Source organism: Athene noctua, chromosome 2 (assembly GCF_965140245.1).
Source record: "Athene noctua chromosome 2, bAthNoc1.hap1.1, whole genome shotgun sequence".
Classification (NCBI taxonomy): domain Eukaryota; kingdom Metazoa; phylum Chordata; class Aves; order Strigiformes; family Strigidae; genus Athene; species Athene noctua.
Window position 1 is genome coordinate 53,106,818 of NC_134038.1, and position 144,179 is coordinate 53,250,996.

The 144,179-nt window shown below is 41.0% G+C and overlaps 2 protein-coding genes and 1 long non-coding RNA gene across 5 annotated transcripts; 1 reads left to right on the forward strand and 2 right to left on the reverse strand.

Moving 5' to 3' along the window:
• Positions 1–6,393: 6,393 nt before the first annotated feature.
• YES1 (YES proto-oncogene 1, Src family tyrosine kinase) lies at positions 6,394–59,328 on the reverse strand. The gene is made up of 12 exons (XM_074899122.1): positions 59,130–59,328; positions 25,021–25,293; positions 19,817–19,916; positions 18,591–18,689; positions 15,453–15,556; positions 15,106–15,255; positions 14,746–14,901; positions 14,294–14,473; positions 11,892–11,968; positions 11,400–11,553; positions 10,697–10,828; positions 6,394–9,938 (listed from the first exon to the last, which is right to left on the reverse strand). Exons 2-12 carry the CDS (start codon positions 25,283–25,285, stop codon positions 9,730–9,732), a joined length of 1,626 nt encoding a protein of 541 aa, XP_074755223.1. The 5' UTR covers positions 25,286–25,293; positions 59,130–59,328; the 3' UTR covers positions 6,394–9,729.
• Positions 59,329–96,794: 37,466 nt separating this feature from the next.
• Positions 96,795–106,419, reverse strand: LOC141957514 (uncharacterized). Its single transcript, XR_012633122.1, has 3 exons — positions 106,341–106,419; positions 100,799–100,966; positions 96,795–98,096 (listed from the first exon to the last, which is right to left on the reverse strand). It is a non-coding gene; the product is annotated as an uncharacterized LOC141957514 (long non-coding RNA).
• Positions 102,438–109,044, forward strand: ADCYAP1 (adenylate cyclase activating polypeptide 1). Of its 3 annotated transcripts, none has more exons than XM_074899125.1 (5): positions 102,438–102,647; positions 103,946–104,053; positions 105,985–106,119; positions 106,622–106,717; positions 107,555–109,044. In XM_074899125.1, exons 2-5 carry the CDS (start codon positions 103,953–103,955, stop codon positions 107,739–107,741), a joined length of 519 nt encoding a protein of 172 aa, XP_074755226.1. In that variant the 5' UTR covers positions 102,438–102,647; positions 103,946–103,952; the 3' UTR covers positions 107,742–109,044. The 3 variants fall into 3 exon arrangements, with proteins under 3 accessions (XP_074755226.1, XP_074755224.1, XP_074755225.1); XM_074899123.1 differs by lacking the exon at positions 102,438–102,647 and adding an exon at positions 102,835–102,988; XM_074899124.1 differs by lacking the exon at positions 102,438–102,647 and adding an exon at positions 102,879–103,646.
• Positions 109,045–144,179: the final 35,135 nt, after the last annotated feature.

The window sequence follows — 144,179 nt, forward strand, 5'->3', positions numbered from 1 at the left end:
CTGCACTTCAAAGAGGCCAGCTGCACTTTTCAAGGATGTTTCTTTATGGTTCACAGGGCTAGTACCCAGGCTTGCAGTTCCAGGCTGGCAGCTCTTTCTCTGTCAGTTTTTTTGAGCAGACAATACCTTTTGTTCAGCATTTTCCCTTTTAACCAGGCTGCCTTTATGGCTGCTCACATCACTGCCTAAATAGGTTATTTTTAATATCCAGTAACATGCTAAGTATAGAAGATTTGACTACCATATCAACAGCATATACAGTAGGGAAGTGGCTAAAATATTAAAATCTCAGATTAAAATCTCCAAGAAAGGTGAAATCAAGAGAAGGGCATACAGAGAAACATCTGAAAAGCAGGCTAAGCAAAAATCTTTTCTTTCAGAAATGCCAGAGCTCCAACAAAATGACTGAAATGTTCGGACCAATTCCACCACTGATCTCTGTGCAGTTGCTAGTTTTCCATCCTGCAAAAATCAAGCACGTGCAGTCTCCAAGAACTCAGCAATGCATGTACTTTATTTGATATTTTAAACCTAAATATATGTATAAATTACTGCAAAATCATGACCAGATGTGCAAATGAGAACAAAAAGGAGCAGGGAATCTCTCTGAATTACTGAGCATTCTTATATTGAGATCCATGAGCATTACCTTTTCCTGTCACTTGGCCCACAGAGCATTCAGACAGCAGCTATGGCCAAGTTCACAGCACCCTTCTCTGGTCCAATTGGCTGAGCAATCAAATGTACATCTGCCAGTGTCATCCACAGTGGTTTGATACCGATGTCTCAGTATCTGTTAAATGATATTTTGTTCACCAGAGATTAAAAGACCACACTGTTCATAACACAGAAAAGGAAAACATCACTGATACTGGAAAAAATTAGGAATCTGTATTGGTTAAAAAATACAAAATAAGTAAATGCTGAAATGTGTGACTTGCATCAAACACTGTCCTGGAACTGTCTGAGTGGTCACTTTCACACTGGCTTGCCTTAGCAACAGAAATATTCCCAGTTTCGAAGAATAAAAATGGAAATATTTTGTGAAAATGATTGTACTATCATCTTCACAACAGCACCCCCAATCTTACCCAGCAGAGTTGCCTGTCACTGGTGAGATCTTTGTAGAGGCCTCCAAAGTTGCTGACAATTTCTCCCATGTTTCTGTTGACCATGTAAATAAAGCAAGCCTTCACAGCATATATGACCTCAAACCATAGCAGAATTTACTGCCTTATTACAGCCAAATGACTATAACAGAATGTGGGCCCTTTCCTCAACTGATACTTTGAAAAGTAAACTTTTTGAACGGTCTATGAATTTGAAGTATCACCATGGAACCATTCACTTTGCACCCAGGTCTGGGTGGCCACTTCCAATTTAGTTGCATGGCCATGTTGCATGTTATACTTGCCTGTTTCCAGATGCTGATCCTTTCCTCAAAAACATTAATAATTACAGCAGACTTTCAAGATGTCGAGTTGCTCCTGTATCACCTCCTGCTCCACAGAGGAAGAAAACAGCCACCTTAGACCAACAGCCCAGAACACTGTTAAAGAGGCAGAGACCATCAGATCACATCTCTGTGGAAAACAGTGTTTCTGTAAGTGAGGGAACCTTTACATACCATCCTTTTCAAGCAACTGCTGCACCTCCCAGAGTTGTTTGGTGTTAGCAGTTACATTGAACTCATTTCCTCATAAGGCATTCTGGTCCTGGTAGTGAGATAATGGCAGTTGTAGTCCAGCTGTTTGAAGTCCCCAGAACTCAGGGCTAAGGCTTAAATCTGGTTTTTCCAGTCTCACATACCACTACTCAACATCAACATATTCCCAGCAAGGGTTTTTGTTGGGGTTAAACCACATGCAAATCATGTCTAGCAAACTGCAGAGTGTCAGAAAAAGGACAGACACAGCATGAAGCCTTGTGCCAACCATCATTTTCTTTAGCAGCATGCAATAGAGAGTCTTAAGAAATATGACACCATGAGTCCAATTCTGTGAGGCCTCTTTCCTGTTCAGGGTGTTTGCTTGACATCTGAGAAACTGGTGTCTGAACCTCAGTTTTGTAAGAACCTTTTTGTGTGATTCAGGCTGAGACATTTGACTTGCCTGCGTCTCTGTTCCTCTGCTGTTCCTACATGCACCGTGGGAAGAACATCCCATCCCACTTTCCTTGGATGTGATGAATCACGTACTACAGTGGCTGAAGCCGTTTACGTATCTAGGTAGGCTGTACCAAGCACATTTCACTCATTATAACAGATCAGGTGATACACAGACTTCTGTCTTAGGCTGACTAAAGATAATGGTTTATCCTTAAAGAAGCTTAAAATAACTGAGTACATACTTGCCAGACTGCTAAGTGATTTTTGTTTTTTTTTTTAAAGTAGTTGTTTCTGTAAGAAACAATTGCAAAGGAGTATTGAAGGAGGGAAAGGCATGATATCATCAAGTCACAGGTTTTATGGATGTTCAGCTGATTGCTTAGCAAGTATTAACATATTCAGAAATGTCAGTGAAACACCAGACTTGAGTGGCAAAGGAATTGCTCATTCTATGGTCTAGGGCACCAGCTGGCTGAAAGGGCACTAGAAAGCCCTTTTAAAGCTCTGCTGCAAACCAATTTTGTGTGGAAGTTACATCTGGTATGAGAAGAGAGCAACAGGAACCACAGAGGGACTCGCATGTATGCTCCCTGGGCACTGCTCATAGAACACCATCGTAGCTGCGTCCTGTCGTAACAAACTGCTTTGTCTAACAAAAGCCTCCTGACCGCCTGGCCGTGCGTACCATGGTGTCTGAGATGTGGCAGCCCAAAAAGATGGGAAGGCAGATGCTGCTGACTGTTGCTGCCACCCTCAGAGGCCAAGGTCAAGCACTTAACCACATGTGGGCTGTCTGTGTGGTGGCTAGCTGCACCCCTGGGCCACCTGGGCTAGCCCCAGGCTGAGCATGCCAGGGGCTGGCAGGGTTACCCAGCTGAAGCTCCACACTGTCTACACATAATGATTTTGACTTTGTCTGACTTTGTGGTGCTGTGTGAGTGCCACAGGCTGTACCCAGCTTTCTCTACTTTTTTTTGGAGTAGCTCAGGTGTCCATTGTGGGGCATAATGGGAAATTACTGGAGGCTTTTCTTAGGAAATCACTTCTTCAAGCTCAAGACCAGGAATCGATGATGGTAGGTGACGCTAAAAGCCGTCCATCTGAAATTCTCAGTAGACCAAATGCTAGATTCTGGCTGTTGCTTGGTCACAGTCTTCAGTCTGATCCTGAAGATCCTCTTCTCCCCTTGCCTTAATCTGCCATGCAAATCATGAAACTGGTCTCATTTGTGAAGTGTTTGAGAGTGAGAAATTATATATATTAGGGAATAAGGGTTGTTGGGTAAGATGACAGATGTCTTGGAAACCCTGAATAGAGGTGCTGCATATCAGTAGATTTCTGCCTACTGCCCGGTATAACAGTGTCTGTCTTGGCACAAAACCCAAGTGAGGGTTCTATTTTGTTGATAAGTCAAGAGCATTTGCACAAGATAGGCTGGCCTCTCAAAGTGAACATGTATCCCACATCTTCCTGAATGCCATTTGCCATCCCCAAACTGTAGAGAGCATCCTGCCTTCTTAACTTAATGATCAGTTGAACTGAGGGGGCATATCTATTCCTAAGTATACACTTGCCATTCAGAACACTTACTAGCAGTCTGAAAAGGTTGGGGCTATTCTGATGACAGTGGCGCCAGAGATTAAATTTAGCCTATTAGTAATTTACTTACTATAACCTTAAACTAACTGAAGCTATTGATCGAACTTCAGTTTCATATGGAAAAAAATTTCCCCTTCCAAGTGGTAGTCCTTTGATAAATGTGGCAAGAAGATTAAACACACAGATTTTGGTGCAGTCACCTTAACAAATACCAAAAAAATAAAATGTAAATATGGAAACTGTTGCTATTGTACTTGCAGTCATTTAGCACAAAGGAAAGAATATATATTTACGATAGTCATGAGACAATTTGAAAGACAGAGCCATTCCATAAGAGAAGAGGGTAATATAGAACAAAATCAAGCTCCAGTGGAAGTGATACAGATCTGACCTTGCTCTAATAAGGCGGCTCAATTTGCCAGGCACCTTCCATTTAAAAAGAAAAAAAAAAAGGATGGTACATAAGTCTGCTAAAGTCTTCTAATCTTTAATTCTGTGAATTCTCATGTGTTCATGCTATTACTGCACAGCCACATGATGGAGAAATAAAAGCTGGTTAGTTGTGGTGAAGGGTGAGCATGTAGACTAGAACTGAGAGGAGAGGAAGGTGGGTAGAGGGATAGAAGGACTGTAAGTCATCTAGTTGCTAGCTTCCTCTTAGAATTGTGAGCCACCACTCTTGCCTTTTCCTGAGAAATCTTCAGAAAGACAGAACCACAGACTTGGCCTCCTTACCAGGACTGAACAGGAGCTGCAATACAGCATGGTCATTCACTGTCCAACAACTGAGCACCTCCATGAGTGGCGTATTCCACAGTTGCTGGAGGAGCAGGAAGCCATCCTCACTGTTTTCATGATGAAACATCAAATATGTCTTCAATCAAACAGTCCTTATCTGTGGCATTTGTATCATAAGAGCCATGCTGAACTGAGATTTATCCTTTTTTGCTTTTGAAGGAGCAGAAATGCTTCCTTACCCAGCAGATACAACCCTGGCACTTCCAAACACTGAAGCTGAGAGAAGGATCATCAGCCATGGAGCCTCTGGAAAGCTGCCCCAGATATGAATAAATGTGGGGGTATTGAATGAATGGTGAATGCAGCAGCTGGCAACTGCTGAGGTACAGGAAAGAAGTGAGTCATTAGCATGCATGGGATGGATTTTCAGGGCTGAATGTAAGATGCACAGATCTATCCATTACCCAGTATGTACTTATCACTTAGCCTCAGCTAGAGACTCAATAACCTAGCAGCAGGGCACAAAGGAGAGGGGAAAAGTGGTCCTACTGGGAGTAGCTTTTTTATAAAAAAAGGAATGCTTTCACAGCAGTCAACTTCAGTGTTGGGACATGACTGATTCATCAAGAGTGCTTCTATTCAGGTTTCCCTTTTAAATTTCCAGTCTGTTCCTCAGACACTGCTGAGTTTAGCTAGGTAACTGTCTTCACTCCTTTAAGAACAAAACAAAAGCAACACAATAGCCTACACGTGTTTCTATTCACTTAAATCAAATGAAATACTAAGAGGTGATGGGCAATGTTCTGTAAAAGTACACAGTGCTATGAATACTTAGATCCCCCAGAATCAAGGTTCACTCTTACAAATGACAGCAGAATGATGAACGCCCCAACTAATATGAAGGGGCTCTGCTAGGAACTGGTCAGAGTGAGCTGACCAGAACCACCAGAGAACAGAAGCATTTCCACTGTGCACAACAGAACTGCTGCTCCTCAGTTACCCTGCATTTCTACCTCCTTTTCAAAATGTGATGGAGGAGAACAGATGATACTTGCTATACCATACCTCTCAACCTGCTTCCCTCTGCCCAGTGAAGAAGTGTAGTGCCTCAGCTGCTCACCTCTATCCTTCCATCTCACTCTCTCCCCTCCCCTATGCTAAGGGAGAAGCAGCAAAGCTGTTGATGTTTCTCCAGGTAACACGCTCCCTCTAAATATCAGTCGGAAAAAGTGCAGTGTTAAAAAAAAAACAACAAACAAAAACCTGGTCCTTGAGCAAATCCTTAAGCCTGTGGCTGCAGGTGAAGTCTTGCAGTGGGTTCAGCTCCCTGCTTCTCAACAACCTCCTAACAGTCTCTTACAGCTGACCTGTAGAAGATCCACCAGCTATCCAGGATTCTTGATCAGAGCCCAGGTTTCACACTCAAAGCCATTTTATCGAAATAGGTACAACCATCCCCTTCCCACCTATGGTCTCTTCCCACTCTGTCCTCAACAGGCATCTGACAGAGTTGTGCCTCATGGGGGTTCCCAGCCCTGTGCTGACTGCCAGCCTCCTTCGGTGCCTGAAGGCCAATGGCAGTTTTATTCCTGTTTTAGGATCAGACTGAAGTAGGAGCAAGATGTGCAGCTCTGAAGGTACCTGCTCTTCTAGACATTTGCACAAATAGAGTCCAAGTACCTACTGCACAAGACAATAGCTATTGGATGAATCACAATTCTGGCCTTTAGCAGTTATCCACCCAGACCTGCTTATGGTGCCCAAATCAGTTATTCAAATTGAGTCATAAATTCCATAGCAAGGTGTGAGAATTTGAGTCTCCTGTTTGCAATGTACTGATTATCTTAAATGAGTGGTCCTGTGGTTTAAACCCCACGTGACCGTGTAGCTCTAAGGCAAGTCTTGTGTTGTGGGGAAAAGTTGTCACAAATACAAACAGCTACAGCATCTTCACAGAAAACTTAAAAACTGAGAAGTTTATTGAACAGTTCAAAATAAATAACAATAGTAGGGGCTCATTATGTTTAGTTACTTATAATTTCTACTCATTCCAGCTGTGTCTTAGAATAAACAGTATTGTAGATAACTATGGGTAAGATAGCATTCCAGCTTGTTCCTACCCATCAACAAACTCTAGGAGACTTATTATTTTTAAAAAAAGGACCTTTCCAATGCTACTTTTTAGGGGTGCTACTCACAAGCCTAGTGAAATGATAATTCAGTGGCTGCAAGTATAAGAACAGATAAGGTTCTTTCCATAATGCTTTATGCTAAAATAGGTATGTATTTTACCTAAATAGTAGGATCATCCAAACATAAAAATGTGTAGGTTTACTAAAAAAATAGTACGAAAAAGTAAAATATGACAGCTTAAAACAATGCATGACAAAAAATCTGCAGGCCTAGCATGCAGAATGGGTATCAGAAGGTTCTGATGAACAATGGGGACAGTACAGATTACCAGAAGTTACACAATTGTTGTAATTAAAAATAATATAACATTAATTACATTACAGGAAATACTAAAAATACAGTAAACTTTGCAGTTTGTAGGTTCTGTAAGAATGGTTTTAGTGCTGTACTAGTTATTACTGAAATTCAAAACAGTACTAGCTCCGTAATCTACAGTGGCACTGTATATACAGGTCAGGATTTACAGTTTGAGTTGTACTGGTCATTGAGGCAGGTAACATTCAATGAAGTTGAGATAAAACATCAGCTATCACAAGAACAAATGTATAAAATTCCCTGAAAAATTGCACAGAAATCAACAGTGGCTGCTAATACCAGATAAAGCAAGAGAGAGAAAATGTGTTTGTCCTACAGAGTGGCAGTGACCACAAGCCTAGAGTCTATGTTGGACTTGGTCTTACAAGAATCCCGTGTGTCTCTGCCTGTCTGTCCATCACAGGGGGTAGTTTTAAGTCCAGACAGCATTGTTCTAGCCCCTTCCTGCCAAAGATTTCTGAACTGCTCTAGAAAATGTCTCCTTCACAGCAATAATGCACCATGAACTCAGCATCTTGTAAGAAAATACATTAAAACAGTTTACAGAGGACAAAAATACACACAAAACTCACGTAGGTTTTATTCCCCTCCTTTTCCCCTCAATATGAAGGCTACTCTGCTTTTGTGGCCCTCCCGCCTTTCCCCCCACCTCAAATAAGCAGATGCAATCAAGGAGAAATTTATTTTGAACCAATTCTGCAAAACAGTTCAACAATGCCATACTTTATAAAAATACTTAGTTACATAATTAAACTTATTACTATTTATATAAAAAGTGTGAATGTGAATTTTAAACTCTGTTAGGCTAAGAACCACATCAAGGTCTTCAGGTGAAACAAATACATTTTCATAAACATACAAACTCTTTTGGAGAAGTCTTATAATACACAACCATTTACAATGAACACGTTCATTAAGTTAGTGTTTTATTCCTTTACTATACAAGTGTTATTACAATGAACTGTTCCATTTAGTAATTAAAAATCCAAACAATGCCAGTGTAATTTTTGGCATTTTATGTTATAATTGTATTAATACATAAACTGATATGATTGTGTTATTCATTTTAAAATATTTAGAAAAGTTAAAATTCCATTTTATTTTTTGGGTTTTTGAGTATTTTTCGTGTGTGGTGTTTTTTTTTTGTTTTATTTTTATTTTTCTTACATAAAGCCCTTTTAAAATTTGATAACCGCAGATGTACATGTGATGATCAATGATGAGGGAAAATGAAAAATGATGGCACTGTTCTTACAAAGATCTGTTTGGTAGTTGGATTCAATGTAGTGTAAACTCATGAAGAATTTTATGTTTAGTACCAGAACTATAAAACCAGTTTTCAAAAACTCATTTGTTGGATAGCTTAACAGTGATAATATGAATTCCAACCTAAGTAAGAGTTTAGTGTTTCAAAATTAAAGTCCATAAGCCTGATCAGAAATTCAAGAACCTCATGCAAATTGTTGAGTAAAACACATGATGTTATTGCTTGATATGTCAGTAGCCAAAGAAAATAAATCTAGATGTAGTGTCAGCTGGGCTGAATGCCAGCACATTTCAATGCCACTATATTCGGACAATATTAAATATATTTTATCCCTTTAGTTTTTAAACTTTCACATTTTCTTTTGTTTATTTTTAGTTAAATAATTCTGTAGGAAGGGCAGAAGTGGGAAGAGCAACTGTGTGTAAGTGTGTCTTAATAGTCAAGAAAAGCAAAAGTGCAATCAAATCCCTGAACCAGTGACAGCTAGCAATTGTGGCACCCACCCTTGTTAACACATATAAGCCACATACAACAACAGTACCAAACCTGTCTCTGAAAAAGGACTAAAAAGTGGCCATTTACCAGCTTCAGTCTTGCTTTCCTGGTGAGCTTTATTCAGGTAGTCTTCCCATAATAAAAGCTCGCCGTTGGACTGGAGCTTAAAAGACTAAAGGGTTTCCCCCCCTGATTGTATTACATAGCTTCAAGTTCAAATATCATCATACTTTATTAACACAATTTTATAAAATATTACCTCATTTTCTAGTTACCTTCATTATTCTTAATCAGCTATGCAGAAAGAAAAAAAGAAAAATCTCTTATGCTACTTTCCAGTTATATTAATACAAGTATTAACACAGTGCATTATGCTCTCTAATTTCACTACTGAGGTCTACCATTTAGATCGTTTGCCATTCACTGTTCCAATTTCTCTTTTAACCTGCCTACCCTAATTAAGTCCATGCAAGAGGAAGCTTAAAGATCAAGACTATATATCAAATACAGTTGTACCATCTTTTTTTTTTGGGGGTGGGGTGCACACACACGTAATTTCAACACAGGGAGTTTTACAGAACTGGAATAGAATTGCTTGGTCCCACAAAATTCTTCAGCTTTAAAAATGTCTTACCCCAAGATCACTAATTCCAGACAATTCACTCTTTAGTAGAATCATTATCACATGTTGGAAAAATAAAGGATTTGAAACATTGGTTTTTCTGCTATTGTTCACACCAACACTCGTTTTTCTACCCCATATTTTCAGTAAGCTTCCTTTGGACCCTGAAAATAAGTTGGGAAAAAGGAAAAAAAATAAAACCATGTCATTGGTAAATTAGATTATAACACTTTAAAAGTGGTTTTGTGCAACTGCATTATGAAATTCCAGTTTGCCATTAAGAGCATGCAAAGTAGCGAAGATTTTCTTTCCTTTGATTCCTTATAGACGTCAGGAATTCTTTGCAAGTCTTTTACATTTGGCAGATTTGTGCATGTTATATAGACTGTTGGCTTATAAATTGTCTCCAGGCTGGTACTGTGGTTCTGTAGCAGTAAAGTAGTCCTCCAAGAAAGACTGTATATATTCAAATGTTGGTCTCTCATCAGGGTCCTTCTTCCAACACAGTTTCATTAACTCGTGGAGAGACTCTGGGCAGCCTTGTGGGCAAGGCATCCTATATCCACGTTCCACTTGTTCCAGAACTTCCCGATTCACCATCCCTAAAAGGAAAGCATTTTAGCTTTGAATGACATCATGCAAAGAACAGCCTCCAAAAGTTTTTCAAGTGTCTCTCCAGCCGCAATGCACGTGTCTACCATAACCGAACCTTTAATGAATGCACTTTATAATATTTTTTACATTTTGCATTAAACAGATTTTCTGAAAATCATTTCATTACACTGGTAATTCATCAATTCCAGGTCCTTTTCCATTTGTATGCTTTCTCATTCCCACTGCCTTGGGCCTGTCCTTTCAAAAAGGAGGCTCAAGCACAAATACCTCTGCCTGCTTTAGGTTCCATTCAGGGACCACTTATTTTGAAATCAGGCCAAGAAAAAGACATTTTATGCCTAACAGAACTGTCTTACAAATCCCAGTCAGAGGAAAATATCTGACAATATATGTTACCTATATTTAAGTTTCAAAATCTGGTCTAGCAGGTTCACTCTACTGACACTTACTGTAGACTGGGAAAATGTCAAAAGTAGAAATTTCAGGGACAGGAAAACACTAATCTGAAATTAAATATCAGTCACATTTACAAATGCTACTATCTTTAAACACTTTAAAAAATACATAATAGTTAATCTGTAAATAAAACAAAGCAGCTTTGTGAACAAAGGAACCAGTGAAGTGTGACTAAGTTTTCTCTCTGCTTGTCAAATGTGGGCTCTGAATGAAGGCAAAAAGTACAAAAGGTAGCTTCAGAAGCACTGAATACAACAAATAAAAAAAACCTACTAATTTTTCCTCTTACCTGGATATGGCACTCTGCCCTTTGTTACCAGCTCTGTCAGTAAAATTCCAAATGACCACACATCTGACTTGATTGTAAACCGACCATACAATGCTGCTTCTGGAGCGGTCCATTTAATTGGAAATTTAGCTCCTACAAACATTGGAAGGACAGATACTCAATTTTGTCTTGCTTATGCATCATTTGCTTACACTTCCAAAATATTTTAGAAAGAATACTGTACTCAAAAAATTTACACATTTTGCTCTGTTGACAAAATTTAAGGTGTTTTAGGATTTTAATACTTCAAACTGGAAACCAGTTTCAAAGTAGGGCAGCAACTACTGGCTACAATTTTTGGAAGTGGCTAAGAATCTAGGATTTTTAATTAAATAGGTTTCAAAAAGTGCGATGATCTTCACAATCTGATGAGCAACCTCTCTGGAATCTCAGCTTTCTTCAAACTGTAGCAAGTTTTACCCCCAAAAATAACTACAAACATTTTTTGAAAACATAAGCAAACTGCCAGATAATTTTGAGCATTAAAAAGTTTACCAAAATTGCACTTAGGCAAGGGGGACACCTAAACATAGCTAAAGCACATTTATATGTATAATCTTTATTCAGGTGGACAGAATACACAGACACATTCTGCTAAATGTAATACTTCTAAGTAATTTGAAAGTAACTGGTCTTATTTATTCAGTAAATAAATCGGTCTTACCTTGTCTTGCAGTGTACTCATTGTCCTCTATTAACCTTGCTAAACCAAAGTCTGCTATTTTACACACAAGATTGTCTCCTACAAGAATGTTAGCTGCCCGGAGATCCCTGTGGATGTAGTTCATTCTTTCAATGTAAGCCATGCCATCAGCAATCTTAAAAATAAAGTTTAATTAAAGATTATTGTTCATTACTATATACATTTCTCCCAAGCATTAAGCTGTACCCCTTTATCTTAGCTCCATTCTCATTGTATAAGTATAGGAAGTATAGTGTAGCAAGAGCTGATTAGAGTGTGTCTGGCTATACAGTATCTGCTAATTGGGAACCAGACTCTTTATTCATAACAAATTACAGACTTGCACAGAAGATGTAAGACAGAACAGCATACAATATCCAGAGCACTCAATATTTACATTTAGTTGGTATCTCATACAGTTTTAAATTTCTTCTCTAAGCACAAAATACAGGTTTTTTTGTTTATACAAAATACCTGAGCAGCCATGTCGACCAGCTGTGGGAGTTTTAAGTATTTCCCTTCTCCTTCTTTAAGGAAGTCTAGCAAGCTGCCTGTAAAGGATGACACATGTGGGGGAAAAAAACCAAACAAAAAATTAATTTTACCTGAAAACATGAATGAGTTGGGTTTTTTCCCTGACATTATGATTTGCACATTCATTTCCCCAAATCTGTGTTTGAAAACCTGTCATTTAACAGAATATAAAACTCAATGACTATGCGTGATGCCAGTTGACTCTGCCCTGATAACTAGTTAGTACAAGTTTTACTCAAGTATTTTGGAATTAATTTCAATAATTTTGATAAATGAACACTAACAAAACAGACTGCTACTTGATGATTATATAGCAATACATAAGGACTTTTCTAATATTCCTGCTAACAATGCCCCTTCCTAGTTGGACTTTTTTCCACAGTGAGATTTATAATTGAACAAAAAAGCTTCCTATACATTAAACTTTTCTGTCAGCTCCAATTACATACTAGAGAAATGACTGTGAAATTGTTGCTTTTATTTTGTTGCATTTTATTCCTTACATTTTTTACATTATATTATCTTCTCCAATTTATACAATGCAATCGTGTCCAGAACATTATGACATGAGTAGTATTTGAAATTAGATCCAAGGATCTGCACTCCTTTTATGACAGTAACAACCACACACGTTGTCTCTGACATAATGGTTTTCCCTACACGTGTTATTATGCCATAAGGGTATAGAAACATGATCTCTTTAAGAAACTGGTGGAGACTGATAACCAATCAGTTTCATCACACTCAAAATTTTGACGACAAAATTACCAGTATGGCAATGGTGGGGGGGGGGGGGGGGGGAAAATCACTGAATTGCAGATCTTGCAGTGGATTCATGGCTGTAGCCATGATTAAGATACTTCTGATATGGTTGTAGTCACTTGCTGTATTTTTACAATGAAAGTAAAAGTGTGGCAGTGCAGACCCACAGTTTTGCTCATGTTTGTTGCATGTGTTTCACAAACTTTTTCCCATCTTGGTTCATGAGCTCAAAGAACCAAAGAGGAGAAAAGATTTCACATTGACCTCTAGTAACCTGTCCACATTGGAAAAAAATTTGGGTATTGTGCAGTTCTACCCAACTCTTTTCCTTGTAAAAAGAGAAAGAAAAGGAAAAGGAAAAAAAATTTGTTCTACTAACTTTTAAGTATGAACCACCAAAGAGGTTTTATTTTTTGGTAAAATGTGAGAAGTTTTCCAAATGGAAACAGAGGTTTCCAATGGCATTTTAAATCCATAATTTAGATAAACATGTAACTAACCTTTCCAATTCTTTACTTCTGCTTTTGCAAGATAACATCCCAGTCCTGGTTTTAATCTTTACTTTTTCTTAGGCAGAATGCTATAAAGCCTTTTTTTTGTTTTTTCCTGATTGCCTTGCCAAAACCTAATTTCTGAACAACGAAAACTGATTTTACATGGCAGCTTTAAGATCTGACCGAGACTGTCTAATGTTACTTAGGAACAACAACAACACGGCCACAGAAGGAACTTTTTGTATTTTCTATTCCTTTCTACCTTTTCAAACTTATACAATGCTTAAAAATCCCATCCAAAGCAAAAAAAAAAACCAAACAAAAAACCCCCCCCACATATTTGTGGCAAAGTACTGAACACAACCAGCCACTCTCTAACATTGTTTCTATTTCTTACCAGGGTAGCAAAACTTCTCTGTCAAGTGAACAGAAGTCTGCATTTTATGAAACTGGAATAATTGACTTGAAAATCTGATGCTTCTTAACACTAATATGCTTATGGATGTTTATTTCTACATTCAGCCTAAAACTCTAAATCTCTGTTTCCACAGCAGGGGGAGGGGGAAATGATATAGAGCAAGGGAAGAAGGATGAAAGACTAAAACCAAGGAGATAAAGGAAGGAGTCTGGAAAAAAAAACACTCAACCTTTTTAAAATTTACTATTACCAGGCTGGAAAAGAAAAACTAGAAAAACCAAAACCCAGCTGATTCTGTCACTGTAAGCACTATCTGTCTACAGGCAGGTGTATTCTCATAACAATATACCCAGTTATACCATCTAATTTAAATGTAACAGGCAGTACACACTAAAAAATGAGGAGAGAAAAACCCAATCTTGTACTTGGAAGATTAGCAAGGGTGACACAGATGTGCAAAAAAAAAAAAAAAAAAAAAATCATGCCTCCACCCACAATCTAAATCAGAACTGCTTCAAGTAGGTCAAGTGTTGCTCATTTTAATTTAATCAAAATTACCACTTATACTCTAGTCAGCTTAAACCTAACATTAATTAAACATTTCATTTGTTGCTGTGCTCTTAAATAATCTTTTAAACATAGTATCTTCAAACTACTCTGTCACACACCTTTTGTCATGAATTCAGTGACAATGTATATTGGTTCCTCAGAAACAACAGCATATAGTGGAACAAGTTTGTCGTGTCGTAACTTCTTCATGATCTGAGCCTCCTGCAGGAAAGCTTCTGGCATCATTGTACCAGGTTTTAGTGTCTTGATTGCTACTTTTGTGGTTCCATTCCATGTTCCTGGAGAAACAAAGTAGATTTTATTCTCTCCTACAATACCAAAGAGATTTTCTGCTGAAACTTGGTTTTGTTTGGTTTTGCTTCCGTTTTGTTAGATAACAGTCATAATTCAGAACTTTACCGAGTACTATATTTACCTTTATGTGACTGATCGTAATTAGTACTTTTCAATTGTTTATCAGATTATCTTTTCAGATCCCAATACTGATTTACTTAAAATACTATTGAAACATTCACATGAACAACTGAGAGGTGTCACATTAAGCTCTTACCCATCCATACTTCACCAAAACATCCTTGGCCCAATTTAACTTCCAGCCTCAAAGACTCTCTAGGAATTTCCCAGGCATCTTTTGCCAGTCCCTGTGTTTGTGGTTTCACAGTGGGACACACAGTTGTTAGCTTATGACACAGCCCATCAGCATGTTCTGGAAAATGGAAAAAATAAGCTTTGTTGTTAAGCAGGGGTAAGACTGTAACAATAGTAACACCCTATAATGTTAATAAAAAGATTTACTGTCTGTTGAAATAAAAAAAAAAATATTGTGAAATTTAAAAATTGGCTACATACACAGTTTTTCTTCCTCATGATAGGCACAAGGTAGCATTAGGACACTAGAACTTGGGCTTACCTCTGTAGTGTTTCACCAACTTCTGCAGCGATTCAAATTGTGCTCTGGTTGTGATATAGTATCCACCATTGTCAAGTTTTCTGATTTTGTAGTGTTTCACATTATCACCTCTGACCTCATCCCAGTCACGTATGGAAAGGGAATAAGCACCTAGGAAACAAGTCATACTTGTTTTTTCACCAAAAATTTAAAAACATATTTAACGTATCTCCCCCACTGCCATTATACACATATATGTGGGCACACAGGTAAAATGTGATAGACTCATTATGTCCACCCTGGCAGGGCAGGGGGGGAGTGGGGGGCAAGAAGGGAATGAGAGAAGAGATATGCATAAATATACATACCTTTAGTGGTTTCACTCTCTCTTACTAAGAAAATACCACGCTGGTTCCCAGGATTTAAGAGTAGCCTTTCTGCATCCTTCCTGCCCATCTTACCAAAGTACCACCTAGAAAATGTTAAAGGAAATATGTGTAAGTAAAAGCTTCCCGTGCTTTGGTAATCCTATAAATACAAGATTTAGAAATCTCAAGCACTGACTGGTCTACTAATATCCCAAAGCAGTTATAGATCAACAAAAGCAATGACATCCATATAATCAAAAGATTAAGATGACCTATTTCTATAGGACTCTTGTTTCTATTGTTTGCAAAATACATGTAAAGAGGCCTCTATCCACAAATACTATGTTTTTCTGATGATTTAACAACAGACATCAACAGGACTTAATATTTCAAGTAACACCCTCCTTCTGGTTAAGAAGATCACAGTTCAAGCTGAATCAGATGACACACTGGTGGCACACTCAAAACACTGCAGCAGCTGAAACTACCTTCTCTGAGAAGTTTTGGCTGTATGTTAGAAAACAGTATTTAATGAAGAGTGGTATGCATAAATATAATTGGATTACAGGTTCATACAGGTTGAAAGGGGCCCTTGGGAGGTCTCTGGTCCTGCCTCCTGCTGCAAGCAGGGTCAGCTATGAGATCAGACCTAGTTGCTCAGGGCATTGTCCACTCCAGTCTTGAAAACCTTGAAGAATGGACCCTGTACAGCCAACCTGGGCAAGCTGTGCCCCTGTCTGGCTGTCTTCAGGATAAAAAGGTTTCTTATAGTCCAGCTGGAACCAATCCTGTTTCAACTTCTATTGCCTCCCGTCCTTCTCTACCTCAGTAGAGAAAGCACTTTTTTCTACTGATCATTTAGAAACAACCCTACGGTAGGTATTTACTTCCGAGTAACACTCCATCTTTGTTGCATCATTCTGATACTGAAAAGTCTGCACATGTTTTAAAACACTTGCGTTTTCTCTTGCCTTAAGTTCTTTCACAAAAGGAATTTCTTCTTTTATGCTCCCACATGTCCCTGATGAACTGCCTGTAACACAGCTGTGTCTTGAGACAGTGATAATTTTAAGGTCTATCTCCCAGTGAATCCTCATACTTCACAATAACACTTATTTCTAACTACGTTTTATTTTGATTGTGTGCCTCAGAAGTCAAAGTGATGCAAAGTGTAAATTTAAAACATTTTAATTTGGCACTGTCACAGCATCAAGCAAATCTGTCTTCATGAGTGTCGGGAGAAGAAAAGTAGTATTGGAAACTGCTGCAAAACAATGGTTTTGTGGATGAAACATTTTGCGGGGGAAAAAAGTAGGTAAGGAAGGATCATTCTGTTGGCCTGTGAACAGAATGGCTTGTGCAATCACTTAGGAATTTGAAACTTATTCTTTTTATTGTATTTGCAGTTTGACTGTTTTAAGCAGAAGTGCAGAGTTAGAATTGGATATGAGTGTACATACACCTGAGACAATCTGGATGTAACCCATAATCTTACTGACACAAACATGAACCCTAGCTAATTACTTCACATGAAAATGCCTCTTCCCCAGACTACAACAATTTACAAACTATATTCTAAAGTGCTATTTTATTTCATTACTTATAGGGTTTACTTGTTCTTTTTGTGAGCATTAAACATTTATATTACGGTATCATTCAAAAGGCACATGGACAATATGGATCTCATCACAAGTAGTCTGTGATATAAATACATTCAGGCTTAGTAAAGACCACCTAAAAAAAATCCTAGCACCCTGGGGCTGTGTATTGCTTTTGCACTTGTAACTCCAATGGCAATCACAACACAGAACCCATAAATGTTATCAAAGCCCAGGACTAACAAATGAACTTTAAAGCAAATGAACTCTACTCCAAATGTTGTGGCAATATTTAATAAAATTAGCACTAGTTCTTTAAAAGTCAGTTTAGAAAAGCTTCCTCACTTGTCACCCCTCACTCTCACCTCCAGTCATCACATAAACCTATGACAAATCCTTGTTTTGCCAGTCTTTCAGAGCAATACTTTCTTTGCAGAAACACTGCATTCTTTGTTTGCCAAGATCTATTGTTTCCATTTTACCACCACTGCAGCTGTAAAGACAATATGCTTTTATTGCATAGGTTAAAAAAATAAACCAAACACCTCAACTTCTTTCACAAGATCCGAAATCAATAATTTTAAAAGCTGCTGAAATTCAAGGGCATTAAATAACAGTGCTATTAAAAAGTGATTGCATCAAAGACGCAAAGAGCCAGGTGAGAGCAGCAGCAACATGCTAAAGTCTCAGCTTGAGATTCAGGAAACATCTTGGAATTTGGGCACTTTTCCCAGAAGTGCAGTAGCAAACACAGAAGTGCGCAGATCGCAGATCATGTATTGGGGAATTGCATATTGGCAGTACCACGCCTGTATATTGAAGCAAGAGCTGTGGAGCTTTACGTTTCTAGTACAAGAAATACAATTAATCCCTTGGAACAAGTATAACCTGAAACTGTACTGCAACTCACAGTTCCCACATTAACTTTATGTGATTCTGTAAGCACTCTGGGATCTTTGTTTGTAAATAAATGTAGGAAGTACTGGTACCCAAAGCAATACAGTTTTCCCAGTTCATAGTAGTCCTTAGTGTGCCTAACAATTTTGTCACCAAAAAGTGGTTATAGATTAATAGATTAGCAATAACTGTCCACATAAATTGTTTTTTTTAAATGTAAGATTAGGTGCTACCAAGGATATAGCTGATCTTGAATTACAGTTTGGCAAGCAAAAATAAGGATAAAAACCTAGAATTGATGGTGTGTGAACTCTTTAATTAAAAACCATAATTTTTTGCTTTATATGAAACAATACATGTCACTCAATTCTTATCTTCATTGTCACATTCTCCCATCCTTTTTCCTTTAGCCCTACATAGAGCAAGCAGGCATAAATCATTTTCATGAGTGTCCATCCACCTCACACTTACTAGTAATTATACCTTTGACATCATACAAGTATCATTGCTATCCTTTAATTAGCAGCATTATCCTACTTTACCCTTAAATGTTACATATACTGAATTAAAGGCATAGTATCCCCACAGGGCACAAAATGTAGAATAGATAATAAGAACAGATTGACAGGATAGGATGACTTACTCTTCTGCTTGAATGGAGTCTGCAGGAGCTACGTAATTGCTTGGGATGTAGCCTGTTTTTCCCGTAGCAATGGATCTTGCTTCCCACCAGTCTCCTTCCCTGCAATGAAACATCAGTTACCTCTTCTACATATAAACAATACATCATTCCGTAGCACCTATAACATCCTCACATATGAAAAGCTGATTAAATTTAGGTAATGTGTTATTTTAACTACGAAGGCATCTGAAATAAGTTTGTGCTGCACCTAAATATATTTTTCATTTCATTGTAAGCAACACAAGTGCCTCTTAGGGGAACTGCATTTTAAAGATTTGGGTTTTGGTCTTTTTTCAAATGTAAAAGGAATTGATTATCAGTATATGCAAAATGCAAAGCTACAACAAAATGTTTTATGGCAGAGATGTGTAAATAAACTTCCCAGTTCTCTGGTCTTCACCTGCCTCTCCCAGATCATACTGCTTGTATGATGACAGTTGAGCAATAAAAGAAGCAGGAAGTCAGCTAATAAAATCAGAGAACTGGACAAACGAAAACTGTTAATGTATGAATTAGAACTATTACTGCAGCCAAAAGCTGCATGTAAAGAGATCTCCAAGATGAACAAATGATTTCCTTATAAACTACACTTCTAGAAATCAGGCTCTAATACCATAATGCTGTTGCAACTGAACTAGAGTATCAAACTACTCAAACTATCCGAGCATGGATTTACTGTGGGGGCCAGCTAGATGCATTTCCACAGCGACATGTCCCCGCTACAGGCAGTGCACTTGCCTCCTGCATTTGCAGTGCAGAGCTGCTGGCTGCACCCACCTTCCCCTGAGATATGGAAACCTGTCAAGAGAGAACCTGCAAGGTGCAGAGCCTGGAATGGGACAGTATGTATCTTCACCCCTGCTGCCCCGAAGCAGGTAGCTGTGCCTTGCTGGAGCAGGGAGTGGAAGGATGCCACCCAACAACTGCAGAGGAAAGGCTTGGGGCTGCCCCAGTCACTACAGTTCTACATTTGCACCCAAACCCTGACCTCAGTGTGAAGGCTGTCATTTTACCAGTATCAATATTTTAATGACATGTTTATTGAATGTTGCATGCATTTAAAAAAAAAAAAAAAAAAAAAATCAATCTACTCTTCACTGAAATAGGACACACACATTTCAAGAAGAGCTGAGGATCTATTTATTCCCAACAACAACCAAGTGAAGTCTGTGAATGAGAACACTTACGTGTTATTTATTATCTGGAACCGTTCACCTTTCTTAAATGAAAGGTCATCTGTAGTTCTAGCTTCATAATCATATAAGGCCACAAATACTGTTACACCACCTTAGGAAAAAGTAAAAAAAACACAGGATATAGCAGTAATGTTGCAACACTTGATTTAAGGACTTGTCTGTGAAACAAGTCATCAATTTTGATTTGGAAGCAACTAAACACTCTGGGTTGCATCCCATTTTGGAAGCTGGATCAATAATCAGCTCATTTTTTAAAACAGAGGGAAGTCTATAAACAGACACCCTAAAAATATGCTTCCACACCACAAAAGGCAGCTAGAAACATCACTGGAAGTACATTAATAATTAGAGCACTTATATACAGAATCCTGCATGACCCATCAGCAGTAAGGAAAGCTAGCTTCTTTATTAAGCTAGCTTATTGTTAAGAAATGCAATTCTAGAAGATCCTACAACATCACAACAGTGAACCATCAGCCACTAATTTTTTACAAAAAACTAATTTTTTAAAAATCAGTTTACTGTTGAACTTAGCTGTAAATAACTGATGTGTTCCCAGCTTTCTGAGGTTACACATCAAGATCTGCTCAAGGAATTGAACCAGAAATAGAAGTATTCTGTTGGGCCATTTCTCTGTTTTAGGACTAATGATTTTTTTAATTCCATCAAGACTCCCCATCAGTGAAGCAGATCCTTGCTGAGGATGATCCATCAGTGCATTACTCCTAAGAACAAGGACTGAGATACATCACAGGACGAGCAGTTGCACTCCACCAACCCTAAGGAATTTGCTTCCACATCCCACTTCTGGCACAGGGCATGTTGTTGAACATGTCCCACCAACAGGATACATGTGAGGGAGGCTCCTATACTTATGGCAGGAAAACTTTACCTACGCTTTCTCACAATTAGCATGACAGCGATCTTAAAGGAAGAATACATAAACAGGTATTTTTTACACCTAATATTCTTTGCAGTGTACACTTTCTGACATAAGAGCTCCTAATCACTTAAATATTTTCATTTGATTTAGAGTCATCCTGTGATTACAGTCTCTCAGCAGGCCTCAGCTGGAAATGAATTTACAGTTCCTCTAGGAAAAACAGAACAAAAAATCCCCACAGGAGGTCAGAGTAATTGAAGGTTTTTTTTTTTTTAAAGTGTGATGTGTCAACTGAAAATTAATTAGAATATTCCCTAGAAGTTAACAGTTCCTAATCTAAGTTAAAAATCAACACAGTTCTACCAATTTTTGCCTGCGTTACTATGTTACTGCATTATTTTGATAAACTGCTACATGGAACAAGAAGATGGTGGGAATACATATCACATTCACACAAAAAGAAACCAAATGTTATGGAAATAAACCATCTCCAGAGAATTCTTTAGCAGATGAAGAAAATCAATACTCTCAAGTCACAGTATCACAAAAGTTTTTAAATGCAGATGAAGAAATTGGGAGACTCCAAGAACTTCGAAACAAACCGTACAACATCTAGAAAGATACTAACATGGGAACAAGAGAGCTTAATTCCTCTAGACAGTGTAGCACTAGTCAAAGTAATGGATTCAAATGTAAACCATGCAATAAGAGAATTATCAGTAATTATTAATATTGTGTACTCTTAATTATTTTTGAAGAATTGGAAAAGCTAACATATAATTCTTGGAAAGTTTTGATTTCAATGCTTCAGCCACAATAAACCCCCCTTTGTATTCTCACTTACAAGTGTTATTTATTTCATAGTAAAGAATAATAAAATCCTTAAGGAGAACAGCATCAGCACAGAATGTTTTAAACAAACAGATACTGCTCAAATGATTTTTGAAGTCTCTTGCGGTTGTTTTCTTTGTGAATCACTGCAAGGTGATCTAATTTAGCTATTCAAGCTATTTGTGGTCATAACATTTCCCTTATAGGTTATCCTTCCATTAGGTCAGTATTCCCATCCTCTAATCTAGGACTGGTTTTGGAGAGAAGACTTTACTTTCTTGTTCAGCACAAGGCTTAGAGAGCACTAGTGCTTACACAGCTTCACGGCAGCGAAGAACAGCTGTCCATTTTTCTGTTTTGATTTTCAGTAATGTTTCATAAAATCAAAGTATCTGATGATGGAGAATCTGCAATACAGGAGCAGTGAGACCAACTGAGACTTCTCTTTTTCTGATCTAGAGGAATAAAAGTTGGCTCAACTCTTTTCAGCCTCACTACAGGCCACGATGACAACCATATCATCCTCTTGTCAGACATCACTGATGGACTGGATAAGTACTACTGACACCTATGTCCTGTTTGACAAGCCCATCTATTCTTCTCTCTTGTGAAACAAAGGGCCACAGAATGCGATACAGTGTTTTATTCATCACAAATACAAAAAGCTTACAGCCAGATGAAGTTTATCATCTTACCCATTCACAAAACCAACAAATTTTGATTGATCTGAAAATTGGTACTGAATGTACCGAAGAATTATTGGTGCAATTTTTTTCATTTATTTATTTTTAAAGTGTGCTTGTTTGTAGATGGGCTGGTTTTACAAAATGAGGAAGAACAATTACATATTTGGTACTATTTCACCTGATCACAAAACGATGGGAGTGTTCACCCAAATCAGCCTTCCTGCTGATAACTGAATTCACACTGGTGCAATATTAGACTATCTTTTAATGAGAAATCTCTTCTGTTGACTCTGGTCCAGGATTCTGCTTAACTACCAGCAGGAACAGGGACAGGCAAGAGAACATTCTGGTCTCTGCAGTAAACGATTTGTGGTACCTGGCAGGGGGCTACATCTTTGATGTCTGGTAATACCCAGGAGTGCTTGCATGCACTGCTGGAGATTCCCATGTGAACAAAGAACCAGATCTAGTAAGAAGAAATACACAAAGGTTCTTGGAGAGATAAAGCACTATAAACTTTCCTCAGTGAAGCTCATGAAGAATAAAAAGAAATGCTGCCCTTATTTAATTTCTGCATATGTTCATCCAAAACAGGGATTCAGTGCTGGCTCAAAAATTTTCAGACAGGATAGATGCTCATTTTAATTATTCATTGTTTAATAAATTCCCCAAAAGGGAATATGAGGTGATCATAACCTGACAATTCATATTTGGTTTTCTGAATTGCTTAATGTCGAGGCCACAGTGGGTTTCCATGGATCTCAGATTTCTTGTCTTTAAAAGTTTTTAAATGCTACTGTAAGGAAGAAAACATTTAAGCGCTATAATTGTGTTAACATTAGAGGTTTGTGGAAAAACTAAAAATAGACTAATAAGGAATTATTTACCATTGTCATGGTTTGAGCTCAGAGGAAAAATGAGCACCATATAGCCGCTCACTCCCTCCTTTCCCCACAGTGCTGAGAAGGAGAAAATAAGGCAAAAGGCTCAGTGGTTTGAGCTCAGGGGGAAAGTTAGCACCATGCAGCCACTCACTCCCCCTTTCCCCCCCCAGCTCTGGAAAGAAGAAAGTAAAGCAAATGGCTCATGAGATAAGGACAGGGAGGGATGATTCATTCATTATGGTCATGGGAAAAGACAGACTTGTTGGGGGAATCAGAAAAAGAACGTAAATTTAATACAGACAGTAACAATAACACCACTTAACAGAGTAGGACCATAAGAAGCATTACCACATCTTGGAAACACGTTCCTCCATCCCTCCCTTCTTCCTGGGCTCAGCTTTGCTCTCGATATCTCTACCTCCTTCCCACCAATGACACAGAGAGGCAGGGAATGGAGAGTATGGTCAGTCCTGCTGCTTCTTCCACCTCAGCAAGGAGGCCACAACTTCTGGCATTCCTCCCCTGTTCCACAACAGTACCCGTCTCACAGGACACAGTCCTCCAAAAACTGTCCCGGACATGAATCACCCCCACAGGTGTGTGGGTCACCCGTGCGTGTTGCAATCCTCCCAGTGCTGAACTGAATAACAGCGGGGGCTTCTTCCCATGGGGTCCCAGCCTTCTTCAGGTGCAGTCACCTGGGTTGGCATGGGGCCTATCACAGACCTCAGGCTGGCACTGACATCTCATCATGGGATACAGGGGGTCTCTACTCCGGTGCACCTCCTCCCCCTTTCTCCTCCTTTCTTCCACTGACCTTGGTGTTCACAGAGATGTTCTCCTTGCAACTTCTCCTCACAACTCCAACTCCTCCCCCCAGGCTTCCCTTCTGAAATATGTTTCTGCAGAGGTGCAGCGAATTGACTTGGCCTTGGTGCAAAGGCGGGTCTGACTTAGAGCTGGGGGAGCTTCAAGAAGCTTCTCACAAGGGGCCACTGCTGTAGCCGCCACCCCTGCTACCAAAACCCCCCGCCACTAACTCAGACCAGGACACTGTATTTTGTGAAGTGTCTGTGCAAAGCTTCTAGAATAAATTACTCTTTCCTTTCTCTCAAAAAATAATAAAATTACAGCTTTCCCTCTCAAAAATATCCAGCAAAACTAAGTGAACTACTGAGATGTTTATAACATCAAATGTGCATATTGCTTTAAAAATGTTGTATCTTCAGAGACTTTGTATCTCAGTCAAGAAGGTCTCCACACCTTGTAAATTCTATTTTTACATTTTTGACTTTAGTTTTAATATGACCACCACCAACAAGAATTCTGCTCTTTCATTTCACACACACAATGTTCATATAGTAAAGTACACAGACTATACTGGATATCCTTTTTAGCTTTATAAATGAACAGATTCAACCCTGCATTAATATAAGTAACTTACAGCTAATCAACTAAGTCTGAAAAATCAGTTTACAATACCAGTTTCCTGAATTTGAAGTGTTTTGCATTTTGCACCTCTCTCCAAAAGTTTAAAGCCATTATCCCATGTGCATCCATCCCTTCAGCAGCTTAGAACTTCTAACACAACTCTATCGACTATTCCCAATTCTGCCTTCAGTAAGCCTAAAATTTCTCTGTGCTGTGATCCTAACACCCCTCTCTCAAAACAAAAGCTAAAACACCCAACTCCCAAGCCCCAGACACTAGTGAATATGGACTGAATTATTATCTGAGCAGTAAAGATACTGAAAGTCAGAAATCCCTAAAAAGCAATTTATTTCAAATTTGCAATTCATTTCTGTGTGGCAAGGGGTCACAGTATTTTTTGGAATATGACTGTCAAGCTTTAATAATAATAATATTAATAACAACAATAATAATAGCAGCATCATTTTATGTAACACTCACCCGTTAAAGTACTAGGATATGGACTTGGCACAGCTGAAAATGAAGATGATGCTCCTCCAAAAGGGGTCATTCCTGAGGGCCCTCCAAAAGGAGTCATGGAATGACTATTAAAATTAACTGCTGATCCCTTTACTGACGGTGACTGTGTTGCTTGGCTGGAGTCTGATCCATAATGGCTGACGTGGGAAATAACAGGTTCTGGAGTATTATCAGTTCTGTATTTCATGGCTGGACCTTTATCTTCTTTGCTTTTAATGCACCCCATTGTTGATTCTGTGAGAATGAGAGGAAAAAATATATTTATCTCTATGTTGCATCTTTTCATAGTTAACACAGAAGATTCCCAACAAGTTACTGAAAATGCTTATTTATTAATGGTTAAAAAAACCAAAAACAACCCCAAGCAATTGCTCCCATGTGCAGTTTATAAACTCTGTTCTGGAATAAAATCTAAATCATTCCCAGGCTAGAGAGGACAAAATTGTTTTCCTTTACAACACCACATACTAACAGCACATTTGGATTATTCTTCATCCCAGTTCCCTGGTGGACTGTAAATGGTAAAAAAGAAAAAAAAAAGGGGGGGGGAGTCAGGCAACAGACAAGGAAGACTTCCATAGTTGGGTGAAAGGGGAAACAGAGATGACAAATCCTGAGTCAATCATATGAAGCAAATCCAAAGCAATTATATTAAGAAAAAGAGTGAGGCATTCCTGCTTTCTTTTTTAAGCACCTGTGCAACAAGGTCCTGACCTGTTGGTGGTATTACGACTAGTATCTTTAAAGATATAGAGAAGTTTTCATCCACTGCTAGCCCCCAAAATACAACTCACAAATTTTGGATGTTCATGGCCACAGGATAGGGTTAAGCTCTAGACTCTACCTAGAATTAGAAAAAAATTTAGAAGAGTAATTGCAGCATCCATAGTGGTTTAGAAACTGAACTGTGCCTGGACAGGTGACAATTTATAGCCCTGATGGCCCAAGATTGCCACCAGCTCCCACCATGGGCAGACTGTACCAGAGCTGTTTACTAGGGGAATACCTATTACCTGCTGATGGAAGCAGAGAGAAAATGTGTCACCAACAATTAAAATGACTGTTTCTTAAGAAGTCACCATCTGCCATTTATCAAGTAGTGACAACTGGTAACAGTCGTTTTCTGGCTTACCTCTGCTGGAAATCAGGAAGAAAACAGGAGTCTCTATTAGACACAGCACTAGTCTAGCATGAAAATTCTTATATTCCTTGGTGGGGTGGAAAAGTTTAAAATCTACTTTAACTTCAAAAGTAGAATCCTCCACAAAAATAGGAAATCAATTGCTCCACATTCTCTAATGAATCAGTTAAAAAAACCCCAAACTAGCAGCAGTGGGAAAGCATTAAAAATACTTCTTTTGATAACTACAACAGTTTCATGGACTCTTAACAAACAGAGTCTACTTTTTTTCTTTTCAATTCTCTCTTGCCTTTCTAACTACTAAACACAGAAATATGGAATAAAGTAAATCTTACTAAACAAATACTGCCTTAATACAGTCACTTAGAGAAATTAACTTCTTCTGTATAACTAACCATTGCAATATTAAAGATGCCATAATTTCCTCAAGAGCAGTGAATCAGAGTTCCTGGAAAGGTCTATAACCAGTGAAACACCATATGAAATTTACTGCTCATAAAGATTAAAAATATTCACCCTGTCAATTCAGCTCCTAATGCTGTAATGTACTACAATTACTGGTGCAGAAACAAGCAGCAATGAAGTCAAATAACTGCATTTCTACAACTCTCATCTGAGAGTTTTTACACACAATAATGAATCTTCACAAAAGCACACCCCATCCTTTTTTTACTTCTGATCTTATTATTGCCAATTTACTAATTGTGCACAAATGCTAATAGAGCAAGGCTCAAATACATGCATGAAGAATGTAATGTGCCTAAATACCTTACAAAAGATGTTTGACAATCTACAGTAGAAAAGCCAGTTATTAATTATAGAAGTCAAACACATCTTTTTAATTTCTCTACCACTGCAGATAGACACTGCCATTTGAACTACTTTTTTTGGCCACGTGGCTGCCTACTGGGAATTCTTGCCTTATTCTGAGGAGTATTTCTCCTATTCTCTTTAAAAAACTGCAGTTGAAGTTTTCTACTAGCACTGAAAAAAAGTCCAATCATCCTTGCAAAAATGTCTTTGCTAATAGCACTGATTCCTTGCCTTTGGCTGAAAGTTAAGCATCACACAATTCAGAAGTCCAGCACACTACTTGTCTTAAAAAACTACATTAAAGGGGAAATGTATGGACATTTGTGTGATTAAGTGTCCATCAGAAATATTTTTCCTCCCTTCTGGCATTTGATTGACTGGTAATAGGCTCATAAGACTTAAAGATTTAAAAAAAAAAAAAAAAAAAAAGAGATAGAAAATAATTTCCCAAGTCTGGTAAAACTGCTGGATTCTGCCCACAGTATTGCTGATTTGACCAAATGGCCAGTCACAAGGCTACCCCATACTGCAGCTGTAACTGCTGGCACCCATGTGTGCTCACTCACTTGAACTGTGGCTAGCAGCAAGAAGTTACCATTGGCACACTTGTGTGTTGCAAAGAAAATCCCTTACTGAAGACCTGAATTCATTCTAGAGAAATGGAGTCAGTTTATCCTTTGCCTCTCCCCTCCTCAGCCACTTCACTGTTAAAGTAATCTTCTTTCAGGGGTTAAAGAGATTAACAACAGAGATTAAATCAGCACTTCAAAGAGAAAGACATTCAAAAACAAGCAGACAAAAATTTTAAAACTCTGCTTTTATAACTGCATACCCACAAAACAAAATTAAGGAAGCAAACTCCTTAGCTTTTAAAAGTCAAAAACATAGGTGGAAATTACTATAAAATCCTGTGTATGCATTTATGATGAGGAATTAGAGGAATGGAGAGAAGATAACATAAACAAAGAGTGAGCAGTACAGAGGGAAAAATGATTGCCCACCCTATGGGGGGAAACCCCAACGACTTATTCCTGTTTAGTCTTGTAATAAATTACTGGATAAAGAAAAAAAAAAATCCCTAAGCAGCTGGTATGCAATGCTGGATTTGATTATTCTGGTACTGCATTTGTTATCAAAAATGTGTGTAACTGAAATAACTTTACAACTATTTTTATCACCCTTTGTCTGACCAGCAAAATATATTAAGGAACACATTTCTGTCATAAGATTCATGGCGCTCTTTCTGAAGCACTGAACTCTTTTTAGAAACAGATACACATGAGAAGTTTCTGTTTGCTATGTAGCTCTATTCAAAGAAATGCTGACCAAGGCATGTCATTCACAAGTCACTGATTTCTCATTAGTTAAATCATTATTTTAGACCAGACCGATGTCTGAAGCAAACTACTTGAGTAACTTCAGCAGCCTGTTTCTTCTTGGAAACAAATACTCTCCCCTGTTGGTTCTGATCAGTGTGCCCACATGTTTGGTGGGGGGAGTTAGGAGTCAGCTTACTTGAGGTCTATCAAGAAACCATGTTCAGAAAGGCATGGACTAAAAGCAAAGATGTTTTGATCTGCTTTCTAGATGAAAACAATCCTATGTTAGAATGTTTTCAAGAAGAAACAGAAGCTAAAATGATTACTGGAAGGACAGCTGAAGGTTAGCAGGATGCCCACAAAAGAATCAATAGAAGTAAGAGTACTCCAGGAAGTAGTCATCAAATGAGATTTTAGTGACATCTAATTTGACTTGGGCTTTTTGGAGAAGTCATACAAAGGGCAAAAGTTCATTGTTGTTCAATACTCTACAAATACCTCAGAGAATGACAGAGGACCCTTAATAACCCTTCCACCAAACAGAGCTCCAAGTAAGTCAATGCTGCCCTCTTACCTTCCCAACTTCATTTTATAGCAGAGTGCCAGATCATGAGGAAAGCTTTGTTCAACAACTGAAAAACGTGGTCAGTGAAGTCTTTGTGGGTTGGTTTTTTTTCCTTTCTTTTCAGAAGGATGACCTACCAGCCCAAGAAAAACGAGTTTTTCCTCAAGAGCCATCATGTCCAAGGATACTGACAAACACTTCCCTCCAGTGTCTGCAGCACTGTCCATCCAACCTGGAGAGGTGGGTGTCACAAGGGAACTACTCGTTCATCCAACACATCTTCAGTCTTTATAGTTGATAGTTACAGAAGTTATCTATTTATTGGTTCCTTGGGACATAAGGTTCCTGGGAGTGCTTCAAGAAAGGTCTCCTACTGGCATGAAGGAAGATTTTTGTTGAAAGAGGTGGTTTTAACTCAGGTGGATAAGCTGACAATCTTGCAATTAGCTGCCTCAGAGCAAAGCAGACTGCAAATACCTCTAAATAATGTATTCATTTCCCCCCATACTCTACCCATTGGCATCAAGATTTTGAAGGTTAGATGTTTGCCTCTGAAACCCCAAAGACCAAAGTCTGGCAAAGCCTCACATTTGTTTCATTTGCTGTAACGGATTTGATAACAAAACCCATTTGCTAGGAAGAAAAATTAGGAGTTTCCTCTTGGGGCCAGCTGGAGGTATTCTTCTGATCTTACAGCACGTCCCCACATGCCTTCTGGAAACTTCATCATGACGTAAGGTGAGGAACGACAGTCACATGTAGCCGTTCCAACCTGCCACAAAGGGAAAGATGGTCTAGCGAGCTGTTCTCTTTTCAACCTCTAGACTAAATTGGATACTGTAACTGTGCAAAAACTAAATGCAAGAGGCAAGGCAAAAGAAAATCACTAAGGGGAAGGGTGGATTGCAATGCTTCTTTTTTCCATTCTTTTTTATTACTGAAATTGTTCATACAGCCAAAAAGAACACAGAAGTAATCTTTCACTATGAAGAGTCAAGTTAGAAGAAAAGCAAATCAAATCTCTTTCCAGAAGGATAAAGCAAGATTGCAAATATCTTCCTGCCTAAAAACAAATTAAAAAAACCCCTTAAAACACAATTCCCCCCATGCTATATAACAAAGAATTTTATTAGCAATTTGTGACCCTCAAATGAAGAGACTAAAAAAACCCCTGAAGATTTCCACTGTTATTCTACCTTCACTTCTCAGTGGTAGCAAAAAAAAAAAAGCCAAACCCTCAATAAAAGAAGCGCCTTCCCTTCTCAAATGTGAAAAAAAGTCTTACAAAAAGGTTCTCAACTTTCAACTAAACTCATGATTTAAAGCTATTAAAATTTCATGCAATGACGAAGACAGGATATTCTGCGGAAAGTTCACTAATGGATCCATTAGCTGACAGCTGACTATTTGCTCAAACAAGTGCAGAGCTGACTCCGTATGTCGCCACAGACATGCAACCTACACTGGCTTTTCATACACTAGGCAAACAACGCAAAGCATCCACCAAACAGCTGGTGGTATCAAAAACTCATTTATTAGAAGTGACACAGACTGAAAGAACCAAAGATAACCAGAAAAGAGGCTAACAACCCCTTTGGCCAATACTATAACATCAAACTAATTCAGTCCATCTGCTGATGGACAAACCATCAGTCACTGCTTTGGTATGAAAATATGGGTGGGCTTTCTTGTCTACAAAACAACCTACTATGTTTGTAAAAGAAAATAAACTAAAAAACTGCCCTTTGTTCTTTACAGAATATATGCCATTTAAAAAAAAAATATGCAGTTTTTATCACAGGATATAATTTATCTTTTATGAGCTGTCATTAATTGCAAAGTTTGCTTATTTTACCATGAACTATCCATGACATTTTGAAGAATGATGTTCTACTGGATTCAGTTTTATAATTAGCAATAATATTAGCGTAAGAAGACTTTAGAGAGTCTGTATCATTATCCACTTAAAGTGCAATTGACATGACCTTGTAATTAATGAACCAATTAAGAGGCAAAAAGTGAAGATAAAGGAAGAAGCACAAAAAAAAAAGACACTGAAGCAAGGATGTAGGTTACTAGAATTTCAGTGTTTACCACACATCTTTGCAGTGTTACCCAGAAAAATAACTATAAAACAGCACTATTAGACCTTAGGTTGCCCATACACTAGAAATATAAAACTAAAGAAACATCCTCTTTATCACTGACTAATGCAATCTGAAATTTTTGATCCTAATGTTTCTACAGATCAAATAATGCTTTTATCATGACTACATAAAGGTATTCAAGGAAAAATTGGGGCTGCTGTGGTAATGCTTTTGATCTCATAGAAGCAGAACAAACCCCAGATTGTTTGCTAATAAAGCTACAGCTAGCAAACCCAGTGTAGCAAACAGAGGGCTCTGTACAAAGAAAGAAAAAACACTAAGTATAAAATTGCTTTTTTAGTTGGACATTTTGTATTTCAGAGTTAAAAGGTGTTAGAAATACTACATATTTCTGTTCTTGTTCATGTTTTTTACATGAATCAGAATTTCAAATTTGCGTTAAATTAATGATTGAGACTGATCCTTCTACTGGAAGAGCTGTCTGACAAGATCACTACAACAACTGTGCTCTGAAAGAACACCAGATCTCAAAACAGAACCTGGAAAATTGGGATAAACAGGAACGGCATAAAAAAAGAGTAAGGTCCTTTAGTCCTTCATGTCCTTCTACGATTTCTTGACTTTTTTTTTTTTTTTTTTTTTAATGGAAGACACGGAGTTTGATGGATGTCTGCATCCGTTGTGGTTTGAATGGCTTAGACATGGGAAATTTGCTCAGATGCATCAGACTTTGGACATCATACCTATTAAGGAGACTGAGAGACTGATTTCCCAGACAATGGCTCCTCTCTTGAAGATACACCTGCTGCCTTTGTTGGAACTAACAGGAAGAAGATGGAGCTGCCCCAGCAGGCAGTACAGTCCTCACACCAATCCACACCAGACCCTACCATGTGACTGCAAGGTCCCACTGGATGTCAGTCTACAAGTTGAAGAAAAAATAAACTACTGCCATAACAAGTTCTGACAAAAAATGGGAATTAAGGATTAACGGTGAGGTAAAGCCAGGAGAGATGTGAGCACTCTCAGTTTTCCCTCTCAGTCACATCCTCCTTTTATCTGGACTAAACATATAGGACCTCCTCCCACTCACTCTCTATTTGGACAGCTGAATCTGTAGAGGTGGCCTTTCATTTTAAAGACTGGCAATGGAGGCATGAGCATATTGGAGACAATGATCCTGTCATGGATGATGTGTGGCTGGCTCTGCAAAATACACACTCATAAAATTGTGGTTATTTATAATCAGAGTTTTATCTATACTATCTGAGATAATGTAGGTTTACTTTGACCAGATGTATGCAAGCACAGGAAGATGGTTTTTCCAATCAGACTAGTAAGTGAAAGGAACTTCAGGGCAAACTGTCAGGAAAGACCGACTAGAGGTGGAAGAAAGCAAGTCTACTCTAGTTTTAAAGATTATTCTAATCAAAGATGATCTAGTTCAGTATCCTGTGGCCTTTACCTCTAACCGGGAGCTCTTCCTTCACCATGGGCCTGGGAATGGACTCTGACAACAAATAAGGTTGTCTCTTTGTAGAATGAGTAACCAGCAGGCGAGGCCTTGGAAAATGAGAAGAGCAGGTTGAGCACTGACTGTAGCTCAGAAAATCCAAAGTCAGAGACTAAGGACTCAGCTACAGAAGAAAAGTCCTACAGGTATGATCAAGCTTATGAATTTAAACTAATGTTTTGCATTTTAGTGTAAGTATGTCTCTACTTGAATGGTTTTATGCTGCCTGGTTTAAGTCAGAATAATCATACCCAAGAAAACAAAAAGTAACAACGTAGATTTAAACATAGTAACTTTCTGTTCTAGACAAGGCTTCTGAAACCCCACAGGAGATGTGACAGCCAAGACCTGGACTGAATCTTCCAAGTGCGACTGTAGTGGCATGACTTTTAGTCTGATATACCTGAGCAAGGCTTCCTCACTAAAGCTGTTCAAGCTCCTGAAAAAACACCATCATCAGCTTCTTTTTCTTCCAGTTGCCCACACCAGCAATCTCCACTTCAACAGGAAGCTGCCTACCCTGTCCACAAGGCAACGGAAAGCACAACAGAAAGAAAATGCTGGATGGAAAACAAAACAAAACAAAACAAATACCAAACACCCCAAATCCACCTGCAGTAGGCACAGACCCTAGCTGGGGGTACCTGACAGCCAGAGGGAGATGCTTCTAACTTCCAGAGCAAAGCAGAGAAAATATGTCAAATATAAATGTTTAAACTTCATTTTTTAAAAAACTACCAGTTGCTAAATAGAATTTGTATTTTTAAAAAGTTTGTTTTCAGGTTCTATCCTGAATTTTCATTGAAGTCAGCATACTGTTCACATCCAGAAAGAATAAAAAATAATTTGTGTTTTTTACATCCAACAAAAAACCTGCCAACAAACTTCTAAGGCAGATGATGCAAAATGCACAACACTAATGAATTAATTTTCTTTATTCCGGCAGTCGAGATGACAAGGGTGAGTTTAACTAAAATTTCAGAATTTCAAAAGCAATTTTATGTGCCAAAATACATAATACATATACGAGACCATTTTTAAAATTTAGTTACAATGTCTAGCCATACAATTTCAAGCCTTCACCACACAAAGTCATTTTCTCTGACAACAGATGATACCACAGACAAAACAACCAATATACTGTCTAGACAGCATTATGCTCCTCCATTGTCTTGAATGTTTAAGTATACAGTCAAGAAACAAATACATTCAGGTTTTTTTCAGTGTAATAGTTATTTTTATTAATTTGTAAGTAATCATCTTAAAAACTAAAAGTCTGATATATTCAAGAAGTCTGGCCAAAAGATTGTTTCAGATTACAATAAACGCATGTCATATCTTGTCAAAGCTAGCTAGGCCATTTCAGACAGGATTTAGGAACCACTTTATAAATAGAAAGATTTTGTTTTCATTGAATCCTACTCCGAAAACAACAAAAAGTATTCCTGGTATAAATGAACATTTTCATACATTCAGTTTTCAACCATTCCATTTAAGCATATTATTTCAAAAAAAGATGCCTCCAAAAGTTGTTTAAAAAGCAATTTAAAAATATCGTTTACTAAAGGAAATCAACATTTTCTGGGTCTCACAGCAGGAAGCATGTAAACCATCTTCCCAAGGGACATCTGCATTACAGAAAAAGTGAAGTAAAACTTACATGGTAGAAGAACAATTTGCAGCATTTTTGTTCTGAAAAAGTCTATGAAAATTTAAGAAGTAATTTATTTCAAAGTTCAACTATGAACTACATATGAAAAATGGACTACAACGTTTGCAAGCTCCCAAAAATTCAGAGATACTGAAATTCGTATGAATCTATAGTATTCTTCATCTTCTCAGCTGGGCATACAGCTGAAGCAGCAATTACATTTTAAGATGAGAGGGTAATTCACTACCAGCAAGAATCCAGTAGCAATTTCATTTAATCAATTTAGAAATATAAAGGAAAGGAACAGTCACAGGAACTTAAAAGATTAATCCAAAAAAGACCCTGTAATAAATGACTGTTATATCCACCCAAATTATAGCTCAGGAACACTGCTACGGAATCTCATGGAACTTTAAGGCAATTTGGTGTGTATCCTGACACACTGTTTCTTTACAGTTGCACATACCAGCTTTTGTGAAGATGAATTTTCCCAGCTACTGTCTGCCAAATGTCACCCTAAGTTGAAAGTAAATTCCCCCTCATTCTCAATGCTATTTTATCTGAATATAATTGACATGATTAGCTTGTTAACAAAAATCAGTAATTAAAGTATTTAAATCCAATTACTGACAAAACATTGCTGCTCATTTATTCAAGGGCCATATACCCAGATCTCCTTCAGCAATTATCTCTTTTCTGAACAACAGGAATTTCAAGAAGTCAGCTGGAAAATACCAACCTTTTGACTAAAACAAGAAGTATGTATAAACAATTACAACCACACATGTACACTGTTCTTCACGATACAATAGACTGTATTTTCCTTTGTACATAAAAAAGTGAAAAGTACAATTAAATTATAAAGAAATTCAAAATTAAAAAAGAGATTACACCTGCTAAATAACACCCTTATTAAAAGGGAAGAGCTGGATGACATTTTAACTAAACAAGAATTATTACCCTAATAGCTATCATTACTGCTGTTCTATTGCTTTCTACACTGACAGATATAATAGTGTTCACCGGCAAGACGACCAGGAGAAATTACTTTAATTAGCTTGTCAGGCATCTTGCACAATAGAGGCCACAGGGCTGTTCTAAATTCATTTCTCTTTTTACAGTTTTGAGTGAATTTGAGCATGTGCGTACAAAGTGACCAGTTATGGAAAGTTCACCCACACTGGACAAGTGCTAAATTTTAAACACAGTAACCAGTAAAAGTACCTGCCTCATGTCCCATCTGAATTTAATGCCAACATCCAGCCATCAATCTTGTTACACCTTTGCCTTGGAGCCCTACTGCCACAGTTTCTGTTCCCTGTGTAAGTAGATCACAGGTCACTTTAACCCTCCCCTTGCCAAGACCGATGCAGTCCCACTAGACTCCAGTCTAGCAAGTAGCCTTCCAGTTACTCAAATACCTCATTTTTTCTGAGGTCACTCAGTTTTTTTCAGTGCTTCCCATTAAGAGGGATCATCAGGAACAGGAGTTCCAAGTAAGGGGTATTTCTTAATCCTTCTTTCATAGAAATACAAAATAGAAGTAACCTTCAAAGATCATCAAGTTTCAGTCCCCATGGGCAGGGACATCTTCCACTGATTGGGTTGCTCAAAGCCCCATCCAACCTGAACTTGAACACTTTCAATCATAAGGCATCCACAACTTCTCTGGGCAACCTGTCCCAAAGTCTCATCACCTTCATCATAAAAAATGTCTTCCTTATATCTATTGTAAATCTACCCTCTGTCAGTTTAAAACTGTTACCTCTTATCACTATCACTAAACTCCTTGATAAAGACCCCCTCCCCATCTTTTGTGTAAGTTCCTTTTATATATTGAAAGGCCACAATAAGGTCTCCCTGGAGTCCTCTCTCAGCTGAATAACCCCAACTCTCTCAGCCTATTCTCATATGAGAGGTGTTCCAGCCCTCTGATCATTTTTATGGCCCTCCTCTGGACCCACTCCAAAAGGTCCACATCTTTCTTGTACTAGGGGCCCCAGAGCTGGACTCAGCACTCCAGGTGAGGTCTCTCAAGAGCAGAGTAGAGGAGTAGAATCACTTCCCTTGACCTGCTGGCCACCCTTCTTCTGTTGCAGCCTGGGATACAGTTGGCTTTCTGGGATACAAGCAGACATGGCTGGCTCATGTCCAATTTTTCATCCACCAGTATCTCCAAGTCTTTCTCTGTAGGGCTGCTCTCAATTAGCTCCTCCTCCAGTCTGTATTGATACTGGGGATTGCCCTGACCCAGGTGCAGGACCTTGCACTTGACCTTCTTGAACTTCATGATGTTCATATAGGCCCATTTGAGATTTTAGTATCTATTATGGCAGCAGGCACTGTCCCTTAGAATTCTCAGGTCTTTTTCAGTACTGCTCTAGAGAAGAATTTTCCACATCCTGAAAGCACAGTCCACATCCTTCTTGCTAGAAGTACGATAATAATTTTTTTGTATTAAACAGGCATGACTCTCAACTAATCCGGATTACCCCAATCATAGAGTTGTGAGATAAAATTGGGGAAAAAAAAAAAATAAATCTATCACTCATCTGAAAATGGAGACAACAGGACATGGTAAGAGTCTCATCACTGCCCTACCCAAGGCTTCTTACAGTTACCTCCAATACTCTGTTGCCCTGTTCATCATCTACCCTACGAGCACCTGGCACTGTTTCACAACATGCACAGAATTCAGCCATGCAGCAGCTCTACCTTCCAAGCTTGTCTGCTTCTGCAGGAGAAAAACATTTCTGCTGCACCTCAGCAAGCACACTGCAGAAGGAAAGCACCCATGTTCTTCTTGTCTTGGGAGACAAAACTGGCTTATTTGTAGGTTACAGTCACTTGTCCTAGGCCAGGGTTGGCTCCTGCAAAGTAGGTGTATCCTCTGTCTTCAACAGAAAAGTTTGGTTCCAAATGTGGGTATTTCATTAGTGATTTTGTGAGCCCACTACAAAAAAAAAATAAATTCTTAACTCTTTCCTTTCAAAACCAAGGTGTTACTTTCTCCCATGTTCATGTTTCATTTCCCTAAGGAAACAAGATACTCAACTCTTTCCTGCTCCAGACTAGCAATTAGAGTGACATGTACAGGGCATACCAAGCCTGCAATGATGGCATGTAATGGAAAACCACATAGCATTTGCTTACCATTCCTTGTTGGTTTTCCTCTAGACTCATCTTACGCTGATTCTTCCTCTACCACTTCAAACTGTTGAAAGGGCTTTAAACACAGTTCATAAAAGTATTTCTTAAAAAATATGTCAAAGGCAATCTTTTCCCAAGGGTGTCCTTACTTGATGGAGCGAAACAAAGGGGAACCATCTCAGTATTTCCTGTGATGGGAAGGTTTATCAAAATACAGCTCAAAAAAGAGTTGAAGTCTTCAGACATCTTCTAAGGATACATTAAAGATGACATCAGTTTTCTGTTCATCTTTTCAAAAGGTTTTTCCATATTAGGCAATGGGTCTTCCCTCTAATTTAGCATTTTTAGCAGCTCAGATTACTCCCTACCATGAAGACAACACAATCCAAGCATGAACGAGCCAGCAGCATGTAAAACACATCAGTCACTATTCTCTGAAGATGTGCAAAATGAACATAACCAATAACTTTGCTAAGTTAGCCTGTACAGGATACAAAATAAAGAATAGAAAATAGTCTTGACATATTTCATGTAGGTAAATAATGTTAATCTACAGGTACCACCACAGCATAAAGACATCCTTCAATTTTTATCGATAGGTTCAGATAACATTCTTCTAAACAGGTAAGTAAAATGCCTTGGCCATTTTGTGTTCTCGGTCACTGTAGTACCTTGTTTTCAGAGGTACACAACATATAAAGATTCTCTTTAGGCTAAATAACTACTGATTAGTAGCAAATTTTCTTGTACCTAACCAGTAAGCAGAGCTTTCAGCAAAACTTTTTTGACTCTGAAAGTATTGCCAGAAGGAAGACAATTTCCATTTGATTTAAATGTTAAAGGTAGAAACATTGAGGACTAGGGGAAGATATTAGGGATTCAGCAGAAGTGTACATGTCAACCAAGTTATTTCTCAGTAACTTCCATGAGTTATTTAAATGTTGGTCTCAGGTCAGAAGGATTTAAGTCATGAATAATAACAAAGAACAAATTAACAATATTTTAAAAGAATTAATGCTGCCTGATAGAAACACTGCAATGACAGAACTTCTCATATTCGAAAATAAGCATGCTTAAAAGAGCTGAAATATGTACCTCACTGCAGATTTGACAAGCTCTGACTGAAAATTTTGGTAAGCCCAAGTATTTATTGAAAATAAATTTTAAAATTAAAAAAATTAAAATAATTCTATTTTATCATGTTCCCATAAAATAAGAGAAAAAGAAGAAAGTCTTGTTCCATATCTCTCCTGGAGGGTGGAGGAGAGGTATTTTAAGTTCTTTTTATGTAGTTTTCTTATTAATTTGGCTCTTCTTAAACGGATCTAAACTAATGGTTTACAAATACATAAAAACTTGTGTTTCTCACTTCTTGTAAACTTAAATAGGAAGCTGTATCTGAAAAAAAGTCAGAGGTGTTTTCTATCCAGCAGAAATGGGATTTCTCTGCTAAGCCTCAAATCTTCTAAACCTCAAAAATTCCTTAAGTCATCACCAGTTTTATAAACTTAATGCTTCTAAATGTTATCTTTCAAGCAGGAAGCAATGCAATACTATCACCCCACAGGTTAGCTTTAAGAACCAATTTAGCATATTTTTAAACACTGTCTTCTAGACTAAACACAAAATGAATCTGCTGAAAAACAGGTTCTGCTCTTTGGAGCAATTCGTGGATTGCTTGCTGCCAGAATCCACTGCTATTCACAAACAATAATACTAAGAGTGATGACCCTGAGGCTGAGCAGAATTAGTAGTAGTAAATCCCTCTACCTTCAGCCACCACAGGAGTGGCATAGTTCACTGGTGACTGGTCTAAAGACAGGTAAGATATACACAATACAGCACTAAACCTCAAATACACAGCAAGAAGAAAGGAATAACCAGAAGGCACTAAATTCTTTGGAACAGTCTATAGGGAAGGAGTAGGTAGCACTTCATATTTCTACCAAAGACTGGTTGTAACTCAACATGAAGAAATATTGTCCCCAAGCAAAGTCCTACTTGATATCAAGCGGACAGCCCACCAATTGCTCCTTATCACAAAAAAACCTGACAGGTTTGCATTTCCTGCTCCTACAACACTCACCATTAAACTGCCAGGCTAGGGATGAGGAGAATTATCTTGCCATTTCCAACCAGTAGAGACTACCAGGGTGGGTTTTTTTGTGTCCCCTCTTGCAGGGCAGGTATTTTCTTCTAGGAGTGCCTGGCAATTTCTATTTGACAAATGCTCTGCTAGTGTTAAGGGCTGCCAATGTGCTTCATCTGTCCTCCTATCTTCCTGTAGCATGTCACAGCTGTGACTTCTGACTTTTGCTATTTTTGTTAGAGAACTGAGAATTGTTTTACATCCTTGTTGGTACAAGTAAGGAGTCTACATAGTATCTGTACAGCATCCAGTTCTTCCAGTTAGGAACCTCAATAACCCTTCAGTTCCAAGTTTCCTACTAGTGATTTCCCCATAGCTCCTAGTGAGGAACTCTTCTTCCCCCTCCATGTTTGTATCTGGTGGAGGAAAATGCTGAACAGATACAGGTTTCTATGATATACGTAACCTGAAAAGCTGTTGTGAGTTATTTTCTAATCCCAAACTACTTTTCTAGAATGTTCAGGCTGATGTAGGAAATAAAAAAACACCTGACTTTAATGTAAAAACAAAATAAACCAAACCCAACAAACTTGACAGAGCTACATTAGCCTCTGATATGTAACTAAACATAATTAATACGACCGAAAAACAGAAATGATACAATAGCAATGGGATTGTAAGAATTTCTTATTTTTGATTCAGGTATAAGGATAGAGTCTGATGACAGGACTTGATCAGTCTGATCAAGAGGACAAAGTTGCCACAAATTATGACATAAAAAGCAGAGTTCCCAATAGGAAAGAAAGAGAAAAGAACAGGAGATTGACACTGATGGGAATCAAGACCTATAAACAGGAAAAAATAAGGCAGGGGGAGGGGGGAAAATGAAGAGTTTTCAAGCATGGCAGAATGAGCAAGCATGCCACAGCAAGCATGAAAAGTACTTAAAAAAAGATATCAGCCATTCCTAGTGTCTGCTCCAGACAAACAGAAACAAAAATTAAGGTAGGTATCTGCACTGCTACTTTTGGTCCTGAAAATTTGAAGGCTGGATCACCTTACACAGGCTTCCTATACAACTGGTGAGAGACACAGGTTCCTCTAGAGGAGCAGTTATTTTAAGGACACTTAAACATTTTTTTTCAGCCCTAACATTTAACAGAAAGTTTAGAGTAGAAAGAAAATTGTGTTATATGTCCTGCTCTTCTCATTATGCTAATCTCTGTCACCACCCCCCCACCCCAAAACTCAAACCAGTTGGTAACAAGACTAGTCAGCCTCACAGAGCTAGATGCTTAGAAATCAGGCAATGTGAATATACCCTACTTGTTAGGTTTCAAATCTGCCATAAAAGCGGAGCAGATTAAAACAACACAAAACAGGCTACAGAGTGCTGATTTTAAATCTCTGAAACCTAATTCACAGAAGAAAACAAATGACTTCTGCTCAACTGCCATGTCAGTCAAGCTAGTGTCCTTTTAAATAATTTCCTAGTTTAGACTAATGACATTTATATTCAGTAACGGACTTCAGGTGGAATTCATCTTCCAAATTTAGCCATCCATCTGGGGGTGAGATGAATCATGCAGTGAAAGTGCTTATTTCTCTCCACTGACTATAAAGGGAGCCTACAGGACTAGCTCACATATAGGCAGCCAGAGCTGGCATTCACCAACCTTCCTCCTGATAGCTAATGCTCAAGTTTACATTGCATAGCATGACTAAAGGTCGTCTTCTATCACTGAATCAAAAAATTAGGCTAGAAAAGTTTTCTTTCAACAAGGTGAGAAGCAGCACTGCCCTAAATTAGCATCTGGAATTAGCATAAGTTGTATGTAAACATTAGCAGTCACTATTTTCCCCTTACACAACAGTTAAGAGGTCTGTTTGAGGACAAATAGGCACACCTTTCAAAGAAAACTCCCATATCTCTGACATCTTTGTACAAATCTTAACACCTGTTGAATATGAAAGAACTATTTTAAAATATGCAACCACATACAGAAAGCTATCCAGAAACCCATCTTCAGAAAATGTTGCAAACTGGATGAAAATATATTAATAAGTCTAATTATTGCCTAAACTCAGCCCAAACGTTAAGAATGTTTCTACAGATAGCCGGGACTTAAGCTTCAAAAATCAGTGACACAGTGAAGTATACTACTAAATGAAAACAATCTATTAAGACTGAACCAAGCAATAAAAATCTGTTGCGACTTGTGCAGCTGCCACTGCTATATTAAATAGTGGCCTGTTGTTTCAAATAGTGTGAATTTTCTCACATGTAGTATTTCTGTCCAGTACAATGTCCTCTTAATATTACTTCTCCATTTACAGGTAGAGAGATCCCTTGATTATTTCAATAGTCACTGAAGTTGCAAAGAAATGTATTTTTATCAATAAGCTGGTCACATACAACAGAGAGATAGGAGGGTTTAGCATGTCTGGGGGAGGGAATCACTGCAGAGGAGTCTGAAGGGAGACCAGAATTCACCAGCCTACAGACAGACCAGACCATGCATTTGTTTGATCGAGACCCACTCAAAAACTCCTCTTCCTTAAACACCTCTTTCCCTAAAGGGCCTCTATTGTCTGAGGAGCGTGAGAGAAATGCGATTGGAAATGCATCCATTATATGACCAGAAAGGTATTATGCAGCAGTAAGAGGACAAAAATCATAGGAAATTAAGCCATCAACTGACACATACCTGCAGTCCTAACCCTGCCTTGAACATGACCCTTGCTTTATGGAGATTTTATATTTAGGTGCACATACAAGGTCACACAAAGAGAAGAATATGTAGCCAATAGCCCTAAAACACTCCCTAAATACATTAGCCCCCCATTTTGGGCTAAGGTTTGAGTGCCTGGTAGATAGGATTCTGGAAAACAAGTAAAAGAAATTTAAAAAAAAAAAAAAAAAGAGGGGAGAATCATTTACAACAAAGAAATGGCTGTACTGAGCAAGACCCAAAGATCCATGTCCATTCAAATACCCTCTCACTAACAGCAGCCAATAATAGATACCAAGCAAAGCGTGTAAGAACTCAGTAAATATATAGTAATACCTCCCAGAATACTCCCTGAGCCCCCAACACTTTGCAGAAGAAGCAGGATTTCCTGAACAAGAATCGGTATTTGCATTTGATGATTCTTCTTCCATGAAACAGCAGTTCTCTGCACTGATGTAATGTTTAGCCTCCTTAAATTCCTGAGGCAAGAAAGTCTATAGCTTAATTACACCTTCCGTTGAGAACCACCTCCTTTTGTCTGTTTTCAATTAATCAGCTGCTAGTTTCATTAGATACCTCTCAGTGTGTGCACTAAAAAAAGACAGTGAACAAACACTCCCTATTTATGTCCTATTAGCTACTGAACACTTTACAGGATTCTGTCACACCACCTTCTGGTCACCATTTCTACACTAAAGAATTCATGCTGCTCCTCTTACAGAGTTTGATTCATATTTGCTCTTCCTTAAAACTTCAACTATGTTCTTTCCGAGAAGATGACAGGGTAAGGGTGAGTGGGGCAGAACTATATAATTCAGTAAATTCTTTTTAAACAATATAATCATTATTCCCCTTTTCTTTCCTAACCATTTCTAGTGGCAATAATCAGCCTTGAGCTTATCTTTTAAGATGGAAAGGTAAGGTTGCTCCTTGCACCTTCAAATACACCGCATGAACCTATTTATGGGAAATTTCATCTGCCATTTTACTGTCCAGTTGCTGAGTACTTTCAAGTCCTTGTGCAATGCTAGTATCTGCCTTTATTCACATCTACTACCCACCAGTAAAGTCTGTGAGCTCAATTTTCATCTATATCTTTTATGAATTTGAACATCTGCCATTAACATAACCCTGGAAAAATGTTACCCAGGTCCCCTCTCTGCCCTGTTTACTCCAATTCTCCATTTCTTTTAGTCATTAATTTAACCCCATTAAGACCTTTTCCACTATCCTATGGCTGCTTAAGTTTCTTCAAAATTCTTTCGTGGAAGCCCTTGTCAAATGCCCTTTGAAAAATCCAAGTAAAGTGTTTTTGTCATATCTTACTTATTGATGCAATTGTGTTCAAAAAACTCCAGTGAGTTTGCAATGCGTGAGATCCCTTCATAGCAGACTCTTAACTTTTTCTCCATATATCATGTTTATCCATGTTGTCTTCATTACTATTTCGACTGATTTGCTTAGTACAGGCTTATTGATCTGTGTAGTTCCCCAGATCTCTCCTAAGGCTTTTTTTTTTTTTTTTTTTTTAATAAAATCAGTTTCACTTGCAGATTAAGACATTACAGATCATACATACATACATTTATATCTTGTCTAGATGTTGTGTTTGTTGCTTACTGTTGACCCAGCTGCTTGCTGTTTGGAAAGCTGTACTTCCAAGTGCACAAACCAGCCTCTCCAAAGACATGTGATCATTGGGGGTTTTTCCTTAGACAGTTTAAGCAGTATCTTTGGGAAGATCAGTACGTACACGATACAGATTTACTGTAACAGTAATAGTACAAACATTGAGTTTTATCAAAAGAACTCTCTTATCTTTCCTGTCTGTAAATGACAGTTCCATAAATATGTGCTCCTGTGCAGTGGTAGCCATTCTACTATTTAATAGCTGTCCTAATTACCAGAAAACACAAATGAGTTGTGGAAACACAGTTACTCATTTACAAATGAGATACTGTTCAAAGGTAAGTATAACTTTTAATGTCTTGCTAGAAGACTGGAATTGAGCACTTCTGCAGAAATTACAACCAACATGCAGGTGACTTGAGACAAGAACTAAACCAAGCCCAATTTCAGTATATACAAGTATTTCTATCCTCACCAATTGGGTTAAACTTCAGTTTTGTTTCACAAGGCTTCTAAGTGCTCTCTCTAAATTTCAAGTCCAAGTTAATCCAATTTTTCTTCAGTGTAGTGTTGACTTTCATCTTATTTTCTATTCATATTCTGGACCTGCTTGAGCAGGTCCAGTGGAGGCCACAAAGATGACCAGGGGGCTGGAACACCTCTCCTACGGGGACAGGGTAAGAGAGTTGGGGTTGTTCAGCCTGGAGAAAAGAAGGCTCCGGGGAGACCTTATAGCAGCCTTCCAGTACTTGAGGGGGGTCTACAGGAAAGATGGGGAGGGACTCTTTATCAGGAAGTGTAGAGATAGGATGAGGGGTAATGGTTTTGAACTGAAAAAGCGTAGATTTAGATTAGATGTAAGGAAGAAATTCTTTACTGTGAGGGCGGTGAGACTCTGGAACAGACTCTCACAGCCCAGAGAAGCTGTGGGTATCCCCTCCCTGGAAGATATTCAAGGTCAGGCTGGATGGGGCTCTGAGAAATCTGGTCTAGTGGAAGGTGTCCATGGCCAGGAGGCTGAAACTAGATGATCTTTAAGGTCCCTTCCAACCCAAACCATTCTGTGATTCTACAAAATCCAAAGAGAAATAGTTGAAAACAAGCAAGTCCCATCTTACTAAACTGATCAGGTGCCCTTCTGTGATGCAAGCTCAAATGCTAGGTTTCATTGTGACCATATTTCTATTGGTAATCTGTTAAACTTAATAGCGTGTTTAAATCCACATGCAACTGTTTCAGCTCCTTTTTCACCTCTGTATTTTGTATTAGTCTAACAGAAGTTTGTATTTCTAACACCAACACAACCACAGCGTTGACTTATCAATTCAGTATGTTTAGGAGGGAGAAAGCCAAAACCAACACATTATCACCATTGATAAAGAGACTGCTGGAACAAGCACAGCATTCAGATTCTCATTTTTTACAGCACTATGAAGAAAAAAAAAAATGACATTATCACAGCTGTTGAAAAACCACCTTTCCAAATATGAGATTAGACCATTTTCTTGACTTAAAAGCCTCTGGTGCTGCTCAGTCTTCCCAGGCAGGAGAGAAGTTACCAGTACCCAAATCCTTGACACTGCTGCCATGGCAGTGAGTAGAGGACACAATGGACAATAAAGCCATACACAGACTTGATATTAATTGCAGAACGCAAAGAAACCAAAGAGAACAATGCAGTTGCAAAGAGTTACCTCCCCTCTTCCCAAGTTGTCATAAGAAAGTTGGTAGAAACAACAACAAAAATCTGGCTGCCAAAACAAATAAAAATATTCTGCCTTTCAACACCTGTGCTTTATTTCAGCTACCACATCTACAATTGTGACCCTCTTAAATCCTTTCATGAAAATCACATAACAACTGAAGTTGGAAGTGACTTCCGGAGGTTGTCTACTCCAATCCCCCTGCTCAAATCCATGTCAAAGACAGCAAGTCTGTGTCCAGTTGAGTTTTGAGTTATTGCCAAGGATGGAGACTCCACAACTTTTTTGGACAACCTGTTCCAGCATGCCATCACCCTTACAAAAAAAAGTCCTACTTTTTTTCTTATGTTTAAATAGAATTTCCATTGACTCTTGTCATGTCACTGGACACTAACAAAAGGAACCTGGCTCTCTCCTCTTTATTCCACCCTATCAGGTAAGATCCCCCTGAGCCTTCCTCTCCAGGCTGAGCAGCCCCAGCTCTCTCAGGCTTTCCTCGTAGGAGAGATGCTCCAGGCCCTTGGCTGTACTCTCCCCACTATGTCCATGTCTCACTTGTACTGGGGAGCCCACAAATGGACACATTACTCCGGGTGTGGCCTCACCAGTCCTGAGTAGAGGGGAAAGATCACCTCCTCAACCTACTGGTAATTCTTTTCCTAATGCATTCAGGACACTACTGGCTGCCTTTGCTGCAAGAGCACATTGCTGGTTCATGTACATCTTTTCCACCACAAGCCCTCAGTCCTTTGCTACCAAGATGCTTTCCAGCCAGGCAGCCCCCAGCACGTACCGGTGCCTGTGATTGTTTCTCTGCAGGGGCAGGACTTGGTATTTCCCTTTACTGAACTTCATGAGGTTCCTGTCAGCCAATTCCTCCGATCTGTCGAGGTCTCTCTGTATGGCAGCATGATCCTCTGGTCTGTCAACCACTCCTCCCAGTTTTGTATCCTCTGCAAACTTACTGAGGGTGCACCTCTCTGTGACCACCTGGGTCAGTAACAAAGGTGTGTTTAAACAGGACTGGCCCCAGTATTGAGCCATGGGGTACATCACTAGTGACTGGCCTCCAGCTGGACTTCATGACACTGACAATAACCCTTTGAGCCTGGCACTTCAGCCAGTTACTCTCATGGTTCATTCACCTGGCATGTATTTCATCAGTCCGTCTGTGAGGATGCTATGGGAGACCATGCTGAAAGCCTTATTAAAGTCAAGAAAAACAACACCCACTGCTCTGCTCTCATCCACCCACCAAGTCATCTCATCACAGGAGGTGATTAAACATGATTCCCCCTTCATATATCCATGCTATGCTGACAGCTCCAGATCAACTTCTGGTCTTTCATATTTGGAAGTTATTCTCACTCCTGTTCATCTTTTCCAATCTAAGTATTTTTTTACCTGTTGTATACAATAGACTTACTTATTAACAGTTGCATATCTACTAATTGGGATGTCCTCAAAACAACTAACAATCTCATGGCACTGCTTAACAAACTACTTATTCCAGCCAGGCACTGAAACAACAATACATCTTTTTTCTCCACAAACGTATCTAAACCAGCAGCAATGCTGTTGCAGCTGTATGGCTTAATGATCTCAGAAAAGCAAGGAAAACACCCTCCTCCCCACCCCAAATATACTCACTACTTACTATTGGGAAAACACAAGTTTACCAGACATACCATCCAACAATCAGGTCTGTAAGAATATTTCTCTCCTTTAAACTGAACAACTAGTACAGCTCCCATATTTTGTCAGGCTCTTAACAGAAGTAGCTGCTTTTCCCAGATTTCCTGGCCTCCCTGAAAGAGACATCAGGAATTTCAAGGAGCATCTTCTCCGCATGTTTTTTCTTTAACTTCTTTCACCTTCTCTTTTCCCTTCAGAAGTGCAGTGAAGACATATCAGACCTCAAACTATGCTAAGAAGAGAACTGTGCTTACATTTATCGGGGAAGAAAGAAGGCACTGCACCAAGCTCCCAGCATTCGAGTGATGGTGTACCTAGAAGGCAAGCATCCTTTCAACCTCAGCTAAAATGGCATAAAAAAATTTTAGCCAGCAAAGCAAGCGATACTGTTTTCCCAAATTCTGTCCAGCTTTAAACATTTTCAGGTAGCGGATAGTCCAGTAGCTGGTTTGCCTAAATGGTAGCCCCGATCTGTATCTTATAGTAATGGCAGGCTACGGTTGAGGTTTTACACATCCAACTAAGTGTTTCAAACACATGCTGTGGCATTAAACTGAACTGGAAGAGCAGATTACAACACGAACCCCCTACTCTTTCACCAATTTAGTGATGTACTGCCAAAAAAGAGTTCATTTTAAAAGCCATGTTGTACATTTGGCCAGGACACGTCCACTGTAGTTCCGACAGACCAAGGACGATCATCTGACAAGTTTCTGGGGTACTAATGCTCTCTGCAGTCAGGCGGTTGACTAAAATATTTTAAACAAATTTGGACATACTCCCAATCAGATTATAACATTTTCCAGGCAGCTGAAGCCCTGGGCCAATGTTAGTTGACAGCGTCCATTTAAAAACTCTTTCACACTTGTGCAAAGTTAAATCAACTTGGCATCCTCTCTGGTAGGCAATTGTCTCCTTAAAGTATGAGCACTATTCATCCAAGTGAATTGCTGCATTAAGGGGACAGTTGGCCAGCATGGGGAGGACGGGATTGATTGACAATGCGCCTTAGTCACAAAGAAGTTGCAGCAAGAGTTTCTAAAAACCAAAAAGCAGTTAAGACCATGAATAGATGAAGCTAGCTGAACACAACAAAAGTACAGGATGTTTCTGGGAAGATGCTGGTGGTTCAATAAGCTTCCTAACTATGCCTAATCTTAAAACAGTTCTTGGGTCTTGTTTTGTAAATTTAGCATCTCAAGTATTTCAGAGAATTTCAGTTTACTATTTAACTCCTTAACACCAACTAAACATTGGAGCAGCAGTTATTTGTAGATTTTTTTTTTTTTTTCAGAGCTACATATGCTAAACAGCTAGAAGCTCTGTGGATCTGCATTGTTCCCAGGGAGGGGATTATTAACATTTCACATGTGAAATAAAAAGAAACATGGAACAGTATTTAAGGACTTATTCTAAGGAGATTACAATGTTCAAGCCCTTCTTCCCTTTGTGAAACTTCAAAGAGAACGTACAAGAAAGTGAGTGCTTAGGTCAAAACAATCACACAGACTTTTGAATTAATTCACGATCCCAACAGACACCAGAAGCACTGAAAGAAAACTTGATACTCAAGAGTGACAAACAATACATTTTACAAGTAGTATGGCAGAGTATTACAGGACTAATCACTATATTTGTGTTCATTTTTCAAATACTATTTCTTCATCGTTTGCATACACAATACAGGTACTATTGTGTAAAGCATAAAAAAAGATGCCAAAGGTGCTACTGTCTGCTGTGGAAGTCAGTGGGATTACTCCAACTACCACTGGCAAACACACTGGAGAGCATCCAGTCCAACTTTTGGTGTAAATGAATTACCCTCTTCCCACCTCAAAAAGACGACAGAAAGTTACTCAGGATGCCAGTCTGATCCTGAAAATACAAAGTAAGCCCACCAAGCCTCACAAAACTTGTCACATAAAGCCTACTAAATTCAACTGGCACATGGATCTCTTTTACCTACTTAAATGGCTTGAACATTTGCAAACAGTTTATAATGTGTTTGAGTTTTCTTGTGATATTTGTAGTCAAAAATAAGTGACATCTTACTGCTTAATGTAGTAAATTAGAATAACTGTACTAACTGGAAAAAAGTCTTTGATTCAATGGCTAAATTAACCTAGCTGTTTGAGCTAACAGATCCAATTTCATTGCCTGTAAAGGCAGGCAACACTTCTTTGTCTTCATTTCATACTGTAATGAAGTCTACTTCAATAGAGTTGCCTCCACTTATCCCAGAGGACAATTTGGTTCTTTTATGTAAAGCTAATCCAGCTCTCCCTAAAGTCAAGGGGAATTTTGCACTTGACTTCAGTGTGAAAAAGTACCAGCTCCCAGAGCAGCAACGCTAAAATATCTGTGAATAAAAATAGGTTTAGATTTTCCGCTTCCTAATTAGCTTAAAAAAAAAGCGCCAAACCAAAACCAATTGATTTGATGAAATGAACATTTTTTTTTTAAAAAAAGGAAAAAATCTAATTTCCATTTCAGTTCAAAGCATGTGAAAAGTTGTTTTACATGGCAATGTTTTTAAAAAGAAGATATAATTCCATTCAAATATTCTGACTGTAAAACTACTACCTAACGCATCTGCCTCGTCTTTTCAGTTTCAGAGGAACTGAAATGGAAAAAGTAACAATCCCTGAAGTCTAGGATGTACTTTAAGATAAGTAACAGTTTAATGCTATGGTTTCCAAGCTGCAGAAATCATGCAGCAGCAACACAAACTTTTCAATCCTCCATCAGTGCTGTTAGGGTTTCCTCAAGAACACTCACACTCTTATCAGCCCACTGGCTCAAAAGTTTTGGCACATTTCTGATAGGCTGAATATGATTTGATTCTGTCACCTAAATTATCTCGTTACCTGGCTATACCATACTACATATAATGCAGCAAACAGTGTTTACTTCTAAGTATTTGTATAACAACAAAAATAAAATGCAACAGACCTGCACCACCATGTTGTCATATGCTGACTGACCACATGCCATATTATAATGGAAAGTTAACCCTTCTGATGGCATTTTTAAAATATTTGAAGTGGAGAAAGAAGTATTTTAAAAAATTGTAACATCAATTTATATTAAGACCCAAATTTACTGTTAGGATAACCTATATTAAATTAAAAAATTATTCAAACTATGTTGTCAGCCACCACAATTTTAAAAAAATTCAAGTCACTAAACTGGCAGAGCTCATTCATAACCATGTGCCATCAGAATTTGAACAACTAAATACCTAAAGTGACATAAACCGCCACCACCCCTCAGTTAGTATTATTTAAGTATCTGTTCATTTGAACCTGAGAAACATTTAGGGAAAATAAGGTTAAAGGACAGAGGAAAGATTTTTCTTCCTATTCTCAAAGAAAACAAAAACCTGCAAGTATGAGATTTGCTAATTCTAACACCTTAGAGCTTTTGGTGACCAAAATTAATTAATAAATTAACATTCCCTTTTTAAAATAAATCCATCAGATTTATTTTAAATGTGTTTTGCATTTAGAATTGTTGCCTTCTATATCCTTATCTAAAAGGCAACATATTATTAACTTGTACCTTAAAATGTGATGCTGGTTATTTATACGAATTTCAATCAGAATTTCCATTCAAATGCCACTGAACACAAATCAGGAAGAAAAAAAAAAAAGGTCTTGTATATAAATCTGGTTCTCATTGCTTAAAAAATTAAGATATGTCGTTTAAAAGAATTATTAAATCACTTTATTATTACATCAAATACACATGCAGAAAATCCATGCCCCTGGCAAAAAGTTAATAAGATTAATGTAAACCTAATATATAGTTAATGTATTTTACTGACCAGTAAGACTAAACATCTTCCTTTGGGAAAAGAACGAAGAAGCACAGACGTAAAGCTAAGTTAAAATAATAATTCAAAATAACCATATAAAATCAAGGCGTCATGCTTGTTAATACAAGTCACTTTCCATTAACTTGGCTACAGTTTCACCATGTATGCACCAAATTTAAATAGTATTCTGAAGGTATGTCAGACATAAGCGAAAGAGGGAGGGAAGACAGGATGTAATCAAAGAGCCCTATATTTAATAACCACTGTAAATTAGTTCCAGAATATTTAAATAAAACTACTTGGTAGGACCAAGTCAAAGGTTTTGAGGGAAGTATTTTTTCATCTATAAACTATCACTTTTCTCATTTTACAAACATCACGATAGCCTGAATCAATCAGTTCTGCAGGTTTCTGCAGTATACAAGTTAAGAAATATTTCCTAAAATGAAAAAGATTGATATCTTTAGCAAATTACATAATATATGTAATTACTCAACAAGCTATTTTGAAAGCTTATCACTTAATAACCTCAACCACTATGATTTATGAATTGTTTTAAGTGTATAACTGCACTTAAAATACAGTACAGAACTGTACTTGAAAGCAAAAAAAAATATCCACGTAACTACTGCATCTTAGTCCCAAAAGCCATATACAAGTCAGCATTTAATTTTTGTGTCTTCTAAAGTTGAGAATTTTGCCCTTGCATTTTGCTCACTCATTTGAAAACCACAAACCTAAAAAAAACCCTTTTCCGCACCCTCTACAGAATATTAATACAATACTTACTTTTCAGACTTGAAAAAGTGTAGTGTGGCTGTTGATAAAAGGAATCTTAGGCAGGAAAATTTTCCCAACTGACTAGTAGTAACAGCTTGGGAATTATCCTGGTTTTCCCTTCTCTTTCCTTCATGGGTAATTTTTTTCAAAAGGAATAGTATTTTGCTCTATGCTTTAAGTGTTTCTGAATACAGTATTTAACTTTACTATAAAAGCATAATTAAACATGGGTGTCCACAGTGAGACTAGTATACTCTTCTTCTCTCTCCAATGCATGTTTTTCAGTTAGGTACGGATGAGCTGATCTGGCCAATACTATTATAACCTTTAATAATCCTTTAAACAAATATTTAACATCGGTATCAGTTAAACCACCCCCTCCCTCTCTTTGCTTTCAGGACTTTGTCACTCTATTAATGCATCTTCTACCTAGGACTTATGGTGGGGGTGAAGCCAAAAAACAAAACCAAAGAACATAATTTTGCAAAAATCCTCAAAATTACATACCTCGGAAACCAGAGGGCACACTTACATTTTAAGATATTACTGCTCTAAGAAAACCTGAATGTTTTTTATTTAGAACAGGCGGAACCAGAACTGCCATCTGTTGCTGAAAGAACTCATTCTGAAATTTTCCCTTTAACTAAACTACCAAAGACTTTTACTTGAGACATTAAGAATTTCTCCTGAATTGAGGGGAAAAATAAAAAAAATTAAAGCAATATTTGCCTAGATGGACTTTTGTCTGATTACTTAATGAACATGTACAAAGAGGAGAAGCACTGTCAAGATTTGGGATAAAAGACAAACAAACAAGAAAACCACAAGTCTTCCATCTCTATGCACTACGGGACAGCTTTCTCACAAGAATGATACAAAACTCACCTGGGCTAGTCATCATGCAAAGTAGAAAATGGTCTTTGACCTACGAATCTTATCTAGGCCTTGCATAAATTCCCATTAGGAAAAAAAAATTAAAATCCCTGTTTTCAGGTTCACTTGTCACTGAAGTATTGCAAGATTTTCTATTAAGAGAAATTACAAGTGCATAAGATGCACTATTACATACATTTGCAGTTTCATTATTGAACAATGGAAAGTCATGTCTCTAAGACAATGCGGAGTACTTCCAACTGAACTACTAGAATAGGACAGTTACAAATACTAAATACTATGTATCAACAAAACCACCAGTACTAGTAAATATTCTGCTGGTACATTCTGTTTTCAGCTCAAGAATGGGAAAAGGGACACAACTCACTTTTATCACCATAAACTTCCCACCCATTTCATCTCACCCTTGCTTAATCCTCACACGAATATAAATGCCACACCTTTATAGATTTTTAAAATGTGAAGTTTGCTATTAGTTTTGGTGCAGATTTTTAAGATGTTTGGAGACCACTGTTTTATACAAATATCAGACCTACATGCCACACTTAATACTCTGTTTCTCACAGACTAACCTTGTTAAACTTTTAACTGAAATACTACAGATTTTGCCTGCTAATATGCCTCTGAAGACCTCGGTTTGGAAATCAGTAAGGTAAGGTTTTAATCTCAAACTGCAGACACTCAGAACAGCATCAGAATCAAGGCAAAGAAAGGAGATTCAAGAGAACTCAAAAAATAACTTGAAAGGTGTATTACTAAACTTACTGATTTGTTTTTAACACTTTACAATGAAATACAGAACTTCTGCATTTATGTTCCAATTTCTTTCCTCTACCGCAGCCCTTTGTTTTCTTTCCCATAGTTTGGCAACTGAATGCTAGTTTCAGATAAATGTCTATTTTGAAAATGAGAATATTTTCTAGACATTAATTCTATATTCATTTTTCAGTGGAGCATGCTCTGCCCAAAGCCTTAACAGTGTTACTCATCTTTGAGGCATGTATTCATTAAGTTAAGCCTACTGAAAGGCCAGCTGTTATGAATCAGACCAGAAGTCCATCTAGCCCAAATAGCTCTGAATCAGACCAGAGATCCACCACTGGTCCCCACCACCTGTGATGCTGGGCAATACTGGATGCTCAGGAAGGGCACCTAAGAACCAGCAAAGCCTGTGGCCACACTATCCTTGACAGTCTTTTTATCTTCTGGACTTTGGGGTACTGTTGCTGGCAAAATACAGTATTTATGTTGAACAAGCTAAGCTGGTAAAAAACAACCTGAAAGCAGAAAAGTGTGGAAAGAAAGAGCAAGGTATACAGAAGGACTTTCTTTTGATTCCTCTGTGGTTACAAGTGTCAGTCATGATTTTAGTTTTCAGTAAAACGTTCTTGAAAAGCAAGAAGATACACATAACAGCTTAGACCTGTTTTCCCTTTGTCACATTTTAAGCATCAATATTAATTTTGTTATCTAACCATACTTAAAATAACTTAGGAAAACTGGATTGTTCACTATTAATTTGTTTTAAGTCTTCTTTTCCTGGCTGACTGCCAAAACAGTTATAATGCTATACAACTGCAATACACAAGAGATTCATAGTACCCTCTAATTACTCTTTAAATACCTCATGCAAGCACTGCCTTTTCTTACAAACTGAGAGGGCGTTAAGTACAGTTGAAAATTTCGAAACCTCTAGCCCAGACATTCTATTTTTCCTCCTGAAGCTGAACTTTATGGTCACCATCAAAAAGTTTGCCTGAACTATGGACAAACATTTGAAACGGGACTGAACATGAACTCCATCCACCACTCCAACCCTTCTTTTGCTACAGGGCCATCAGTCCTGGTAAACATACCCAAGACCTGACTGCATTTATGCTCCATCATTCACACCATAAATAAAAGACTATTACTGTCTCAGTTTTGCAAGACCAGAAGGTGCTTTGGGCATGTGCAAACAAAGGAACTTAACCGCACTGAACCAAAGTCTTCCAATGAGAAGACTGAGTTTAAATGTCTGATTAATGCCACAGAATGCTCCTGAAAGTTTCCCCGAAACAAAGTTAAAGGCCCTGATCTACAAAGATTTACTTATGTGGGTGTGTTTACTCAACTTCACTGTCAACAGAAATAAATGAAGTTATTCACTTTTGTAAGCCTGGTCTAGCTGATCCTAAAATCTGGATTGAAGGGGTGGCTCAACACTTCTGAAGAATCATTTATTTTTCCCAGACTTCTCTATAGACTTCTGGTGTGAAGAAAGCCACATAACCATCTATCTCAAGCCACAGAAGTTTTTCATCCCCCTGAAGTACCAACCTGAAAGACAAATTTTTCTGAAGTTCAGTAGCACCATCAGAATTCAGAATTTACGTAAACATTTAAGATACAGATGTAGTCAACATAAATACTTATTAGAGTCTCACACAACACTATTGTAATAGCATTTGCCTTCCAAAAATACAAAGATAAAATACAGCCAAGTTAGCTAAAAAATTTATCTGATTTCCTATGCAACATCTTAGAGCACTCAAGAAGCTGAAATACAGATGATGCCAGTCTGACATTTTAGTGGTCATTACCTCCTCGGCACTCTCCAACCATAGCCTGTAACATTACCTAATGCTACAGTCAAGAAAAATCGAAACACCACCCCAGTCTCGGCCACTACAGTCGATGCAGCCTTGGATCCGCTCTACCAATGATCCCTGCAGCAGTATCCCGCTGGGCTGTGGGGCTCGGATCTAAGCCAGGGCTAGCAGCCCTTGCAGGAGACCCTCAGCTCAGTGGCTTATTTCAGCTGAGCGTGACTTTGAACCCAATGACTTTTGGGACATGGCATGAAACCCAATGCTCTGTGCAGGTGCCTACCCAAAGTGACAACGGAAGGAGTATTTTCCATCCTATTTCCAGTTAACCTTTACATTTTTAAATAATGTGTTCAAATCTAAAGGAAACAAAACTCATGCGTAAGTAGTAATGTTTACTTATTTAATGTCTAGCATTAACGTTACTATCATCTTGATGTCTGATCCTGCAAGCAGCCATGCACGTTAACTTTACCTAAGAGTGCAGTCCCACTTGTTTCAGTAACTTGCTTTGGTGCCAGTTTCTGCTTTGATGCACTGGCACCATTAAGAATAAACTCACATAGGTGGAAAATGCAGTAATGACCTCCTAAAACCTAAAATTAAACCTGTCCTACAGTTAGTTGATAGCATCTTTTCACTATGACTTTTTCCCTACTAAATTCAGCATACACATGGGAATTTGTCCAGGTTTGCCTTCAAAACCTGGCAATTGATAATACAATCTGGAACTCTACAGCTCTAAGTCATTGGTTTGAATGCAGACGGGGACTGTAGTTATTGAAAGAAGTTACCATATGGCAACCGTAAAGCAGTTTGTATTAAAAAAAAAAGAAAAAATTAGTGGCTGCCACATCATAAAATCCATCACTATAAAACAGCACCCTACTGGCATTCTCAAGGAGAACGAAAATGAGATAAATGCTGAAAATGAACTATCTACTTGTATTTGGAGGTGGCTTCTCTGGGACAAAAACTAAACCATTCTGTTCCAGTAGTTTGAGAAAGTACATTTCTCCCTCAGTAATCAATCTGTTCCATCAACTAGCAGAGGACTTCCAGTACTAGAAGCCTGAAAACTTTGACGAGGGCTTCACAGAAACCAGACTGTGTATATATGCACAGAAGGTGTCCTATCTGAAAAAGGCTGCTTGATGTGACGCAGCAGAATAAGGACGCATTCCTAAAGTAGTCCTTGTGTTAATGCTGACACCAATTTTTAGACTAACATCAAGGTAGCTTACTCAAATTGCCATCAAAGTTCAAGGCAAAACAGCTGGATCGAAGAAGGGAATACAGATGCAATAATGTGTTTCTTTTAACGAACGGTTTGAACATAAGGAATTATCTATTGAAAATATACAGCTTTTGTCCGCAGATAGCACATATAGAAAAGTAAACCCATACAGTTACATTGTTCATAAAGTAAACTTTGACCACGTAAACTGACGTGTGCCAAACGGCAGACTTTCACATCACTGTCACATGACGGCCTTCCTTTATCAGAGCAAAGAGAGTGCCAATTTCATCCTTCACAAGCTGCAGGAAGTATGCAAAGCTCAATATAAAGAATATTCCGCTAGTGCAGAAGTGTGGTTCTCTGCCCTGCTACGTGAATATTGATTATAAAAGCTAAAAATTGTGAACTGCAGTTTTTCAGTAATTCTGTCTGTAGAGAAGTCTGGGAAAAAGAAATGTACACAAAACACCAAAGATATATTAAATTATTTTTCTAGTTATTTCAAATAATGTAGCAATTTAAATGTACTTTCAGTTCCGTCTATTTGTTTCATAGCCAAAGAACTATTGTTAGGTAATAAATATTCCCTTGAAAATCTCTCTTTATAACACAAAACGCAGATTAAATCTACCTTGGGCTCACTACTCCCATTCTGAATGAAGTTCTTCATGTTACAAAGACCGGTTCTGGGGTCCAGATATTAAAAAGCTATTGAAAACTGGACCAGTAGCTCTGTGAGCAGCAAAACCAGGGAGGCCCATTTCCTGCATCAATTTCCAGCTTGAGATGTGTTGACATAAACTCTCCTGTGTGCAGGTTAAGAGCTTTCTTCTACCTGGCTTCCTTACTTTCACAAATTTTATAGAAATTGCTCATCCGGGAGACCTCTGCTGCCAACTTTGTTTGAAATTGGCTAACAGCCAGAAGAGTTATTAGAGGGACTGATGGCACACACATACTGCAGTTTCATTTGAGCTGCACCTCCCGAGGAAATAAAGCTAACAAAACCTGTGGAATAATTACTGGCAATCACATACCAACTACACTCCTGGTATGGCTGGGTCTTTTTCTCTGAAATTCAGCACAGCTCTCTTTCTGTTCCCCTCACAGATGCTACCTCGTCCCAAAATTAACCCCGGCACCCGGCCTGTGAAAAACACACCAATAATCTCCGCTCCATGTTTAGCGGGAACCTTGTGCAGCTAAATTTAAAGCCATGTATCAGAAACATGAGTGAAATTGCAATTTTTATATGCACGAAGCCTGCAAAAACATAGCGTTAGGGCAAAGCTGTACTACCTACTGACAGAGATACCACAAGTGTAACTGACAAGGCAATTTTATCAGAAACCCATCTTCTTCACGGGCTTACTTTCCAAAAATGAAAGAAAAAGACGCTAAGGTAAACTTTTGTATTTTGCTTCCCCGACTAAAGGTCAATTTTGCTTGCACAATTTTCCTGAAACTTCATTCAGCCATCTATGAGTTATTGAGAGAAATACAATACACCTTCCTTGGCAACACACCATAAGTTTTAAACTGGTTTTGGATCATTCGGCCAGTTTAAAGAAATCCAAACGTCTACTTTTTAATGAACGAGCAGCCTCCGCTTTGGGTTAAATCCAGCGGGTACATCTGAACACGCTTTCTTAAACAACCTGAGGTTCGGAAATATTTCTATCCTAGTTTTCCCAGCGCAAAGCGGCCCGTACCCACACGCGTAGCAGACACGGGGAACAGACCGTTCCGAAGTGAATGCGATAAACCCGACCGTTTGCAGTATTGTACAATGGAGAAGCCGCCACGCCGGCCCTCGGCCCCAGGGATGTGCGCGCAACTTCCCGCGCAGCACGCCTGCGGGTCCGCACAGCGCGGAAAGTTACGCGCAGCCTCCGCAGGGATTGGGGCCTCCGTGTGTCCCGATACATTTGGTTTAACGCGTGGGGAAGGCTACGAGGCTTGATGAAGTGTGACGATCAAACATTTAAATTAATGACTCAGAAATTTAAAGCAGGCGCGTTCCTGCTCGGCGCAGGGATACAAACCGGAACAGCGAGGAGAGAAAAAAAAAAAAAAAAAAGAAAATAATTCCACGCAGGCCAAGCTACGGGCGACTCGCAATTTCCTGGATTTTCCCCTTTTACATCCTGCGACCGCGGCCGGCGGTGCCGGCGCTCGGCTGTCTGCGCCCGGGCGCTGAGCCGGGACCGGCTCACTCCGCTCACCGGCCCGGGCGGGGAACGAGCGACCGCCCGCGATCGCGGCAGCCGGGCGGGAAGGGGCCGCGGCGGGAGTCCGGCGGCGGGGGCCTCCCCTCACAAACTTACTTCCATCCGCCCGCCCCCCGCAGCCAGCCCGGCCCAGCCCCGGGCGGCCGCGGCTCCCCCCGACCCCTGGCCCCGCGGGCGGGGGCTCGGGCCCAGGGGAAAGTTGCTCAGAAACTTTCTGTGGAGAAAGGGGCCGGGGGGGGGGGACGCCCCCTCCCTTCCCCGTCCCCCCCTCCCCCGGGGCGCGGCGGCGGGGCCGCCCGGCGGGGAGAAGCCGGGGGCGGGCGGCCGGGGCCTAGCGCCTCGGCGGGCGCCGCCGCCATCGCGGCCGCCTCTCCCGCGGGGCGGGGGAGCGGGGACGCGGCCGGGTCCTCACCTGCCTCTCCGCGGCGTGGCGGGTGGGAGAAGGAGGGGGGGAGGGAAGGAAGCGGGGCCCCCCCCGCTCCTCCCGGAGCCGCGGCGACCCGGGGAGGGAAGGGGGGGAGGAGGGGAAGGGAGGAGGGACGAGGAGCAGGAGGAGGGAGCCCGGCGCTCCGGTGCGTGCGGGGAGCCGGAGCCTCGCTGCGGGAGGAGGAGGAGACTCCCCGCCCCTACGGCCGGGCTCTCCGGCGGGCACCGCGGCCCCTCCTCCGCCGCGCAGCTGCCCCCGCCCCCGCTGCCGCCCCATGCGCCCCGGGCCCGGCTCCGGCTTGCCGCGCCTCCCGGCCGGGGCAGCGGCCCCACGCCCGACTCGGAGGCTGCGGGGAGGAGCCGGGCGGCCCCCGCGGAGCCGGGCTGGCGGCTGCCCCCTCCTCCTCCTCCGCGCCGCTGCGCACGGAGCCAACATGGTGGCGGAGCGGCGGGCGTCCGCTCCCCCAACGGCGGCGGGGAGGGAGCCGGGGCTTGCCCTGCCCTGCGCTGCTCTGCCCTGTGCTGCCCTGCGGCTTCGGGGGCGAGGCGTGGGCCGAGGGCAGCCGCCTGCCCCCGTCCTTGTCTCCCGGGGCTGGGCGGTGGGACCTTTGGCGGGGTAAATGGCGGGGGGCGGCCGAGCCGCTGGGCTGCTTCCCCGCTTCCCGCCGTGTCGGGCGGGTGAGCGCGGTGAGCCTCTCTCGCCGCAGAAGCTGAACCTGAAAGATTTCGGCAGCGGAGCCCTTCGGCGTGGTGTGGGAAAGGCGAACAAAAATAACTTTTAAACTCCTCAACCCGGCATTTCCAGGTGGGCCGTGGCTTAGGCTTGGTAGATTGCATTTCTTTGAGTCAAACCGATGCGAAACGGTCCTGGTGAAGCGCGGGTAGCGCCGGGGGCTGAGGAGCTGTCGCGACAGGCGTGGAATAGCGCTTGCGGCTTGGGAAAGCCCGGTGCTGCACCGCTGCGCTGCGATAAACCTGTCGCCCGAACACTGAGCAAACAAAGAACAAGCCTATAGATAACGCACCAGTAACTCCCTGGTATTTTATGTTATGGGTGGTTTCCCACTTAGCAATTTCTAGAAGTCAGCGTTTCGCATTTTCAGAAAAATAAGAAACAGAATTTGTGTCCAGGTGGGCTTCACGGAGAAAGGTTGTGGAAATGCCGCTAGCTTTCAGAACTGCAGACTGCAGGAAGAAGCCAAAAGAAAATTTAAAAAGGCCCCTAAGGAATGGGCAGTTCTCTTTCAGCATTGTCTTTTATTGTTTTCAGCTCTCTAATAGTCAAATTTGGCACCGGAATAGCATTTATGTCTCTTGCCTCTTTATGTGGTTCAAAGGCAGACTATAAAAAAGTAATTGTATTGATCGTTAATGATAATCTAATATAATAATTTTTTAATCTTAAAAAAAAAATATTGAAACGGGATGTCCTAATTTATCTTCCAGGCAATGCTGTGGAGTAAGGCCATTTTTCTTTTTTAATTTAAGATAAAGCAAATACATGCATTTGCTTTTACAGGACCATAAATACACTAAGCAGTTAACAAAATACAAAAAAGCAAAAGTGTTTTAGATTTGGAGACTACTTACCATAAATCATACTCATGCAATCCCGTTAGAGTGGTGCAGTTTATCATGTTCCTGTTCTGCCAGGAGCCTAAATCACATTATACAGAATGGATTTTTAATTTAGAAATCAACAGCAAATCTTATAAATTGACCTGGGCAATGAATTACTTAACTGAGGAGGAGTGTTTTCAGGCTGGTTGGAGCTCTGGAACTGCCACAGCTTCATGGCACTGGCTGAGTTTACGGTAGTCTTGAGTGAGAGCAAGGTTTGACTTCCAGTATCAAGTGTTATGTTTTTTTATACACAGGCAAGCATTGCTGTGTGGTTAATTTTACAGCGCAATGGTAAAACTTCACTATCTGAAAAAATGAGCCCTACGAATATCATCATCTTCATTATGCTTCGAAGTTAATAATTTTTCTTAAATTTTTCAGCATCGGACTGAAGCTTTATAGTTAGAGGCATATTGGCTCCCGCTGTCACTGTAAATTGACTTACAGGTTTCAGGCGTGGGGTTGATGGATGGGATTGTGTAGCTGTCCTTGCTCCCAGCACCTGGATGTGCCTGTGTGGCACCAAAAGTATTGTTGGGATTCTCAGTCCATCACACCTCTCCCATTGCTTTCTCTCCTTAGGATGAATATAAGGAAAGTTTAGGTGGGTTTCTGAAAGACTGAACCGTTAACTGTGGCCTCCACTTACTGTTTTACATGTACGTGTGCTGTCAGCTGCCACAGATAGTACTGGGGCTGCGATCGGCTTTGGTTGATAGTGGAGAGACCGGCACACTTAATTTCAAGCACAATGTGATTAAAATAGAGCAGTTGGGGAGAAGACAAGATGACCAGTCCCATAACTGACAGCAAGCTCAGACCCACACCCTATGGGCATGAAAGAATAGATGAGGGTTTGAGTCAGGAGTCTTGGAGGCTAGACATGCTTCTGTTGCAGTGGAAAAATTGGCTGCTTCTTAAAATGTCTTGCACTTGTCACTGATAGTCTGAGCATTCCTCATTTTTATAAGGAAATGTTGAACAGGTGACTTAAAACGATCAAACTGCTGGTGGTTCAGTCTGTTTAATCCTGCACTGGAGGGGACTTGGGGCATCATTGCCACCTTCTGCCTGTGAGCTAGCCTGCAACCTGTCACTGCATTTTGCCTGGGTAAAACCCCCTTATGTTGCTGCACTGCTGTTATTGAGTGGGCTCTCAAATCTGCTGCGGTGCTGGGAGTGCTGTTACGAGCCGTGCAGGTGGACTGGCACCGTTCAGTGTTCGCTCAGGAGTCTGAAACTGGCACCAGTCTCAGCCATGAGTCAGCCAAGTCAGTGCCTGCTTATAGGAATTTCCTATCCCTTTTATTCTTTTGGTTTAAATTAATATTTTTTACTTTGTCCAGGAAGGGGAGGGAGGAGCTGCTCTTGCATGCTTTAGCATGGCTGGAATACGGTATGAGATGGTACCACTGTAGGGATTCATTGCTGCCATTTGCTGGATACAGTTTCCCACATAGCCCATCAGGCAGGCTCAGCGTTCACTAGCTCCTCAACTGTGTTGCATTTTTAGTTGGCATTAACATAATCTTAAAGATTTGTGCGAATAGTACATGGAGAATGCCTTTCTAAATGTAGTCTGTCTTTGAAAATTCTCATATATTTGAATTAATTTTTAAAGAAGGTGATCATTTATATTTATACAATCCTTAATGGTTTTTGTGGTTCAAATTACTTGATGACTGATAGGATTGAGTATATATTATGCCAAATTAAGTATTTTTAGGGTTATAAGGGGGAATACGGGTCTAAAAGCAGAAAGAAAGAAGGAGGAATTAGAGAATGGAAGAAGGCAGACTGAGACATATCAGGCATTGATGTGGGTTCAGTGATTTGTGACTGGAGAATACAAGACTTGTATCCTGTGATTTTGAAGTACATGGGCAGGTTGATTTTCTAAAGAGCTTTTACAGTACATGCCAAAGGTTAAGTATACATTATAGTAGCTTGAAAACATTGAGACATGCTTGAAAACACTTGGTGGGATTGTTCTCCGATAGATCAGAATAAACAGAAAAATTGTAGTGGTTCATGGTATCCTGCAAACAGTTTTTTCTTTTAAAAGAGATAAAAACTTTTGCTGGACCTAAATTCATTCCGAGAAATAACTGGTAGTCAAGGCCTCATCCTAGCTATCACTCTTTAAAAGTATGGAAAACAGTGGTATTTTATAGCAGCATCTTCTAAAAGTCATGGGCCAAGTTCCTATTGTTAATTGTGCTGCGTGATAGTATTACAAAAAGCAGTTCTTGGAATTAATTAGTATTAGTCACATGCTTACTTTTAAGCACTTAACATTAATATTTTTAAGAATAGGGAGTTTAGCAAAGGATAGATGTTTCTTTTGAATCTGAATATTGTGTTAGTCAAATAAGTGGGTAGTTTTTGTTTTGTCATGTTAATTTCTTCAAGTGAAGCTATTAATAAAATCTGATTTTTAAAAGTGAAACATCTTCAAATGCAAATATTACGTGTGCAAATTATATGTGAATATAGTAGTTCAGTAAGGAAATGGAGTGTTAAGTGACTGCGTGAGGATCTGTCATTGTTTCCTATTCTGAAGCAAGTATTCTATTTAAGCTTTATGTTAAACTTCAGGCTGTTTTTGTCACAAATGTCCTGTTTTGCCTTAAAATGCTTCTGCATCTCCCAATGGCCGGGATCTTTGTGTTCGCACATTTATTTGCAAGATTAAATACTCCTTTCTTTCTCAGATAGCATTTCTTTCTGATCTTGTATAACAAGACTAACTACTTATGCGTGTTACGCTTTTAGCAAGTATGTGGAGGGTTCTTTTTTGAAAAACACTGATTCAAACATTGTCATTGTTTTTGAAATTATTCAAAGTTATTTTTGAAAGCATGCTAGACTTTATCTTGGAAAACCCGCACTTCCAGACCTGTTGCTATTTATGTTTGTGTCACATCCAGTTATATCAGACACGCTGGATTACATTGTATAATGAAAGCTGTATTGATGTACTCTAATCTTTATCTCTTTATATCCAATCTCCTTTGAATTGCACATGAGTATTCCTTTTGGTTACTTAAAATAACCACTGCTTTTGTTTCAAGGGCAGTGCTGTATATGATGAACACTTAACACTCAGCCCGGCTTTGGCAGCAGCTACACATCCTGTATCTTTGGTTCTTGCATGATTTAATTTGGAAGCTGCAAATTTAAATGAAAAATTAAAAAAATGTTAAATGTCATGTTTGAAAAATCTGAAGCTTGTGAAAACATACATGTCCAGAAAAATTTAATATATTTACTTGGGCCACTGTGCTCTTCTGAGAGATTTGGAATGTATGCTCTCCTCCTCACAAAGCCGGTCGTGTACTCTTAGTCAGAAAGGAAGGGGACAAACAATAGGAGAAAAAGAAGTGCATGTGGTAAAGCTGACCTGAACTGACTTCGGTTTTGACATCACTGCTAGAGTCGTTCATAGCCTTTAAGAGACTTCTGACCTCGTTTGGTAGCCGGAACAAAGGAGGAATTTCTGCTGACTTTGGGAGACTTGCATATATACATATATCGGTTATACTTATTTTGTTATTCTTGTGTTGACTGCCTATGATATTACTGTGGGAGAAACAATAATGTTTTTAGCTGCAAAATTCAAGTTAATACAGCATTTAGAGAACTCTGCTAGGGGATTCTGCACCAGTTTCCTCTTTTCCAGGGCACCCTGAATTTTAGCTGTTGAACACATATGCTGTTGCGGCACTTTTATACATGACTTCATAAAATGAAATCAAGTGAAACAGAATTCAACTTTATTTTTACAAAGACATAGCAACTATATATGGAGTCTTAATGTGGCCCTGTGGGACTAAGCTTTCCTAATCAGCCTCTCCTCCATCCACCCCATCATTCTTGTCCCTGCTGTCTTCCCTGGCCTTAGTCTCCTCCTCATCATCATTGGTGGTTAGTTCTTATACTCAGCCTTGCTCCAGACTTTCTTCTGAGCTCCAACCCTGACTAAAAATGGGCGAATTCCTTTGTGTCGATGCCCTTTATTATGCATTAATGCTAAACAGATCTTCTGAATTTTCTCTGCCAGGTTGTTGTTATTCTTGCCCTAATGTTTTGAGGATAATTGTCTGTCACAACCCTGGGCACCAGAAAGCCTTCCTTCTTAATTTAGAGATGAATGCAATGAGTTTTATTACTTTGGGAAGATTTCCAGGAACAAAATCATCCCCTCAGTCTGGGATGCTAGACAAATCCTTAGAGTGGAGCTTCAATCAGGAAGTTCACTGTTGCAGGTGGATATAACTGTTGTGCACCATTTAGAGATCTCAGTAAAACTGGACAGCCATCAGATGTGTGGGTTTTTTTCTCAGCATGCCCAGTATCTCGGTTGTTTCTTTTCCATTTTCTCATCACCATTCCTTCAAGTGGAGGTTGCAGTCCTCTCAGGTCTTCTGGCATTACAACTGTAGTTTTTTTCCTGTAGTTTTGCAGTTCTGCCGACAAGTCTCCTAATAGTTTAATAAATGAGATGATGTTGATGCAACTTTGCTACGCAGTGACATATATACAGTTGTGCTTACTGACGTGAGGAAAGAGGTAACAACATGGGGAGGAGACCAGTGACTTATTATCCCACCTCAGCTGCGGCCAGAACTGTCTGGATTTTCTGAAATTTCAGAATTTAGGAAACCCCGATGTGGTTGCATTGATGAACAGTGGTGGTGGGGAATAGGAAAGACTAGATGTGTTTGTTTTCCTAATGTTTAACTGTAACTTGGCTCTGAATGCATCTTTCTCAGTTCCCACCCCACTTCAGATAAATATCCTTTTGTTTCCTTACCACTGTCTGCTTTGTTCCCCTGAAGGAGCTGCAATCTCTTCCATTCTTCCCTGAGAATCTGTGTCAGGGTGAATGAGAGTCACGAATGAGGCAGCCAAGGTAACAACTACTCAAGAACTTGTGTACTTGTGGAAAACCTGATTTTTAAAATCTGAAAAACCCATTAAGAGATGGAAGAAGCCTGAGTTTATTAAAAGCAGAGTTGGTAGCCTTTCCTGTGGTTAATGATTGCTAGTACTGTTTGTGAGAGTTTTCAGTTGCTTGTAACCACCCAACTTCAGCTTCTTAGGCTAAGGTTGCTCTTGGCAATTGTCCACCTCACTGCTCTGACACTTGCAATGTGAAAATCTGGTGCTTTCTCATGTTAGAAGGAAGCAACTTTGCCAGCTGAGTTGTAGAGAAGCACCTCTACTTCCAAACTGGCTGCAGTTTCATCTGAAATTTAGCAGGTCTCCCATGCAGATGTCAGGAATTTGGCTTTTGCAATATGTGTTAATAATACATCCATAACTGACCGGGCAGTAGGTAAGCCTCTGCACAGTCTCACTTCACATGTAGGGGCTTAGTAGATCTGAGGTGAGTTTTCCAAAGTCTCTATCTGCATAGTCTCCCACATCCCTTGGAGATGCTCTGTTCCAAGGCTTCGAAGGCTAAACCAGCATTTCTTTGCCATTAGGTAGGAACGCAGAGCTGGGATGGACCTCCCACCATATAACAACTATTGTGGGAAAATGGTAGGAGCTCTTCCCTTCTCCACCCCTTGCTTAAAAAGAAAAAACATACAGGAATGAATATATAAGGAAAACTACTTGTGAGTTGTTCCTCTTTTTGTTCCACAGGCTCCTGATTTGTCCTGCTGTTTTATCACCGTGTTTCTTGACCATCTGGCTCTCAGGGTGGGAAAGGAGCTGTACAGAACCCAACCACGCAACCTGAGCCCCCCTCCATGAGTCCTGAAGCCCGTGATGGCACGTCACAGCTGCTCAGAACCTTTATGTTCATGTTCTTCAAAAGGTTTCCTGCTAGAAAGGTTCAGGAGAACTATGTACATGTCACGATTTCAAAACTGGAAGCTATAGAGCAGACAATTTTTTTTTTTTTAAATATTTTTTTAAGAAAGGAGAGGTTTTACCATCATACATTTCTCCAAATTTTGAATTATTCTAAGAAAGGCAGCTGGCAAGTACTACTTTTTTTTTTTTTTCTTCTTTGAATATGCAAGTAATTGATCCTGTTGTTTCAGAGAAGTGTAAACATTGGAAGGAATATAAAAACCTTTGATTTTTGTTTTTAAAGGAACATCATATTTCACTATTTACTTACCCTTCCTACAGTTCATGAAACAGTTTGTGGAAGCTAGATAGCATTGCATATCTGGCATTTAATTTCTCATGGAATAAATTGTAAATGATGGGATATAAAGATACATTTATCATTCTCATAATAGTGGGGCAATGCTAGTTAATAATATGCAGACAAATATAAAGAAAAATACCTGGCATTAAAGATTACATTAGTATGGCTCACATGATGCTTACTTCTGCTTGTTCTTCCTTTCAATTTTGATTAAAGTGGGATTTTCCAAAGCACAAGAATTTGCTTACCCCACTCCTTGTTCCTTCAAAATAGAGCCCATAAAATCAGACTGTGTGTTCTATGTTGTCCCATATTTTTACTTTTGTTTTCTAATTGGGAAGAAAAATAAAAGATGGAAAGTTCCAAAATATTTTGGTTTAAAAATGTGGGCTTGGGACATCTTTGATGTAACATCATAACACAGCTAGAAGGGACTCTATTGTTCTTGATGGAAAATGTAATCCATTCAGGAACCCCAGATGATGGGGGGAAAATGAGGGACCTAAACCATGACAAACTCATGATGAGTAATGACATACCATCCTGAAGCAAAACATTTAGATTCACTTGGACAGTTCAAAACATTTTGATTTTTTATTTTCCCAAAGGGACATTACATTGTTTTGGCATAACCAACTTTTTCCTGTGGAAAAAAATCAACATTACAGAAACCACTTTTCTATTAAAAACTATGAACAGAAAATTCTGGAGCAGCAATAGAGGGAAGCAGTCAAGCCAAAACTAAGCGCGTTTGAAAATGCCCTCCCTAGAGAATCTTAGGACTGCTCCAACTAGCAATAAGAATTTTATATGAAGGTAAGTATATTTCATAGATACCAAACATAACATGATGAAATCCATGTGGCACGACTTAGTAGGTTTCAACATACTTAAAATATGATGTTTCACAGAGGCACTCAAAAACTCTGCTTAAAAAACTTAAAAGAGCTCTGATGGAAGGCTTGGGCCTTTCAGATGTAAAATCACATCTGAGATTTCACAGTTGTTTTGCTAGGACTGGGCATTTTTAAAAAAACTGAACACTGCTTTTAAAAAAAAGTCTCTGTCCTCCAAGCAAAGGCTTGTATGTTTGGAAACATACTTTTAGCTTTATAAACATACAGCAAAATTAATCGTTATTTAGTAAGTTCAGTTCTAAAAAATGGGCATCAACCTCTTTTTAACAACGACAGCAAAGTATTTGGGGAAAAATATGAGATGTGGTACTCTTAAGGAATTTTGAAGATGTGGGTAGTTAGGATAACCTGCCAGGCCATTTTATAGCCTTGTAACAGTGGCCATGAGTCACTGATTTTCCAGAACTGATGGCCATCTTAATGTCTGTTTTTCAGGGCAACTTCTGCTTTAAATGTGACAGACTTTGTCCTGGCTTCTTCTGTATTAGGACAAGCTTCATCCTGACAGTACTGGGTAGAAGACAGAGCATGTTATTTCCCATTGCCCAAGTTAATCATGTGTTTTTCTAAGTATAATAAATGGGTAATTCACCCAAGTTTAGGGGCAGAAGTGATCCACAGACCAGCCAGTGTCAAGCACTCCGAATATTTATCAGCACCTCTCAGATGATATATGATAGCCAGACCAAAGTGTCCCATATTGATCAGAAGGCACTGAGACATGGGGAGTGCACAGCTTTGGGTGACATGGGCTTAAGGGACCAAGGAGCAAGAAGAGCAGAGCAACAAACCGAATCAAGAGCTCAACAGGTATTTGAAGATGACTGTTGGCATCATGCCTGTTGGCACATGGGTCATTTGGTCAGCTAAGTTATACAATCTTTCACCTGGGTCTTGCAGGTATGTATAATTTTTTTTGTTCTTTGTGTGTACTGTTTTCACAATGGGTTGCTAGTCCCCATGGAAGGTCTGTTAGATGCATTCCTAATAAAAACTACAGCAATATAAACAACCCTTGCTAGTCGACATGCAGAATGGCCACTAATGACTCTGACCTTCATCACACGCCAGGGAATGCAGGGTGAGCTATTGAAGGGCCCAGGGTCATTGTAGATTTATGCTGGTAAAATCAGAAAATGCTCTGCTTCCTGCATAATGTTTCTGGGAGTGTCTGGGAAGTCAAATTAAAATGGAAGAGTGGACTTAATAGCTGAGGACTTCCCCTTGGAGCACTTGTGGCTCTTCACTAGCTCAAAGAAAACAAATTACAAATGGATCCCATGGAGGTTTGAAAGGTATTTTAAGTCTATTAGGTTTTTTATACAACATCACCTGACAAACAGTGCTGTTTATTAATACATTCAGTGTGTTTCAGTATAATTTTTCTGGTCTTTCACCGCTCTTGTTGAGGTGTGTTTTTTTTTCTATGATTGTTTTGTTAGTCATTTCTGTAGGCAGCTAGGCAGCTGTTGCTGCAGTCCTTTTATTAGTTGTGGTTGGCTCCAGATTTAACAAAATGCAACTGCACCCTCTTGTGGAAGGTAGTAAGTAGATTATTTTAGTTTCTTGGTTCCACCTGGTTTATTTTTTCTGGGCAAGTAAAATAAAAATAAATAGCAGAACTGTCCTGAGGCCACACATCAACAAAGCTTCGTGGAGAACTTTAAAAAAATAAGCTGCAACTTCGGAACATCTGAACTCAGAGGTTTGAAGACAAACTTTTGTGGGGAAGACTTTCAAAAGCACTCTGGGAGACCTTCTTGCCCTTGGCTTTTGCAGGGATCCCTATCATAATATATTCTTCAAGGGAAACAGCATTAATATGGCTGTGTGCATAGAAATGCTAGATCTACAACTAAGTATAAGGACAATAATTCAATATGAGCATCCAGCATGGACCTGAAAAATAGTTTACATTCATTCCCTGTGTGTGCAAATCCGTGAACACAGATGTTGATCTCCCTGTATGTGCTAACGGATACTGCATGTTCTTGAAGGCAAATACTCTTGTGAAAGGAGTATGTTAGGCTGCACATTAAAGGTTTAACTTTGAACACTTGTAAATCTTGGCATGTTGGGTTTTTTTCTGTGACTCCTGTGGATTCTTTATTTAAAATAAGTGCATTTAAATTCATGAATGCATTTATACTCTGGTCTCTGAGGGGTGGTGGCAGGGGAAGCAAGAACTCTTTAACTGGTGAAGCGTGTCCAACTCCCACTCTGAAGTATATGAGCTCACAGACAGAAGCTCATACAGTAGTTCCCTTACTTAAAAAAAAATGTTTACAGAAAATTAATTTTCCTGCAAAAAAGCCTCAAACTTTTTTTTTTTCATTGTTAGTGCAAATACAAGGTGTTTTTAACTAAGATAAAATGAAGGAAATATGGATTTTTTTAAAAAGAATAATTCATCATGTCCTGCGTAAGCAAAAAAAGGTAAAAATGGCCCAAAAGTAAACTCCCATGTAAGCAGCAGCTGTTCTTTATGGGCCACAGCACTTCTTTCTTAGAGGGAAGAATTAACCCAGTGCCTGCTCTGATGTCAGTTAGAAAGCTGGGAAGAATTTGTCTTGCTCTCTGCAAATGGTTAATTAAAAAAAAAAAAAAAGTAACTGTTCTACAGCATTTGATCCCCTATGTAGAATTTAATGAGGTGAGTTGATTTGCATTTTTATGTCTGAGCATGTTTTTGCACTGCCAGCATGTCTCACTGGGCGGTGAAACACAACCTATCGACACCTCTGGGTGGGGTAACAGAATTCAAGATGCTGGTCTGAAAGTCACAATTAAGGAGTCCTGGTCTGATACTAACATTGCCTTAATTGTGACAGGGCTTCTATGCTTTCTGAAATTCCACAGTGTTCATTATAATGTTTAAAATCTGTATTTCTACTTGATTCTCAGTTATGCTTTTGCTCTGTGCTTTAAGGCCCTTTGCCATCCTCAGGTGGTATATGTTTCTGCAGTCAGTAATACAGCACTTTACTCCGCATGAGGATACAAACCTCATTTTAACATCTCTGTTGGATATTTGCACTCATCCTGTATGCTGTACTTTGTGTATTTCTGGCAGAGCAGTGGTAAGCCTGGCACCGTGCCGGCTGACCCAGGAGGAGCAGCTATGGCTGCAGGTCTCTGAAGGGGGTGGCTCACATGGCCCAGCCATCTTTGGCCTCTGTGGATTATCATAAAGGGAAAGAAACACATCAAGTAGTCTTGTGACTGTTGACATAATTTTGTTACATCGTTCTGCAGGGCATGCAAGTACATACAGGTGGATGGGCAAAAAGAGTTACCCTCATAGACGGAAAAGTTGCTTCTTGGACCTCAACATGCATTGCTTTGTGCCGTCAAATGAAGGGCTCCTTTTATCACACTTCAATCACAGGAGCTTGCTCCTTCTCTAGAGCGAGTACGGATGTGAAGTTTATGCAGCTGCATCCCTCTTTCAAGTTAATTATATCATTCCAAGCGCTTCAGCTATGATCCCACACTTCCGTGTCTTGCGCTTGAACTAGCCTGCCTGTTTCCCTGGGTGCCTGCCATAGAGGTTACCTCCCTGCTGAAATCCTGGCACATTACCTAGTCCTCTGTAATCCAAGTTTCTTTCAAGCTCACGTACCCAGAATTCACCACTGTAGCCATGCCTCATGTCTCTGCAAGATTACAGCTGATTTCCCAGTCTTCCTTAGGGAAAGGAGCATGTCCAGTCTCATTTTAAAAAAAGCTGTTGCTGAAAGCCAAGGATCTACAAGCAGATTTAACTGCCTAAAATAGTTCCCATGTGGCTAGTAAATAATGAAAAGCCATTTTCAACTCCTAGTATTGATCCCCACTTTATAATCCTGAGCATCTCTATCAGATACAATCCCACATCCCTTGCACCAGCTCCTTATTGCATACTCCAAATGTAATGCCATTTCCAACCCTAGCTTTAAACAGAAGTTGACTTTAGGATGTATGGGACTTGCGAAATGCTGGAAACAAAAATCTGTCCTTTCCACCCAGCATCCATGATCCCAGTCCTAGAATAGCTACAAAACAGGGGCCTCAATTTCTCCCAGATCATCTTAAACTCGCTGTGGCCATGGCACTGTTCACAAGCCTTCTGACCTTGAAAAATCCACAAAAAAAAAAGATCTTCATTTACATGTGACCTGAATCCTACCAAATACCCTATCCCTCCTTCCAGTTTAAACATTACCCATGGATCCCCACTTGTACTCCAATTAAGATAATTGGGTGCTCCTGGCATTAGGCTTCGTAAAACTCAACAATCAGCAAAACTCTGTCTCAGCTCATTTCTTCAGAAACCCTAATTTGAATATTAATAATTTTCTGCTGGATGCAGCCTTCCCAAATCTTGCATGCATCACTCATCCCTCCCAGCAGAAGGTCTTACCTAGTACCATGCATCTTAGAGGCACTAGCAATAATTGTGACTCACTTGTTGCAGCATTGCTGGTGAATTTTAGCTGTACTTGTCATCATGGCTGCATAATGGGCCCAGAATCACCAACTCCTTACCTCTAAACATTGTCCTTCTCCTCATGGATGCTGCAGGATCTTGGTGAATTTCTTCATTCCTTGCGGTCATGAAAATGGGAAAACATCTGGGGGTGGTGGCTATGAACTGAGAAGGGTCAGTTCTGAACCTAGTGTTAGGATTGAGGTAAAGATTTGGGTTTTGAAAAAGAAAGTGAAATTCTGTCCTTATTGTGTATTCCTACAAAAACGTTAAAACTAGAATGGGGCTACTGCTGGTAGGGGACATTTCAGAGTAACAGGACAGGATAAGATGTGGGTCCTTGCAGTGAAACCCGGTGTTGCAGCTAGAGGTTCAGATGGAAAGCGCAGATCCAGAAAGGCAGCAGGGGATGGAGATGCTAGCCACAACTGCATATTAAACTCTGAGCACTGGTTAAAGCTAGGGTTAGAGTTTGGCCCGAAGTTTAAGACTGCTGGATCCAAGAAACACACAGGGTTAAGCTGCAGACTGGCACTGGTAGGGGTAAATAGCTCACTGTTTGGGCTGGTGTTGGAGGGGATTGGTAGGATACATGTAAATGCTGTGGTTGGGTTAAGGTTAACGTTAGAGTTTGGTTCACAGGGATCTGAAGAATTTGGGAAAATTCAGGATCTTCTAAAACCTGTCGGACTTTGATGAGTAATGAAGCAAGGGTAAGCTGAATTACATTCAGAGTAACTAAAGCTAGATAGCTTGGTCTGTTCTGGGATAGAATAAAATGAGTCTTATATCAAGAATTTGAGTTTGGGTTCAAGTAAACAGGAACTGAAGGATTCGGTTTACTGCTGAATTCTGCAAAATGTACAGCAAAACCATGATCTGTGCTGGGAAATAATTTATGGCTCATTCAGAGTCAGGAGTTTCTGGATGATGGTGAAGCGTAAGGATTAGGACACTGAGGGCTAAAGTACTCAGTTTGCTTCAGGTTAAGCGTGGCAGCTGATTGTAAACCAAGGAATGATTTACACTTAGTTCTACAGTTATATTTGAGGTTAAGTACAGAGGGGCTTAATTTCTTGCTATTTTGGTACAAAAGAGTTTGGTTTCTTGGTGAACTTGATATGTGTGGACACTAAGAAGTATTAGACTAGTTTAAGATTGTTTTGGTTAGTGTTTACTTCTTTCTATATCAGCTCTGACAAGGGAGGCAGGAACCTCCCAGCTATTGTGTTTTTGGGGAAGGAGAGAAAAGATTAGGTTGGACAAAGCTGATTTTGGTGAGTTTAAAGCTAGAGCTGGTTCTGAGTGAAGATAGTTTGTGACTCCACCAATAAATAACACTTAAGTGTTCAAAGGTTTTAGTCAGATGTCAGGTGTGATGCTAAAATCATCAAGGAAAAACAAACACACCTGTGTAAAGTGTTTGTGCAAATCAAATATTAACCAGTGTTCTCAGGGTCCCATACAGGAAATGCACACACCACCCCCCCCACCCCCTACATTTGCGTACACACATATGCTTATTTGTATGCGTGTTAGAAAATTTAGGAATTGAAGCATCTCTGTGTGAAGGTTTTAGGAAATCGGAATACTTCAGGTCAAGGCCTAAAGACAGTGGCTACCACTCAATTAAATGCTCATTAAGTCCGGTAGTTACCGTCACAGAACTCAGACGGTAGTAATTACCCATTTATTAATACATTTTCCACAGTTAATTTTAAATTAAAACACATTCACCCATCTTTCTAAGTATTGAGTTATACCTACTTTTAACACTGGTTCATGATGCACCAGAAGTATCATATATAAATAATAAATTGCACAGTACACATTGTATAGAGGAATGCAGTAGCCTATGCACTAATTCAACAGATTTCATGGCTAACTTGGTTTTGTATTTATAGAAAATCCTAGTGGCCCTTCAAAATAGTTGAACCAATATTTCGAGACTAGACATTTACGAAAGTGCTTAGAGTGATTCTTTCATACTATAATAGTACACTTTGGAGGTATATATTTGATTTCATATGAAGACCATAGATCCATTTATATATTACACCGCAGAACAGCCCTTGGTATTATTCAGATTTCTTATAAAAACTTTATTCAAAAGCTAGTAGGATTTTTTGCTTGCCTTTTTTGGGCAATGACTTACATTCACTAACAGGTGAATCCTACAGCCTAAAGCAGTGTCACCGACCTCAGTGGAGCTGCTCATGAGACAAAATGTTGTTGAGGAGAGCGTGTCCTTTAATAAGAAGGGATGTAACTTGGAAAATATTGGGGTGAAGTTACAGCCTTCTCTTTCCTGCAAGAGGCACTTTTGCCTTCAAATATGTATCACATGCTAGGTAGCAGACAAATGCATAAAAAACATCTTTATATGTGGAGTAAGGAGAAGCCTACTGCTGGGATAGGTGCTCTAATACTAGACTACAGGGATTGTGGAGGGGGACAATACAGCCTCCTCTCTGTAGTGGTTGTAGTTTTAAGCACAGCCTTTGGGAGTTACAGTGCAGGCCATCATTCCGAACATCTGCTTATTCCTTAAGGCTCCTTCCCCACAGAGCTTGCTGCCTGAGGAAGTACTGTGACAACTGCCTTGAAGCTGATTTCAGGTAGGAAGCCTGATTCAGAAATCTGTTCTGGTCTGTTGATCTCGTACAGCATTGGTACTCCTGAGAGCAGAGTTTCTTCCCTGCCTCCATCTCTGTGATTTACTTAAGTCACAGGAGCTCTCCTGTCAATTTGAATGATGCAATTAATATTACTTTTTTTGCATGCCTCTGTGCCTTACAAGCTGCAATTATAAATTGTAAATATCAACTGAATGACACCCTTAAAGAGTGAATAATTTAATAAAACAGACACTTTCAATTTTAAGATTTCAATATGAGTTTCTTCCAGCAAAAGATAACTGATGAGGACAAAAATGCATGTTTTGTCAGAAGATCTCTAAAGATTTGCACAGTTTCTTTTAAAAATCCCCCAAACTTCAAGCTGAAAAAATATCAATAAATAGAATGTTTGAGTTTTTTAAAATAAATGTGCTGAATTTCTAAATACGGAGGGGCAGGGGTGTGTGTGTCCCATTCTTTTTTAATGGAAAGTTTTAGAAACAAATATTCTGAAGCATCCGGGCTAGCTCTAACTTCAAAGTGGCCAATCTAGTTACATTACAAGTTATGGCCAATTACATTCCTAAAAGGAGAACCTACACTAGAAACAGAGCAATCCAAGGGCGAGTCTGCTCTTTAATGTGGCATTAGAGTATGGATGAAGAAATGCATTAGCTGAAACATTGGCTACATGCTGAGGGCCTCACTGGACATGAAAAGAAACAATGAATGCAGGCTATACACAGAGCTGCCCCACTGTGCACCAAGACAATAACCAGTATTGGACAAGCTTAAAAATAACTCTGCTACAAAGAAAAGCCTAATACTAGCCATGTTTGCACAAACCAATTCATGCCTGTTCTTGAAGCTTCTATCCTGGAAATGTTGCAGTTCTGGGAAGTTCTTGTTCCTTTGCACGTTGTTTTTCACAGCCGTTTCTCAGCACCTTGTGTCTGTCAGTCTTTTATTGCACACTGGGTATTCGTAAACTGTCTCTGTGAATGCTTACAGATTGTTTCAGTTAGTCTGTCCCTCCAAGGAGAAGTTTAGGCAGATTTTCCTTCTTTTGCCAAAGCTGACTGTTGCTCACTGGGAGGCTATTCTCTTGGGTGGGAGTTGGGACATGCATTGGGAAGCTCCTGTCAGGCAGTTTCCTGGAGGCTGCTTGCTGTGATAAACCCTCTTTTTACCACTACTGCATGGGGACTGACATTTTCATAACATTTGTAAACTTTTATAGGAAACTACTATGAGGGTTAAAATAAAATTTAAAAATCCTTTCCATGCCGCAGACTTCTTGTTGTTGGAGTTGCTGGAACAAGTGGGATGAATCTGAATCGACTTTTACATTAGGCAAGTGTAAGACAAACCGGGCCTAAGTGCCAGGCCTGTACGTTGTATATGTGTCCACCTTCCCAGTCTATCTGACAGCCTTTTCCTACTTCCGTGGTTTGCAGGAGACATCTTGTGGTCAAAAAGCAAAATCACAGCATGCAGAGTATAGTCGTCCTGCGAAGGCTTAGAAAAATCGTAATTAGGCTTCTACTGCCAACCAAGCGTTTCATATTCTTTTCACTGCCAGGCAATAAGGGAAGTAGAAGTTACCCATCTGTCTGAAGAGGCTTTTTGAACTAGGGCAGACTGGCTGAGCTGGGGCAGAAAGGAGCTTTGAGGCTACGGAGACAGCGTATGGGACATTGTCAGCCTTCTATGTAGGGAGGACCTACGAAATCTGCTGCAGCTTGCTTGGAGTCAGATGTTTCTTAGATGAGGTGATGGACACGCTAACAGTGTGTCTACTTGCAGCTGCCTCTCTCTGGCATGGAGCACTGATGCAGTATGCTGCAGAGCATGGGAAACAAAGCAAAGCACAAAAAATGAGAATGAATTGATATTAAACTTCAGTACTGTATTTTTTTTCTGTGACAGTGAAGGTGGACATCATTCAACCAGTCACCTAAATCTCTTATGACTATTTGTAGAATTAGGGTGTTACCCAGCGCTTGTACCAGGTAAATACAGAGGGGGGGTTCCACTGAGGGAGCTTGTTATGTAAAGGTGTCCATTTAGAAAAGAAGTGGATTATAGTACTTGCCTCAAAGAGAGTATCAGCTATGAGAAAAGATAGAGCAGATGAATGAGGAAAATAAGTGGATTGTGATGGAAGTGATGGAAGATGTGGTAACAGTAATAAAAGGATGGGTGCAATTCTAAACTTATTGCCATACCATGTTGTGCTATTAAAAACCTCATGAGAGAGCACAGAAATAATGAGTGTCCATGCTAGGTGAGTTTGGAACAATACAGCAGCAAAAGGTATCTCCTAGAAGATGCGTAACAAAAGCTGATGACAGAAACCATTCAGTAGAAGTTGTGTCAGGTCAGGCAGTCTGGTAATGAGACCGTAATCATTTGTCCCCAAGCTGCTGTTATCCAAGGTGAGCAAATCTGATTCTAGCAAGTGTGCAATGAAAAAAAACCATGACCTTCCAGACCCCATGAAGTCACAGTTTATTAATAGAGCCTTGGAGAAGATGGGAATTCTATTTGGCAAAGGACTGGCCACTTGTCCTCATTAGCTATGGCACCAGTGTCTTTACAAGTTCTATGCAGAAGGGTATGTCATAAAGGATTAGTGTCAGGTTAACCTAGATATTTCATTTTGGGATGTGAAAATTTTAGATTTCATAATGAAATATAAAATTAAATGAACAGTTCTTCTGGAAAAAGAAGAAAAACAAACCTCAGAATGTTTCTACAAGTGACAAAAGAGCTTTTTGCAAAATTTTGACAACTTTTCTCCCTTTGTTGAATGAAATTGCTGATAAAATTGTGCCATTTTGCAAATGTGTCCATGATAATGCAAGTTAATTCTCTATTCCAACATTGTTTTCCCAACAAGCTCTATTAACCAGCTCTGACTTGTCTTTCAGAGCTAAATTTTGTCTCCTTCCTTGAAAACTGAAACAGTTAATACTTGGCCCAGCAGTATACAGCTGTAAGAGCTCTGCACACTGCCTCAAAAGAGAGCAGCCCTTCTGCAACACAACGCAGACTACATATGTGGGAGCCAGTGCATCTCTGGCAAGATCTCCTGTTGGAGCGAGACAGGGGAAATGGCACAAACACAGGCTGGTCCTTCTCATCTCCTTGGAGCTTGCTGTGGCCCTACATGCAGGATAAGACTGACCTGATTTAAATCATAGAATCACAGAACCATAGAACAGCCCAGGTTGGATGGGATCTTGGAAGGTCATTCTGACCCAGCCTTTTGTGGGAAAGAGAGCCTCGATGAGATTGTCACTGTGTCCAATTGCATCCTGAAAACCTCCAGTGATAGGGACTCTATCACATGCAGGTTGTTCCAGTAATTGATTGTTCTCACTGTAAAAAACTTCTTTCTTTTATTAAGAAGAAAACTCTCCTGGTGCAACTTGTACCCATTTTTCCTTGTCTTCTCCATGTGAAGAGAGACCCTCTGTCCTCTTTGTAGCTGCTCTTCAAGTACTGGAATGCTGTGATGAGGTCCCCCTGAGCCTTCTCTTCTCCATGGAGAAAAGACCTAACTCCTTCAGTCTTTCCTCATGGGGCAATTTCTCCAGACCTTTGATCATCTTTGTGGCACTCCTTTGGACCCTCTCCAGTCTGTTCATGTCTTTCTTGAATTGTGAGTTGGACACAGTACTCCAGGTGCAGCCTGACCAGCACTGAGGAGGATGATCATGTCTCTATGTCTGCTAGTAATGTCCCTGTGGATGCACCCCAGATTCCAATTTGCCTTTGTTACTGCAGTGGTGCTCTGCTGACTCATGTGGAGTTTGCTGTCCACCAGAACCCCCAAGGTCCCTTTCAGCAAGGCTGCTCCCCAGACACACAGACCTAAGCCTGTACTGGGCTCCTTAGTTATTTTCAATCTCTGCTGCATTTGCCCCTCTAGATTGCTGAGACAGCTGGGAATGGCTGACATAAGAGAAAGACCTATATGTCCTGATCCAGTACTGGGGAGGGTTCTTAAATGATCCCAGGAGCAAGATTAAGACACAAATGAGGTCAGATGCCGTACAACCTTGTGAGTTTTATTTCTCTTAACAATTGATAACAGCGATAGGACAGAGAGAAGAAAGAAAAAGTCAGAATACCTAAACAAGCAAACAGTGGAGATGCAGCAAGATTACCACCACCACGAATCCAGCAACATCCCGTTGGCTCGGTCTCGGTGCAGGTGATAGGGTCTTTGCTCCAAGCTCCACCAAAGTCCCAGCTCCGAGTGATGATTTCAAGATCAAGGTCAAGAAGATCAAGATTATCAGGATTCCTGAGAGAGTAGTACACAGTCCTTTTATTGCCCCTGTCCCCATCATTTCTCTGAAGTAGTACACAGTTCTTTTATTGCCCCTATCCCCATGATTTCTCCAGAGAGTCCGCCTGTTTCCACAGAGCTCATTGTAATACATGCCGCCCCATGTTCCTCGATGAGTGAATGCCCAGGTGTTCACAATAGTCGTGCCGGTGGGGGATCGACCTGCAGCATCTTCAGTCTCTGCACATTTTCCTCACCCTGATCTCCACCCAGGTCATGCGCAAGCACGGCTTGGTAGGCACTGCCAAGGATGTTGTTGCTCTAGCTTTGGGCGGATATTGTGGTTTCTTTGGGCACAATTTGTCCCATTCAGAGTGTACTCCTTCATGGCGACAAGTTGTGGAGTCCGGGAAGTGGTAGTGGTGCAGCAGCAATGTTGAGACAAACACAGTCCAACACAGTCCCTTACACTATGAAATCAAAATCAGTCTCTTCTGAGATGTTGCTTGTGCTAGGGACTCCGGTAGAGGACAAGCTGTGACCTGAGGGCTTTTCTTTAATTTCATTCCATGTGTCTCTTGGCCATGGTCTTCTTTCTGGCCAGCACTAACACGGAAATGGATGGCCTAATACATCTGAAAGACTTGTTCGGCCCTCGTCCTTACCTACACAACAGTAGAGAGATCCATATCAACTGTGGGCCTTCCAAGGAGTCTTTATAAACAGTAAAGGGAAATCCTGTGTCTCAGAGATGCCTGCTATGTGTTCCAGGGTGGCTGACTTGTCAGCATACAGCAGGCACAATATATTGCTCTGATGTAAGATTGAGATGTAACTCTTTGCCATTCCTATTGCCAGGTAGTCCAGAACTGAACAGAGGAGGAACATAAAAATAGCAAGCACTGATAAGCCAAATGACCTTCTTTCCTTTTTTTTTCCTGGTTCTGTTTGTGTGGAATGGGTATAATTTTTCAATATGCAATTTTCTTTGTGAAGTTAAATAGTCTCTGTAATACTGAAATTGTCCCTTTCTTGGTCTTTTTCATGAAGTTCTAAGAATAGACCAAAAAAAAAAAAAAAAAGGATGCTTAAAACCCATATTGCATTTGCAAAAATAATGTTTAAATAAAAAAGTCCTCGAAAGAAAGAATGTCGAAAGTATTTTGGCTTCACTAGAAAATGTCACTTGTGTCTTAAATACAAAATCTATGCCTGCTTGCCTGCTTGTCAAGGTGACGAATGTTGTACTTTGGTCATAGGATCAGCAAAGTAACCAGAGAAAAAAAGTCCTCCATGTAAAATGGTATCATAACCAATGCTGTTTAGGTATTCATTGTGCAATTGATCAGTGGAAGCCCAGCCTCATCCTAGGCAAGAAAGCAGGTTTGCAGCTATGTTGCTACATTGGTTCAAAAATACATAATATAGATGTGTTCCTTCAGGATATTTTGCTTCAATTTTCTATACTGCTACAGACTCCGCTAATCTACATTATCACTTGGTTTCTGTGCTACACAGCTATCTAGATGTAAGATAAATATAAAAGGTAAATATTGTGTAGTACTTAAGTGGAATAACAATATTCCTCTTTTTTCACAGCATATGTAAATTAATATTTTGTAAATATTTATGTATCAATACTATTAGCTACAATATTGACTGAATTTTGCTTATAAACAGGTATTGCTGACACAATATTAACTGAGAATGCTAAGCCTGATTGATCAAGCAATTAGCTTATCTCTTCCTCTTGCCTGATAAGGGGAGTGTAGCCAAGATCAGTGCAAAAAGCTTGGATATTATTTGCTCTGTTATTTCCCATCTGCCTCAGTAGCAGTTTAAGTTAAACCTGCTTGACAGTAGGTTCTGAGCATGTTTGTCTTCAGGTCCCTGTGGGGAGCTTGGCACCAGCTTTTGCAGCACTCAGTCTCCAAGCTGCACCATGGACTCTGTTATATTTGAGGGACATGTCAATAATGTTAATAATATGCAGATGAAGAATTTAGTTGTCATCCAGCGAGGGCAATTTTGTATTGCCCTGTATGCCAGAGCATCACAGCAAAGGGATGAAATGGGCAGAAGTTCTGTTTTATGAAAAGTGTTGAACTTTGAAATTCTAGTCACACTAAAGATGCCTTTGAAATAAGATGAGGGTGGTGGTGGGGAAAAAATCTTAAAGTCCAATCCAGAATAGGCACTTGATTAGGCACAACTCTTAATTAAGCTGTGAAACTTGTTTCACATATCTAATGCAAGTCAAAGGTATAAAACTGTTCAAAACGCAATTAGACACATTCATAGGGAAAAGTCAAACAAGGACAGGACATCAGAATTAGGATACACTTAATGTCTCAATAATTCCCTAAGCCACAGACACCCAGAAGCTCTAAGTGCATGAAGAGAAAGTATCAATATTGGCATGTCCTGTTCTTGTATTCTTTCCTAAGCATCTGCTAGCAGCTGCTGTTGGATGTAGGCAAGCAGGTTTGATGGACCGCTGGTCTGAGACTATACGGCAGTTTTTATGCTCTTACATCTTCAACTTCTGCTCGCTACAACTCTTACGTCTTGTAGTCCCAGGGACTTCAGTCTGAGTGTCCTGCATTACAGACACCTCAAACGTGGGGCTGTATGCATTTTCATACAAGTATGCCAAGCAGAACAGTTTTCATGAGAAAATACAGAAAGATATAGCATCTCTAAGGTCTTGTGCAACTCCTCCAACGTCTGTGGTCCTAGAAAATGAGAGCAGGCTGTCAAACTTACATCTCAGCAGACTGCTATTAGTGTCTACTGTTAGTGTTTCTGCAACAAAGTCCTCTCACAAAAACTTTGTCTTAGAGTAGGGGAGAGCCTAGATTTTGACACTTTAATTACAAACACACCTGATGGATAGTTCCTTTCAAACACATAGTGAACAGCTATCACATGACCACAGTTTCTCCACAGCAGTTTTCTCACAGGAGACCCATTGCTAATGTAGGACAAATACTGCTAAAACTGAAGGCCTGAGGCCATGTAGATTGCACTAATCTTGGTGAAAATTCATTTTGCAGCCTTATGTCTATTAACATCAACAAAACTTTGAATCCAAAAATAGGAAAAATGCTAAATACAAACTCTGCAAAGTAGCAGCAATATTATATGTACTATGTGTGTTCAGAAAAGAAGCCAGCTGATTATTGATATTTTGTCTGAAAAAGAGACTATTGAGGGACTAATTTCTGGTAATATTAAACATGGTTTAAATAGATTTGACACCCCCCCGATCAATTGCTGTTTTCAGGAACTGAATACCACATGTGACATAAAAGCATTCCCACAGGAAATCTATTCTTCTCTACCCAAATGTCATTATCTAAAAGTGGATAAAGATTATTTGCATAGAGAACATGAAGAAGATATTTTTCAGTTATTACAATGCCACTGGGATTAGCACTTCCAAAAGAGATGATTTCTTCTTCCTTTTATTTTTATTTTAAGTGGAAGAATAAGTCAAACTCTCACTCTGGGTTTTGTTTTTTCTTTTTCTACAGGTAAGCACTACCAAAATTTTCCACTTTTCACAATTTTGTTTTAATGCAAAGGTATCAAAGACAATCTTTCTTTTAGGAATGACAGAACCAAGATATGGTTTTGTTTCTTTTTTTTTTTTTTTTTTTTTTTCTTTCTTTTAGGACTGCTACCAGAGGCTGATGCTGCAGAATACAGGTGGTTAGATACTGTGTAAGAAATATGGATAAGATACTGTTCATAGCTCTATAGTGCAAAAATGCCTTGCTCTTAGAAGTAGTTGAAATAGAAATCATAGAAATCTGATGTGTTAAGGATGTCAATAAATCATCTAATCCAATTCTTTGGTGAAAGGCATCAAGTATGTGTAGGCCACCAGCAAAGATGTTTGTCAAATTTTTTGTAAATGCCTTGAATGAAGGAGGTCCCTCAGCATTTCTCTGCCCTTGGTCCTAAGACTCATTGTCTTTGTGGTTAGAAAGTCCCCAACATATCTAGCATAGCTAATCTTTGCTGAAAATCAAAATTATATCTTGTTGACCTTCTTTCAACTGGTCAACGGCACTCTAGTTTCACCAAACAGCAGTTAACATCTTGCCCTGTACTCTGCCTATGAACACAGTATTCCTTCTCAGGAAAGTCAGTAAGTCCAGAAATAAGGCTCTGCGGTCACCTTACGTCGACACACTGACACTGCTCCAGTACAGCCAGCACCATGAAGGGCTTGTCAGCCAGGACAGGCTTCAGCCCTTCCAGACTGAACCCATGAGGACCAGAAAAGCTCCCTGAACTCCACAGCTGCTTCTCACTCCTGCCGTAGACTCAGGGTCCCTGAGTGTTTGTTTTAATCAAACAGATTGTTCAAGAAGACTTGCAGATACAAGAAAAAGCTCAAAATTATCTTGCTTGGGAGGAACTGGAAGGGTGGGAGAAGCAGGACTGAAGTTGGAGGGTCTCCGGCTGCGTCAGATGTGCTGCTGCCATGGCATACGCTGCTGAAGTGGCAGCACAGGGACCCCTTACCTTGGGGATGTATTGCAGCTTTCCTCAGGGAAAACTGTTGGAAAATCCAATAGGATTTGCACATGTTGGAAATCCCAACTCATCTGTCTGACACTGTATAATTTACCTCCCTTTCCATCAGGGCCCTGCAGGGGCCAGGGGCTCCCCAGCATCCAGGGGAGCTCCCCTCAGGGTCCCTCAGGGCAGGTCCTGGCAGTGGGGTCCCATCCCACTGCCCCAGCCAGGAGCAGGGCAGCCAGGGGGCACCAGGGCAGCCCCAGCGCTGGGCATCGGGCACCTCCCTGGGACAGGGGACAGACCAAGACTGGGCTAGGACGTGGGCCTGCAGGTGGGCTTGGCTTGGTGGTGTCCATGGCTTGGCAGGACAGGGCTGTGGAGAGCTGGAGACTGGCCCTGCTGTGGTGCTGCTGGGGCAGGGGCTGATGGCCCTGGGGAGCTGACATGGAGTCCTGGACTGTGGGCAGGGTGGGGGGAATCCTGGGGTGGTGGTGAGGGACAGGCAGAGCTGGTGGTGCCTCAGGGCCATGGCACTGCTTGAATTTTCAAGCTTCCCACCTCTCCCATCTCTCAACTAGTCACAGTTCTGGCACTAAAATCTTATGAATACAGGGAGCTGACCAGAAGGCTCTTGAGATTAATCAGTTTGATACAATCCTTTGACATGAGTGCCATGACTAGTGCACTCTTTTTGCCTATGATTTGGGAGGCAGAGAACTCGATTTCCATGGAGAGGAAACATGGTCCCTTTCAGTGCAGAGTTATCAATGAGTCAGTCCAACTTTGAAAAACATGAGGGATACTTGTTCAAAAAGCTCTTTCTATGTGTTGCAGGATATGGAAAGCTGAAAAATGTCATGCTGGTAAAATACCTTTATAGCCATATTTTGTCTGAGATGGGTGACATTTCAGTAGCATGCAAAACACTGGAGCAGCAGTTACAAGTGGCTTGGCAGTATATGTCCCAAGCACACCTGAAGGCATGACACTCACCTTCATCTCAAAACTGTCTCAAATGTTGTCTCCTCCCTGCATCTTTTCACGAAAAACTGCTGGAACTAATGTCAAATGAGGAGTTCTTCAGGTAGTAAAGAACGACTCCCATCACATCTCTCTCTATCACCTGGATAATTTTTAGCTTGTGTCAGATTCCTTTCAAGGTTTTGCTAGGATTTTTGGGACAAGCCATGACAAAGAGACAATAAGTTTTATGTTCCTGAATGTCTTCAGACCAAACTCAGGGGCTTATCTGTTTCTTTAGCCAAACAGAGTGAAGTTTGATCAACTTGTGACTTATTTGGTTCAATATTTGTCTAAATGAAACTGAAGAAGTGAAACTAAACAGCTGAATTCTCCCCTCTGGTGTGAAACAAAAAATGTTAAAAAGCATAGACCAGAACTGCTAAGAGCAGAGCCATGGTTCCTCCTGCCCACTGATGTGTGTATGAATCACAGTCCTTCACTCCCTTAGAAAGCGGGGGCTGAAGACTCATGACTACAGGGATACAGCCTGCTGGGTGAAAGCAGAGCCTCCTTCAAAACTTGGTTCTTAAATTTCCAAAGTGGCAAATAAAGGTGAGACATGGTATGCTGTCAGCTGACAATTACTATCTTTTGCTCTCATCTCTGGCTCTGTTAGTTGAAATGAACTGGGAATTGTCTAAACTCCAAGCTTCTTGTTTACATTTACTTGAAAATAAATATCTTGCCTTTAGAGACTATTACATGTCCGCAAAGAAGTCTATTTTTTTTCCTGATGTCACAAAAGTAATTTACCAGAATAAGATTTTTTTTTTTTTTTCCCGGAATGGTGGTGCTTCATCATTTTAAGCAAATGTGGGAAAGAACTGTCATGTATCCTTTGCTTTGTAAAGAACCATTAAGCTTTGCACCTATTAGCCTGTGTTTGGAGATTTCATTTGTCGCTCTTTGTAGTTGTATAATGAAATATTTATTAAAAATGAAGGAGTAACTGTTAACTGCTTTCCATCAGTAATCAAGTGTCTTCTTCACCTTGTGAAAATGGAGGGTGGATGGTTCTTCAATTAAACAGCAGTGGATACATGGGTTTGCTGAACACATTTTGTCTGAAAAGTGGAACATCTGTTCTGCCTCTCAGATTTCCTCAAGGAATTCCTCTTCTAAGCTCTCACAGTTTTACATTCTGACAAGGATTTTATTTATCACTCTGACACGTTCAAAATTGCTAACCTGAGGTCCATCCAAACTGTACCAACATAACTATGGTAGCTGAAGGATTTTATACTTGGTTTTCTATCTTAAAGTTTGTAAGCATCTGTTTTCCCATAAGTATGTGCAGAACTTACATAAGTAATTCTCCTGTGCCCCATCTTGTCAGACATATACAGAATTCATTTGTTAATAGTGTCTGATTTCCTTTTAGGCATTTCTGGTTTATGATTATTTACATATTCTTTTTATATGTAGCTTCCATTCCAATATTAACTGACACTCCTGTGATGTTTTATAGGGTTTTATAGTGCAATTAAGATAAAATAGTAAAAAAAAAAGGAATGCTAACTTCTGACAGTTCAGATGCTTAAGAGAGTCACAGAGGCTTTCAGCGCATGTCCACGTCAAATTATTTCTCTAATAATGTGCTATGATTTATCTTTTCTGCATAGTTTCTTCTGTAAGCTATTGAACATATTGTTTTTAAACTACTTACTAAGAGACAGATTATCAAAGTGATTCAGCACGTTTTCTTCAAAAAAAGAATGATTTCCAAGACTTTAAAAACTCACCTTTGCAGTACTTTAGTCCAGATTTTCAAATAAGCCCAGCACCCAATTCCAAGTGCATGAAAATCTGGATACTTCTTCTGATGCCCAAGTGGGAGATGGGTATTTCTGCTAGTCTACTTGTATGCACCTTTTCTTTGACATCAGGCTCCTAAAATACAATGTAATGTCCTGAATGAAAGTTGATTTACAATGTTAAATTAAACACAGTCAAAATAAGTCTGGGATTTAATTTTAAAAATCTGTTCCCATATACAGGAATCACCTGAAGCTCTGACAGTCTAAGCCTGTATTACATCTGATTGATTTCTGATACAGAAATTAATAGCACTAACCTTTTATTAGACATGGCAAATGAGCCTATTGTGTAAACTCCACCTCTGGCAACACACCTGAGCCTGATCTTTAAAGCACCTACCCTTTCAGTTGTGGCTCCTTCTCAGTATTACCATCAGTCTCACTATTTGCCTTTCTAAATTTCATCATCTGTCTTCATTGCAAACGTTTTAGGTTGTGGAGGCATGGGAATTGAAAGTTGAGCTGGTGGGGGACTGAAGAAATATCTCAACCAGAGGTACTCCTGATCACTTTAGGGAAGAATAGTGCAATAGCACCAAGCTACATTCCTTGCTTTGCCTACAAAGAAAACTACTTCACTTGCTGCATCTGATGTCTAAGGACTTTGCTGTATTCTTTTTAGGTCATACACCTTGGCTAAACTTTCAAGGCATAAAATATGAGTATAAAATTCAGCATATTAAATTTTTTTCTTTTTAGTATTTTAGAACCTCAAAGCAGATTCCAGGTGGTCTAAATGTGAGAACTGGGACCACTTCATTTGTAAAGCATGCAGGGGAAAATACTGATATGCTCAATTCTCATGTTAAAGAGAAAATTTTGCAGTTCTGCCTACTTAGCTGTTTTATCTTCCCCTTCCTCTGTATCTTCTGTCAGTGATGAAATTAAGTGAAAATGGAAATTATATGTCTGATCTTTGAAGCACAGTGCATAGAGAAAAATCTTCTTTTAAATGAGAATGTACTGCACTGTCAACCCTTCCTCCTCTTCCATCGTGTTTAAGGACAGCTAATTTCAAACTGTCTCAATCCATAGTCACTAAGCAATCATTTTCTCAGGAGAACAGGGAAATGGTGACTGGTATAATGACATTCATTATTTTGGTGGTATTGGTTAAATAGATTTTCTGTAAGCATTCTTATTCATCAGAAATTTGCAAATTGAGAGACAGCACCAGATATTTACAGCTTCATAAAAGTTATTTCATTTCCTGATCTGTCTCACTGCTGAGTCCGATCTTTTATTTTGCCTACCACCTACCACCTGTGCTCTGGGTACAGCCACCCACAAGAAAGGCCATTCAGCTCCCAAACTTAGTTTCCTATGTCAATTAACCACACTTTTTGTCTTGGCCAAAACACCATACACTGCAGGTCTGAAATGAACCATGAGGAGCTGGATAAAAGCAATTTGGAATAGGATTTCAGTTGTGTGGACTTCATCCACATGTACTTACACAGGCACCTCTAGAATCTCCAAAAAGAAATTATCAATTTGTGGAATAATATCAAGCTTTTACGACAGCATAAACATAAGTACTGAGAAGAAATTGTTGAGGCTGTCATTCATGTATCTGAAAATGTGTTTCCTTCCTAATTTTACCCATACACAGCTGCATGTTCTCCCTAATTAATGAATTGCCCTCAGGTTACTCACCCAGACACATCTAATCTATCTCTGTCCAAAATGACTAAACTCTGTCCTGCATTAAAGATGTAAAAGGCCACAAATTACTTTCTTGGTCTTTCCAGCCTGAAAATCACTGCTTCCTGAATGGCATTCTCTCCATGTGGCATTCAGGGTGATTTCATCACCTCAGGGCTGAAGCTTTCAGTCGAAGAGAAGTAAAATATCTACTGCTAAAATGTTTCTCAGTTCAGATTCCAGTTCAACAGGAGAAATGTTCACTTCATGTTGAAGTTTATAATAATGACATGAATACAACGAAGTGTGTACGTATGCAGTTTTTTCATCTTTAAAGCACTTTATCAATATTAAGCAATCTTTCTGAGAATAGTTTCCAACTAGTTACGTGATTAAGATGAAGATTCAATGCATTGTTACAGAAGAGTGCTTTTTTCCAGACCTTATAATAAAAGTGTGTGTAATTAGCATATAAAATGAAATACAGATAAGTACCTGTCATCTTTAATAGCAGCTGACCTCCACTGCAGTTTTATAAAAATAATTTTCATGTGAATTTTACTGTTCGTTTCTTATGTAGCTTGATATTGTTTCCTCCTTAAGGCCTTCGAGAGGATTTACAAGCTCGTAGGTAACAAAATTACTTCATGCTCTTCTCTGCTATGTCAACAGTACTCGATAGGCTGAGGAATTGGAAATGATAGTGCTGAATGTGAATTCCCCACAGGAGTGGAAGCAGCAGGAATGCTTGGTTATCAAAGTTGAAGGGAAAAAAATGTCCATACAATTCGACCTCGGTTTCAAGTGTGAACACTGCAAGCAAAGTAGTTAACACCACAGTAATATTGTGGGCTGACTGGCAGGCACAAGTTTGGTCAGAGACATTGGACTTGCATTTAACAGAAGGCATTCCCTGAGATCTCTAGCTGGAATTTTGCCAGTGAGACCAAGCCTTATTAAACCCCCAAACCATAAAAAATAGAAGAGAAAAAACCAGTTGCATACTGTAAAGTAGCGTGATGAAAGAGACAGAACAGCAGACTTGGAGATGTGGAGTTTATCTCCTACTTTGAGAGCAAGTTCCCTGTATGATCACAGGGAAAGAAATCTCTCTTGTGCCTACAGTTTCACATTCATGCCTGGACTGTCTGTTCACATTGTGAAGCCTTTGGATGAGAGCCCTTTCAAACAGGTGCGTACAGTGCCTGACATAATACACTGCCTGTACTAGCCGGTACACTGTGATTTGATCATAATATGAATAAAAATGTGAGGAGAACATTGAGAAACTCTCTGTTAGTGCAATAAGCTAATATTGGAAGAAGATTTGTTTGGTTTAGGGTAATGTAAGTTAGAAATGTGAATGAAACAAACCCATCACTTATTTAGAATGCTTAAAGGCTTTTGCTAGTTTCAGAAGTTTACTTTTCCAGCATCCTTTGATCAAATCATGTGTACAAGATAAAACCAGAATTTCTTAAAAACAGATTAGAAGAGAATGAGTTCTTGTGAACGGTACTTCAAGAATATGTGCATTTTTTGCATTGGGAATAACTATGAAAATTGCCTGTTTGGGAGAAACAGATGTGATACTGCAGTGCTTTTCCAATTTCTGAACTATTTTTCTGCTCCTTTTGTGAAAGGTGCCTTGAACATCGCAAACTCCACAGTTGGCATGCTGGTAGCCTTGTTTTGTTACCCCTCCTGATTGGCATTTCCAAACTGTTATTACTGTATGCCATACTGTATACTAGCTACCACTGTATATTTCTGCGTTTCTAATTATCCTTGGATTTCTGAGAAGTAACTACAATGTAAAGGATTTTGGACCTCAAACAGTCACCCACATTTAGGACAGTGTAATCAACCCCCTGGGAAGATAATACAGGAAAGCTTGATTGCTGGTACCAATAGGGTTTCTTTTCCAGGTCACTGCACAGGGTGAGCCCTGGAAGATGGGTATTTTCCATTTTGTTTCTTTTTCTAGTCATTAAAGGGGCCAGCTTAGTCATGTCCTTATTTTAGACTCTTCCACGTGATCTAGAATTAATATTCTTCAGATGCAGAAAGTTCTGTATGGATCCTTTATAGTCTTCAAAGGTTAGTATGTTGCAGTCCTTGTATATAGTTATTCAGTATTGCACTGAGATGAGGTGATTTTGCTTATTCTGTGGATAGATTGTTTTAATCTTAAAAAAAAAAAATTCACCAGAGTTGAATTTTGTATTATGCATTTTGCACTATGTCTTGTAAAAGGATATTCTCCAGTAATTGCCTCTGAGTTCATGATATAAGGTCAAAACATTAAAGCCCTTTTGGGATCTGTTACTGCATAACATTGCAAAATAACTGTTACTGACAGGTGTCAGTTGGCTGTCAACCTGAGCTCCAAAGTCTTTACAGCCTGAAATGGTTCTGAATATCTGAAATTTCATTTTTACTACCTGTCCAACCAGGCTGGCTACTCTCTGCTTGCCGAGGTATTGATGCAAGCTGTGGATTGCCCTCTTGTTAGAGATTAAAACTCTTTGCAAAGCAACAGCTGACCCATGGTTTTATCACTTGCATGATTATTATTATATTTCTGGAAGCAGGATATTTTGATGCAGGGTGATTAATTTTTAGCTATTAACATCTTTGGCGCTTCCTATTGAATGAACAAATAAAAACCTTTTTAAACACAAAATAAGCTGATGGTTGGTATTTTTCCAAAACTATGGACTCTTCCTAATGTATGCTAGTTTCTCTCAGTACAAAAACTGACTGTAGTATACGATTCCTTCTCAGTAGTACCAGCACTAAGATCTTCTAGATTTTTCTTTCTTTTTCTTTTTCTGTCTGCATGCTGCAGTGGTCAGAGATGTAAGTAATCTCCAAAATTTGGAAGACTGGTAATTTATAAACTAATTGGCTGTTTTGACTTGCAAATTCCTCTGCTGCAATTGCTCTATAGGAAGCATTTATACAAGTTTTACAGTAATGAGATGATCAGAGTGAGAGCCAAGGGAGAAGTTTCAAGAGACAGAACTCTGAGTGCCCACCCCTTTTTAAGAAAAATGACTTCTCTAATTGCTGAGAGATGAAAAGGGTGAAAGTGGTGGCCCATCCATATGTTTTCCCAGAGACAGCAATGGTAGCACTGTACTTGAAGTTTATGAGATGGGCACGTTTTGCCTGTGTGGCAACTTGCCTCTTAATATCATCAGAAGCAGAGGAAAATTTGTGTTAGAAAAATCAGCTTTGTGCATCCTATCATCCACTGCCAGGATGCTGATACACATGGATGAAGGGTAAAGTAAAAGAAGAAGAAAATACACAATGAATATTGGCCACCTGGTGACGTGGCCTGGGCCATGGGCACCACATGCTAATGGGACTCATAATAATCCTCTCAGTATCTCCAATAAATTTTCCCTACAGCAATTTTATACTATTACTGAGGCAAGATTCCATGTACTTGAATATCCATTTTGTGAAGAATATGTTTACAAATTATTTTTAAAATTGTTATGGGAATTAATCCCATGATACATTTTCTTACTCATGCAATTACAGAAAACATTTCTCCGAAGCCTTAGAGTAGATCCAGTCTGGAAAATTTTTTTAAAAAATTAAAGAATTAAGAAGTATCTTTCAGAGTTTGAATACTCAAGTACTTTTAAAGGCAACTGCTATCAACGTTGCTTTTGTGTTGACAGAATCCTCTTAAAAGGTTTTGTGGTGTGAAAAGCTCCTTTTAGTGGGTTTTCATAATGCACCAGGAGAGAACAAGACAATGTTTTTCTCACCGTGGCCAGCCATGGAGCTAACTTAGAACATTGCGTACCCAAACTGGGAGGCAATTTTCTGTGCGGCTTGTGGGCAGAGCTGGCGGGATCCGCACTCGTGTTTGCCCCCGCTCACCTTGGAGACCCGTTTGCTTCTTCCAAGTGCTCCCCAGGATGACTCAGGCCCCTTAATGTGCCTGAAGGAGATACTCGGGGTGAGGGCTCACACCCGCCCGAAAGTGATAGATTGACATCTCCATGGCTTGCAGGAGGCAGAGTGCTTTTATTGTAAGAGCATGTCCATGGAGCAGAAGGAGGGGTGCCCTCTCCCTGTGCCAGCTGCAATGTACTAGCCACAAGGTGGCACGACGGCTTTGCGCTTCCTCTGCGAAATGTCTGCCATAAAGTAGCATCTGGCCACGTACTCCCACTGTGTGCTCGTCTGCCCCAGCCTGCAGAGCTGTTTATGGGGACTCTAAGGATTGTTGTGCGCAAAAGCCAGGGCTGCTGTGTCCTTGGGGCTGCTATTTCTCAGTCTAGTTAAATAAAGACCAGCCTGGGCGTACGCCTACTCCTCCACAAATCCTCCCTTCCTGTTGTCACTTAGATGCCCTATGGGACAGCCACTACTTTGTGTCTTATAGGGTCGGTGGTGTCTGAAGATGCCTCACAAACACAGTAAAATGTTTAGCCCTTGGCTAAGTTAGCCAGATCCCCAGGGGCTGCTAGTGTGAGTGTACCCTGTGCCCACAGCACTCGCATAGCTGCAACAGGTCTTACGCAGCGGGGGCATGAGAGCCCAAATGAGCAGCAGATATTCCCAATTCAGCTCTTCTAATACTGCTGCTCTCAACCTAATCTGTAACAGATCTAACAGCCAACAAAATGAGAAAATCACTGACACAGGAGGCTGCAACAGTCTTCTGCACCTTGGTGACGCTACGGTGGGAGTAAAAATGGGTTTTTCCTCTTGCAGATAAACCCCTCCTTGGTATATTTGTGATCCCTCGGTTGTAATGATGCACCTGTGACATTTAGCAGGTTATGGCTGGCAGGGGGCAGACAGGACAGGATGGGATGGGACAAGATGGATGCATGCATCTTGTAGTGCTGTAGCTTTTGCCAAAGCAAAACTGAGTGATGAGGATGTGATAGAGAGAGGGAATCTGGGGCTAGGTTATTAAAAAATGCATCACAGGGCTTCTTTGAGATACATTTATATGAACTTTACTGTTCTCTGTGCAGTACTGCTTCATTCACAGCCAGGGTTTTTCTTATAACATACTTCCAGGTGTTCTATACAATTGATGTTTAGGAATTTCCATCAGAGGTACAGCTTCTGCTGGTCCCCTTGGCAGAGTAGTGCAAAGCTCTTACCCCTAGAAAGTTTTCCTTTTACTCCTGCCTTAACATATCACTTAGAAGACAATCTGAAGGTGTAAGATAATGTGAAATAAATAGGTCCTACACCCAGTACTATGCAGGTGCCATTAACACCCCGGTCTTGAGGAAGGCAAGAATTCAACACTCCCATTCATTGTAGTTTCATATTTAAAACTTGCTGCATTTCTAAACAGGACTCCAGACCGTGTAAGAATATTAGCAGCATGTAATAGTTCACTGGGAGTTGCAGGTATGCAGTGCTCAGCAAAAGCAAGGCAGTAGCTGTGAGTTAAAGCAACTGTAAGTGCTTTGCTCACAGATCTCTGTGACATTAAAGAACCGTACCCAACTTCACTTCACTTTGCTCCTTCCACAAAAACATCTGAAAAGAGAATCCCACAACTCCCTCACCATTTCTCCATTTCTTACTAGTTCAGAAAAATTTGAGTTTAATATCTCTGTGACCTTTCAGTTTTGTATCACCTAACTGGAGCAGGGAAGCTATTTTCTTCTTCAAGATGAGCTTCCCTTTCGTTGCAGGCTCATTTAGGCTTAGGACTAATGTAGCACAGCACAGAATACCACAAGGATTTGACGTTTTGCAGCACTGTTCCCAGTTAACCATTCCTAAATTTTAGGACCATGAATCGTGCTTTCTGGGGTAATTTGTTTCCTGTGCTGTGGTATCCATAGAAAGCAGGAGGAATAATCCTGAGAAAGTACTTACTATAGGTTTGTCTACTTAAGCCAAATGCAGACTTTGAAAGCAGGAGGGATCATTGGACTTCTCTTCAAATCCTAATAGCAAGTTTCTGCTTTTAGTCTGTGGATCAATGCTTGGGAACTTTTGTCATCTTTCTAACGCACTCCAGTGACTGTGTTGACACTACCTGGTGCTGTGTTCCAGAACAGCAGAACACACGATTGTTCATTAAGAAAAAATATGAGGAAAACTCGTGATTCAGCTCTCCCTACTGCCTCTTCAAGGAAGGACACCAACTATATTGAGTGTAATGACTAGCTGTATTGTTCACTAATCAACAACAGAAGATGGGGAAAGATTTGTTCTGAAGGACAGCTTTTGCTCAGTTGCAGTCTACTTTGATTACCTTGTTTGCTGAGGGTGAGTAATGTGGTTTTAATTATTTTTGGTTTAGTTCGAGGTTATTAATCATCTTCAAGCTAACAACAACTACAGAGATTCACTAGTGTTTCATGTCATTCACTGTACATTTTCTTTTTTTGGAGGCATAGTTTTCTTTGCCATTTAAGTGATGCTGATTTATTTCTACATGCACTGGTGGAGACCATCACCAAATGACTACTATTTTGGGGTCAGGAATTTCTGCAATCAAAATTATTCTTCATTGAGATGAAATACTAGACTCCCCTGAATCCATGACAGAACTCATGATCAGATATTCACTTTATAGATTAACAGTATTGAGTGTATAGAGGTATGGGAGATGTTACTCATGAGCGATAAAACCTCCACCACTGGCAAAAAATTGGAATCAGATTACCAAAAGTGATTGTCTGACCCCAACGAAGTCATGAGGGTCTTTGACACCAATGAGTTCAGGTATTTCTTTTAGAGCCATTCTGATTTTTAGTTAGGTAATCCCAAGGAAGTCACTGAATTTGCTGTATTTCATACTGTACTATGTAAAATAAATGTAATAATATAAATAAATATATGCCTTACAAGAGTATTGTGAGATTAGTAGTAATGCTTTTGGATGAAAGCTATTACGTAATTGTAACATATTTTATAAATATGAAGAACCTACAATAAGTATGGGCATATCATCATCAGACCACATGCAGCTTGCCTTTCATCTAGAAAAAGATAAGTTTTTTCCTAAATCTGATGTGGGGTCTTTAGCATGATTTTCTCAGTACTGAACAAATATTTGCCTCTTTCATAAATAGAACTTTATACCCATATTCCAATATTTACCTTGTATTTCAGGCTCTGGGATAACTACATAAAAATATTCTACATTAGGAATGGGAGGAAAGAAACAGCGAATATATGAAAATGAATTGTACATCAGAAGCAATCCCTGGCTCAAAACAGAACCGGCAGAACTGATCTGAGGAGATAAGGTCAGGAGATATATTCAGAACAGAGTTATTTACTTTACCTAGAAGAGCAGTTTGAAAAAATAATGTTCTTGACAATGGCTTTCTTTTGAATGTGATTAAATTATTTTTTTATCCCAGAGAGGTAAGTGAAACTTACAAAAGTATCTCCCCCTGGAGTCCTAATTTTAAAAAAAACCCAACCAAACCAAACCCCCAAATCCAAACCACCTTTAATTATTAGCATTAGATAATAAGATAGTGTTATTCCTATAATTCCTTGCTCATACTTCTTGTCTATTGTATTTCAGAGCAAATTCTTGTCACCCTCAAATTTTAAATCAGAGAAGCTAACTAAAGTTCCTTATCCAATGTTAGAACATTCATTTCAGATAATGAAAACAAGAACAATATATACATTTTAGAACAATCTCAAGTGTTGCTGAGACTTAGAAGAAAATTGGGTTTGCTGTAAAATATGTCACAGAATCACCCTGAATTATATGCAATTATTATATGCAATTAACTACTTTTTTTTTTTGAAAACGCATATGGAAAGTCAATAATATACTTGCACTTGGTAGTAAGAAAGTCCTAGGGAAGGGAATTCTACTACAGTGAAAAATATCATATTAAAGTTTCAGGAGTTTAAACATATCTACAGAGTATCATAGTTCATTATTTTGTTGTTACTGTTGACAAATCCAGTTATCTCTGGAGATTCAATACAGATTTGGGGGTCAAAAGAGAAGGTTCAGTCTTGCAATGTCCTAGCAACTTCTGGTTGTGTTGAGCTCTGTAAACTCCTATGAAATTCAAAGAGGACCAAAGGCAGCAGCATTTACATAATGAGCTCAATAGACATGTACCTGTAGTTATGAAATCACATAGGAGTTTCTGCAGACAATTTTCATTCCTAATGAGAAAGGTCAATAAATCTAGTGCAGTTCTGTCTGAAATCAGTGAGTCTTTCCTGTGGCATCACAAGGGTCAGAGACCGATTTTTGACATTACAAGAGGCCATTACGAATACCCAGTCTGACCTTTGCATAAAGCAGGGCAAAGCATGGCTCAATAGCTTGGGATCTTTTAGAAAGACAGCAAGTCTGACTTTAAAGATTTTCAAGTAATGGAGATTGTAATCCAATTCTGTTTAAGTGATTAATTGCCTCAACTGTTACAGAAATACATTTTATTAGAGGATAGAGATGGATCAGGCCATAAGACCACGCACAAGAAATTCTTTGTGCTGTCTTTAAATGTAAAACATAAGAATCACCCATTTCCCTTTGGACTAAGTAGACCCAAGTACTTTATTGAAGTTGACTGAATAAAAAAATTCTTAAAAACAGTGATGCTGCCTTATAATTACAGGCTTTGGCCCTTAAGCATCCCCCAGTGGGTCATGTCGGCAGTTAGGTATTCATTTCATGCTGTTTGATTATGGCGTATTTCAGAGCCTGGGAAGCCCAGAAACTGGCAGTTAAAGGCAGTCCGGTGCTAAAATAGCCCCTGGTCTCACACAGCCAGAGAAGTGTCTGTTGGCACAGGCTGCTGACAGAGAAATCCAACGTACTGCCTCGCTGGGGACAGCCACCATGCAAATGTTCCAGTGCTTTCTGTGGGTCCAGTGACGACAGCGTGCGGTGAATCCTGGCCCTGGTGTCTGGCTCGTGGCCCTAATGTCTGCTGTCCAGTCAGCTCCCGGCACAGAGGCCAGCAAACTCAGTTCCCTGGTCTCACCCCACACCCTTTGTCTTTCTGGAGCTATGCATCTGGCTGAGCAGGGGCCCTCCTGTGCTGCAAAGGGCTGTGGGAGCTCTCCCCATTGCTCACTGTGCACAAAAAGGGGAGCTAGGCTGCATGAAGGGCTCCCAGGCTCAGGGCAATTTTGGCTGTGGCCTGCCTGGACTTTCAGCTCCACGAGGCAGATGCTGCACTGCAGGGTGCACGAGCCACCGAGGACAGGCTTCTGTGCCCAACCAAACGTCTTTTCTCTTTTCTTTAATGAGATGGACTTCGTTATTCTCTCATCACAATATGCAGTTGTGATTGATATTTACTGGGCTCTGCGTGACCCGTCTCCGTTGTCTTTAGCGTGGGTAATTGGAATTATTGAGCGGCACCCGGTTCTGGCAGCCTGGGACTCACCCCTGTTGGGACAGTCCTCACCTGCCCACCCTGGCCTGCTTCTGCGCAGCCTTGCTCCCGTCAGACTGAATTAAGCCGCGCTGTCAGGAGCCAGGGACCCTTCAACAGTTTTCCAGCAGAAGCAACACCAAATTAGTGTTTGGTAATAGGCTGCACACTGTTTTGTAATAAGAAAATATGGATGATTCTATTTATTCCCTCTTGCTCCTGCGATGATAAGAAATGTTCTAATTCATTATTAATTTGTTCCAACTATTTCTGGTAAATCTAAACTATGAATAACTTTAGCTATGCCATTAGCAATACCTCAGAACTACAGATGGATTTTAACTTCTGGACATGGGCACATGGCAATCCCCCTGTTTCTAAAGGTGTACCCAAAATTCTGTCACATTTGGGTACAAAACCAGTACTTGCCGTTCACACGGGGTTACAGCTGCATCCAAAGCAACCTGCAACACAAAGATATTGTAGTTGTTATTTGTTCAGTATAAATCATTGTAACTTGGCAGCGTTCTGTGAAAATGTATATTCAACCTGCTTAAGGATTTACCCTCCCCTGAATACTGGACAAAATGGAAATGAAAGTGGGAATAGACCTGGACCTGCTGACAGTGCTAAAGGCTTCTGTTCTGCCCTGCAGACTAGCAAGATCTTTAGTGACAATTTGTAGGTTGCTGGCTTTAGTGTAGAGTAGGCCCTTGGATTATTAAATCTTCAAAAGGTGGGGGTTCTTTGGTTGTTGTTTGCCTTTCATAATTTATTTCTTTACTTTTCATATATAAATCATTGATCAGAGAACCATTGTCAGAAAGCATTCAAGGATAATTTTTTTTTTCTCTTGTAGAATATGAATTTACTTGGGTGAAAGTTGAGAGATCATAAACATATCTATTGGTCATCCAAGGACATTATCTGTCACATGCATAGTACGGTGGTACCTTCTTGTGGAACTGAGTCCACTGTTTGGTCTTTCATTAATCTGGAACGTGCAAGTGCTTTTCTTGCCTTTGTGTTTGGACAGGAATGACTCTTTGCCTCTGTGTTGTCATCACCTGGCTTCATTTACTGAAAAGGGGGAGGAGGACACCCACCACATAAGGTCAAACACTGCGTTTCTGTGTGGGCAGTCCCACAAGACACTGGTCTTGTCTCTCACCATTAGGTCCAAGCAGGGGCAAGAGTGTCATGACTGCACTCCTGGTGCTCCCACACTGCTGCCCTGGGAACTGCTGTCCTGCCTCCTCACTTCAGAAAAGAAAAGAAAAAAAATCCCACCCTTTTTCCTCACAGTGTGTATACATAAGAATGTTTTTAACTGCTTGGAAATAAAATTAAGGCTTGCATCTCTCATGTCTTGAGGGAGTTGCAATCTGTACTGTCCCCGGTTGGTGCTCTCCATAGTTCGTCCCCCCTGCCCAGAAGGTCCCCAGGTGAACAAATTGTCTGGATTACAGTTTTGCTCCTCCAGTCTGTGACAATCATGAGAAAGCACACAGATACGTATGCTTTCCACAGTGTGCCCAAACATTCTGCTGCTTTTACTTAAAGAAAGCACAAGAGGGGATGGTTTAATAAAAGAAAGACAACTCTGAATGAAACGCTTCACCTCTCTCTACCCCTGAGTTGATTGCAATCTCGCCTCGATGAGGAAAGCAGGGCTTTCCCACCTCTGCCGCGGGTGCCATGTCTCAGCTGGAAGTGCTGAAATGTCTGCCAAGTCCTGGCTTCCCCTGCTTGAGCTTTAATAACTTCTGTTCTTCTGCCAGGCAATCCTGAATTAGCCATTATCAGATGACCCCAAATACACCTGAGCGAACTAGTTAATCTCACTTCTGACAAGCCCATCCTTCCTAGGAGCTAGCTTTCAGGGAGGAGGAGGCTGGAAAGCCAAGAAAAGATGAAGGCTGGTGTTACGTTCATAATGCTGATGCAGACGTGTACTCATTGGCAGACTGGTCTGCAATGGGTTCCCCAAGCCATCCCAGTAAGAAAGTAGGCCTGGGGAGAGATGATAGCAAAATAGATTATAAACCCATGGGATGTGTGTGAGAGAGAAAGAGAGGGACAGCCGGGTTGGCAGGATTGTTTGCTTTTGAGAAAGGAGAATTCATCCTTTTCTACACTGGCAGAAAAACAACTGCCCTTTCATGATAAAATTACATATTGCAGGTCCGTCAATCTTTCAGGTTCCTTTTAAAATATGCAGCTATTAAAATATGCAGCTGAGAAAATCTGAATATAGTGGCTGGACATCCGACAAGTGAGTGTGCCTGAGATACCATCTGGCTTTATGGACCAATAAAGTTCCTGACAGTTTGATAGATTACTCATGGTATTTTTTATAAAATATGCATAAATATGCAAAAAAGGGGTTTTCTGAGGAGCGTAAAAAATACCCATTGTGGTACATGATGAAATATGTTCCTTTGAATTAAACTTGTGGCAGGAGGTTTTAGAGCAGTTAGTCCCAGTCAGGCTTAACAAGGCTCAGAGGATGTAAGCTCCCTGAGAAATATCTGTAGAATTCTAATGCTCTAGTTAATAAAATAGATATTTAAAATAGCATAGTCAGGTAAATTAAAAGGTCTAATTTAAGCTGGTAGGAGAAAGATGAAGGAAATTCTGCCAGTGAAAAAACCTACTTTTCTTCAGATGCTGCCTTAGGAGTTTGCCTTAGAGGCAAGTATTAGAAACCTTAAATCCCTCTCAGCCTTGAAATGACAGAATTATCCAGAAATTTACTTATACGTGGAGACCAGATTTAAACCTTTATTTATTCTCAGCCTAAACCGCAATCATGTCCTATGCATATTCACGTTGCACACGCACTTCCGTGAAGTAGCCTGCGATGCTGAGACTTTTATTGGCATGAATCACGTGTGAGTTACTCACTCACCCTAAATGCGGGCTTAGAAGCTGAATTTTTTTGCAAACCGTCCTGACATGGGTCCCGTGTGCGAAGTACTGCTGGGGTGGCACCGGGCCGATACGTGGGGTCTGGAGCTTCAGGTCTACGGAAATTCCACGGATTTCTACGGAAATCTGTATCTCAGTGCTGCTGATGCCCAGTATTTCAGGCATCTTGGTGCTTTCCGTAAGGGTGGAGGGGGAGTGGGAAGAGAGGAAATGAGGCGGTGTAAATAAAAAGTACCTGAAAGTAGCTTTTCTAAAGTGAGAGCAGCCACAGCTTTTAAAGGTATTGCTCGTGATTCTGGTCTCTTTGAAACGAGGGAATGATTTCTTTCCTGTTCTTTCGGCTGAGTGCGTGGTTCAAGCCTGCAGAGCGAAGTTCTCCGCATAATCCCCGCCGCGCTTCTTTCTAGAAAAGCCCATTTTACACCCGCTATCACAGAGTCATCTCAAAGGGAACAAAAAACCCCCCAAAACCCCAAAACCCACCAGCCTGGTGCCGGCAGCGAGGGAAGGCAGAGGGCAGACCCCTCCCCGCCAGATGCTTTCACAGCCGGGCCCGGGACCCCGACGGGGACATCGAGGGGGGGTCCCCCGAACCCTCCTCAGCCGGGGGACGGGGCACCCCCAGCCCCCCGCGACGGCGGTTCCTCGGCGGCGGCCGCAGGCGCGCTGCTGCCCGCGCGGTGGCGCCCGCCGCTCACGGACCATCCGCGCTGGCGCAGCGCCCGCCGTTCCCCGCGCTCCGCGGACGCGGAGCGCGGGGAACGGCGGGCGTCGCGCCAGCGGCCGTCGGCGGGGAAGTCCATCGTGCCGCCGGCCGCGGCAACCGGGAGCGGCGGGGTGTCCCCATCGCCAACGGCTCCGCCACCCGCCCTGCGCCGTCCCTTCTGCTGCCGGGGACTCTTCCCGGTCCTACGCGCCCGGCACGGAATGTCAACCGGGATAACAGCGTCCTGCCGCGTCCCCGGTCCCGTGTGTGTCGTGTGTGTCCCCCCCCCCCCCCCCCGCCCCCGCTACCCCGGGCACCGCCGTTTCTACGGGAATAATTTGTTCACGTGAAATTTCCTTTATCTCCGGAAAATAACCTTAAAAGCCCGTAATACGAATATAATTGTAGGGTGCGTTTTTTGTTGTTGTTTTTGAGAAATCGATTCGGGCTCAAATAACTCATCGAAGCCTGTTACACCAAAGCCATTCAAATAGGAAACAGGAGAACTATATTATTGCCACTTCCTGAACTCTCTGCTTATGATCCCAATAATTAAAATGTGCAGTAATGGCTTCTGCAGACGGTATTTCTTTGGGTAATTCTCGGAAATGAAAGGGCTCATTTTCGGCCGCTGAGGGAGGAGAGAGCGGAGACGAGCGCAATCTCAGCGGCTGGGAGCCCGCCGGTGGTCCGCGCCCGGCGTTCGCCGCCCGCCGCATCACTTGGGGGAAAATAATCCCGGCGGCGGGGAAGTCCCCAGAGAAGGGATTTCCCTCCCAGTCCCTCCGGCAAATCAACTTTTCTTTCTTCTCACCCCCCCCCCAGCTCCCCCCCCCCCCCATGGCGATCCTCTCCCCTCCCGCTCTGCCAAGCGTTGCGAGTCGCACATCTGTCTCTGCACAAGGCGGGGAGGGGAGAGGGTCGAGCCGAGGGAGTGGGGGGAAAGCCGCCCCCGCCGCCCCGGACCGCGGTGGCAACGCGTGGGACCTTCCCCGCAGGGCAGCCGCGGGGTCTGTCCCCCACGCCCCGCGGCTGCGGCACACACGGAGTGGTTACGGCGCTGCTGGTTTCCCCGGGGGGAGCCTTGCGTAATGAGAACAATACTAACAATCCCTAAAAAAAAAAAAAAAAAAAAAAAAGAAGGAAAAAAAGGGGGCTTGGGGGAAAAAAGAAGCACTCTATCCCCAAATCTCTGTGGAAGTAGGGGTTCCGCGCCGGGGCTGCTCCGCCTGCGCGCTCAGCGCCGGGAGGCTCCGCGGGGGTGAGCTGGCCCCGCGGACAGACGCGGAGCAAAGCCGCGGGGGAGCCCGCCAAGTCTGGAGACCCCCACCGAACCCCCAACCGCCCTCCTGCCCCTCTTGGTTCCTTCCCACGACAGGTAAAACTTGACGGTGGATAGCATCTTTTTAGGGTTGGGGGGGTATTTTCTGTGTGTTGCTGTTTGGTTGTTGGGTTGGGGTTTGGTTTTTTCCTTTTTTTTTTTTTTTTTGGGGGGGGGGGGAGGAGGGTGAGTTGGTGTTTATGAGAATCTTTATGACTCCTGATAAGCTCATCTTTGAGGACGACACAGAACTGTGTTCCTTGAGGAATTGGGGTGGTGACGTCTTTTCTGATACCCGATTATTACGTGACTGGGGGAAAAAAAAAAGGCATTTGATTCATGAATAAAAATCCGGACACCACCACGGGGGCAACAAACAATATTGCCCGTCCTCTAAGGTAACAAGCAGGCAAATGTTTACGAAGAGGGCTCTTGCTGAAGCGGGGTGTTTGCAAAGATTTTGTTGCTAATTGCGTATCAGACGGAAGGCTGCGGAAGGCTGGTCAAGTTTGGAGCCACCGAGCAGGAAGAGAAGAAGAGGAGAAGGCTGAAGGCGCTCAGTGAGGGGAGAGATCTGGGGAAGACAGCATCGCACGCAGCCAGCCCGCGGCTCCCCGCCTCCGCTCCCGCCCGGGCTCGCTCGCTCCTTCCCCTTCCCCTGCGCTCCCTTCCCCGGCGACACCTCGCTCCATCCCTCTTTCTCCCTTCCCTCGCGGACTCCACTCCAGATCTGTGCTGCTACCTGCAAACTTTTTTTCCTTCATATTTCCCCCCCCCCCCCCCCGTCTCTTTTTCTTTTTTTGGAGTGGATTCCCCTAAAACCAGCAAACAACTAACTGCTCCTTTTTTGCGTCTTCTTCATCCTGCGGGTCCTTCGGCCATCGGAGAGGCGATGCCACGAGGGTTTTAACTCCTTTCGGCCGCAACTTGGGAGACAGCTCGATTTCCCCCCCGCCCCATTTTGGGTCTTCTATTTTTTTTCCCCCCTTTTTTTAAGACCTGCCCTTTTAGTTTCGCAGCCAAACGCTCTTAGTGCCGGGTGTTTAGAGTTTGATGGTAAGGACACGCCGGGCCTTCCCGCAGCGCTTTCGGGGCGGGCGGGCGGGCGGGAACCGACGGGGCGGGCGGCGGCGGCAGCGCTCTGTGCTGGGCACCGCTCCGCGCCTCTCCGCGCCTTTCCGCGCCGGCACCCAGCTGCTCGGGGCTCTTGCCCCCAGGGGCCGCCCTGCATTCCTCCCCCGAAGGCTCGGCCGGGGGCTTGGTGGGTCGTGGGGTGGGGTTTTTTCCTTTTTCCTTTTTTTTTTTTTTTTTTTTTTTTTTTTTTTGACAGCGACTTTCCTTTCCCTCCCGCGCAGAGTGGCAATGTGTAGCAAAGCGATCCTAGCACTCCTGGTCTATGGCATAATAATGCACTGCAGCGTCTACTGCTCACCTGCGGCCGGACTTCAGTACCCGGCGCTCAGGTAGGTCCCTCCCGCCCGAGCGCTCCGCCGGGACCCCTTCAAGCCCCCTCTGCCCCTGCTGTGCGAAAGGGCAGGGGCATCTTACCGGGAAGGACAGTGGAAGGGAATGTGTCACCAAACGAAATCCCCTCCACTTCGGCTATCCCCGGGATAGGATCCGCCGGGAGGGTCAGACAGGGAGGGTGGTCCCCCCGGCTGCAGCACTGCCTTCCCCAGGACCGCTCCCCGGGATCCCGGCGCGGTGAACCTGCCGCCTCTTGTCCCCGGGGAGCGGGGTGGACCCGCTCTGCTGCGTCTCGGCGGGAGCGGGCCGAGGTCCCGGCCGCAGCTCGACGGGGCCCAGCAGCTCCCCCCCGCCTGCCCTGAGTCCTGAAGGGGCCCCGGCCGCTTTCGGTTGCCCTCCGCTCGCCCAGGGTGAAGGGCGAGCATCGCCTGTCCGGAGCGCGGCGGGGGGACGGGTGCGCCGCTGGCTGCGAGCGTGAGAGCTGTCGCGGTTCGTGTACTGCACTGGAGTTGACGGGGATTCAGCCTCTCCCCCTGTTTACCTGGCTGTGTGCGGGGTCCCTTCTCCAGGGGGAAAGCGGCTGGCACAAGGTTGTTGGGTTTTCTGTGTCTGCTCGGAGTTGTCTGCTGGGCTCCAGCGGTGGCCGATGCCGCTGCTCTCCCCTTCCACCTGGGAGCGTTTGGACCCCGCTGGGTTCGGGGCAGGAGCGGGGGGACTCGGCACAAGCGAGTTTCCCAGGCTGGGCCGTGCCCGGGGGCGCCGGTTACCGGGTCCGGGACGGCCGCTGGCAGCCTGGTCCCACCCTGCTTGTCGCCTGCTTGGGCGACCGGTTGTCTTGCTTGGCTCGGGGGGAGCTTTGGGCTCGGTGCTGCTGTCCTGCCCCAGGGGCGCTTGGCTCTATTCCGGGGTGCCCTGCGGGGGTCACCGCGCCGTGCGGCTCAGCTGTGAGCGGAGGGGCGATGCCGGGCGCGCAGGGGCTCTCCGAGGGGGGTGTCCTTTTCGGGGGCTCCGAGGTGTCCTTGCACGAACCGAGAGCCCGTCGGGGCTGGCTCAGAGCAGCCTCCTTCCCCTCCCCGGGCAGAGGGGCTGCGGGGCAGCGGGATCGGTGGCCTGCGGGGCCATTAGCCGGCAGCAACCCGGCTGCCTTCATTCAAGCGCCTGAATTAGCAGGAGTGAAACACTTTAGCGGCATCTATTATTAATACCTCCGCTAAAGCTCACAGACAAAAATAGCTGCCTGTAACGTACAATGACCTACATCGTACTGCAGAGCGGCAGGCAGAGAGCGGGGGGTGTGGGGGGGAAACAATACTGGCGAGATCTCAAAGGGCAAGAGGCACCATTCAACGAAAAACAACAACAGGCGAAGCCCCCCCCGCCCCCCCGCCCTCTCACACTCCCCCCGCCCGCCTCAGCCCCGGCCCGGCGGGGAGGAGCGGGCCGCGGCCCCCGGCCCCGGCGGTGGGGGCTGCCGTTCACCGCCCCGTCTGCGCCGGGGAGGCCGCTTGGCTCCCGCCCAGCCCCTGGCACACGAACGCGCGTGTGTGCGTGTGCGTGTGTGTGCGCGGCAGCCTGCGCGGCGGGGCGGGCGTGCGCTCCGCTCGGGAAGCACCAGCCGTGGCCGTGGCGGAGAGGGGCTGTTTCTCGGACCGGGGCGGGGAAGGGGGGGGGGTGTTTGGGGCTTTTCTCGGAGCACGTCTAAGGGCGGTTGTGTTCCCCTCCCCCGTGGTCCTGCCCCGCAGAGGAGGCGGAGGGCGGGGATGGGGAGCGGGCGGGCGCAGGGAGGGGATGGGGACAGACGGACGGGGCTCCCGGGGCGCCCGGGTCGGCTCCGGCGGGGGGCGGCGGCCACCAAGGCAGCCGGAGGCGCGGAGCGGTGCCCCGCGGAGCCCGGCTGACTCCTTCCCCTTGGTGATCTCGTTGCCAGGCTGGAGGATGAAGTCTACGACGAGGACGGGAACACCCTTCAGGACTTCGCCTATGACCACGAGCCCCTCGGTATAGCCAACCCGTCCTCCGTGATCGGCGAAATGTACACCTTGTACTACCCACCGGAAAAGAGGTGACCGCAACTCGCGGGGTGTCAGGGGTGAATTCTGAGCCGGGAGCAAAACGGGTCTAGCCGAGACGATCGGGGGAAAAAATAATAATACCCAACAAGCCAAAAGCAACCAAAAAAAAAAAAAAAAGGTGTATGTAAATCCCGAACCCAAACAAACGACCACGCTGCCCGGGTGGCGGTGCCCAGTTTAAAGCCGAGAAGAAACGGAAAATCCGCCTTACCTCCAGCAGCGCGGGTGGGGGAGCGGGGGAGCCGCCCGCGCCGGGGAGGGCTAGCGATGCTCCCGCAAACGGAGCAGAAATGCCCAGCCAGCGCGGAGCCGAGCGAGTGCGGCGGGGAGGGGTCTGGGTGGGGACGAGGGGCCCCGGGGGACGCGGGGAGATGCCGCCCTCCGCTCGCCGGCGGGGAGGGACGGTGACCGCCACCGCCCGGGCTCCCTCAGCCCCGCCGCAGCCGGCTCCCGGGCCTCGCCGCTCATCCGCGGGCTCTTCCCTCCGCCCAGGCACGCCGATGGGATCTTCAACAAAGCCTACAGGAAACTCCTGGGCCAGTTATCCGCCAGGAAATATCTGCACTCCCTGATGGCCAAGCGGGTCGGGTAAGGGTTTCTGCTCTTGCTTTTCCGCGGTGGGCGTTGGTGCTGCCGGGGCGGAGGCGCTTAAAAGGCCGCGGCTGAAGGGAACAAAGCTGCCCCGGCCGGGGCTGGGGATCTGTGGCGCCGGCGGCAGGGCTGGGGGAGTCCGGCTCCCCAAACCTCAGCCGGCCCCGGCCGCGGCTCCCAGCCCGCTCCCGGGGCAGCGTGAGGCCGTCACGGAGGCTGGATTGGTTTAATACGCTCGGGCATATATATAGATATGTATATGTATGCATAGATGTGTGTATAGATATATATTTATATATATCTCTCATTTTTTGCAACCGGCTGGCTGATTTAAAAGTTGGGCAGCCTCCCCGGCCTGCCGGGGGGGAGCAGTCTGTCGGAAGCGGTGACCGGGGCTGGGCTGGAGCGGGTGGGGACACGGGCCCGCAGCCCCAGGGGCCGGGCGGGGCTCCCCGGGGCTCCCCGCCGCCGGCGGGGCAGGGGCGAGCCCGATGCCCCCCGCCGCCCTTCGGCAGAAGGTAACCTGTTAATAAAGCCCCGGGGGGAGCCGCTTTCCCTGCCGCAATGAATAATTCATGACGGGGAGATATTGTCTCTCCCGCCGCCGCCGCCGCCTCTTGCGCGCACCGCGTCGGGAGCGGATTTCGGCGCGGCCTTTGTCTCCCGCGCATCTTCCGCGCAACGTGTTGCTCCGGGGAGCAGCGGCTGCCGGCGGGGCTGCGCGGGACCGGGGGTGGGTGGGGGAGGGAGGGGGCGGCGCGGAGGGGCGCGGAGGGGCGCGGAAGGGGGCGGAGCGGCCCCGCCTGATGCAGCTGTGCTTCTCGGTGCTTGCAGCGGTGCCAGCGGCGGCCTGGGGGACGAGGCGGAACCGCTGACCAAGCGGCACATAGACGGCATCTTCACGGACAGCTACAGCCGCTACCGGAAACAAATGGCTGTCAAGAAATACTTAGCAGCCGTCCTGGGGAAAAGGTATAAACAAAGAGTTAAAAACAAAGGACGCCGAGTAGCGTATTTGTAGCGATGAGTAACCAGCCACTCCTGTGTATACAAAGTCCTAAGAGAGAGAGAGAGAGAGAGAGAGAGAGAAAGAGAGAGAGAGAGAGAGAGAGACCCAACAACAAAAAATCTAAACAAAAACAAAAGTCATTTCCAAACTGACTGAACAATCACCGCTCCTGTGTTACCTAAACATGTATTTATGTATGAAGTAAAGCCATTAAATGAATATTTTGATAATAATATTGTTTTTCTTTTGTACAAAAGCACTAGAGAAACGCACAGATCTACTTTGTGGACCAATCATTAAGTTATATATAATATATAAATATATATATAAATACTACTACGAATACTAAAGAACAATTCTTCATATAAAGCCTGCACAAAACAAGAATTCGCCTGAGCTGTTTATGTTTTTATATAAAATAAATAGAAAAAAAGAGACAATCATTGTTTTGAATATTGCTCCTATTTTTGTAACAGAAATTAAAAGGATAGTATTTTTATCCGTGACAGGGTCGAAGACATTAATTTTCACCATTTGCTACTGTACATAGAGAAGGATGCCCTGCTCCCAGGGGATTATGAGGAAAATGATTTGGGAGAATTGGTGAAGCAGATTCTTCCCCCGGTGAGTCTCAAGGCAGGCTCCTTTGCCACTAGCCTCTCTGAAGTGGCAGCGTCCCCCTTCCTCTAGATTTCGATTTTTTTTCCTCCTGTTTTCTTTGATTCCAGTTGTACCTGTACAAATAGTGTCCCCTCAAACAATGAGCTTAGAAGATAATTCTCTTGTGAAAACAACAGCTCGATCCAAATTGTGCATCTTGTTGCCTATTGGAGGGAGAAATAGTAAAAAAAAAACAAACCAAAATAATAACAACAACAACAAAAATCAAAACAAAACCAAAAAAAGCCAGACCCCAAACCCCTACCCCTAAATCCCGAACCAGCAGCAAGGATAGTAAGTACTAAGCCCCGTGCACTGCTCTTCTGGCTGGCTGGGCAGAGTTGCAGAACAAAGCGAAAGCGGAGACAGGACCCGCTTGCAGAGAGCGGGGAAGTGAGCGAGGGCGGCCGCCGGCGCGCCCCGGGGCCGGGGTCGGGGCCGGTACCGGCGCCAGTGCCGGAGCCGGTGCCGCAGGGTCGAGGGAAGACGAGGCGATCCCACCTCGGATCCGCTACCCAACTGCCCCGGGCAGCTCGGTACTGGACCTGGATGCAAAGTACAGTGTGTTACTCTCCAGTGCTGTCCATGCTTCTCATCACGTGTAATGAGCAGGGTTCTCGCCTTTGCATTTTTCGGTCGGAGTTGCTCTTTTCTCTGGTTGTTTTTTTTTTTTTTTTTTTTTTTTTGTGTGTGTGTGCTTTTTTTTTTTTTTTTTTTTTTTTTTTTCTTTCTTGTAGACCCTCCCGCCTCTCATCCTCTCTTCGCACTTTTCCGAGCTCTGTTTAACCCGAGTCACCTTTTTTGGGTTATGTTCTTTTGGGAAAAAAAAAAAAAAAAAAAAAAAAAAGATTGTGAACGCTCTCTCACTCCTTTGTTCTGTTTTATGCAAGCTCTTATTGTACAAGTTTAGGAACCCCTGTTGTAGCTACCACTAAAGAATTATGCACTACTACGAAAGTTTTTGTTCCTTGTTTATTGAGTTTGGAGGTAAAATGTATTTTTCTACATTCTGGCTTATTGCTTAGTAAAATTTATTTCATAAAACAAACTTTTGTCATAAAAGAATGTGTAGTGTTCACCTGTGGTCCGGTTTCTAACGAGATAAACCATTTTCACCTCATCTCTCTATGTACGGACTCCTATCTTACATTCCGCCCGGGGGCCGGCCCCTTCCCTCCGCCCGGGCAGGTGGCGAAGGAGGACACGTAGGTACCTGCTTCCTTCCAGCTCACCACACAAACCTTAGAGGAGTCTTTCCAAAGACACAAAACGAGCCCCGCATTCAAGACATCGGAAAGCAACCCCCCCGTGGGTGGTCCCCCCTCAAAAGGAAAAAAAAAAAAAAAAAAAAAAAAAAAAAAAAAAAAGTCGCGGGTAGAAACCTCCTTCCTCGGCTGGGAAGAGCCGCCGGGATGGGGAGAGAGGAGTGGGCAGAGCCCGACAGAGAGGGCAGGCGCTGCCGGCACTGCTTGCCCCGGGCTGGCCGCGCTGCCGGCACCGCCTGCCCTGCCCGCCCCGCCGTCGGGGCGGGCTCCGGGGGGGCGGAGGGACGCGGGACGCAGTTTGCAGCTTTCGTGCCTTCTCTTCACCTTGTAAATCGCCACGAGTTCACGGATGGCTATTTAGTGGCCCTACGATGCTGCAACACATCGGCTTGCGTTTTAGTCGTACTTCTGTTCTTTGGCAATGGGCAGAGTTTGCTGTGTTTGTGTCGGCTGTGGTATAATGACATAGGGCTCTCTTGACGTTTTATTTATGACCTTATCAGTTAGAGTTCAGTGGCTAGTCGCAAGCATTATGAAGTGATCACCTAGGTTATTATCCTTTGTATGACTTCTTTTTTATTTATTTATTTATTTTTTTTTTTTTAAAAAACGCCAACAGCCTTACCAAAATCTGAGCAGATTTGAGATACAGTCATAGTAGGTAGATGTTAGTCTTGGAGAACTTATTTTGTGTGCAAATGAATATAAAAAGAACTCAAACAAAGTATTATTACACACATGATATCTATAACTAGGACTTTGATAACTGTTATATAAAGTGTGTAAAGTTTGTATTAATAAATTTTTGTAAACAATGCAATTTCGTCTAATGTTTGGGGAAAGAAATCTAGAACCTAACAGTGAAAGCTGCATTTCATTGAATTTTTCTTTTTCTTTTTTTCTTTTTTCTTTTTTTTTTTTTTTTTAATTATTTCATTTTAAAGCAGCGTTCTTCTAACTTTTCATGCCTGGGATATATATATATATATATATATATATATATATATATTTTTAAGTCTCCATATTTTATCATCAAATAACCTCTAACATTTTTACCGATGGTTACTCCCCTGTTCGAGTAAACTAAGCGGAACTGCTGCAATAAAAAGCCTAGTTTCACACACACCAGCTCAATAAATGCTCTCTAAAATATGCAAACCAAACCAGTCGGTGCCTATCTCCCATTCCTCTAACAATTCCTGTGCTTAGAAGCCATTTATTTTACTCGGAATCGGTATGTTTGATGAGATCTTCACCTAATCCACTTTTAATGAATGTTCCGTATGTGTTAACGTGCTTCCCAGTGACACCCGGTTTGGGCAACTGCAGCATCTTTCTTTGGATTAAACATATACTGGGCTGCCCTAAAAAAATGATACTGCAACATAACAAAGAGTGATTTAGGCTTTACAGGGTAATAGGTGGCTACAACGAAAAAGCACAGACAGGCTAGTTTGTCGGCACAAAGAGGAGGTCAGCATATCCGACCTTTAATCTTCACTTTAGTTTAGCAATAGCTGCTTATGTTTATTATTTTTATTGTAGCTCAGGGACTTTACTCAAGAATGTTGGAAAGTAACAGCAATTTAGTTTAAACTAAACTCTATTTCCTTCTAAGATCATATGATTAAAAAACAAAGCACAGGAATTAAATGGCAATTTCCTAGCAATTTATTTTTCAAAACTCTAAGTCCAGGATTTGAAACAGACTGGTCACATCCTCTCTGCCCCGAATTCACTTCCCAGGCTATTCTCAACAACAGTATTTTACTGACTAACTAGAAAACACCAAGGGAACTTAGAAAGCTGGTGGTATCATTGGTATGTGTTAGGAATTGGTGCAAAGTGAGATAGAAGTTCTGATTAGATGCAGACTGGGTCAGAGAAGAATGCAAAAAATACCTATTGGGAGGAGGGGGAGAGGACAATGATTTCTCAGACTGATAGTGTAGGAAAATCAAGTCACTGTTTCCCAAAGGCAGTGTAGAGCGAAAAACTGCTGTTAGGTTTATTCAGTAATTATGCAGTGCTCATACATATAATCACACTATATTTCCTGCCCATCTAAAAATGTGCTTAAGAGATACAAGCTGAAGACCTTCTTGGTATTGGCAGCTAGAGGATAAAATTTGGAATTATTCCACTTGAAAAATAAGGTCGTTTTCATCAAGTCCTGGCACTTGTTGAAGACGTGCAGAAGGTGGAAATTCTGTTGTAAATGGCACAGAGATGGTCCTAACCTCACTCTACTGAAATTTCTCTTTACCAAATCATTTCATGAACAAGATCAGCTCTAATCCCAGTGATTTAAACTGCCATCTGAAATTATACGCTTGGAAAATGTGCAATACTGAGTCTTACAGCATGAGTTTTGTGGGGATTGCTGATGTTCTGTATGCTGCTATACAAATGGCAGCAGAAATGGAGAAAGCCAGCTGAGGAAACAAGAATGACTAGACAAGACATGATTTTGGGGCCTTGCATTGTAAAAACCTCCTGACATTCAGTCAAAATTAGTTAGTAAAGGAGGCTAAAGGAGAAGGACAGACTGCTCCAGATTCCAGTCCTCAGAAATGTGGTGTAACACCACATCTGTCACAGAGTTACACAGATTGTCAAAACCATAAGATCCTGAAAGAATCAATTTCTGTAGACCCCTGGTGTAAACCTGGCTGTGGCCTGCATCTGCCTTTTTCAAATTTTGCTTGTGAGGGTGCTGACCTCCTCTCCCACTGCCTCTGGAACCTTTCAGCTTTCTTCAGAAAACAAAGTTCATCATAGAATCATCTAGGTTGGAAAAGACCTTGAAGATCATCCAGTCCAACCATTAACCTAGCACTGACAGTTCCCAACTACACCATATCCCTAAGCACTATGTCGACCCGACTCTTAAACACCTCCAGGGATGGGGATTCCACCACCTCCCCAGGCAGCCCATTCCAATGCCCAACAACCCGTTCTGTAAAGAAATGCTTCCTAATATCCTGTCTAAGCCTTCCCTGGTGCAACTTGAGGCCATTACCTCTTGTCCTGTCGCTTGTTACTTGGTTAAAGAGACTCATCCCCAGCTCTCTGCAACCTCCTTTCAGGCAGCTGTAGAGGGCGATGAGGTCTCCCCTCAGCCTCCTCTTGTCCAGACTAAACACCCCCAGTTCCCTCAGCCGCTCCTCTTACGACCTGTGCTCCAGACCCTGCACCAGCTTCGTTGCCCTTCTCTGGACACGCTCGAGTCATTCAATGTCCTTTTTGTAGTGAGGGGCCCAAAACTGAACACAGGAATCGAGGTGCGGCCTCACCAGTGCCGAGGACAGGGGTCAGATCCCTTCCCTGTCCCTGCTGGCCACGCTATTGCTGACACAAGCCAGAATACCATTGGCCTTCTTGGCCACCTGGGCACACTGCTGGCTCATGTTCATCTCTTGGCTGTATATGTTTTCACCTAGAGTTAAGGAAAATAGAAAATCAGGAGGAAGTTTGATCTTTTGTTGGCTTGTTACTTAATAATTTAGCAGCTTAATTTCCAGTTCTAGGCTAAATCATTTACTCATCCTTCTGGAAAAACCTTCCGTGAAAACACATCCCTGAAAATTTTAAGGACCTCATGCTTAGCTTCTAGAAGTACATGTTCTCTTAACTACACTCATAGATTTTTAAGACCCAAGGGAACTCTTATGATCATCTACTCTATCTTAGATAATAGGGCATAGGATTTCATGGAGTCCTTCGTTTAGCATTTAATTTCTGAATGAACTATTCTGTATGACAGTAGTATTGATTGCAAGACTTGCAGGAATGGCAAATTTTCTGGGTAAGTTGTTCCAAATGTGACAATTTAGCACTCCCTTCCTTGTTTCAGTTTGTCTGATTTTTGAGTCCAAGAGATTTGTAGCCTGGTGAAGAATCTCTAACGTCTGTAGATTTTCCTCTCCATATAGTCTTAGGCAGAGAGTTACTCTCCTGTATGCCCTAACTTTGAGGTAGCAATGTTGATCTTTAAGTGCTCTTTGTGAGGGAGGTTTTCCACAGATAGCATTGTTTCTAGCCATTTGTATTTGTTAACATCCTTGTAAACTGTTGAGACTAGAAATGGTTACAGTATCTAGCAATGACCACCTCAAGGATGTGGCAAAAAGTAGTAATTTCCGTCTTCTTCCTCAGGTGCTGCTCATTGCTAACAAGGCTTGCATTTGCTCTCTTGGCCATTTCATCTTGCTGGGAGATCATGATCTGTTCACAGTCCTCTCCCACATCTAACTTCTTTTCTGGATGATTACTTCACATGCACAAGAGCCCTGACATGCTAGTGACACCATCATTCTTGGTTCCTATTTTGTACTACTTTGTGTCAAGTTGTGTTAAAGCCTTTCTTCTTCAAGAGAGTTTACCTTACTGTGCTACTGCTCTGGGAGGCATTAATTTTCTTCTGCACAACCACCACTCTTTGTCATCTCAGCTGTTACCTGGCACCCATTCCTGCCACCTTTAAAAAGTGTAGACCCATTCCAGCAATACCATTTGTGTGTTTGTGTATTGTGATGCATGGGCCCAATCCAGCTCTGGTGCAGATCTGCATAAGTATGCCAGAGAAGGACTTGGCCCAGTCTAAGTGCAAATCCTGGGAGAGAGCAAGTCAGAGTGACTCGGAGCAAGCTGCTGGCCAAATGTCCTTCTTTTGCACTTGGGTTCCTAGAGGCAATCCCATCCCAGCATAGCTGAGGTCCCATTCACTCTAAACCCATGTGGGGCATCTGGAAGTGCTTTTTGCCAAAACTGACCATGGCTCAGTTACCTGGAATACGAAGAGAAGAGTAGTACATAACGCATTAGAGGTAATGTGGTTGAACTGCTAAGGCAGAATAAGTCTAAAACCGTATGCATCTTTTGCAATAATTAGTTAACTGGCTGTTGATAGGGTTTATTCAAGAGAATGGAATTTGGTTTTGAACAAGGATATTTGAGCACCATAAAAATGGCAGTATACAAGCAGTGGAGGCAAGCATCCTATGTTTGCCACAAGAATATTTATTTTTTGACTTCAATAACGAAATACCTAAGATAGATAGATACATTGATCTCTGAAACAGTATAATTTCTGTATGTGGATCACAGAGAGAAGACCACTTTCTCTTTGGGCTCTGAGATGAGTTTCAGATATTCCACTTCAAGAAGAACCTCATGGAGATTTTTGATAATATGGAATAGAATAGTTGGACAGAAAAATGGCAGTAATTTCTGGTTCTTCTGTGCTGTCCTCCATCATCTCAATAGGAATATTCCTCAATATGTGGAAATGCATCGACATAATTTTTTGGGAAAGGATCTAGCATGAACAAACACCTCCCAGCTGACATTACCAAAATGGAAATGTGAACTGGAGAAAGGAGACGGATGTTGACACTCAAGCATTTTACAAGAAAGGGAATTTCCATTGCCATCTTCCACAGAGCCCTCAAAACAGGCATCCAGGTTGGAGCCTGTTTTTCTCATTTTCTGGGTCAATCACTTGGGAGTTAAGGGCCTGCTGATTTTAGACAGGTGTTAAAGGGTAGAGACACTTTAACAAAAATTATGTGTTTTTTCCCCTCTGTTACACATTTTTGAAAGCCTTGTGCTTTGTCCTCTGACTCTTTGCTCATATTGAAAGGTTGGTCAGTGTCATATCCTGCTCATTTTTGCAGGGTTAACACGTTTCTCTGATAGTGTATATCCAATGTGGTATGCATATTTATAGGTGGAGAGGGGAGTCTGAGAAACTAGTTGCCCAGGCTAAAGGGTTTACCATTCAAGATTTGACAACAGATCTAAATATATATTCATTTTGGACAGATTAGATTAGACTCAGCCTATGGCTGATCTCTGTTTTGACATTTATCTCCATGGTGAGAAGAATGGTTACTTTTGAGTGCTAGAGTTATGAATAAATGACTGCCTTTCCCTCAGGAGTGAAGATTAGTGTCACAAGAAATCAGCCATCATGTATGTTATACGCCGAACGTGTACTCTCTCAGCTCCCACCGCTTGGATGGGATTGAAACTTCCCTGACAGTTTGAAAGAATGAAGAGTGCTTGGGCGGTGTGGGAATCAGGCTGCTCTGAAAATGGTTAAACACTTAATCAGTTGCGAGCTCTTATGTCACCAGCAAAATAACAATATATGTAAATTAAATTGTAAAAATAGCACAAAGAAATCTTTCTCTCCCTTCCTTTGTATATATATGCATATGTGTATGTATATACACATATTTCTAAATCAGACAAAAATGATAACACATTAAAGTTCCAATATTTATGTATTGGCCATAGCTAAACTTAGACACAACATCTAATTTACACTGACGTCTTTCTTTAACAAGTTTTGTAAGAGGAATGATTTAAGTTCAAGGAAGTGCAGTGAGTCATCTGCACGGTGGGCCAGTGGCTGAGCTAAGTTTAGAATCAAGGGGAAGTTTGGATCTTCTGGCTCCAAGTTTTTCCCTTTACATCTCTGCTTTTCTCAAACATTCTCAGTGCTTCGAAAGAAAAAAAAAAAGTTTTCTTCACAGTTTCTTTTCTTACTTGATATTTTATGTATCCTTGGTTTTCTGGTCTTGTATGGTGAATCAGTGAGTTTAACTTAATGAGCTGATCTGAATTTGTTAAATCAGGTTACCTGATGACCTTGCAAATATTACCTTGTGACATCTCTGTTTAAGGAGAGCTGAGATTAAAAAGCACAAATGAAAAATGTGAGGTCTGTTCAAGTGATACCCGAGCAAAAAGGTCTTCCCCAGTTGCAAGGGAACAAACCAGATGAAGCTGAGAGAGGCCAGTCCAACTCAGCCCACTGAGCCCAACCTCTGTTGCTACCTGCCCACTATAAAACTAAACATAGTCATTCTCTTCAGCTCTCTTTCCTCCCAAGACTTTCTGTGGGTTAATGACTTTCCTTCCAGACCAAGGGAATCATGCAGGTTATGGGGCACCATAGCGAAATCCAGCTCATTCCTCCTCTGAGAGGTACCTCTGAAAACAAACTCATGGCCAGAACAAGGGAAGACCAGTCCACTTTCTGCGGCCAGGTCATTCCCAGCAGGTTACAAGCCTGTCTCCTCTGCACCAGACCCAGGGTGCTCTTTTTGTCTCCACTCTTGCAGCATTTCTCCCCAGCACAGCTTGACAGATAGATATTACAAGGCACAACCCATCTCTGATACAAATCGAATAGTTAATCTGCTTTTGTACAATTTCTGTAGGGTTTATCTGTTTTTCCCTGGGCCAATAAATACCCCAAAACTAAGGAAGACTGGCCAGACTATTTAAGACTATGGCTTTTTAACAACTGTTTTCCCTAGCTGGTTGGGTGCATTGCTGTGTTTTTCATCAGGAAGGAGTCATGATACAGCTAAGAGGTGATTAAAATGGAGACTTTGTGTAGCATGCTGTATGCAGACAGGTGGAACATTTATACTGAAAGAAAGCAGTTTTCTGATTGCATTTGGCTTTGCTATAATAAAATGCAGTTACGTTTTATAACAGTTCTATTTTATTCTAGTTATACTGCAATGACAGTGTTATTACACCACTGTTTATACTTTTTACTAAGCTTAGTCATTGTTTAATCTTATAAACAGAGAGTCAACTTCATGCCTGATAGCTGTTGCATCTCACGCTCCTGAGCCCTAACACAGCTGGAGGTACCATGGGACTGGGACATAAAATCAATTAGATAACTTATAAGAGTCCTACCAGGGGAACCCCATACTGTAGTTACTGTCCAGTAGAGCTTGGCACTCAGACAAAATAGAAATATTGAATCTATTGAAATCTATTAATTATCAATTATCAGCACCCAACAGGAGTGCAACCACAGTTGCACTTTACTGAGCCTTATTTTACCAATAAAGATGGTGTTCATGTCAATGAGGCCACAAGCAGAAGGAAAATGCCAGTCAGTGTGAGTGAGCTTCATCACAATCTGACCCTGTCTTATTAAAGATGACTTTTTCAGCATGTGCAGTCTTTTCATATTCCAGATCAGTGGTTCCTAAAGGGTGGGCTTCAGAGTCAGAAAAATCACAATACTGCCTTGTAACTTCATAGGGAGCAGCTGTCACTCTGTTAAGATAAATGCCACCTTTTATAAACTGCAGTTACTGTTCACTTTTCTCCACTCTCCTTATAGCTTTGCTTTGACCTAGTCTGAGTCATTCCCTGCATGGGAAACATTTCTTCCTGTGGGCATACATATGACTGGGGTTGTGTACTGATAAAAGGGGTATGATGTGCCCTCTGACTCTGCAGCGAAATGCTTCTGCCTGGAATGAGGATGTTTGGTAACACAGTGAAGACAGAAGACAGTGGGAGTTTGTTAGATTTCCCTGCTATAGGTAGATGCTAGGTAGAAAAATAGCCTTTAAATGGCAATGAACACCTTGCCCATGCACCTGCATGGGGACCACGTGGGTACAATCTGGGAGTGTGAGGCCAGAGCAGAGGGTGTCTAAAGGCTCTGCTGTACCCACTGTGCAGGGACCTTGAGAAGATACCAAAGGGGAAGAACTTGTTTCCTCCACATTATGTTATGCAGAAGGACCATCTTTGCCAAAATGAACATCTGACCACCAGTAAATTAAGGACTTGCTACTCTGTAAGCTGTCTTTAAATGACTAAAGACCAAGTGGACCTCCATCAATTTGCTGACTCCCTTTTTAAGTCCACTTTTATTTTAAACTTTAGTTTTGCAATTAATTTCCCATTTTAATTATGCACTATATGCTCTTGCTATTTGATAAATTACATTGTTACATGCATAACTGCCCTTGAAGACTCAGTATCTGTAGTCAAAGTATCATTTCTTGTATATTCCCAGGCAAGATACATGCTGGAGGTTATGGAAAAGTCACAGCTCTTAAAAAACCCCCAGATCTTATCTGAGCTGTTCTTTCCTGTCCATTCTTCCTGTCCTGTTTACAGTTTAGAGCTTTTAAAAATTTCTTGTTATGACTTATAAGTTATTTTACTTTGCGTTTATACCCACTGCAGCCACTTTTTATGTATCTGGGGCCTTCTGACTTCTGTTTCTATACCAATGCCTCTAAAACAAGGACCATGAGAAAGCATTGTAAGATAACTTGGTTATGCTTTCCATACTGCTCCAAAGCCTGAGTTTGAAATTTAGGAGTGAATTTTTGCAATGAAACCACAACTAAATCCAGCAGTGTTTCAGTATACTTTTGTAATACAAAGCCACATATTTGAATACCAGCTTCAGTTGGTTCAGCAATTTGCCTAATAACTTGCAATGATTCCACTGAAACATTAAAGAAATCATGTAATTTTTCACCCAATCTGAGACTTTCACCAGCTTGGTCAAAAGCATTAATTGATTTTGTTTCAAACAGTTCTCTTTTTTTATATGCATACATACCTAATTGTACAGAAACTATAGCATAACTACCTAGGCAAAAGGAAATACCGCTAAAATACCTGCCAAGATTCAGAATAGCCAAAGAATGTCATATATATTATATCATTTGTCCATCAGATATGTTATTCACCCATTACTCTTTTGAAGCTGCTGCTGGGGCTTGTTGCATTTTGTGGCTGAAACCCTTTCAAGTACAGAATTCCCTCTGGCTTTTGATGACTTTCTGCATGTGGAGCAATCAGCCCAGGCTCATTGCTGTAGGAACACAAAAGGGGCAGGGAAACGCTGCTGCCTTTTTCTGACCACTTGGAATTAAGATGCTTCGCATCACAGTGAAAGATATAAGCCAGGAGGAGTTTGTTTGAGTCTGGCTGCCTTAATCAGAAAAAAAATCTGGTGAGCTGAACATGTCCAGATGGGTTTACAAAGATAAAAATAACAGGCTGTATCCTTCCCCCCACGATGAGAAATAATTCCATGTCAGTGATACTTCTACAACATACCACCTGTGCTGCCACCAGGCCACATTTCATGGCAAAGAGTCTCTTATGATCACGAATGAAGGTGAGCAGAACTCCATGAATACAGCAGGAGCTCTGTGCTGTAGCTCAAAGAGGGAAATCGTGCTGCAAAATAAGAAGATGCCTCCAGGAAAGAGGACTCAACCCAGCCAGCAAAATCCATCGGTCCCAGCACATGGCCAGGGAAAACATCAGGTAATGGTTTGGACTGGCAAGGAGCCATGCTTCAGCACTGAGGTCCATTCTGATAGAGGTGCACACAAACCAATTTGTCTTGTGTTGACAGATCCATCACTTTTTTGAGTACTTTATACAAATCATCATGGGAAAAGCCATGCTGGCCACAGAGTGGCCTTCCTTCTGTAAAGATTGTATAATCCTGGGTGGAAAAGATGGTTGAATTCATACCAGATGAATCAAACGTGACATATACACCAAAGTTAGATTGGGTGCTGGGGTTTAGTTACGTTTCCAAGCCAGCAGAAAGTCAGCAGATAGGTTTTTTTAAGAAGCTGAGGACCATTTTCTCAAGAGTTTTAGCAGAGGAAGGAGGGAATTATGAGTTCTAGTGCTGCTGGAAGTGATTGCAGTAATGACTGTGGGCTCCAAATCAGATGCCTTTCCCCAGTGCCCACAGATACTTGCACCCTGTCATCTGCCTGGCAAAGACCAGGCCCTCTGCTCTCCCTCTCAGCTTGCATGTGGAACAGCCTGTGAAAGAAATCTCTCCTTCCAGGTGTAGTAAAGCTTTTCAACAAAACTTTTGACAAATCCTCAGTTTTACACAGCTTAATCTTTGTGGTCACTGGGGCTTCCCTGACATGCTGCTGCCTGGCAAGGGCTGGAAGCCACGTGCAAATGCATCAGATGAGCACTTGCAGTGCTTTAACGCAGACATTGATGTAGAATGATATTGAGCACGAATGTTATTCTGTTTAATGAAGTCTCAACAGGGAAACATTCTTGGTGGATCAGCACTGCGGGGATGGCCCTATGCATTTGCCAAAGGTAGTGAGGGTGGGTGGGGTGGCCCTTTGGTAAACTATGGCCTGCTCAACCAGAAGAATAACCAAACTTAGCCTTACAATTCAGGTTATGCTCTACATAAAGCTAGTTCGGAACCCACTTGTATTGATTATTCTAACTCTGTACAGACTGTGCAGAACCTATTTTAGATCTTGATTTTTAGGCTTAAGAAATATAAGTGACACAAGTTTGCTCTTGTATGTTAAGCTTGCCACTACTTATCATTTCAAAATTTGGCTCCCTAAGCAACAGTGCTGATTATTTTTCCACCTTTGGAGGATATGGAGAAGTATTAGGCTTCTTTTTTACCAGACCATATTCCTTCATTTCTCCCTCTGGATTTTGGATTTAAAATACACTAGAAGACTCTCAGTTTGGGGTAAAAGTTGGCATTAAAATTGTGCATCAGGCTGCTGCTGTTAACAAGCAGCTTGTCTCTTTGATCTGAATGAAAGCAGGGACAAGTAGCTGGGTAGCTGTTGCTTCTGGATCATTGTGCTTGTCATGATAAATTTGCTTTTTAAGTTGGTGGTAGGTGTATCCTAGGGTTTGGCATTGAGGGTTGGAGCTACTGGGTTGAAGAGATGGCTTGGTGCCTGAGACAGCACTGGGTTTGTGTACCTCACACCCAGCAGTACAGATACTTCAGTTCACTGTTGTCTCTCTGTCTTGGTAACATACATCAATTTTCTGTGGGCAGGTGTCCACTTGGTTGTCTAAAGTGTTGACTAAACCAAATCTTTGGCTGTTTGGCAGGATCCACAAACCAGATGTTACCTCACCTACTTACGGTTCAGGGTGTCATCTGCTAGGCATGCTTAGGAGGGTTGTCATCCCTGCAGGATACAGCATAAGGCAGAAGCCAGTGATTAAGTTGTGAGCTGGAGAAATGGGGGGACACATCCTACTGCTCCCCCCATTGCATGTTTGGCCAATTGCTTTCCCATGAGAAAGTCAGAGCAATCTTTAATAACCTACTGTCCTCAAAGGAAAAGAAGAGCAGGATGTCACTTTGGCTGTGGTTGAACTACAAGTTAACTTTTCTTCCATGTAATGTCTTCTTTCAAAGGATATTTGTTATGTTGTAAAGTCATATTACACTCTACTTGTATGAAGAAGTGAGTTGGAGGAGTTTTCTGTAACCAGAGGATTTGGTAAAAGGTAGGAAAAATACATGTTAGTGGTGTGGTTTGTTTTTTTTTTTTTTATTTCCCATTTTTCCCTACTGAGTCTTGCTATGAGAAACAAAAGAAATCTGGGAGAAAGCTGAAAAAAGCTGTTTATTATTGTATTGTTACTGAGGTACTTTAATTCTTCAGCAATTCTTTCTGCAACTAATAACTATTTCAGGAGAAGTCACTTTATTTTAAAACTTGCAGTAGTAAGCAACTGCAATTCTATTATGCTACTGGCTGTGTTATTGCTGGTCCTTAGTCCTATGTAGTTAAATATATTGCAGTGAAGATGCTTAGTGTTATCGACTTAATTTTTCAAGGTTTGTCTTTAGAAATATGAGCTTCTTTTATATCTGCACAGTATCATCAGGTCTTGTATTATCTCTGAGTTCTGTAGATTTAACCTTCCTTTTTGTTTGCAAGCCAGTAATGTTTATACTTTCTATTTTTAACATTTAATTTTTCACCCATTTTAGAAATGTGTCAACACACAAAAATATATTTAATCATTTCAATGACCAGTGGAGCTGCTGGATATTATTAGGTATATCTGTCAATGTTCAAGAATGAAGGTTTATACCTTCTTAATTTATAAATATACCTAGCAGAAGATTCTGTGCAGTCAATACACATGCATATGCACGTATCTATCTATCTATCTATCTATCTATCTATCTATCTATCTATCTATCTATTTTTCTATCTATCTCTGTATGAATTTATGTATTGTTCTTATAGGAGTAAATATAATTTTGTTTCAATAAAGAAATAAATCTGCAGACACTTCAGATTTCACCAATAATTTCACCAAAACCATCTAATTTTCTTCATGGTTTCAATTTCTAGAATTCATGTCCATCTACAATGGAAATGTGTATTAGTAAACATTCAGAAAAAAGACAGAGAGAAATCTTGTAATTTTGAGATTGTTCAGGAAGCATCAATTCTGCAGTTCTATCAAATACAGCTCTTGACCTACAGCTTTATGTTGCAAAATTGTATCTTGGCTAGATGAACTTAATTCTTCTTCATATGATAGATAAAAATATTCTTTAAAGTGAGTATAAATGTAAATTAGAGCTGTTTTGTGGCCTTCTTGCACAGCTGGAGAAGTGCAAACGGATTTTCATCTGAATGAGAGTGAGCACATTATGGTGCTGTTGAGAGAGAGAAGCCCACGAAGCTACTGCTTGTCCTTCATATGTGCAAACTCGCTGGTTTGGACATGCCTGGCTCTGGCATGTGCATGCACGTGCCCGTGCACACACACACGTGCACACAAACACAGACCTTCTCCCAGGCACATCTCTGATAACAGAGAATCGAAGCCATGACCAGCAATGCCAAAAAGCTGCAGCAATATGTGGTAGAGCCACATTACTGTTTTACAGCATGTATAAGGCATGACAATGTTAACAAGTGTTTCGGGGCACCCCAGTAGGGAAATATTGCTCAGAAACACTAAACTGTAGGAAGTGTTGTTATTACTATTCTAGAGAACATGCTTACAAATCAGAATATTTTATTCCAATGTATTATTTTTACTATTTATTTATTACTTGTATTGCCATAGCAACTAGGAGCTCAGTCACAGACAAAACCCCTACTCTGCTAGGAAATGCAGAAACAAGAAAAACAGATGAGGAGCTCATATTTGCATTAATAAAGTGTTCTTAATTTTAGAAGATCTCTGAGGTCACGTATGCAACTGTAGACAGTAAATGTAAAGCAAGTTCCAATATAAACAGATAAATAAAATCCCAATAGGCTCTCAGTAATAACTGGGCTGTCCACTGAAACTCCTCAGAAAAATGCTGGCATTATCAGCAGACCTCAAAACATGCCCTTAAGGAAATAAATCCAGGCTCCATCAAGCCAAGAAGGAAGGGCCAGCCAAGGACCTCACATCGCAGCTCATCTGCATTTACTGGGTGGATGGTTAGTGGGAACATCTCCACTGATCTGGCTGAACACAGTCTCCTCAGGTGAGGAAAGTTATGCAATGCTCTTTGGTACAGATTTCAGGCTTTAATGAACCTGGGACCTGGAAATATGTCTTTTCCCATTATGTTGCCATTGACCTGAGAGAACTGTCATATATGTTAAGAGCAAAAGTTGCCAACCCTTCATAAGAAACTCTCAGCCTGCAAAGCCCACGGGGAGGCACTACTGAAAGGTCCGCGATTACACAAAGCAACGACCTTCTTAAATTCTCCTGCGTTTCAGAGAGTATTGATTCCTAGCATGGTATTGAGCTGTGTAATACAAATGCTATTTTACATTCCAGAAATGCTAGCTCTGTTAATGCCTTGAAATCTTCCTTCAATTTTTAGTGCCCTAAGAAAAAGCTGATTAACTCCTTCCCTTCCTTCAGTACCTCTTTATTTTAGTTTCCAATGGTTTTTTTTTTTTTTCTCTCTCTCTTTTGTGTACAACCTTTTTTTTTTGCAGTCACAACTTGCTGCCTGAATGAAGACACAATTTATTTTGTCATTTTAATGCAGGGAGTTTGCATGTAGTTTTGTATGATTTCAAAACAAACACAACACAACATGTATGTGCTAATTAAACACACTTTTAATAATGTGGCAGCATGTGGCCCTCATAACTCTGGCAGCGATAAGAAGATTCCTGAGGGAGGCATATTTCTTCAGTTGCTGTAAGGATCTTTGTAGGGAGACAGTCTTTTTTTTTTTTTTTTTTTTTTTTTCTTTTTCTGAAGGTACTATGCTTGTGGGGCATGTGTTCTTGTCTAACAGTCTAACATCGACAGTCCACTGCCCCTGACCCTTTTCTCTCAACACTAAATTGATGATAAATCTTCCTGGTCACCCTGTAAAGTAGAAGAGAGAACTAAACCCATAGTGTTTCAAACCAGCAAGACTTCAGAAAACAGGAGAGTCTGAAATACTGTTGCAGAAGGGGGATTCAGCTGGTGTGAAGTCCTGCTGTTTGCAAGCAGTTTCATTTATCACCCGGGGAAGAAACGGGAAGACGGGGGCTTGTCTCATCCACCCGGCGTGATTTGCGGTGCCTGGAGCTGGCTTTGTTCATGGGCACAGCTGGCCAGAGCTGCAGGCTGCACCCAAGTTTCTAGGAGCTGTCTCTACAGGGTACAAGCCTGCTAAAGGCACATTTTGAAGCTGGAGAGGGGTCTAAGCTTTCTGTGAAGACATAGTCGGGGAGATTTGCTCATTTTCTTCTCCTTTCTAACAAGTATGGGTTTATAAGCAACTTGATTTTACTTTCTGGTTAGAACAGGGCTTACAGGAACAGATTGGGCTCCTCTTCTTGAAACACATGGCCCTTTGGATACCGTAAAGACAATCCTAGTTTTTGTCCATTCTGTTATATGGAAAATATACATACCAGAAAGAAAGAAAGTTGATGAAAGACAGTACCATCACAACTGAAGGAGGGCAAACCTTTGAGGTTTGTTCATTCTATTTAGACAAAATGCCTGTTTCTGTGTATGAAGCTTTTTAAGCCAAATGCCCAGACAATTTGCTATTAATGGGTAAACCAGTGGTAAACAAATTCACATCTGACACTAGAAAATTTTCAGGGTCAAATGACAATATTTAGCTCTCATAATTTTTGTATCTGCATGCATCTACCGATTTCTCAAATGTTGTCATTTATTGGTATAAAAGCTTCACATTCAGCCTAGAGAATGAGGGGAAGGTGCTCTGAAAACTGGACCCTAAAGTCTTACCAAATGTGCAGCAGAGATTGGAGTCCAGGCAGGTGAATAGCACTGATCTGAATAAGGAGGGATGAATGAGCACACAGGCTGTGTGCACTGCACAGTTTGGCTCTAACGGGGTAGGAGTTCATTTCTTTCAGCTACCTAATGTATCCATGCCTGGTGACTGCTTTTGGAGAATATTTTTAGGACAGTTCAAAAGAAAAATTAGTAGGCTGACATGCTAACTGCTTTGGAGAATATTTTTTGTAAGACTCTCTTGGTTGTAGGCATTGACTCAGCTCTGACTCTGGAAAAATTTTCCCTGCTAGCTGTACTGAGCTGTTATGTTTGAATATTTGGAGATTGGTATACTCTGTTATTAGGGTCCTGTGCCTAAACTCTCTGCTACCAAAACATCTTTGAGTTTCAGTCATTTCCATCTTTAGCTTTTTAGGGATACTTCTGATGGCTGATTGATATTTTATGACTGGACACAGACCAATGCTGCCAATGTCAGCCCAGTCACTCTTTGCCGCTGACTCCTGGAGTCTGTCTTCACTGTACTCTACCACTTGCTGAGGGTATGATTCAGAGGGGATGCCTTTTCCTACTTTATTTTGCATGAATTAAGCTTTCTTTTACTCCCCAGGCTACAGATGAGTAAATTCCCTTCCTTACCAGCAAAGATAGGATAAGTGGCTCTGTTGATGCTTGGGCACACCCCCTCGGCTTCATGCAAAGGATGTTAATTCACCTCTTTTCTGTTTTTGGCCCTGAATGCCTGTTCCTGCCAAGTGTGCTGTGGGAATGGGTGTTAAATGTTACTGTCACTTATAGTATATGAAAGATGATAAATACTGTGGAGACAAGCTGTGAAGAATGAAGACAAGAAGCTGATGTTTGGTGTGAATGAAGAGGGGGAAGGCTGTGAAAAGTGAAATCACATGCTCAGAGCAAAAGGCTAGGAAAGTTTTCTTCACTGTAATGTTATGAATGGAAATAGGTAGCAATGTTATATTTGAGAAATTTGTAGAAGATGATGTTAGTCAAGACAGGAGATGGTGAGAGCCTGGAGGAGTGTTTTAGGTTATGAATGAGAATAAAAGCATGTAAATTTTAACTGTAATGTAAAAAGAGGAAGTAAGAATCAACTGGGGATTCAGCTAAAGGCTGTGCCAAGGCTATGGACCTGAGGAGCTGGAGAAGAGGCAGGATGGTGGTATTTCCATAGTGACAGAGAAAAGGGGAAAAATGTCAGTGGGAAAGATGAAGAGCCCCACCCTGACCATGCCACTCTTAAGCAGATGGCTGAAACATGGAGCAGGTATTTTATTTATTTATTTATTTTGCAGATTAAATTATCCAGAATTTGATTATCTGTATAATTATCTGTAAATGAATTATCTGAAGACAACATGAAAAGAAACAGAGACAGAATCCAGGTGTAGAAGGCTTCTGTAGAAAACTGGAGGGAAGAATAAGGAAAATCCTTTGAAAGGTATGCTGAAAGTGCAGTTAGAGGGAAAAGAGGAGAATCAAGCTTTAGATGAGTCAAAGTCCATGGAGAGAAGCTTACGAAGAGGACAAGTCTTGTAGGCAGGTTGGAGAGGGCGACAAAGGATGTTAGTTCTGGCTTTTGGGAGGAATGATTCATGAGGGACTTTGGTGAAAATGTAGCTTCTTCCCTGGAAGGCAAAGGAAAGAAGTTAGAAAAAAGAGGGCTTAAGACTGAACTTGATTGGAAGAGCTCCAGAATACGGAATGCAGACAAACAAGGTGGTGGGATGGCTGGTAGAGAGGATAGTAAAGTCAAAGATAGTCTTAAAAAGGCATTTATATTATGAGGTGGAGGAAATTGAGAAATAGAAGTAAAGAGGGAGTGAAAGATTAAAAGACAAGCTTGGAAGAAACTAATTAGATGCTTGTCTGCTTAGAATAAATATGGCAGATTGTATGTCCTGAATGTCCTGCAGAAGAAGAAAAGTCTTGGAAGGGAAGGAGTTTTAAAAAACCTGACAATTTTCATTCAAAATAAGTTGGTGAAATTCTGTGCAGCAGGAGAAGTGTATGGTTGGTAAGGTGAAACAGAGGAGGAAAAGGAAAAGGAAAAGATGGCTGAAGGAGTGAACCAAAGGTGATGATAAACTGTCAACTCTGAAAACATGAGATTCAGTTAAAGTATAGAAGTATGGTGGTATTTTGGCTAGGGGTGTAGCAGAACTAAAGAACTGAAGGGAAAAAGGAGAAGGGAATGAATTCATAGTGAAGGGTGTTGTCCAGGCTGGGGAAAGGAGGAACAGAGGAAACAGGAGGCATGTGTGTGCTGTGGGTCAGGGGGACAGGCCTTGCAATGTAAGAATAAAGAAGTGTGAGTGGGGAGAGGCAAGGTCTGGAGAACTTCATGAGCATATGATAAGAGAAGAAAGAGAAAGAAGGATCAAGAGATACCAAAGAGCAGAAGGAGTGTTATCTACAATTGTGATCTGGGCATGGGAACAAGGTAAACTGAGAAGACAGATGATTGGTGCTCATTTATCAAGACAGGGAGAGGAATTTTCAAACCAGGCTGGCAAATCAAATGGAAGAGCAAAGCTGATCTATGGTGAAAGGAATTAGGTGTACTATCAACAGAGTACTTAAAGATATAGAGCGTAAGCGAGGAAAGATATTTTCTGATTCTATGAAAGCTGGGAAGAGAGGAAGAAAGAGATAGGAGTCCAAAATTGTTAGAAACAGTGAAAAAGCTTGTAATTTGTAATACTTGTAATTGCGATAGATTTTTTTTCTTAATAAAGTTGCAGCTTCTGGTACGTTTGATAATGCTGTTGCCTTTATAATGCTCTATGACAATGGCTTGATTTTTAATGTTAGGCTTAATGTTATTCATTAGTTTTTTTATGTTTCCTTACAAAATTCAAATTGTCCACACATAATACATTAAAGTGATTTTCTATGGGGTCCCATTAACATTCTCCCCAGAATGCCATCTCCTTAGCGCTGAGCCTGTGATATACTCATTTATATCTAGAAGCTACTTAGAACTTTAAAAATATTAAGCTTACTGAATGATATATTCACTTAAATCGTTAGTCAATGGCTAAGAAATCATGAAGTACTTCCTAGATCAATAGGTACTGTGAATTAATAGAAAAATATGTACTGACAGAAACTCTGAATAGAATTTTTATGAGTCCCAGAGTAATGATGATGAAGGTCATCACTGAACTAGGTATTGCTCTTATTTTCTCTTATTTTTATTTGTAGAGCTGCATGTAGAAGATAAAGAAGGACAAATGTGTAGTATCTCATATATATATATATGGATATGAAATATAGCAAATATACCTAGCTAGAAGTAGAAGCTACATGATTTCTCAGCAGGTTAGGAATTTTTGCTGTGATCCTGGAAAACTCTGAAGCACATTCTTATTCAGAATCTTTACTGGTCTGATGATGTAGCTGAGATCAAGAAATTATTTGCTTTATGTATGACAAATGTCACTGACATTTTCCATTTAAAAACTGGATTTTTTTCTCCATTAAAAGCACAAGATTTCGCTTACATAGGAATGGATTTCCTTAGTCATCTAATGTGTTCTCATAATCTAGCCACTTCTTCTAAAACTGGCTTTCAGCTGTATTAGAGGTTTAATTAAAGTGCCTTACTTTGATGTTTACTCCTCTAGATTTCTCAGGGGCAGTTACTAAGATACCTTGTGGATGTGATCCTTATTTATTTATGGAGGGATTGTTTGATAATGTTATATTACAGCAACTGAGAAATAAATCTCATATATAGTACTGCTAGGCCTTTCTTCTGGGGCAAGAAACTGTAAACTGGCTTGATTGTAGGTGAGAATTCAAAGCACAGTGTTAGGTCTGTGAGCTGTGATGTCTCTTTTTCTGCTTTTCAGTGTTGTTCTTACTCGAAAGATCCTTGATATCTTTTCATTTTAGAGAATGTCAGCAGAAGCACGAAGAGATGGACCAACTGTAGATAAGAGAGTAAACACCTGTCAGCTGAGATGCTTTTGCACACCTCATGAAAGCATATAGTCTTCCCCACCACTGAGTTAGAACACACTAACTTCTTCATGTATTCAACTGTTGTGTTTTGTTTTGTGCTTGACACAGGCTAGGAGTGGATCCCAGAACCAGTTTTTGCATGTCATCTGATAAGAGCTAGCCATTAAATGGTGGTAAACTAGTCTCTTGTAGTCATTTGTAACACAACCATAGCACATGCATGTTGCTGGGTCTCTTCCGGGTTTAGTTCTCCTTGTCCAGTGGTGGAGACATGTCTGACCATGCTCACAAATGTCAGACTGACTGTTTCATTTCCCAGTCCCTCATTGTGCCTTGCTTGAAAACTCCTACAGCTCTGTTAAAAGAGCAAATAAGTAACGATCTCAGGCCCCAAACCAGTCATCTTGTTTATACCTAATTACAATGCCCTTATTTATCATGTAGGAAAGATTTGCCCTTACTGTTAAGAAGGTGATTGGAGTTGGGAAGCTGTTGGAAACCTTCTCTGATTTTCAGAGGTGTGAAAAGTTGATGAACTTGGGCAACACTGGGCTGAGCAAATGGTTACATCTACTCGAGGAAAACAAGCGGTGCCAGGGAAGGCTCCAGGGCACAGACACCTGATTGTCTGTGTTATTGCTCCAACAGCCCATGAATAGCACACTTGTTACCCAGAAAAAATAACAGCTCAAAAGCCAACTCATGGAGTGATTCAGGAGTTAGCAGCTCCCAAAAGGCTGTCTGGCCTCTTGGAGGCTAGGAGAGTTTAATGACATGGACAGGGCTAGTCCATGCCTGTAGGTTACGGTGCCAGAGTACAATCCGCGGCAAATTTAATTCACTAATGTGAAGAACCCTTACAGTGCTATACATTACACGTGTCAGGAAAATCTAGAGGAGGAGTAAGTAGTTTGTTGGTTGCTCACCAGTGAAAAGGGGAGATGAGTCAGTCAGTGGTGGAGATAGGGACAGTACTCTTCACAAAGGGATCTGTATTAGGGCAGATTTTCCTGAATCTTTGTCATTTCTTGAATCTTCCTTTTTTTTTTTTTATGTCCAAACATTTGTTCTAGAGATGAATCATTAACCTTATTGAGCTTCATAGAAGCCATGAACCTCTTCAGTTTACAGCTCCTGCAGTAAGAAAATATTAAGTAAATAGGCTTGTGGGTAAAATATAACAACAGATTAATGCCATTTTTCGATTTATTTCCTATGGCTAGCCATCTCTAGGGAACAAGCTAAGAGAAGCAGAGGGTCTGTGACTCCCTATGTGATATTTTACAGACTTAGTTTATAAGGACAATTTTATCCTTTCTAAGTGATGGTTATAACTGTTAGAAGTTCTTATCTTATTTTATTTTAATGAACTCTAAGGAGTGCTTGAGGGGTAGGTGAGTTGACCTGAATTTTCTCCTCAAACTTGGACAAACCTTTAATGGAGCCTTAAAAACTTCATTTAATTTTTCTTCTGTCTGAATAGGTTGAAAGAAAGGAACTTTTACATGATCCTCCCTACTAAGTCCTTTAACATGGCCAGTACCATCACTGCAGGTTGTTTGATAGCCTCATGGTACAAAAAAGACCCTAAAGTAATGACCTGAAGCAATGTGGACATCTGAGAAAAAAAATTTCTAAGGTGCAAAGGGACAGGTTGTTCTAACAGTTCCAATGCAATTATTACTTGCTTTTTATTGACTAGAGCATACAGTATTGGGCATTATATCCAGACACACATCTGTACATGCACATACACAAAAATAGACAGAGTTCTCAGGCGTGACAAAAGAGCAAAGCAAGAAGTTATATGGTGTCCAGGGTTTGAAAATGATTTTGGGAGCTTCCATCTGTGAATTTCAAAATAGAGATTTTTATTTGTAAAACAGGAGCTCATCATTCTCTGGCACTCTGAACCTCTGGCAATGTCTCAGTCTGGACAAAACATTAAAACTCCTAAATTCTTTTGAGAACCTGAGCCTTCCTGTAATTTTTCCAGCTTATAAAGCTTCTTGGCTTTATACTTTTGTACATACTGCATCATAGAAGATCTCGGCTGCAACTGCATTGCAATCCATTTCTGAGGATTACTAGTGAAAGGAATGGGTCTGAACTCACCTTGGTTTTGCACCTTTGCCATCCCACCAATACCAATGAGACCAATGCCACTAGTGGTAACGAGGTTGCTCCTGTTTTGCAACTCAAGTAATTGCAAGCCTTCCTTCCTCCTGATAGCAAAGTTTCAAGTCTCTTGCTAACGCTCAGGAAAGCATATCTGAAATTCTTGCCTGCTTTATGTCAAAGCTGTATCTGCCAGGAGAGCTTTATCTATGGAAAAGTGAATGAGGTTTCAGATAACCTTTGTGACAGACTCTTAAACTATATGCAGGTTCACAGTGTTAGGAGGCTGTGAGGTAAATTTAGATTAGTGTGGACTAAATATAAATATTCTGCTCACTTCCCCAAGCATTTGATGTGAAGGGGTTAGACTCCTGCCAGAAATACGAGTGTAAGTCCCTGCTCTGCACTGATTTTCTGTGGAGGCTGGAGTAAATCACTGAGACATCCAGCCTCAAAGCTTGTTGGATAGGACCCCTGGCCTTCACTTCCCCTTTTGTAATGTAGAATAATAATACTTAATTACTGAATAGGGACAGTTCAAAGATGTCTGAATCAGTTTGATGGCTAGAAAGGTTTTAGCCACTGTACCAGTAATGTAAGAGTCCAGCAGTTACCTTGGCATGCAAGAGACAGGTTTCAGTGGCATGACCTTTGCTCTAATACAAGCCTGCCCTGTCATCTGCTTAAAAGATAGAAATGTATTGATTTAGACATTTGTAGTTCAACAGGACACAGATATTAAAGTAACAATAAAAATTAATAATTATGGAACTAAGAATTTTTGAAGGTGAATCGACAAAGGCCGTGGATGAAAGGCACGTTTTATGCTCTCCCAGCATATAACATAAAGGTGAAGGCTTTGTATCAGCAAAGTAACACTTCTGTATTTCTTTAGCCTCTATGAAGAATATAGAACAGGGAATTCTTCTTAAAAACTGATACTGCAGTTTGGTTCACAGCAGCTGCTCACTGAGCTGACAGTGTTCATTTAAACCCTCAGTCTAGCCATGCTTTTAAGCCCAGATGAAACCCACACCTGTTCAGGAAAGCACTGAGTCACATACCCACAGGCCAATATAATTTAAGTGCTGTTGCCTTCAGTGGGATCTGAATGTTTATGGCTGGATCCTTCTTACACAGGGATGTTACTCAGAGTAGGACCTGAAGGCTGATTTTCCCTGAAGATGACAAGACTATGTAGCATTCATTGGTATATGAACAAACTCTGAGTTTGGGTGGCTCTCCTAAGACTATGTTTCTTCAAATAATGTGCTTCGTTGCACTTGTGTATTTCCAAAGATTTTCCGGTAAGACCTCAGTCATTAAAATCTATTTTGGGAGTATTTTTCTATATTAACTAGATTTCATTTATTAAATTCAGTATCTAAAGGTATGTAAGAATTGCAGTGCTGGTATTTAAATTATCTAGGGAAGCCGTTTTTGTGCAGTGTTGATTAAAAGATAGCTTAAATAAGTAAGTATAATTTTCTTTTTATATTATTTTTTTAATTTGCAAGTCAGGGAGAAACCAAACAAACATCCCAAGATATTCATAATAGAAAGTGACACAGAGAACAATTTGTTCAGAACCGAAAGGCAAGTCAGACTTTATATATCTGCCTAAAGAACTTGCAATCACACAAAATCATTTTCCATGACATTAGCTTTGGCAATGCAAGTACAGAAAAGAAGAAAAGACCCCTCCTTCCCTTTCTGGGAAAAAGTCTGCAAGGGTTTTTTCCTAGTTTTAAGCTGGGGCTCACGTCAGCACATTTGTGTTTTAGAGAAGGTGAGGATCCAAAGCTGAGTCTGAGTATTTCTGAGTTTTGATGAGAGTGAATACTTTGTTCAGCTGGCAAACCTGAGTATAGGCTTGCAGGCTATTTTTCATTCCTCTGCTCTCCATGTTATAACAAAAGAAAATGACTCTGGTTTGGCTTTTTGTGAAGATAGCAGGAAAAGCAACAGAGAAGGCTTAAGGGCCTTTCTCAGTGGGCTAAAGCTTTCAGCATACCTATTAAAAGCAGCACAGCTGTTCCCTGTGAATATGGATGTGGAGCCCAGAAACCCTGAGTAGCATCGCCTCGTACCCCAGCCACCCCTGAAGGCTCTGGCTTGGCAAGCTGTTCTCCCATGGCCCTGGAGGTGTGGGGAGCATGTGTTCAGCTGTCCCACAGCTCTCCATCTTCAGGACAGGGCTCCTCACTGCCTCCTGGCCCCATGGGAGCTGGTATGTGGGTACCAAGTGTGGGGACCTGTGGGTAGGGCCACAGGAGGGCTGTGGAGATGGGTGGTCGTGGGTGCTGAGGGATGGGTGGACAGGAGCACAGGGTGGGGGATGCACCTCTATGAAGCTGTCTTGCTTGAGGGAAGTGTAGGCAAAAGGAGCAAGCACTTGTTCACAGTTTTATTTACCAGTATTGATATAGACACAAAGACCCTGGGATATCCCAATCTACTGCTAATTATTGTTACTTCTCTGGCAAGCAATAAACTTGTTTCTGTTTTCTTTTGTTTTTTTTGCAACTGATTTAATCACAGCAGCTCCTAAATCTGCTGTTGCTAGTTTGGCTATGGCTTTTGAGGTGAATTGTGGATCACAAATATATGCTCTGTTGGAAGACAAAACAAACCTAATTTTGTGCCTCAGGTGGGCAAAGTTGCCAGTGCAGAACATCGCTGAATATTATAACCTCTGTTGTGGACTGGGAGCACCAAAAGGGCAGTTTGAACATGGAGAGGGGGAATGTGCTGCCAACTCCCTCCACTGGCCACGTTGAAAGACAAGGAAACATTTAAACAGAACAACTGCAAAAAAGTTAGAGAAGATGAAAATGTTGCCCTCCTGGCAAAACATGAGGGGACTTCTGCTGCTAGTTTGGTGGCAGTTGTAGGATGCTTATAGATTGCTTGTGTAAGGTAAACTGTATTTAGAGAGAATCACTTTGCTTATCTGCACCCTGTCTGGAGAGGCACAGGATGGGCCATCTAGCTAACATAGACAATGAGATATTAAGCCCTGCCTTCAAACTACTCACATACATATCATTATCCAAGTAAAATATAAACAACATTATGGTAAGATAAATAGTTAAGTAAGGAAAAAAGAACCTACAGGCATGGTCCGTGCTGTCCAGTGCAAAAAGTTCCTGCTGTTAGTGGAATTTTACCTGTGCTGCTATAGTCCCTCCTTTAAGAGAAATACCTAGTGCTTGGAAAAAGATCAATGAGCTGAAGTTCCACAGGTTCAAAAGGGGAAATGATGTGTGCTTAGTTCTACCGTTTTCATTTTTTTCCTTGTGTCCCTCTTTCCAGACTTGGTACCAAACCAGACAGTGGCCAATCTTTTTTCGTTGAATGTTGGGTCATAGAGGTCTATGTATCTACACCCAGGAGATCTAACTCACCAGGCTTAGCCTAGTTGCCTGTTGCAGGTATGTTTTCTGCAGTTGCAGCCAGTGAATTTCAATGAATGTTGCACATCTCACATGACAGAAATGATTTATTACCCACGTATTCTTATGTAAATAAAAAGATACAAGAGAGAGGTCACTTCTTAGGAACAAACTAACGTGAACTCTTTGTGCAGGACCCTGTTTTTTATTCATATAAAAGGATTTTAGGAGATGAGAAGCTGACTGCTGGGCCTCATTTTATGGTGAAATAGTGGCACACGCCTCCTCTCTTCATCTAGCATGGCTGCTTTACTCAGAGACTTGCACTGCCAGAACTTCAGCTAATATAAATCAGGGAGTATTGATTTATTGTGGCTGATGATTTTGCCCTGTGCCTCCTCACTTGCCAAATGCTCAGTAGTTGAGTGATCATTTTTCACAGAGCCCCGTTGTTTGGCTCAAATGTGTGGGCACAGAAAAATGACAGGAGAACTTTCAAGTTTTAAAACTCACTCTTTATATTTAATGAAACCGCAAAGAGTGCACATATACACTGAGTTAAATCTTTCATGGTGGAGGCACTAGCTCCTGCTCTGTGTGCTGAAGCTGCATAATCCGCCTGTTGCAAAGGTTATGGTAACTGTCACGGCTGATGTCCTTCATCATTTCTAGACCAGGAGATCAGCTTTAAGATGGATTGAAGCACTCAGTAAAGAACAAATGGCACCTTTGATGCCTTCCAAACTCAGCTGAACTGTTGTGTGATGGAGCAGCAAGAAGTCTATACCTACTGCCTAAGGAATTAAAATTGTACTGTGCAAAACCCAATACTTACAAAGTAGGACTTCATGGCTCAGAATCTGTGGATAAAATTTAGTTAGCTGGATCAAACCCTCCTCACAGCTAAAAGATTAAATTGTTGCCTTACTTTAGATGTATAATTGCTTAATGTTAATTTTTACTGATGATTGTTTATTCAGCAAGTAAGAGTGGAAGAGCCCTTGCTTACCTGTCCCTGAATCTGTTCTTCAGGGGTTGGAGAGGGCTCCAAGCAGTGTCTTTGCACCTGAAAATCACACAACCAAGCTTCAGGGCTGACACTGCTTTCCAGAGACTTTATCTTATGATTGTTGTATGAGATAAAAGAACATAGACACAATTACAAGGCTGTGAGTGATGTTTAATGAGCCCATAAATAACATGATGGTTAAATTATTCTATGGATTTCACCCAACAGGGTGGCTGTACTGATGTTTTTGTACTATGATACCTCCAGTAGAAGAGAGTTGCAGCATTTGAAAGTTCAGTTAAAGTGCTAAGGATAGTCTGCAAACTGTGTGTATCAAAAGGCCAAGTGACGTGTTAAATAAGGTGTGAAAAGAACAAAGCAAACCCTCATTTTAAGAGCTTTAATATGTACAAGTATGGCTCAGCTTGAACAAATGAAATATTTTTTTCAGTTAAATAGGAATGCACCGTATGTACTGTTCAGAAAAGGAAGCAGATAAAGCACAGCATTTCAAAACAAGCAGCTGTTCAAATATAAATTTCCTGTTTATTGAGATTTCAGTAGCATCAGAGTAAAGGTCTCAGAGTGGATGAGCAAGTCAATCATTATATACCTTGTTAGTGTGACAGCCCCCTGTGTATTGTTTGACTGGAAATAAAACACAAATATCCCAAACCCCTACTGTGCCTGCTTCATGGTGCATAAATCTATTGTGTGTCATGTCACTTAGAGTTTTGATGGCAGGCTACCAAATGGCAGAGGGAAATACATAATCAACCCTTCATTTTCATAAATGAAATTAAAGTACACACAGGAAATATAGAACAGAAGTGTTTTCATTAGTGCTATTTCAAGGGTCCATCTCTCAGAATGGGGACTTTTGCAAGCTCCACTGAACATTTGATTACATATGCAAATAAGTAGGTTTCCCAAGTATATAATATTTTCTTTTCCATCTTTGATGGTCTTTTTGTGATAATAAACCTATGCCAAATTATTTTCACTAGCATTATTTCTTGTACCTAGTTGGACTGACAAGAGCAGAGCTCTCAGTACTGCCAGTACTGACACTAGCTGCTGGTGTGCTCTAAGGCTTCCTTCACAGAAACCTCCTTGGAGGTGTGCCTATGTTAGACATGTTTAAACACCAAAATGTATGGCCTCCAAAGTAAAAAATATAACCAGAATGAATACCAAAATGAAATTTAGGCTAGCTGGTATCTTCAAGCACACTGTTTTCTTTACCTAATTACTTGCACTTAGGAAACACTTAAAAATAATTTACTTAATTTTGTTGGGCATTGAACAGAGCAAAAGTGAAAAGAAGGATCTTACCCCTAAACCTTGTGATGTGAACTGTCACGTACACTGTGCTAGGCAAAACGTCAATTTTTGCCAAAAGAATAAAGACATGCTCTAAAGATAATGGTTCTGCTTTCCTCACACGCATTACTTCGGGATCTAACAAATAAACCAGATAACTTAAGAATTAGATTTTGCAACTAGGCTGTGAAAAAAATGAATCTGGTACTGTGTAGGAAAAAAAGCTGGCTAGTAATTTTTAGAATCTTGTTAGCATTATCACTCTGTATTTCCACTGTTATATTCCTTCCAAAACTTGAAACATCTGTTTGTTTTATTTCATTGAGCCCAGGGAGTCCCATGACTGAAATCATGCCTAACTGAGGAAACTTGGTCCCCAAAGAGGGTTCTCTGCAACACTGCCCAAAATAAGAGGAAAACAACTAAACCGGAGAAACCATGTGTGGGATCCAGTCTGCTGAACCTGAGCACTGAACTTATTTTGAAATGCCAGGTGCACTATGAGGCAGTCCTGGAGCAAGTGACAAGTTTCCTGTCTTGTCTGTGGCAGGAATTTATGTGAAGGTCTCCAAGGGAAGATCCTGTCTGAATAATGTAGATGCTACCCATCTTTACAAAGTTTTGTCTCATCACAGGCATTTTCCTCCTTTGCTGCAGTCCTCTAAAAGAATATTGTAAAAGCAATTGGGACAATCACAGACACAGAGGCATATATGAGTGTTCAGCCTTTGTGCTAAATGATGGGTGACCATTAAGAAATGCCCTCTTCTGAGGCTCCAGTAGTACGATGGTATAGCCAACAGCAACTGTTGGGACTTTCTGCATTATCTAGAGAACGTAGACATTCACATCCTGCTGCTGTCTAACAGGAATGCAGAGCTTAATTCCTCTAAATGTCTTGAGGAAAATCTCAGATATATTTCTCACCTGAGAGAGAACTAAAAATGCTCAAACTCAGCCACAGTAAGAACATAAATAAAAACTGCTCATGGTGTGATTTTATATGTACATTACGACGGGTAAGGCAGTCTGGAGGAAAAAAATGGCTTTCCATTAACCAAAATTAGTTCTGCACTGATAAAAGCATTTTCTTTGCATATTGTTTTCTACTAACTGTCCCATTAGAGATGGGAGTTCCAGGAGGTAGCACAATGATTTTGACTCCAGGTTTCATGGCAAGATTAGACATTTTTAGTTGCTCTTCCTCAATAGTGTCTTATGATTGACATTTCTACAGTTTTAGGCTGAATTGCTCATGTCTAAGAAGCAAGTGCTGTATTAGAATGTTTATTCCTAGTAAAAAAAAAAAAAAAAAGTGTTAGCTAGACCTCTAAGGGCTTGGAACAGGCACAGGCATAAGTTATTAATCCACTTGAAGGTAACCTAACAGAGGAAAAAATGTTTCTCTAATAAAGAAATTTCTACTGTATATTTCCAGTCTTTATACTTTGAAGAGATAGTTTAGTTTAAAACACTATTAAGAATAAAGGGATATTGATGGTACAGTGTCTTGCTGAATGCTTATTCTGGTCAGATGAACGTTTTCTGCTGCAGCTTGCTGTTCTTCCTGCTTTAGGCCATGAGCATTGCTCTGAGTAGTTATCATCAGTAATCTTTTTCTCATCAGAAATTGCTATCTTCTAACCCAAACCTCTTTTGATGACAAACAGGTAATGGTCCAGAACTCCAGGAGGTATAAACGTCCTGTAGCAATTACTGTATTGACTGTACTGAGCACTACTCATCTAAATCAGCTGACCCAATTTATGATTATGGATTGAACTCATCATACTTCAAAAGGCTACAGATGTGATATGCTAAAAACCCTCAAACTACTAATGCTTCTCCTTTACCGGAGGATAAAAGCCCACATTCCCTATTTTTACCATTCACTTTACTATGGGGTTCTCAACAGTGCACATTCATTTGCAGAATTAAGCTTCTGATGGCAAAAAATCCAAGAGTATTTAAGCTGTCTGTCAAAATCTGCCTTCCCCTCCTTGTTACACTAATTTCAGTTCCTGAGCTCAGGCTTATGGGAGGCCATGAAATGTCTTTCATTATGGTCAGCAGCTCTGAGACTGAGCTCTCTGGTACTCGTGATGGAGCTCCCCCTTTTCACATTCTCCCCAGCATCTCCCTCCTTCAGGCTAGATGAGGCCTGCATTTCTGTGAAGTTAAATTCTTTAAAAAAATCACACAATTTCATAGTCAAATGAAAAAGAACCTCTTTCTTCAATTTATTTAAAGGGTATGAGCAAATTTTTCTCACCTTGATCAACCCTTGTTGCACCTTTTGCAACCAGCAGAATGTAAAAGAATCAAATGGATACAGTGAGCTTCAAATTAGTGTTGTTGGATCTAAACCTTCTCACCTTCTCTGTGAATTTGCTGCTGTGACTACAGTTTTGCTTCTTACACAGAAAAGTGGGCCTCAGAGATGACCTCACAAACAATATAAAGCAACGCTACACAATTTCATTATTCACTGTGTCTCAGGAGGATGGCATAATCGTCTGTCTCAAGAAAGTGAACAGCAGATGGTACACTGCAGATTTGCATGTTTGCACCACTTATTAGTTTATAGAATTAAGAAAGCAGATTTTAAGATTTTAAAAAATATTTTCCCTAGAAGTGATAATGAAGCAGGTTTTGTGTCATCCTCAGTTATGCATAGATTTCTCTACGTGATTGTGCTGCAAAGGTCCCCTTCTGGGATGTTAGTTCATTTTTCAATATTTGACAACAATGGTTATTAATTCGTATGTACAGTTCTAATTCTCTCTATGATGATTAATTCTGTCTCCACATAGTATTACTTCTTCCTATAGAATAGAGAAAGAATTGTGAAAATATAAATTAATACTTCATGTGTTTAATTACTTACAATCACCAGCCATACAAAAGATCCTTTACTAAAATACTTATTTTGGCTGTGCTGTTTTCTCTCTACTTTTCAGGAGGAGTCAGATTATGAAAGCTACTTTAGGAACATTGGTGTTTCTGACAGTGTATCCCAGAAAAGGGACTTTGAGTTTTCAGCTGTTTGTTCTTGACTATAATTCTATTTTTCTGGGCACATTATTTTTCTCACACACAATTTGAAAGCAAATGAAAAGGGTAACAAAGTCTATTTCTGGTGGACTATACTGATGCATTTTATCCCATTTTACCTGAGAAGAGACACTACAATTTGGTCTAGCATGGATATGTGTATTCTTAAAACAGAAAAAAGTGATCTTTGCAATCAATCAGACTGAAGCCCTGGGAACTGAAGGCTTGTACTCATTCAGTCATCTGAACATGAGCTATAACTGTGCAGTCCTCCTTCTCTTTACCCCATTAAGATGCTCCTTTTTCTTATTAGAGAAATCCCTACAGGTTAGGATTTGTGCCAGGTTGGTGCTTGGCTTCTCTGAGGAGCAGCCCAAGAGGGGAGTGGTATCTTGTGGTTGAGAGGATGTGGAAATCTGTCTGGAAGGAAATAATCTGTGGGAATTTGACCAGGCAAAACATGGATTTGGTGTTACGGCATGGCCTGATCTTCTCTGGACAAGCAGAGGCTGGGGGCTTGTACTTCAGTATGGATTCCAAGCTACCATCACTGAATCTTTTCAAAATCATCCTCCTCACCACACCATGCCACATGCCTCACATATGGACGTATGTTGAATTCTTAACTATTGCAAATTAAGATCACTGATGTGAATTCTATAGACATATTTTAAGGTATTATCAGTCCTCCAAAACTTACTTTTGAACAAATTTATTGGCTTTAATAAAGCACTGCTTACCAAAATTTGACATTGGTATTTTTTATTTTCTAGGGTTTTCTTTAAGGCAAAAGAAAATAACAACTTCGAAACACTAGGGCACTTCAACCATACTTTAGTTTCTATAAATACAAAATTATACTATAGACTTAATTTCAGGTCAATAATGGCAGGAAACTATCAACACTTCTGCTCTCAAAGTAATCAGTGATAATTTACAGCCAGGGAGAGCAATCAATATGCAGGAACTCTCTTCATTTTGGGTAAATTGAAATCTTTGACCTGGCAAGGCCTGATGCCTTGCTCTAAACTAGACTAGAATTTCGTATGGTAAAAAGGATAGTCCAAATTATTGCATTAATTTACATAAAAGTAGTAAGTATAGGACATGTCAGTTTACTGGGAAAGACTTCACTTTTTTTCCTACCTATTTGTAAATGACCTGCCTGAACAACTTACATACGTAGTATTTGTATGCTACAGATATGCCACCCAAGATAACAGCGTTTTGGGCATCTTATATCACATAAACACCAGATGACAGGAGCCACAACAAATTGAAAACCTTCTCTGAAAATCCCCTGGTATCAAATCACTTATAACTTTTCCCACTTTTGGTTAGATGAGCTCATATTTTTTATGCCGGACATCTATCTCTGACTGAATGTTTAAAGAAAATTCAAGGGATAGTGGATTTGAAAATGTAAGTTGTTTCCACTCATTAGAAAATCTTGGGAACATGAAAGTAAGCTTTCAAATTCGGTTATTTATGTCTTCTTCCAACATATATGTCACAGTGATCCTCACTGGGAATATTACAAGGAGGCATTGCATGATATTTTGTTGGAAATCCTCTAAACATACTTGAACGGAGAGTTTGTACTCAAATAATTTCAAGATTTTGATCAGAACTTCCTACATTCCCAAAGATCATTTTGTTGAACAAAATAAATAATCATCCCTTGGCTTGTTCAGCCCACCAGCTGCACCCAGGGGCAGGCATCCAGACCTTGCCAGTGGGTCTGGATGACACTGCCCTTACACTTCTGCAGCCCTTTGGAAATGGAGACTGTCTCCCCATGTGTGTCTCACACTGGTTTGGGTTTATCAGTTGGTTAGGGTTCAAGTCACACCTGCAAGCCAGAGGATTAGCATGGAAAAGTCCCGTAGCTGTGAAGAGGTATATACTCAGCCCATCTCAAAGTTTATATAATTTCTCTGCCTACCTTTATTTTTTGTTTGCTTTGTTTCTACTTGGTACATAACTTGCAATGGCATTGGATTTTAATATAGCAAATGACAGAGCGATTCCTTGACAATCCATGCTAGTGAAATAGTATTTTTAGGGCCTTCAGTTCTGGCTTGAAGTTCAGCCCTCCACAGTTCCAGAGATCTTTTCTTTGTTTCATTTGGAATGGAAAAAACCACAGCCTCCCAGAAAAACACCTTACATATCTTGTCATGCACTTAATCCCTGCAGGTAGGCTTTCACTGTGTCAGGGCCTCTGATTTAATAATAATCCTTCAGTTCTATTCTATAAATTTTCTGGCTTGATAGGGGCTTTGTTGATTAATTTTGTCAGAATCGGATGTGCTGAAAAACACCTTCTGATGCATTACGTGAAAGGTTCAGTCTAACCGATGTACGAAATCAGTTTATTGTCATGTTCTTTTACCAGGAAAAGTCAAGACTTTGGGCTAAATAAATGATGCAATTTGTTTAACTTGAAGTTTGATTTTGCTTGAGTCAGACCTCACTGGTCTCTTCTTTCTCTGAGGCATGCTAATAAGTTTCTTTTTAAGTTTGTGATTTCCTTTATTTTTTTCCTAGATTTGCTTTTCCTGCTGTGAGTTATTTGAAGGATATTTATTCATAAAGTATGTTCTTTCCTGCCTGGACTGAATGAAAATATATTGTGGATTCTCCTGACTTTTTCAGAAGTATTTTGATCCTAACACTTTATGTGCAACAAAAGTCACAACCACTGAGAGGGTGCATTTGCTTTGACAAAACTTCTAAGTCTTGTGTTATGAAATATGGAAATGCTCTGATGTCCAGGTGAAAAATGTAAAGACAGTTAGATTTAATAAGAAGGAATGAAATCTGCAAAACCAACATTACATCCTTGCAGAAAACTGAGCTTTATCCGGAAACATCATAGTCAAAGGATCTAGTCTTGAATGGATAAAAGAGATGTCTATGATAATTTGCATTGAGTTCCTGCTTATTAAGAAATGAAATTTGAATTTCATAGTCTGGAATGAAAGCCATGGCACTAATTTTTTTTCTTTTTGTAACTGCCGCCTGGTTATCCCTGTGCTGTTTACAAGCAGTTAGAAGGGGGTCTTCATGCTCTGCAGTGCTTTACGTGGTGCGTTGGGTGTAGGCGCTGGCAGGGGGGGTGCAGGGGCAGCCTCTGTGAGGAGAGGCCGAGACTGCCCCATGCTGGACACAGTTCCAGTTGGCTTCAATGGACCCACAGCAGGGCACAGATGGGCCCCTCAGCCAAAATGGTGGCACCTTAGAGACATTTTTTGTCGCTGTTTTCATTATCAAAATCTGGTATAATTGGCAATAAATGAAATTAATTCTCTCCAAGCCAAGACTGTTTTGCCCAGGATGCTAACAGGTTAATGATCTTCCTGTCTTTATTTTGACCCATGAGCTTTTAAATCTATGTTTTTCCCACTGTTCTGTTGAGAAAGGAGGGTGAGCGAGCAGCTGGGTGGGCATTGGGCTGCTGGTCAGCCAAACCCACCACATCTGGACATGTATGATGCAGAATTTATTTGAACTGGCCTTTATTTATTTTAGCTCCCCTCCACTCCCCTTTCATTTCAAAGCTTGAATCATTTTCTGGCAAAGAGAATTTACGGATGTTTCCTCTTCTCTGTGTCTAGCTAACATTCTAAGAAGTGCTTACCATTTAAATACATTCAGGAATAGAAAACAGAAGGAACACTAAAAAAGAAAAGTCTTGTCTCCAAACTGGGAGAGGTGTATGTATAAGATTGCCCAGGATCAAAGCTTTCCTACATGGGACAGAAATCCACCCCTTATTTAC

Bases quoted from the DNA above. Each gene is read 5' to 3' on its own strand.
- YES1 (XM_074899122.1), bottom strand. From the start codon at position 25,285: ATGGGGTGCATTAAAAGCAAAGAAGATAAAGGTCCAGCCATGAAATAC. The intron at 15,256-15,452 runs GTATGTATATTT...CTTGTTTCCTAG, and splicing joins AGAGAGTGAAACCACTAAAG to GTGCTTATTCCCTTTCCATA. The intron at 11,969-14,293 runs GTGTGTGACAGA...CATCCTTTACAG, and splicing joins CACTGAATTCATGACAAAAG to GCAGCTTGCTAGACTTCCTT.
- ADCYAP1 (XM_074899123.1), top strand. From the start codon at position 102,930: ATGAATAAAAATCCGGACACCACCACGGGGGCAACAAACAATATTGCC. The intron at 104,054-105,984 runs GTAGGTCCCTCC...TCTCGTTGCCAG, and splicing joins CTTCAGTACCCGGCGCTCAG to GCTGGAGGATGAAGTCTACG. The intron at 106,718-107,554 runs GTAAGGGTTTCT...CGGTGCTTGCAG, and splicing joins CTGATGGCCAAGCGGGTCGG to CGGTGCCAGCGGCGGCCTGG.